The sequence below is a fragment of the Elephas maximus genome, chromosome 5, assembly GCF_024166365.1.
Source record: "Elephas maximus indicus isolate mEleMax1 chromosome 5, mEleMax1 primary haplotype, whole genome shotgun sequence".
Taxonomy (NCBI): domain Eukaryota; kingdom Metazoa; phylum Chordata; class Mammalia; order Proboscidea; family Elephantidae; genus Elephas; species Elephas maximus.
Window position 1 is genome coordinate 18926121 of NC_064823.1, and position 144179 is coordinate 19070299.

Sequence of the window (144179 nt, forward strand, 5' to 3'; positions counted from 1 at the left end):
AAGGTACCTAACAACAATAACAGAAAACTAGAATATGTAATCAAAACTTACAGAATTAAGAAGGAACTTATTTTTTTTAGAATTGCGGAAGTAACAACAAAAGCACTTAAACTCGAAATATTTCAATTGTTGGTTCTGGTTAGTAGGAATGACCTTAGTATAAGGTTGGGGATGGGGACATGGGAGTAGGAAGCTGTTGCTTTTCACATGTATTTTTTGTTAAAAATAAAACAAAATATGAAAAATGTTATGTTCGACATTAAAAGTAATTCATATGGCAAAATTACTCTATCATTGTTGAATTCTCCCCTGATTGTGTATGTCATCTTTTCACGGAAGACTTTAACTAGTTATTTTTTTAAGGCTTTCTTTTGCCTTTGACTTAAAAACTTTTCCAGAATTTTCTCTGAAAGACCTCCTTATGATCCATATTTACTATTTGTTATTTCAGATTTACAATCACAATTTATTTGGGAATATGGCTCAGACCACCCTATCTTTCTAAAGGTACTCACCTAAGCCATTATGAGATTTTTGTTTAATTTTTAATGACTCCTGGGGAAAAAAGCTGACCTCTCTACTCTGATAAATATTTAAGTGCTATTTTTGAATCCTTCATCGGTTCCTTGGAAATCTATGAGACAGTTCTGCTCTGTTCTACAGGGTAGCTATGATTTGGAATCGACTCAGTGGCAACGTGTTTTGTTTTTTGGTCTTAAAGATAGAAGATTTTTATTTTCTTAGATTATGTTTGGAGATACATTAACCTAATGCAATCTATTTATATTGAGACTTTATCCTTGAAAACATTTTCCAATTTATTTTTGTTCAATCTTTCTTTGTCTTTAGATTCATTTCCTCACAAAAAATCTAGAGATGTAGGTATCATTTGCCAACTATAAGAAACTGTGGCTTGATGAGATGAGGTGCCTTGCTGGTATTTTAGCTCAGATTTCCTGATTAGTTCAATGTTCTTTTTGTTATACCAGGGATTCATGATTTTTAGAAATGTTCCAAAACCTATAATTTTAAGAGATTTAGTAGAAATATCTTACATATGTTCTGCATTTTTTTCTTCTCCATGATGGAAAAAGCTCTAGGATTTTCTTAACATTGTAGCCCAGTCCTGGTGATACGGGAACCTCTTGCTATGAAAATTCTCTGGATTTCTGTTCGACCAGTGAGTGGCACATGTAAAACAGCTGCTTCATAATGGTGGAAGAGGCTCATAAATTTGTTAACAAACAATTAGAAAATCTTAAACAATATATGTATTTATTGTCAAGGACAATACACATGCAAAGCCAAGATTAAAAAAAAAAAAAAAGGATTTTTTTGCTCTGACAATAATGGAATCTTAAGTTCTGCATACAACATATTTCGCAGCTGAGATACAATGAGGTAATCTAATTCTGTTTTCTTTTCCTTTCTTCTCTCTCTATCATTTCATCCTCACTCACTTTTTCTTCTGGTTGAAAACCAGACTTGCATAAGCTTGTATTGATTTTTTTTTTTTTCAAAAGACAAAATAGGTGGGGGTGATCTTCCCTAGGACTTTTTGATCATCCTTGAAAATGACTAGATATAGAAGAAACTAACATTTTGTGAGGAAAGGCACTTTTGTATTAGGTATAATTAGTCCAAGTTCATCATGTCCTCATAGCTCTATTTCCTAAGCTATGCCCTTTTACCTTGATTGCAGCTTGCTTATTATTCATACCTGTTATTTTATCTGATTAGTTTGATTAGTCCTTTGAAATTTCAATATTTGTTTCCCTGACTTCATCATCATACAGTTTGATTTTTTTTTTATTCTAGTAGATTTGACAATGCTCAAATATAGTATTAGCAAATTATTGATTTCTCGGATTGCTTAATAAACCTGTGGAACAATGTTGAATTTAATATATACAGCCCCCAAAGTGAGTTATTTTTATAACATCCCCTTCTCTACATGACATTATTCTCATTAATAATCATGAAATGAAACAAATAATTATTGTAATAATGACTGAAAAAAGAAATGCAGACAGAAATACGTATATATTATCATGCCAGTAAAAAAAGTAGGAAAACAAAGCAGCAATGGATTAATACTTTTTAAAAATTATTTTTGTTGTTGAAAATATGAGCTGTAGAACATACACAATTCAACAATTTCTACATGCACAATTCAATGACATTGATTACATTCTTTACATTGTGCAACTATTCTCACCTTTCTTTTCCTAATTCTTCCTCCCCCATTAACATGAACTCACTGCACCCTAACCTTCCCATCTAAACTGCTGAGTCGCTGCTGTCAATTTGATCCCATATAGACAGCTCTTTACAAGAGCACAATGCTCAATGTTCTTTACTAATTAAGCTAAATTATTGTTTGGTTCCAAGAAGGCTCCAGGGGATAATTTAGGTTTAAGGTTTAAAGATTATCTCAGGGCAATAGTTTTGGGGGTTCATCCACCCTCAATGCCTCCAGAAAGCCTGGAGTCCATGAGAATTTGAACTTATATTCTACATTTCCCCCCTTTTGATCAGGATTCTTCTAAAGAATCTTTAATCAAAACAATCATTAATGGTAGCTGAACACCATGCTGTTCTTCTAGTTTCATGACAAAAAAGGCAGTTATTCATGGAGGCATTAGCCATACATTCCATATTTTTCTTCCTGTTCCTAACTCTCCTTCTTCTGCTGCTCCAGGCCAATTGTTGTACCTTGGATGGATGTTTGCAAGCTTTTAAGACCCCAGGCACTACATAACAAATTAGGAGGTAGAACAGAAGCACTGAGCACATTATTAAGCCAACTAACTGGGATGTTGCATGAAACCATGATGCTAAACTGCCAAACCAATGAACTAAATCCCGTAGATGTTTGGTTGTACATCAGCAACCTCAGCAGCTGCTCTTTTTGTTGTTGTAAATATATCTGTATATTTTTGCCAATTCAACTTTTTACAGGTGTACAGCTTATTGTCATCAATTACATTAATTGGCTGTGCAACTCACCCTTAATCAATGTGAATTTTCCATTACCATAAACAAACAGAGTGATCCATAAGCAGTAATTCCCCCTTTCTCCCTTCCAGCCCTGGTAACCACTATAACCTTTGGTCTTGATACATCTGTTGTTCTTGTCTTTTTATATAAGTGAGGTTATATAATACTTCTCCTTTTGTGATTGACTTATTTCACTCAACATAATGTCTTTACGTTCCATTCATGTTGGAGCATGTATTAGGGCTTCATTTCTCTTTCTGGCTTAGTATTCCACTGTATGTATGGACCATATTTTGTTTGAGCATTTAGATTATTACCACCTTTTGGGTATTGTGAATAATGCTGCAATGATCATTGGTGTAAATATGTCTTTTTGCATCACAGCTTTGAAATCTCTTGGGCATATTACTAGCACTAGAATTGCTGGGTCATATGGTAGTTCTATTTTTTAGTTTTTGGAGGAACTGCCACATTGTTTTCCACGAAAGCTCTACCATTTTGCATTCCCACCAACAGTGGACAAGGGTTCAAATTTCCCCACATTCTCAACAACTTTTGTTATTTTCCGTTTTTTCTTTGTCTCTTTAATCTCATTCATTCTAGTTGGAGTGAAATGGTATCTTGTTTTAGTTTTGAGTTGCATCTCTCTGATGGCAAATGTGTTCAGCATCTTTTTATGTATTTGGTGGCCATTTAAATATTCTCTTTGGTGAAATGTCTATTCAAGTCCTTTGCCCATTTTTTGATTGGGTTATTTGTCTTTTTGTTGTTCGCTATCAAAATTTTACATATATTTGAGTTGTTAGATTGTTATTGGATATATTGCTTCCAAAGATATTCTCCCAATTGGTAGTTTTTCTTTTTTTTTTTTTGGTAATGTCTTTTGATGAAAAAAAAGTAAAATTTAACCAGAGATGTGAAAGACTTTTACAATGAAAATTATAAAATACTGAATAAAGAGATTAAAGACAAATAAATAGAAAAATATTTCATGTTCATGGATTGGAAGAGTTAATATTTTTAAGATGTCAATTCTACTCAAAGTGATCTACAGATTCAGCACAATCCAGATCAAAATTCCAACAGCCTTCTTCTAGAAAAGTAAAAACCAACCCTCAACTGTATACAGAATTGTCAGCCGTCCTGAATAGCTAAAGCAATTTTGAAGGAGAACAAAGTAGGAAGACTCGCGTTTCCTCATTTCAAAACATATTGTATAGCTACAATAATCAAAACAGCCTGGTACTGGTATAATAATGGGCACATAGGCCAATAGAATTGAGAGTCCAGAAATAAACCCACACATCTATCTATGGTCAGCTGATTTTGACAGGGTGCTAAGTCCATTCAATGTGGGAAGAAGAGTCTCTGCAACAAACGAGGTTGGGAAAACTGGATTTCTGCTTGCAGAAAAATGGTAGAGGATCCATGCCTCACACCACACACAAAAACAAATTCATAATGGATTAAGGACCTAGATATGAAAATTAGAACCATAAAATTGTTAGAAGAAAATGCAGGAACAAGGCTATCATGCCTACCTTTTAATAATGGATTATCTTATATAACAACAAAATCATGAATAGCAAAATACAAAATAATAAATGGAGCTTCATTAATGTATTTTTTGGAAAATAGAAAAATAATGCATGAAGAAATGCCTTCAAAGATGAAGGCTGCAAAATTCAAAGAATGATTTCCACATAGAATGACAATATTGAAGTAACTCAATTCTGCCTCTTTACCATTACAATCTCTGCTATCCTTATTTATTTGGACTTACAGATGCAATAACATGTTGAACCGCAGGAGCTGGAGTTCATTTCAAATTATTACCAATTTACTCTCGAAATAATGTGGTAGATGGGGCAGCTGAGTCCCCTTGTGTTGGGGCTACTTGGGTTACACAGAGTTTTCCAAATTAACTTCCTTGTAGAATACTTTGTTTGTTAAAGGTAAAGGTAAATAATAAACATATGTTAATTTGGGGCTTACATGTATATTATTAAAACTCAACAGTAACAACAACAATTGTTTAGAACTGAGCAGAGATATACAAACTACAGCTTGCCGGGCAAATTCAATCCTGCATCTGTTTTTTAGCAGCTAGTAAGCTACGAATGGTTGAAAAAAATAAAAATAAGAATGATATTTTATAACATGAAAATCAAATTTTAGTGTTCATAAATAAAGTTTTATTGGAACACAAACTATTCACACATTTGTGTACATCTATTTCTACTTTTCTACTGTAACGGCAGAGTTGAGCAGTTGTGACAGAGACCTTATGTAATGAAAAGCTAAAAATACTATCTGGATGTATTCAAAAAAAGTTTGCCAATCCGTTACTTAGACAAACAAAAAAAAATTTTTTGGGGGGGGCGAGGAGTTCTATCATTGACCTTGTTTTGAATTGTGGACATATGATAATAATAATAAGCTGGCCAAATTTCATTGTTGTAATTTTTAATTTCTTTACAAACAATTCACTCCTTTATTGCTTGCACCTGGAGCAGACAGCCCCTTCAGCCCATTGCCACCCCGCCACGCCTTATTTCACGCTGCCACAGAAATGTCTACAATTCATTACCTCTTGTTCCCTCATTGTCAACATTTTCAATAAACAGATGCTTCCTCATTCATTGGCTGAAATGATCACATGATTCCCGGCTGAGCTATTTATAGCAAAAGAGAAAGCAAAAGCAGGAAAAGGTTCAAACACCATTTCTGAAAATGTACTGTACTTCCACAATGGGAATAAACTCGGTTATGTATGTGTGTGTTCCTCTTACCAGGCTGTATTAAAAGCAAACACAAATGATGGAATTTCATTTCCCAGTTGCTCTGTATCTTAGGTGTTGACTTTCTCAGTGGTAAATGCGGTTGACTTGACTGTGCTTTAAAAAATGTACCTCATATGTCTGAACTTCTGCTACTTCTTTGTGGAAATATACCAAGCTACAAAAGAAAACCAAAGCCTTTGGGGATGATATTTCTTCAAGTAACTTGATCTTGATGTAGTTTTGTCATCTTTTACATTTTCATCAAAAAATAGTTTAATGACCGGAAAACTGTTTTTACATCAGTTTCTGCATGTTCTGTCTTTGAAATGATTTCTCTTCTTTTCATCTAATCTTATTAAAAAATGTCTATTAATTATGTAATTAAATTTCCTTGACTTTTTTCTTTAATGTGTATTTCCTAATTTATAGGGTCTCATTAAAAGTTTTTGTACATTTTCTTTTTTTATTTTAATCCTGTCATATTTTAGCAGACCTGAAATCCAACATGTAAGTAAAATTACTTTTGTACTGCCATTTGCAGTGATTAATGGCTTTAGCCACATGTATCATCATGTTGTCTCTCTCTCGGAGGATCTGTACCCAAATAGAATATTCTTGTTTCTTTCCATGGTAATTATAGATATATTTTCCTTAATTTATGCTGAAGTGACTTCAAATTTTGCAGGATAGTGTACTCAACTCCCACAATCACCAATTGAATTGTTATACTACTGTCGTTGTTAGCTACTGTCGTGCCGGCTCCGACTCATGGTCACCCTATGTACAGCAGAACAAAATGATGCCAAGTCCCGAGCCATCTTCGCGATTGTTGGTGTGTGAGTCCATCGTCGTGGCTACTGTGTCGATCCATCTCATTGACAATGTCGCTAGTTTTCTCTGACCCACGACTTTACAATACATGATATTTTCTAGCAACTCGTCTTTCCTGATGATGTGTTCAAAGTAAGCAAGCTGAAGTCTTGTCATTCTTGCTTTTAAGGTGCATTCTGGTTGTATTTCTTCTAGGACCGATTTGTTCATTCTCCTGGCAGTCCACGGTATATTCAGTATTCTTTGACGACACCACAGTTCGAATGCATGAATTCTTTTTCTTTTCTCCTTTTTTATCGTCCAGCTTTAACATGCATATGAGGCAAGTGAAAAGACCATGGCTGGGTCAGGCTGACCTTAGTCATCAAAGTGACATCTTTGCTTTTTAAAACTTTAAAGAATCTTTTGCAGCAGATATGCCGAATGCAATATGTTGTTTGATTTCTCGATTATTGCTTCCGTGGTTGTTGATTGTTGACTTAAATAAAATGAAACCATTGACAGCTTCATTTTTCCCCATTTATTGTGATATTGTTTATTAGTCCAATTGTGAAGATTTTTGTTTTCATCACGTTCAGGTGTAATCATACTGAAGGCTGTAGTCTTTGACCTTCATGAGTAAGTGCTTAAAGTTATCATTTTTCGCAAGCAAGTTTGTGTCATTTGCATATTTCAGGTTGTTTATGAGTTTTCTTCCAAGCTTGATGCTTTGTTCTTCTTCACATAGTCCAGCTTCATGGATATTTGTTCAGCATATAGATTGAAAAGGGGAAAGGTACAATACTGACACATATATTTTAAATATTGATCCGAAATGTAGCCTAAAACCAAACCAAACCAGTTGCTATAAAGTTGATTCCGACTTATGAGGACTTCATGTGTGCAGAGTAGAACTGCACTCCGTGGAATTTCCAAGGCTGTGATGTTTTGGAAGCAGAGTGCCAGGCCTTGATTCCGAAGTTCATTTGGGTGGGTTCAAACTGCCAGCCTTTTGGTGAGTAGCTGAGTGCTTAACTGATTTTGCCACCTCTGGATTCATAAATATTGCCTAATAATCACTAAATTCTAAAAATACAAATAAGTAAAAGTATGGTAATTAATTCTGAGTTGCATTTTATACCAGTAGCTACTCAACTTTTCCAACTGCTTAAAAAATTACTTAATTTGAAGGAATCAGGTCACGTGACCAAATAATTGGATTATACTTGAAAAGTATAATAAAGGATTCCCCTTTGTTAAGATGGTAGAGACAAAACTTTATGCCCATTCTAAAGCCTTTGTGTCTGCACTAGGCTATGGGTAGGTACAGTTGGTTTCCAGCTTTATATAGGGAATCATTCCATTATTGCTGTTGTTAGTTGCAGTCAAGCTGATTCCAACTCATGGTGACCCGATGTGTGCAGAGTACTACTACTCCATCGGATTTTCGAGGGTGTGACTTTTCAGGACAAGATCACCAGGTCTGTCTTACAAGACACCTCTGGGTGCATTTGAACTGCCAACCTTTTGGTTAATAGTTGAGCACTTAACTATTTACACCACCCAGGGACTTCTGGTCTAGCCTACAGCCCCTTTCAATGCCATAGCCTGTATTTGACTCCATATTCATAGACTACATGCATCCTACTGTGAATATTAAATTACTTTCCTCTTTTTTATTAAATTACTTTCCTCTTTTTTATTCTTCTAAGTTATCATTTTCTATTATACAGATATTTAGCTGTTTAGCTTATGTACTTGCCTCTATACTTTAATATTTTAAAAAGTAATCATTTATTTGTATCATTTCTATGTTTTAGGAGTAGAATGGTCAATTTTCATATGCTCCATGCTTTATCTTCAACCAGAAGTATATATATATGTGTGTGTGTGTACGATTTTTATCCATAAAAATCCAGAATATTTATTAAGTTCCCTAATTTCAGACCTTCAGTATTGCAACTTGAGGCTTGAATTTTTTCTTCAGTTTTTTCAGCTTGAGAAATGCTGAGCATGATCTTCCCTTTTGGTTTTCTAACTCCAGGTCTTTGAACATGTCACTATGATATTTTATTTTGACTTCTTGAACCACCCTTTGAAATATTCTGGTCAGCTCTTTTTCTTCATCACTTTTTCCTTTTGCTTTAGCTACTGGACATTCTAGGGCAAGTTTCAGAGTCTCTTCTGACATCCATTTTGGTCTATTCTTTCTTTCCTATCTTTTTAATGACCTCTTGTTTTCTTCTTGTATGATGTCCTTGATGTCATTCCACAACATGTCTGATCTTCAATCATTAGTGTTCAATATTTTTTATCTATTCTTGAGATGGTCTCTAAATTCAGGTAGGATATACTCAAGGTCGTACTTTGGCTTTCATGGACTTGCTCTGATTTTCTTCAGCTTCAACTTGAACTTCCATAAGAGCAGTTTATGGTCTCTTCCACACATGGCCCCTGGCCTTGTTATGACTGACAATACTGAGTTTTTCGGTTGTCTCTTTCCACAGATATAGTTGACTTGATTCCTGTGTATTCCATCTGGTGAGGTTCATGTGTATAGTTGCTGTTTATGCATTGATAAAAGGTATTTTCAATGAAGAAGTGGTTATCTTGCAGAATTCTATCATGCTATCTCTGAGATAATTTCTCACCAAGGCCATATTTTCCAACTACTGATCCGTGTTCTTTGTTTCCAACTTTTACAATCCAAGCCCTAGTAATTATCGATGCATCCTAGTTGCATGTTTGATCAATTTCAGACTGCAGAAGTTGGTAAAAATATTAAACTTGGGGAAAATACTGAATGGCACAGGAAGCATCAAAAGAAGATGGAAGTAATACACAGAGTCGCTGTACCAAAAGAATTGGTCAACATTTAACCATTTCAGGAGGCAGCATATCATCAAGAACCAATGGTACTGAAAGAAGAGGTCCAAGCTACAGTGAAGGCATTGGTGAAAAACAAGGCTTCACAAATTGACAGTTTTCAACAAATGAATGCCGCATTGGAAGTACTCACTTGTTTATGCTGAGAAATTTGGAAGAAAGACACCTGGCCAAGTGACTGGAAGACACACATATTTATGCCTATTCCAAAGAAAGGTGATCCAACCAAATATGGAAATTATCTAACAATATCATTAGCATTACATGCAAGTAAAATTGTGCTGGAGATCATTCAAAAGTGGATACGGCATTATACCAACAGGGAACTGCCAGAAATTCAAGCCAGATTCAGAAGAGGACACTGAACATGGGACATCATGCTGATGTCAGATGAATCCAGGCTGAAAGGAGAGAATAGTAGAGAGATATTTACCTGTGTTTTATTGACTATGCAAAGGCATTCAACATGTGTGGATCATAACAAATTACGGATAATATCGTGAAGAATGGGAATTTCTGAACACTTAATTGTGCTTATGAGGAACCAGTACATAGATCAAAAGGCACTTGTTTGAGCAGAACAAGGAGATATTATGTGGTTTAAATTAAGGAAATGTGTGAGTCAGGGATCCATCCTTTCACCATACTTATTCAATCTGTATGCTAAGGAAATAATCCAAGAGACTGGACTATATGAGGAAGAGCAGAGCATCAGGATTGAAGGAAGACTCACCTGTGCTATGCGAATGACACAACCATGCTTGCTGAAAGTGAAGAGGATTTGAAGTACTTACCAATGAAGATCAAAGACTCTAGCCTTCAGTATGGATTACACCTCAACATAAAGAAAACAAAAACCCTCACAACTGGACCAATAAGCAACATCCTGATAAATGGAGAAAAGATTGAAGTTGTCAAGGATTTCATTTTACTTGAATCCACAATCAAAACCCATGGAGGTGGCAGTCAAGAAATCAAAGAATCCATTACATTGGGCAAATCTGCTGCAAAAGATCTCTTTTAAGTGTTAAAGTCAAGATGTCACCTTGAAGACTAAGGTGCACCTGACCCATTTCTCAGTTTTTTCAATCACCTCAAATGAATGCAAAAGCTGGACAATGATTAAGGAAGACCAAAGAAGAGTTGACACCTTTGAATTATGGTGTTGGGGAAGGATATTGAATATACCATGGAAGGAAAACAATCTATCTTGGATGAAGTACAGGCAGAATGCTCCTTAGAAACAAGGATGGCAAGACTATGTCTCACATACTTTGGACATGTTATCCAGAGGGATCAGTCTCTGGAAAAGGACATCATGCTCTGTAGGGTGTCAGCAGAAAACAGAAAGACCCTCAAGGAGATGGATAGACACTGTGGCTGCAATAATAGGCTCAAGCATAACAACAATTGTGAGGATGGTACAGGATGGAGCAGTGTTTTGTTCTGTTGTACATGAGGTCACTATGAGTCAGAACTGACTCAAAGGTACCTAACAGCTATAACAATTTCAGACCTAATGGGAAACAAAGGCATTTCTTGGAGGTAACATGGAGCTACAGCAGATAAATTTGAACTCTCTGCCTGAAGGACAGCCAAATTACTTAAATTCCAGGATTTGCATATATCTAGTAGTAAATAAGAACAATAAATATCACATAAATAAAGTTCATGAGGATGAAATACTTTAAAGCTGAACCATAAGTAATTTAAGGAAAAGCTGCTTAGAAATATTTACTCATGGACTATAAATCTCAATGCATGGCAGTGACCTGCATGTGGATCTGCATGGGACCTGGCTCAGTCTGGTGATGAAGAACACATTGTGTACAACTACTTAAGTAATAAAATTAAGGCAAGTTAAAAAAACAAGAGGAGGCAGGGCCAAGATGGCAGAATAGACGGACGCTTCCGGCGAGCACTCTTACAACAAAGACCCAAAAAAACAAGTGAAATGAGTATATTTATGACAAACTAGGAGCACTGAACATCAAAGAAAAAGTTAGAAAATGAACTGAGCCCCGGGGGATAAAGAGACGGTTCAGAAATAGAGAGGAGTTACCGGACCTGAATCACTGGGAGCCCTCAAGCACCATTCCCAGGAGCGGCTGCAGTGGGCTGGTAGTAGCATTCAGTTTCAGTTTCCTCAGGGAGAAGCAGCCAGCCACACAGCCTACTCACACCTCTGCAACCACAGAAGAACAACACTTTCGGCAAAAGCTAGTACTTGTTTTTATTTTACTGAGCTTCCCACCCCCACGCTGGCTTCAGTGGCTGTTGATTTCACTGGACCTGAGATAGGCCCTGTTGAGCAACTAGAGCCATCCTCCCAGCCTTGAGGAAGGAATAAATTCACAATTGGGGTAAAGATACTTTGCCAGCTCCTCTAACCCGAGGAGCTCAGGACAGAAGTGGCTCCTATGCAGGCATAAATGGTCCACGGACTTTGAGTACCTTTCCCCCTGCATGGACCCATGTGGGCCTATTTTAGGAGAATAGGCCCTTGTTTACAAACTACAACTGTTTCAGCTGTGCAGTGGAGAGGTGGGTGTTTAATGTTTGACACTGCTTTGCCTATTAAACAGGGTCCTCACCTGCCCACATCAGGGGCCTAAGGACTGGTAGCTCCACTCAGGTCACTCTGCTGCCCATGACAGGCATCCAAGGATAACTGGTACCTCCCAGTCCTTACAACCAAAAACAATGGGTGCCCATGGTCCATCTGCAGAACCCAGCGAGCTGTACACTCTAGGAAACAGGGACATGCTTTCCTCACAGACACGTGGGGGATGATTCTCATCTCCCTGCCTTGTTCAGATCGTGAGCCCCCTGCTACAACCAGATACCGGTACCTACACCAGCACCCCTGCCACTCTAAGACTATAGGACAGAGCCTGTACCACAGGCTTGATGATCAGCTATCTGAACACCTGAGCTGAATTCATACAAGAAAAGTGAATGGACTCCTAGACTGATATACCTGATAACAACTCTAGCCATCTGGCAACAGGAAGTCAGAGCTCCAAAGCTGAAAATAATCAAGATAACTCACTCAAGCAACCCATTTGAGCATATCAAAACAAAACAGTTATGATACAGTAAGCAAACATAAAATAAATACAATAGCTTATAGATGACTTGCAGACACCAGTCAATATCAAGTCACATAAAGAAATGGGCAATGATTGCCTCAGCAAGCTCTCAAAACAAAGAATCAAGGATCTTCTAGATGAAAGTGGCTTCCTGGAATTACATGAGCAGAATACAAAAGATTAATATACAGAACCCTTCAAGACATCAGGAAGGAAATCAGGCAATATGCAGAACAAGCTAAGGAACACACAGATAAAGCAGCTGAAGGAATTAAAAAGGTTATTCAGGAACATAATGAAAAATTTAGTAAGCTGGAAAAATACACAGAAAGCAATAACACATTCAGAAAACTAACAAAATTACAGAATTAAACAACTCAATAGAAAGTCAGAGGAGCAAAATTGAGCAAATGGAAGGCAGAATTTGTGAACTTATAAAGAACATGGCACCAATATATAAGAAAAATCAGATAAAAGAATTAAAAAAAATGAAGAAAACATAAGAATCACATGGGACTCTATCAAGAGAAATAACCAATGAGTGATTGGAGCACCAGAACAGAGAGGGAGAACAGAAAATACAGAGAGAATTTTTTGAAGATTTGTTGGCAGAAAACTTCCCCAATATCATGAAAAATGAGAAGATATCTACCCAAGATGCTCATCAAATGCCACATGAGGTAGATTTTAAAAGAAAGTCACCAAGACATATTATAATCACACTTGCCAAAACCAGAGATAAAGAGAGAATTTTAAGAGCAGCTAGGGATAAATGAAAAGTCACCTAGAAAGGAGAGTCAACAAGAATAAGCTCAGACTACTTGGCAGAAACCATGCAGGCAAGAAGCCAATGGGATGACATATAAAAAATTGAAGGCAAAAAATTGCCAGCCAAGAATCTTATATCCAGCAAAACTCTCTCTCAAATATGAAGGCGAAATTAGGACATTTCCAGATTAAAAGAAGTTTAGGGAACGTGTGAAAACCAAACCAAAACTGCAAGAAATACTAAAGGAAGTTCTTTGGTTAGGAACCCAATAATATCAGGTATCGACCCAAGACTAGAACACTGGACAGAGCAATCAGATGGCAACACAAACAGGGAAAGCACAAAAATAAATCAAGATAAAAAATGTTCAAAATGGGGAAACAGTGGTGGTATCATGTTAAAGAAGACTACATTAAAATGATAAGAAAGGACTAAGAAATGTAGTCATAGATTTCTCATATGGAGAGGAAGACAAGGCGATACAAAGAAATAAAAGTTAAGTTTAAATTTAGAAAAACGGGTAAATATTAAGGTAAGCACTAAGGAGACAAACTACCCTATACATCAAAATAAAATACGAGATAAAAATAGAGACTCAGAAGAAACAAAATCAGCAAAAAGGAATACGAGGAAAAGACAATATATAAACTACTCAGCACAAAAAATTAAGTGGTAAAAAGAAACTGTCAACAACAAACAAAAAAAAGACATCAAAATGATAGCACTAAATTCATACCTATCAATAATTACGCTGAAAGTGAATGGACTAAATGCACCAATAAAGAGACAGAGAATGGCAGAATGGATTAAAAAACAGGATCTGCCTATATGCTGCCTACAAGAGACACACCTTAGGCTTAGAGACACAAACTAAAAGGATGGAAAAAAATATATCAAGCAAACAACAATCAAAAAAGAGTGAGAGTAACAATATTAATTTCTGACAAAATAGACTTTAAAGTTAAATCCATCAGAAAGGATAAGGAAGGACACTAAATAATGATTAAAGGGACAATACACCAAGAAGATATAACCATATTAAATATTTATGCACCCAATGACAGGGCTACAAGATAAATAAAACAAACTCTATCAGCACTGAAAAGTGAGATAGACAGCTCCACAATAATAGTAGGAGACTTCAACACACCACTTTTGGTGAAGGACAGGACATCCAGAAAGAAGCTCAATAAAGACACGGAAGCTCTAAATGCCACAATCAACCAACTTGACCTTGTAGGCATATACAGAACATTCCATCCAACAGCAACCAAGTGTAATTTCTTTTCTAGTGCACATGGAACATTCTCTAGAATAGACCACATATTAGGTCATAAAGTAAGCCTTAGCAGAATCCAAAACATTGAAATATTACAAAACATCTTCTATGACCATAAGGCCATAAAAGTAGAAATCAATAACAGAGAAATCAGGGAAAACAAATCAAACACTTGGAAACTGAACAATATCCTGCTCAAAAAAGACTGGATTATAGAAGGCATTAAGGATGGAATAAAGAAATTCAAAGAATCCAATGAGAATGAAAACACTCCCCATCAGAACATTTGGGACACAGCGAAAGCAGTGCTCAGAGGCCAGTTTACATCAATAAATGCACACATCGAAAAAGAAGAAAGGGCCAAAATCAAATAATTATCCCTACAACTTGAACAAATAGAAAGAGAGCAACAAAAGAAACACTCAGGCACCAGAAGAAAACAAATAATAAAAATTAGAGCAGAACTAAATGTACTAGAAAAACAATTGAAAGAATTACCAAGACCAAAACCTGGTTCTTTCAAAAATATCAACAAAATTGACAAACCATTGGCCGAACTGAAAAAAGAAAAACAGGAGAGGATGCAAATAACCCAAATAAGACTTGAGATGGGCGATATTACAACAGACCCAACTGAAATTAAAAGAATCATATCAGATTACTATGAAAAACTGTACTCAAACAAATTTGAAAACCTAGAAGAAGTGGATGAATTCCTAGAAATGCACTACTTACCTAAACTAACAAAAACAGAGGTAGAAGAACTAAATAGACCCATAACAAAAGAAGTGATTGAAAAGGTAATAAAAAAACTCCCAACAACAACAACAAAAAGCCCTGCCCAGATGGCTTCGCTGCAGAGTTTTACCAAACTTTCAGAGAAGAGTTAACACCACTACTACTAAAGGTATTTCAAAGCATAGAAAAGGACAGAAGACTCCCAAACTCTTTCTATGATGCCAGCATATTCCTGATACCAAAACCAGGTAAAGACACCACAAAAAAACAAAATTACAGACTTATATCCCTTATGAACTTAGAAGTAAAAATCCTCAACAAAATTCTAGCCACTAGAATTCAACAACATATCAAAAAAATGATTCACCATGACCAAGTGGGATTCATACCAGGTATGCAGGGATGGTTCAACATTAGAAAAACAATTAATGTAATCCACCACATAAAGAAAACAAAAGACAAGAATCACATGGTTTTATCAATTGATGCAGAAAAGGCATTTGACAAAGTTCAAAACTCATTCATATAAAAACTCTCAGCAAAATAGGAATAGAAGGAAAATTTCTCAACATAATAAAGGGCATTTATACAAAGCCAACAGCCAACATCACTCTAAATGAAGACAGTCTGAAAGCATTCCCCTTGAGATCGGGAACCAGACAAGGATGCGCTTTATCACCACTCTTACTCAACATTGTGCCGGATATCCTAGCCAGAGGAATTAGGCTAAATAAAGAAATAAAGGGCAACCAGACTGGCAAGAAAGAAGTAAAATTATCTTTATTTGCAGACGACATGATCTTATACACAGAAAACTCTAAGGGATCCTCAAGAAAACTATTGAAACTAATAGAAGAGTTCAGCAGAGAATCAGATACAAGATAAACAAACAAAAATCGTTGGATTCCTCTACACCAACAAAAAGAGCAAAGAAGAGGAAATCACCAAACCGATACCATTTACAGTAGCCCCCAAGAAGATAAAATACTTAGGAATAAATCTTACCAGAGAGGTAGAAGACTTACACAAAGAAAACTACAAAACACTTCTGTACGAAACCAAGAGATCAACATAAGTGGGAAAACATACCTTGCTCATGGATAGGAAGACTTAACATTGTAAAAATGTGGATTCTACCAAAAGCGATCTATAGATTTAATGCAATTCTGGTCCAAACTCCAATGACATTCTTTAATGAGATGGGGAAACAAGTCACCAACTTCATATGGAAGGGAAAGAGGCCCTGAATAAGTAACGCGTAACTGAAAAAGAAGAATAAAGTGGGAGGCCTCACTCTACCTGATTTTAGAACCTGTTATACTGCCACAGTAGTCAAAACAGCCTGGTACTGGTACAACAACAGATACATAGACCAATGGAGCAGAATTCAGAATCCAGACATAAATCCATCCACATATGAGGAGGTGATACTTGACAAAGGCCTCAAAGGAGTTAAATGGGGAAAAGACAGTCATTTTAACAAATGGTGCTGGCACAACTGGATATCCATCTGCAAAAAAATGAAACAAGACCCATACCTCACTCCATGCACAAAAAAGAACTCAAAATGGATCAAAGACCTAAACATAAAATCTAAAACGATAAAGATCATGGAAGAAAAATTAGGGACAACGTTAGGAGCCCTAATACATGGCATAAACAGTATACAAAACATTACTAACAATGCAGAAGAAAAAGTAGATAGCTGGGAGCTCCTAAAAATCAAACACCTATGCTCATCCAAAGACTTCACCAAAAGAGTAAAAAGATCATCTCCAGAGTGCGAAAAAGTTTTTAGCTATGAAATTTCCGATCAGCGCCTGATCTCTAAAATCTACATGATACTGCAAAAACTCAACTACAAAAAGACAAATAACCCAATTAAAAAATAGGCAAAAGATATGAACAGACACTTCACTGGAGAAGACATTCAGGTAGCTAACAGATTCATGAGGAAATACTCAGAATCATTAGCCATTAGAGAAATACAAATAATAACTACAATGAGATTCCATCTTACTCCAACAAGGCTGGCATTAATCCAAAAAACACAAAATAATAAATGTTGGAGAGGTCGTGGTGAGACTGGAACACTTAAACACTGCTGGTGGAAATATGAAATTGTACAACCACTCTGGAAATTGATTTGGTGCTTCCTTAAAAAGCTAGAAATAGAACTACCATACATCCAGCAGTCCCACTCCTTGGAATATATCCTAGAGAAATAAGAGCCTTAATAAGAACATATATGCACACCCACGTTCATTGTAGCACTGTTTACAATAGCAAAAAGATGGAAGCACCAAGGTGTCCATCAATGGACGAATGGATAAATAAATTATGGTGTATTCACACAATGGAATACTACACATAGATAAAGAAGGGTGATGAATCTGTGAAACATTTCATAACATGGAGGAATCTGCAAGGCATTATGCCGAGTGAAATAAGTTAGTTGCCAAAGGACAAATATTGTTTAAGATCACTATCATAAGATCTTGAGAAATAGTTTAAACTGAGAAGAACACATTCTTTTGTGGTTACTAGAAGGGGGATGGAGGGAGGGAGGGAGAAGAGTATTCACTAATTAGATAGTAGATAAGAACTACTTTAGGTGAAGGGAAAGACAGCACACAATACAGGGGAGGTCAGCACAACTGGAGTAAACCAAAAGCAAAGAAGTTTCCTGAATAAATTGAATGCTTCAAAGGCCAGTGTAGCAGGGTTTGGGGACCATGGTTTCAGAGGACATCTAAGTCAATTGACATAATAAAATCTGTTAAGAAACATTCTGCATCACTCTTTGGAGAGTGGCATCTCGGGTCTTAAATGCTAGCAAGCAGCCATCTAAGATGCATCAGTTGGTCTCAACCCACCTGGATCAAAGGAAATTGAAAAATACCAAGGACACAAGGTAATTACAAGCCCAAGAGACAGAAAGTGACACATAAATCACAGCCTACATCAACCTGAGACTAGAAGAACTAGATGGTCCCCACCTGCAACCGATGACTGCCCTGACAGGGAACACAACAGAAGACTCCTGAGGGAGCAGGAGAGCAGGGGGATGCAGGCCCCAAACTCTCATAAAAAGACTTCTGAGACTAGAAGGACCCCGGTGGTCATGGTCCTCAGACCTTCTGTTAGTCCAAGACAGGAGCCATTCCCAAGCCAACTTTTCAGACGGGGATTGGCCTGGACAATGGGATAGAAAAAGATGCTGGTGAAGAATGAGCTTCTTGGATCAAGTAGACACTTGAGACTATGTTGGCATCTCCTATCTGGAGGGGAGATGAGAGGGCAGAGGGGGTCAGAAGCTGGCAGAATGGACATGAAAAGAGAGTGGAGGGAAGGAGTGGGCTGTCTCATTGGGGGAGAGCAATTGGGGGTATATAGCAAGGTGTATATAAATTTTTGTAGGAGAGACTGACTTGATTTGCAAACTTTCACTTAAAACACAATAAAAATTTAAAAGAAACATAAAGAAGACAGTGAAGAAATAGCCACTCTTCTTACAGAATGGTGACTTAGAGAGATTTGATGCCACAAGCTACATATAGCATCACATTCTTAACCTTTAGAAGATTAATTAAAGCATTTATTGTGCCCTTTTTTCACTTTGGAGCCCTGGCTGTACAGTGGTTAAGAGCTCGTCTACTAACCAAAAGGTCTGTGGTTCAAATCTACCAGCTGCTCCTTGGAAACCCTATGGGGTGGTTCTACTCTGTCCTATGAGGTCAGTATGAATTGGAATTGACCTGACGGCAAAGGATTTGATTTTGGTTTTCCTTCAATTTAATCTTCTTAGGTCCATATTCTTTTAGTCTTAGTTGACTGTTTGGGGATAGAGCAAAAATAGGTCAAAAGAAGGGATACACGTTCACTTACATTACTTTTATTATCTACAGGTCTTCATCAATGTACCAAATAAGTAACCTGGAGGAGAAATAGGCTTTCTTACAAGATGAATGCCCTAGACTGTCATTGTGGGTTATTTTTCAGTTCTCATATCAATTTTTTTCCATATTAATCAGTTTTTACTTCTCTACGTCTTCTCAAGCCTACTATTGGAATCTGTCTCAGGTTTACCAAACCTTTATCCAATTTCCAAATAAACAGCTCTGAAACCTTATTCGTGTACTTTTTGTGGAGTACTCTTAAGCAAATTAGAAAAAAAGAACACTTCTACTCTAGACGCTCCCAAAATATAACATTTGAAAATCTCCTTCTTATCCTCAAATATTTTCCCAAACTATTTCCCATAAGATTAAGATATTATACACTTAGTCATGTAAGCTCCTTCTACTTTGTCCTTCTTTCACATTTGTAGATAACGTTATTTTCTGTGGTTGTGCTTAAACATTATTAAAACAGTTGGATAAATAGTAAGAGTAAAAAATTCATTAATTTATCTGGGCATTTGAACTCTATAATGCTAAGCATATGCTTAAAAAACTCATTGGTGCTTTCTGCTTTTGGACACCACCTAGAAAGCATCGTTAAAGTCTTCTTCCCACTGTGGTCATGTCTAAGTCAGAGTCTCCTAAAGAGCCCAAACAGCTGTGGAAACTCCTCTTTAGAGGTTTGAGCTTTCAAACGATGAGAGTCTGAGGAGCCATTTTGAGCAATGGGGGACACTCACAGTCTGTGTGGTAATGAGATATCCAAACATCAAACACCCCAGAGACTTTGGGTTTGTCACTTATTCTACTGTGGAGCAGGTGGATGCAGCCATGAATGCAAGGCCACACACACAAGGTAGATGGAAGAGTTGTAGGACCAAAGAGGGCTGTCTCATGTGAGAAGACTCCCAAATACCAAGTTCCTACTTCGATCTTTGTTGGTAGCATTAAAAAAGACACCGAAGGATATCACCTAAGAGATTATTTTTGAACACTTTGGGAAAATTGAAGTAATTGAAACCATGACTGACCAAGGCAGTGGCAAGAAGAGGGGCTTTGCTTTTGTTACTTTTAATGACCATGACTCCGTAGACAAGATTGTCATTCAGAAATGCCATACTATGAATGGGCACAACTGTGAAGTAAGGAAAGCCCTGTCAAAGCGAGAAATGGCCAGTGCCTCATCCGGCCAAAGAGGTCAAAGAGATTCTGGAAACTTTGGTGGTGGCCATGGAGGTGGTTTTGGTGGGAATGACAACTCTGGTCATGGAGGAAACTTCAGAGGGTGAAGTAGCTTTGGTGGCAGCCATGGTGGTGGTGGATATGGAGGCAATGGAGATGGTTATAATGAATTTGGCAATGATGGAAGCAATTTTGGAGGTGGTGGAAGCTACTATGATTTTGGCAATTATAACAATTAATCTTCAAATTCTGGACCCATGAAGGCAGGAAACTTTGGAGGCAGAAGCTCTGGCCCTTATGGAGGGGGAGGTCAATAATTGCCAAACTGCGAAACCAAGGTGGCTCTGGAGATTGAAGCAGCAGCAGTAGCAATGGCAGTGGGAGCAGGTTTTAAAGACTGCGGGGAAACGAAGCTTAGCAGGAAGGGAGAGCCAGAGAAGTGACAGGGAAGCAACAGGTTACAACAGATTTGTGAACTCAGCCAAGCACAGTGGTGGCAGGGAAGAGCTGCTACCAAGAAGACATATTTTAGACAAGACTCGTGTAAGGGCAAAAAAACTCGAGGACTGTATTTGTGACTACTCGTATATAATAGGTTATTTTAGTTGCTGTTCTGTGGAAACTGTAAAGCGTTCCAACAAAGGGTTTTAATGTAGGCTTTTATTTTTTTTGCACTTATACTGTTGATTGTTAAATATAAGAGTCTGATCACGATGCTGAATAAATGTGTGTTTAAAAAAAGAAAAATGTCGCTGCAGAAATAGATTCTGACTCATAGCGACCCCATAAAACAGAGTAGAACTGCCCCGTAGGGTCTCTAATGCTGTAATCTTTATGGAAGCAGATTGCAAGGTCTTTCTCCCATTGATCGAACTGCTTAACTTTTGGTTAGTAATTGAGCTCTTTAACGACTGTGCCACCAGGGCTCCTTCAGCGGATGCTTCACTGACTTGTATTTTCCCATACAATCTATAGGTTTGATGTCATTTAGCTGCGGCCTTAGTATAAGTTATCAAAAACCAAATAAATGGCGTGGTGGCGCAGCCGGTGGGAGAAGTCCCCGGGAGGCAGTGACTGGTCTTGGAGCGGGGAGAGCAGCGTCCAAATCGGGGAGCCGTCCCGCCGGGATTTTGGGGGGAGCGGGCGGGGCGCGAGCGCGGGGAGCAGCTCCATCCCCCTGAATTGACCCCGGGGCGGTCCCACCCTGTTCGCGCCGGCGGCGTGGCAGCGCAGCCGGTGGAAGAAGTCCCCGGGAGGCAGTGGCTGGTCTTGGAGCGGGGAGAGAGGCGTCCCAGTCGGGACGCGCAGTCGTGGCGCAGGCGCGGGGAGCTGCTCCGCTCTCCTGAGCTGACCCCGGAGGGGGGAGAGCCCACCCGGTTCGCGCGGGCGGCACGCGACGCAGCTGGCGGGACGGGAGTCCCCGGGAGGCAGCGACTGATTTTGGAGTCGGGAGTGCACCATCCCAGTAGGGGAGCCTTAACCTTGGGGGTGGGGCTGACAGCAGAGGATCTGACCGTGACGCCAGGGGGCCAGACCCCCCGGGAGGCAATCTCCACACAGCCAGTACATACAGGCGACGCGCCCCGCGGAAATCTCAGATATAATAGTCATTCCAAGTAAGACAAGCAACTCGGGCTATATTCTGAGGTGCTACTCTCCTAGCTCTCTGATCCCTCCCCCACCCTCCCCAGGCGGCTCCATTAACATCCGAATAGCCTGTGCCAGAGGGAGAACTCTGATAGGGATCTGACTGCATTTTTTTTTTTAGTGGATTTTCTGGAAAACCTAGTTTCCCAGTGATGGCTCGGAGACAGCAGTCCATATCAAACCACATAAAGAAGCAGACCATGACAGCTTCTCCAAACCCCCAAACAAAAGAATCAAAATCTTTCCCAAATGAAGATACAATCCTGGAATTATCAGATACAGAATATAAAAAACTAATTTACAGAATGCTTAAAGACATCACAAATGAAATTAGGCAAACTGCAGAAAAAGCCAAGGAACACACTGATAAAACTGTTGAACAACTCAAAAAGATTATTCAAGGACATAGTGGAAAAATTAATAAGTTGCAAGAATCCACAGAGAGACAGCATGTAGAAATCCAAAAGATTAACAATAAAATTACAGAATTAGACAACACAATAGGAAGTCAGAGGAGCAGACTCGAGCAGTTAGAATGTAGACTGGGACATCTGGAGGACCAGGGAATCAACACCAACATAGCTGAAAAAAAATCAGACAAAAGAATTTAAAAAAATGAAGAAACCCTAAGAATCATGTGGGACTCTATCAAGAAGGATAACTTGCGAGTGATTGGAGTCCCAGAACAGGGAGGGGGGACAGAAAACACAGAGAAAATAGTTGAAGAACTCCTGACACAAAACTTCCCTGACATCATGAAAGACGACAGGATATCTATCCAGGATGCTCATCGAACCCCATTTAAGATTGATACAAAAAGAAAAACACCAAGACGTATTATCATCAAATTTGCCAAAACCAAAGATAAACAGAAAATTTTAAAAGCAGCCAGGGAGAAAAGAAAGGTTTCCTTCAAGGGAGAATCAATAAGAATAAGTTCAGGCTACTCAGCAGAAACCATGCAGGCAAGAAGGGAATGGGACGACGTATACAGAGCACTGAAGGAGAAAAACTGCCAACCAAGGATCATATATCCAGCAAAACTCTCTCTGAAATATGAAGGCGAAATTAAGATATTTACAGATAAACACAAGTTTAGAGAATTTGCAAAAACCAAACCAAGGCTACAAGAAATGCTAAAGGAGATTGTTTCGTCAGATGACCAATAATATCAGGTACCGGCACAACACAAGGTCACAAAACAGAACGTCCTGATATCAACTCAAATAGGGAAAGCACAAAAACAAACAAATTAAGATTAATTCTAAAAAATAAATAAAATAATACACATAACAGGGAGTCATGGAAGTCAATAGGTAAAAGATCACAATAATCAAAAAGAGGGACTAAATACAGGAGGCATTGAACTGCCAGATGGAGAGTGATACAAGGCAATATAGAACGATACAGGTTAGGTTTTTACTTAGAAAAATAGGGGTAAATAAAAAGGTAACCACAAAAAGGAATATCAACTCCATAACTCAAGAGAAAAGCCAAGAAAAACGTAACGACTCAACTAACATAAAGTTAAACATTATGAAAATGAGGATCTCACAATTTACTAAGAAAAACTTCTCAGCACAAAAAACTATGTGGAAAAATGAAATGGCCAGCAACACACATGAAAAGGCATCAAAATGACAGCACTAAAAACTTATTTATCTATAATTACGCTGAATGTAAATGGACTAAATGCACCAATAAAGAGACAGAGAGTCACGGACTAGATAAAGAAACACGATCCATCTATATGCTGCCTACAAGAGACACACCTTAGACTTAGAGACACAAACAAACTAAAACTCAAAGGATGGAAAAAAATATATCAAGCAAACAATAAGCAAAAAAGAAGAGGAGTAGCAATATTAATTTCTGACAAAATAGACTTTAGATTTAAATCCACCACAAAAGATAAAGAAGGACACTATATAATGATAAAAGGGACAATTGATCAGGAAGACATGACCATATTAAATATTTATGCACCCAATGACAGGGCTGCAAGATACATAAATCAAATTCTAACAGAATTGAAAAGTGAGATAGACACCTCCACATTTATAGTAGGAGACTTCAACACACCACTTTCGGAGAAGGACAGGACATCCAGTAAGAAGCTCAACAGAGACACGGAAGACCTACTTACAACAATCAACCAACTTGACCTCATTGACTTATACAGAAGACTCCACCCAACTGCTGCAAAATATACTTTTTTTTCTAGTGCACATGGAACATTCTCTAGAATAGACCACATATTAGGTCATAAAACAAACCTTTGCAGAGTCCAAAACATCGAAATATTACAAAGCATCTTCTCAGAACACAAGGCAATGAAACTTGAAATCAATAACAGAAAAACTAGGGAAAAGAAATCAAATACTTGGAAAATGAACAATACCCTCCTGAAAAAAGACTGGGTTATAGAAGACATCAAGGAGGGAATAAGGAAATTCATAGAATGCAACGAGAATGAAAATACTTCCTATCAAAACCTCTGGGACACAGCAAAAGCAGTGCTCAGAGGCCAATTTATATCAATAAATGCACACATACAAAAAGAAGAAAGAGCCAAAAGCAGAGAACTGTCCCGACAACTTGAACAAATAGAAAGTGAGCAACAAAAGAACCCATCAGGCACCAGAAGGAAACAAATAATAAAAATTAGAGCTGAACTAAATGAATTAGAGAACAGAAAAACAATTGAAAGAATTAACAAAGCCAAAAGTTGGTTCTTGGAAAAAATTAACAAAATTGATAAACCATTGGCTAGACTGACTAAAGAAATACAGGAAAGGAAACAAATAACCCGAATAAGAAACGAGAAGGACCACATCACAACAGAACCAAATGAAATTAAAAGAATCATTTCACATTACTACGAAAAACTGTATTCTAACAAATTTGAAAACCTAGACGAAATGGATGAATTCCTGGAAAAACACTACCTACCTAAACTAACACATTCAGAAGTAGAACAACTAAATAGACCCATAACAAAAAAAGAGATTGAAACGGTAATCAAAAAACTTCCAACAAAAAAAAGTCCTGGCCCGGACGGCTTCACTGCAGAGTTCTACCAAACCTTCAGAGAAGAGTTAACACCACTACTACTGAAGGTATTTCAAAGCATAGAAAAAGACGGAATACTACCCAACTCATTCTATGAAGCTACCATCTCCCTGATACCAAAACCAGGTAAAGACATTACAAAAAAAGAAAATTATAGACCTATATCCCTCATGAACATAGATGCAAAAATCCTCAACAAAATTCTAGCCAATAGAATCCAACAACACATCAAAAAATAATTCACCCTGATCAAGTGGGATTTATACCAGGTATGCAAGGCTGGTTTAATATCAGAAAAACCATTAATGTAATCCATCACATAAATAAAACAAAAGATAAAAACCACATGATCTTATCAATTGATGCAGAAAAGGCATTTGACAAAGTTCAACACCCATTTATGATAAAAACTCTTACCAAAATAGGAATTGAAGGAAAATTCCTCAACATAATAAAGGGCATCTATGCAAAGCCAACAGCCAATATCACTGTAAATGGAGAGAACCTGAAAGCATTTCCCTTGAGAATGGGAACCAGACAAGGATGCCCTTCATCACTGCTCTTATTCAACATCGTACTTGAAGTCCTAGCCAGGGCAATTAGGCTAGACAAAGAAATAAAGGGTATCCGGATTGGCAAGGAGGAAGTAAAGCTATCACTATTTGCAGATGACATGATTGTATACACAGAAAACCCTAAGGAATCCTCCAGAAAACTACTGAAACTAATAGAAGAGTTTGGCAGAGTCTCAGGTTATAAAATAAACCTACAAAAATCACTTGGATTCCTCTACATCAACAAAAAGAACACCTAAGAGGAAATAACCAAATCAATACCATTCACAGTAACCCCCAAGAAGATAAGATACTTAGGAATAAATCTTACCAAGGATGTAAAAGACCTATACAAAGAAAACTACAAAGCTCTACTACCAGAAATTCAAAAGGACATACTTAAGTGGAAAAACATTCCCTGCTCATGGATAGGAAGACTTAACATAGTAAAAATGTCTATTCTACCAAAAGCCATCTATACATATAACGCACTTCCGATCCAAATTCCAATGTCGTATTTTAAGGGGATAGAGAAACAAATCACCAATTTCATATGGAAGGGAAAGAGCCCCCGGAGAAGCAAAGCATTACTGAAAAAGAAGAAGAAAGTGGGAGGCCTCACTCTACCTGATTTCAGAACCTATTATACAGCCACAGTAGTCAAAACAGCCTGGTACTGGTACAACAACAGGCACATAAACCAATGGAACAGAATTGAGAATCCAGATATAAATCCATCCACGAATGAGCAGCTGATATTTGACAACGGACCAGTGTCAGTCAACTGGGGAAATGATAGTCTTTTTAACAAATGGTGCTGGCATAACTGGATATCCATTTGCAAAAAAATGAAACAGGACCCATACCTCACACCATGCACAAAAACTAACTCCAAGTGGATCAAAGACCTAAACATAAAGACTAAAACGATAAAGATCATGGAAGAAAAAATAGGGACAACCCTAGGAGCCCTAATACAGGGCATAAACAGAATACAAAACATTACCAAAAATCTATCTGGCGTTATCTTAAACAGTTAGAAATAGAACTACGGTACAACCCAGAAATCCCACTCCTCGGAATATACCCTAGAGAAACAAGAGCCTTCACACAAACAGATATATGCACACCCATGTTTATTGCAGCTCTGTTTACAATAGCAGAAAGCTGGAAGCAACCAAGGTGTCCACCTATGGATGAATGGGTAAATAAATTGTGGTATATTCACACAATGGAATACTACACATCGATAAAGAACAGTGACGTATCTCTGAAACATTTCATAACATGGAGGAATCTGGAAGGCATTATGCTGAGCGAAATCAGTCAGAGGCAAAAGGACAAATATTGTATAAGACCACTATTATAAGATCTTGAGAAATAGTAAAAACTGAGAAGAACACATACTTTTGTGGTTACGAAGGGGGGAGGGAGGGAGAGGGTTTTTTATTGATCAATCAGTAGATAAGAACTGCTTTGGGTGAAGGGAAAGACAACACTCAATACATGGAAGGTCAGCCCAATTGGACTGGACTAAAAGCAAAGAGGTTTCCGGGATAAAATGAATGCTTCAAAGGTCAGCGGAGCAGGGGCGCGGGTCTGGGGAACATGGTTTGAGGGGACTTCTAAGTCAATTGGCAAAACAATTCTATTATGAAAACATTCTGCATCCCACTTTGAAATGTGGCGTCTGGGGTCTTAAATGCTAACAAGCGGCCATCTAAGATGCATCAATTGGCCTCAACCCACCTGGAGCAAAGGAGAATGAAGAACACCAAGGTCACACGACAACCAAGAGCCCAAGAGACAGAAAGGGCCACATGAACCAGAGACCTACATCATCCTGAAACCAGAAGAACTAGTTGGTGTCCGGCCACAATCGATGACTGCCCTGTCAGGGAGCACAACAGAGAACTCCTGAGGGAGCAGGAGATCAGTGGGATGCAGACCCCAAATTCTTATAAAAAGACCATACTTAATGGTCTGACTGCGACTAGAGGAATCCCGGCGGCAATGCTCCCCAGACCTTCTGTTGACACAGGACAGGAACCATCCCCGAAGACAACTCATCAGACATGAAAGGGACTGGTCAGCGGGGGGGAGAGAGATGCTGATGAAGAGTGAGCTAATTAAATCAGGTGGACACTGGAGAGTGTGTCGGCAACTCTTGACTGGAGGGGGGATGGGAAGATAGAGAGAGAGGGAAGCTGGCAAAATTGTCAGGAAACGAGAGACTGAAAGGGCTGACTCAATAGGGGGAGAGCAAGTGGGAGAAGGGAGTAAGATGTATGTAAACTTACATGTGACAGACAGATTGGATTTGTAAAATGTTCACTTGAAGCTTAATAAAAGTTAATTAAAAAAAAACAGACAAATAAAAACCAAACTGTTGCCGTCGAGTCGATTTCGACTCATAGCAACTCATAGGACAGAATAGAACTGTCCCACAGGATTTTCAAGGAGTGGCTGATGGATTGGAACTGCTGACCTTTTTGTCAGCAGCTAGCTCTCAACCACTGCACCACCAGGGCTTCTAAGTTACCAAGGGGTCTGTAAGACCTAGGTAGTAGTAGTAGGAGAGTTAGAACCTGTTTAACTTAACAAGATAATTCATATCAACATCACCCCAAGGCTGACCCCTATGAGGTGGAGGTCGGATTTATCTCCACTCTCCAACCTTTTACCAATTCTGACACCACCCATCCCTGCCATGTCACTCTCCGCTTCTCTTTTGGATTTGTTAATGCATTGCTGTGGCTACGCAGACTGTACTTACAGTTAAGTGGTTTATTAAGACAGTACAATTTGGGATTAGGATCAACAGGCTACAACTCAGGAATCAGGATGAGGATGAGTGTTGGCAAAGTCTCCCTTCTTCAGTGCAGGAGAGCTCTCTCAGTTCCTCTCGGCAGTACAGGCCTCCTCTTGGCCCCCGAGGACAGGCTCCTTTTCGTCCCTTCAAGGTAGGGTCCTCTTGATCTTGCCATGGGTTGTCACCAGTCTGTAGTTGGGCCCCTTCTGGGCGTGTTTCCACTGGCTCTGCTCCTGGGCCCCTTATGGGACCCTGCTGTCTTCACTGTTAGACTCCTCAACCAGTGTTATGGCTCTTGTAGGAGGTCCCTTGCCTCCTCTCTCTCTGCTTGTTTCTTCCTTCTGCTTCTCTTCCTGCTTCTTTCTAACATCTGTGGGTTGACTATATACATATATACTAACTCCTCATAGATTTCAAGGCAGAGCCCCTCCCAGCAGGGGCCACATACTTACCAAGCCCCCCTTGTAAAACATAGACACTCATTTGCATAGTAGGCACGGATGGGCTACAACTCACTTCATTCACGTAGCCTATTGACCAATACCTGCAAGGCGCATACCAATCACAGGGCAGGCTGCAGCCCTGGACCAGACAAAAAGTATCAAAGCCAAGTTGTTTACAGCTTACCCAGGAAATGTCAATCAACCTGAACAAAAGTACCAAACCCCCTGGGGTAGAAAACTAGGGCAAAAGTAACTCCTCATGGTTTAGCAGAAAAAATCTGTCAAGCTCTCTTTCCAAAGAACCAAGGCAAAAAGTCACATAAAGGAACTCATTGCACCACAGGGACCTATTATCTTTATATAACTTTTGTTACAGCAAAGTGTAGGGTGCATAGTAAATACATTTAGAAAAGAATGTTGATTCTGGAAATTCATATTGTGATAAAAAAGCAAACTTAAATAACTACATATTTTAAAAATAATATATGATCACCTGTTACACAAGTAATTCAAACAATTCAGAAGTGTATAGAAAATAATAATAGTTTTGCTTTCTTCCTCTACTTCTACCTGCCTGTGGTAAGCAATGCTAATGATTTGGTACACACTCTGGAAATACTTATATAGTACTTTTTCTATTCCTGTTATGATTCTTAAAATTTGCTTTTATTGCCTGCTACTTGTCCTGTATAATTGTACTATTTCTTCATGGTCCTCTTTGGCAGCACGGTAAAGCCTCCATTTTTAAATCATTCCAATTGATAAGTTCTTTGTATATTTTGCCAGATGTGGCATCTATCATTAAAAAAAAAAAAAATCATTAGCTAGTCAAAAATGATAGTGCTGTTGATTTTTCTTCTTAAGTGCAGCTTTGGCTAAATGCTAGATAATGAACTATAGTGACTTTTACAATGAATACTCTAGTATAATTTATTGGAGGCGTTCAGTGATAGTAAAAAACTTACTGACATGGGTCAATTCCGACTCATAGAGACCTTATAGGACAGAGTAGAACTGCCCGTAGAGCTTCCGGGGAATGTCTGGCGGATTCAAACTGCCAGCCTCTTGGTTTAGCAGCTATAGTACTCAGCCACTACACCAGCAGGGTTTCCTCAATTATAGTACCTGCCACAAACAGGTAAATTATATTTTGATACCCTGAGTACTGTGTTAGCCTAAATTACCTTGCCACAATTCTAACTGAACCAGAAGTCTATTAACCACTGTACTTTCTTTTACAGGAATCTATGAATGTTGCCTTCAGGTTACACTTAAATATGTAGAACTCTTTGAATTAATACGAGTGTGGCATGGTGTCTTCGGAATGCGTTTATTGTTATCATTAGTATTATTATTAAGAATTCGAAGTCAAGCTCAAGTATTTGAGAAACTTACAGCTGAGAACCTGAATGAACAACAGGAGAGTCAGCATTTCAATGGTTACATGTTTAAGAAAGAATTATGGAATTGTCCCACAAGCAAAAGCTAAATCATGAAAATTTACATTTTCTTTCTGTAGGACAGTTCCTTCTAACATTATCCTCTGAACAACAGCTCGTTTTCTTGTGCCAGCATTCTATTCCCTGAGCTGCAGCTTGGCAGCAGCTAGGTCTCAAATTTCAACCACATGTATTTCAAAAAATCAAAAGATTCTTATTTGGCAATTTAGTCACATATCTTTAAAAGCAGTGTTTGCGAGTCAGATTTAAAAATAATTGAAACCAGGGGGTTCAAAAAACCAAACTTTTCTTCTAAGATGGTTCAGCTTCAACTGATTCCAAAAACAGTGAAAGCAACAGAAAAGAAACAAGAACAGAAACCTCATGCAGTCTCCTGACAGCGCTGGCAGAGGTGGACTTACCCTGGGCACCCCGCACACCGGCCCGCGTGGGGATCCTTGTAGTGCCCTGACCTTGCTTGCATAATAGCCTGACTGAAAGCAATCATAGGGTTCCGCAAGTCTGAGTATGTCAGCTCATGAGGTCAGTTTTCTCTCAGACTGAACTCGTACTCAAAGACGGGAACATATGTAGCTGTTTTGGGTTGGTTATACAATATTAAAAATCACATTAAAAGCTATATGCATATATATATTTCATGGTCACAATTGATTTTCCATTCCTCAGATTTGCCTTTTTGGGGGGAAGGATTCTTGCATCATGTTCTTGTCACAACCATGAAAAATCTGTCCAGGCTATGGTTTGGAGCTCTGTTTCAATTTTCAGTATCAGGTTGACCTAATCATGTGAAAACAGTCATATTTAATTGCCTTAAGACCTATTCTTTTATGTCTATTGGCATTAAAATGTTAAGTTGAAAATTTCCCAGGTACCTTTAAGAAAAAGGAGGCCTTATTGTAAAATGCAGGTAAAGAACACATAGCAGTTGGCCAGGGATTTGTTGTAAATTCAGCAGCACGTGCTTCCACCATTTTGTGAAATAGGGTGGCAATAATCAACTCCAGTCCTAAAGAGCAATGAGTACTCTCATCCTGAAGAGAAGCCAAGGAGTTTGACTCCACCTACAGTTGAAATAGGATAACAGCAAAGTATAAAAACAATAAATAGATTATTCAATTTTTATGTAAACTTGTTTTTAACTTTAATGCTACGTATGTAAACCTTTTGTACAATTAACGGGCTTACAAGTAATGGTTATTTCTATCATACAACTTTTTAGTTTAGACAACACGACTAATTTAAATATTTTGTTGGTCGCCCAGCTTCTGTTTTTTCTTCATCCCAGTCATTGTCCATATTGTGTAGATTACCCTTTACAGAGAATTTATAGGCAATTGTTTTGATTGTTCCCCTGATAGCTCAAAAATCCTCATTGAATCGCATTTCCTATTCAATCAAACCCAAGCTCTTTAGCCTGGAAGTTAGGCGCTTTACAATTTTACAGTTGTCCCCTGAATGCCTTTCCTGTCTTAAACCTCATCATCCCTTCTCTCCCTCCCTCTTTCTACCCTCATTTTGCACAAGGAAAATTTTTGCTTTTCCTAGCATAGCATATTATTTCAAAGAAAACAGACTTTGGAGTTCAAAAGACCAAAATTGAAGTTTCAGTTTCATCACTTATTAGCTCTGAAATCCTGGGAAAAATCAGTTACTATTTCTAAAATGTCTCTGAACCACCTATGTCTAGACTGTGACTTCCAAATGAAACAAAACAAACAAACAAACAAAAAACCATAGCCTGAAAGCATTCCCATTGAGATCAGGAACCAGGCAAGGATGCCCTTCATCACCACTTTTATTCCACATAGTGTTGGAGGTCCTAGCCAGAGCAATTAGGCTAGATAAAGAAATAAAGGGCATCCAGACTGGCAAGGAAGAAGTAAAAGTATCTCTATTTGCAGATGACATGATCTTATACACACAAAACTCTAAGGAATCCTCAAGAAAACTACTGAAACTAATAGAAGAGTTCAGCAGAGAATCAGGATACAAGATAAACATACAAAAATCAGTTGGATTCCTCTACACCAACAAAAAGAACAAAGAAGAGGAAATCACCAAATCAATGCCGTTTACAGTAGCCCCCAAGAAGATAAAATACTTAGGAATAAATCTTACCAGAGATGTAGAAGACTTACGCAAAGAAAACTACAAAACACTTCTGCACGAAACCAAGAGACCTACATAAGTGGAAGAACATACCTTGCTCGTGGATAGGAAGACTTAAGATTGTAAAAATGTGGATTCTACCAAAAGTGATCTGTAGATTTAATGCAGTTCTGATCCAAATTCCAATGACATTTCTTTAATGAGATGGAGAAACAAGAAATAGTTTAAACTGAGAAGAACATATTCTTTTGTGGTTAGGAGGAGGGGAGGGAGGGAGGGTGGGAGAGGGGTATTCACTAATTAGGTAGTACTTACCTACTTTAGGTGAAGGGAAAGACAGCACGCTATACAGGGGAGGTCAGCACAACTGGACTAAACCAAAAGCAAAGAAGTTTCCTGAATAAACTGAATGCTTCAAAGGCCAGTGTAGCAGGGGCAGGGGTTTGGGAACCATGGTTTCAGGGGACACCTAAGTCAATTGGCATAATAAAATCTATTAAGAAAACATTCTGCATCCCACTTTGAAGAGTTGCTTCTGAGGTCTTAAACACTTACAAGCAGTCATCTAAGATGCATCAATTGGTCTCAAACCACCTGGACCAAAGGAGAATGAAGAACACCAAGGACACAAGGTAATTACAAGCCCAAGAGACAGAAAGGGCCACATGAACCAGAGACTACCTCATCCTAAGACTGGAAGAACTAGATAGTTCCCGGCTACAACCGATGACTGCCCTGACAAGAAACAGAACAGAGAACCCCCGAGGGAGCAGGAGAGCAATGGGATGCAGACCCCAAATTCTTGTAAAAAGACCAGACTTAATGGTCTGACTGAGACTAGAAGGACCCCAGTGGTCATGGGCCCCCGACCTTCTGTTGGCCCAGGACAGAGACCATTCCCGAGGCCAACTCTTCAGACCTGGACTGGACTGCACAATGGGTTGGAGAGGGATGCTGGTGAGGAGTGAGCTTCTTGGATCAGGTGGACACTTGAGACTACGTTGGTTTTTCCTGCCTAGAGGGGAGATGAGAGGGCAGAGGGGTTAGAATGGCAAAATGGACACGAAAAGAGAGAGTGGAGGGGAGACAGTGGGCTGTGTCATTAAGGTGAGAGTAATTGGGAGTATGTAGCAAGGTATATGTAAGTTTTTGTGTGAGAGACTGATTTGATTTGTAAACTTTCACTTAAAGCACAATAAAAAGTATTAAAAAAAAAAAAAATCCATGGGAAACACTGTGAAAACTGAAACTGTAAAGTGAAGTACCATTAATTCCCAGAGTGTGTCAGAGCACTAACTCCGTTTTATTTCCGTGGTTTTATATGAAAAAGTGCTTCTGTAATGATATATTTTGGTTTGAATCCCAGCTCTACAATTCACTAGCTACCGCTCCTTGAAAACCGTATGGGGCAGTTCTACTCTATCCCATAGGGTCAGTAAGAGTTAGAATTGACTTGGCAGCTACAGGTTTGGTTTGGTTTTTTTGGGACTTTGAATAATTTACTTAATCTCTTTGTGACTCAATTTTCTCATTTGTAAGATGGAACTAATAACAGTACCTTTCTCAAAAGATTCTTATGAGGATTAAAAGAGTAACTACAAAGAGCCTAGAAGAGTGCCTCCCTCAAAGGAAATGGTATATCATGACTTGCTGAATAAATAAACCCTGCATTAAACAACGTTAAAGAGTTTCTTTACTTTAGGACTTATTAGCAAATATGCACTGTGTTTTCTAAGAGAGAATGTAATAGAGAGCTTTTCTTAAAATTAATTCCTCAAGAAAACTTTCTTTTGAAAAACACTTTGGAAAATAGTCAGCTTTACTAACAGTTGTTCAATTTCCTCTTAATAGTCCCTTTTTCTTACTCTTTAACTTAATAAGGAATGATATGTACATTGGCAAGGCCTATTTAATTTGCATAGCATTGGCGAAATATCTTTTTCTTGGTTTTTTTTTTTTTTTTTAAATTGAAGATCCCCATGTTTACAAAAATCAACAAAGTATTATTGCTGAGGAGTCCCTGGGTAGTGCAAATAGTTAACACACTCAGCTACTAACTGAAAGATTGGAGGTTTGCATCCCTACAGAGTTGCCTAGAAAGAAAGGCCTGGAGACCTATTTCTGAAAAAGCAGCCATTGAAAACCCTATGGAGCATGGCTCTACTCTGACACACATGGGATCACCATGAGTCAGAGACAATTCAATGGCACCTATTTTTTTTTTTGTTTGTTTATGAAAATAGAAATGATGCTCTAATTTCTAGGTAAGAGGGCTTTCCATTTATGGACTGTGTACTCTATTTTCGATTGGATTGATTTTCCAGTTTAAGTTTTATTATTTCTAAACTTACTTTTTGATTTCTTTGAAATCTTTCATTACTCCTTCTTTGTCTCAAGTATTTTATCTTCACCGTCACTCTGTATTTCAGTTTCTGCTTGAGAGAGAAAAAGAATATGCCTTTAACTTCGGTACAATGAAATGATACATACATTTTAATTTAAATAATTTAAAAATATGATTAAATATTCAGTGTATCATGGATTGAATTAGGTCCCCCCAAAATATATGTATCAATTTGGCTAGGCCATGATTCCCAATATCGTGTGATTGTCCACCATTTTGTCATCTGAAGTGATTTTGTGATTTTCCTATGTGTTGTAAATCTTACCTGTACCGTGTTAAAGAGGTGGGATAGGTGGCAGTGATGTTAATGAGACAGAGCTCAAGCTACAAGATTGGATTGTGTTTGAGCTAATCTCTTTTGAGATATAAAAGAGAGAAGTGAGCAGAGAGACAGGGGATCTCGTATCACCAAGAAACAAGAGTTAGAAGAATAGTGCATCCTCTGGACTCGGAGTCTTTGTGCTGAGAAGCTCTTAGTCCAAAAGGAGATTGATGACAAGGACCTTCCTCCAGAGCTGACAAAGAAAGCCTTCCCCTGGAACCGATACCTGAATTTGGACTTGTAGCCTACTATACTGTGAGAGAATAAACCCAGGTTGTTCAAGCCATTCACTTGTGGTATTTTTGTTACAGCAGCACCAGATGACTAAGACACTTTTAAAGTTTTACTTTTACTTTGAAAGATTTCACTGAAAGGTCAATGTAAGAAAGTTTGCAATGATAATGTCAGTGCTGTATACTTTTATATTTTAACTGTAACTGATACCCCTCTTTTAACTATATTTTCTAATAGCTGCTACCCTAAAAAAAAAAAAAAAAAAAAAGGAAAACAACAAAAAAAAAACAAATATATTGGATAATTTCAGCATTTATTTTTCTTTGTTTTCTTTTGAAACATTTATAAACATACTTTGCCTAAAATACTAAATAATCCAGCTACTGTAAACAAACATTAGGACCATTCATAATCTACTTTCGTAATTTTTCTGTGGTGTCTATATAGGTTATTGAAATATAATGAACTTATGGAAAGCCAAAATATTTTAGCCAATAAGTAGAGCCTGGAAAATTCTCTATGTCACAGATGGTTTTATTGTGGTCTTTATCTTTTGATTTATCAAGAGAAATTGTTATAAACCAATGGAACTGAAGAGAACATTGTCATTTTTCTTTAAGAATAAGCAGAGCGTTGAACTTGTATCTTCATTGAAAACTATGAATGTTAAAATGAATATACCCACTCTAAATCTGAAGTGGAAAAGACACATGCTTTATCAGTCTCAAAATCATCCCAAATCGAATATTCAACATAAGGTAGGCAAAAAAGATGGCATTTTTAGTTCATTTTCCTTTTTTTGGACATCCCATAAACCTTCAACAGATACTTCTATGCAATTATACCTAAAGAGAAAACATATTATTTACCCATGCCTTTGAACTATGTTTTTGTATTCATTTATGTCTTGCATTCAACAAGTACTTATAAATACACACACATAATTGTTTAAGAAAATACAATATTAAAAATACGTACAGCATACAAAAGAAATAGTTAGAAGAGCATTTTCTAATGTGAGGTAAACATACCACTGGTATAACATGAAATAATGTTAGGGAAAGGCACATGAACAAACTTTTTAATTTTAATTGTTACTTATTTATTTTTATATGTATTAGAAAAAATACAAGCATTACATCTAAGTTTTGATTTCATGAGAGTTAGGAGGATATCTGAAAAAGAGTGAGCCATTAAAAAGAAAAGTACAAAGTAAACGATAGTAAGGATTTTGTGAAAAACGGCGAAATGATGAAGGAGCTCAACGAAGGATGGGAATGCATTTTGGGGAAAAGTGTATTAGGAGTATCAGCATTACAATGGCATTTCACTTTACAATATGATTCGCTGCAGAATTTATTCAAGTAGCCTGTCTTCCTAAGTGTATTTAGTTATAATTTAATCCACAAAAGTTAGATTGACCTTTCTTGTCTCCATTCAGGTTTGGGTAAAACTGACAAAGTTAATGACCATGTCTATATAACTTAAGAAGTGAAGGACAACAAAAACACACACACTAACTTACATTGATTCAATGAGACAATTTGTGTGGCATTGCCTTCCAACCCCAAACTATTGTTCACAAAAAGGATTTAAGGCACATGCTATGACTTGTCCTGGTGGCTGCATCGACTAACCCTTTAGCCCTCTCGTGATTTATCTGTTCTTTCTAATTTCTTCTGAAATAAAACCATCTGCCTTAGATTCTTGATTTATCTGTTCTTTCTAATTTCTTCTGAAATAAAACCACTAAGGCAGATGGTTTTATTTCAGAAGAAATTAGAAAGAACAGATAAATCAAGAATCTCCTTGATACCTTTTCACATTCACTATATACCCAATATCCTAAAAACTGACAAGCGACACAACAGATATAATAATAGTAAGTTTGAAACATATTTTTAGCAAAACCAATACTGAGTGAGGTCTGCAAAAAGATGTTTGGGGACAGAATATATTAGCCTTAATCATACATGTTGTTGTCACAACCTGCCTTTACAGTTTTTGTTTCACAAATCTTTCCATGTTCTCTGTTTTCACTATTTGTTAAAATAATGCAAAGAATATTGATTAAGCCTCTTGTCATGGATTGAATCGTGTCCCCCAAAAATATGTGTATCAACTTGGCTAGGCCATAATTCCCAGTATTGTGTAATTGTCCACCATTTTGTCATCTGATGTAATTTTCATTTGTGTTGTAAATCCTACCTCTATGATGTTAATGAGGTGAGATAGGTGGCAGTTATGTTAATGAGGCAGGACTCAATCTGCAAGACTGGATTATGTCTTGAGCCAATCTATCTTGAGGTATAAAAGAGAGAAGTGAGCAGAGAGACAGGGGGACCTCATACCACCAAGAAAGCAGCACCAGGAGCAGAGCGCATCTTTTGGACCCAGGGTTCCTGTGCTGCGAAGCTCCTAGTCCAGAGGAAGATTGATAATGAGGACCTTCCTCTGGAGTGACAGAGAGAGAAAACCTTCCCCCGGAGATGATGCCCTGAATTTGGACTTCTAACCTAGTGGACTCTGAGAGTATAAACTTCTGTTTGTTAAAGCCATCCACTTGTGGTATTTCTGTTACAACAGCACTAGATGACTAAGACACCTCTCAAAGTATTTTTTTAAGTTTAAGTTTTAAGTTTATGACTTCCCATTGACATTTGTTTGGACTATTAAACCTATGATAAAAGGAAACATTGTATTGTATGGTAATTGAAACAACTCTGAACTTTCAGTCCAAAGACTTTTTAATCTCTATAGAGGAATTTGATCATACTACAAAAAGGGTGAATTATTTAGAAGGAGACTATGGCTAAACTTTTAGTGCTTGAAGAGGAAGTCAAAGAAAAGGTACTTAAGATAAGTTAAAAACATTTACTTTATGTCAATGTACCACTGGTATATAATATATATGACATTTTTTCCCTCAGGAGATGTCTTAAGCTTTGCATCTCCTTGACTTCCCAGATGACCCTGGAATTTGTTCCCCAGATTCTTTGGATTCTGCATGTTCTTTCAAAGCTTGTTATTTGGTAAATAAGTTTATAAATACAAATTGAAAATCTACAAGTTAATTATTAGTCTTTGTAATGATAAATATATGAAGGGCTGTACTCCTTAACCTCAGGACAGTTCCTACTTCATAAACGTTAAAGATGAAAGAGATTTTAAGCATAACCTTTGACTAGTTCACTGGGTGATCAATTTTTGAAACTTTAATAGATTTTTTTCCACCTGATAAAATGCTATAAGAACACACCTATGACTCACATGACTATCATATCCATCACATGGAGGTGAGGGGGGTAAAAAAGAGAGAGAAAAGGAAAAGTGGAAGAATGTTTCTCCAGAAAGAAACTGTCTTTGCATAAAAATGCACATATGTAGGACTACTATCTCAAAAAGATAAGAACCTCTATACATGATTAGGAAAGAAAAAAAAGCTGTTAATTTACAATAGAAAGAATAAGGCTATTTGGGGATATGGCAAGCCAAATAAATAGACTATGGTGAGGATGTCCTGGGAAAATTAGAATAGAGCCCTAGTTGAAGAGAGAGGTGAAAAACTTCTCAGTGGCTAAATTTTATTGTCTTACACTATGATACAAAACCCTTTTCATGACCTTTTGGTTTTGGCTTTGAATTGGTGGTACCGAGAGAGAAGAAGTAAGATCTTGTTCAGCAGTGTGACATGGTTTGAGCAAGGGACAGCATATCTAGGATGTGAAATGAAGAATATGATTTAAGAAATGAGTTTTGTGGTTTCCAGTTAAAGATTGTGACTTAATCAGACCCACCTTAATGTCCCCTTGCAAAGAAGACTCAAGAAACCAAGTAAAATGGATACAAACAATGACCCCATATTCCTTGTCATGAAAGGGAAGGTCGAAGAATTGAACTGACCACTGAGTGGAGTTAGAATGAAATTAGCAGGGATGTGGAGAATCTCAGAGAGAACATGCCCAGTCAGCTCACCTGGCACAGCATGGCTATTTTGAGATGGCAGCAAGCAACAACCCTGATCAAGAAGCACAAAGAGATAACTTCATGGGAAACACAGCTGTAGGCAGAGATACTGAGTGAATGAACCTACAAGAAAATGAGGTAGGCAAGTTGTGAGCTGGGTCCAGACTAGCCCAAGAAGGAGACACAAGGGTGTCTCATAGATTTGAAAATAGGAAAACACAGGGAACTGCCACTGGACCAAAGAGGGGCAGAGTGAAATGGTGGTGCTTCAGGATGGTAGACCGATAAAACAAGAAGTGGTCTTCTGTGGAGGGACAAGAGTGAGGGCTGTAAGGTGGGTGAGAACTTCAGAGTCTCTGGCAAATGCAGAGAAGGGAGGAACCCAGAAACTAGGGTCAAAACTTACTATCAGCAGTAGTGCAAGTCCAGCTGGGTGGGAGGCATCCATTGAACATTGAAAGAGCAGAACAATAATCAGAAGTTCCTCCCTTGAATAATTTCCTGCTAATCTCCTTTCCCCTCACATATGAGCAGCTCCAGTCCCCATGCCCCCACCACCAGCACCCTCACAATGAGGCACCCTCAGCAACTTACCCAACATTAGACAAATTTATAGTCCCTCGTGCCCTGACCCCATGCAGTGAGAAGCCCAGAAGTCACGCCCACAGCCTCTGTCACTGGTTCCAGCACCTGAAGCCCCACAACAGGGAAAGGTCCTGCTCACACACTTCCACATAATCCTACAAGAGAAGACATATGTGCCTAACAACAGAGGATTATCTTCTGAGTGCATACCATCATACCCACCAGTGAGAGACAATTACTCCCAACCAACTGGCAGCATCATAGTCATACACAAACTAATAATATAAAGCAACATAAATTGAAATAATACAAAGGAAGATAGACAGTACAAAACAAAGGGACAAAGCTAAGCTCCAGATACATCAAAACAATACAAAAAAGACAAGCAACCATAAATCAATAAATGTATAAACAAATAAAATAGAACCTCATTGTCTCGAAGACTGCAATCACAAATCATATGAGAAAATAGAACAAGAAGACTCAAGCAATTGAGTAAAATAAACAGAAAACCTTATTGAGAAAGAATTGATACTAGATATACCTGACAATTCAAAAGACTAATATTTAGGATTTTTGAAGAAATCAAGGAAAACACAGAAAAAAAAAAAAAAAAAAACCCAGAAGAATTCAAGAAAACAATACAAGAACAAAATGATGAACTCAATAGAGAAATAGAAAGCATACAAAAACAGCCAGAAATTCAGAAGATTAACAACAAAATAAAACAACTCAGCAGAAGGGACACAGTATTGAATTATTAGAAGAAAGATTCAGTGGAGGACAAATTCCTTGATACTAACTTATTTGAGGATCAATCAGAAAAAATGATTGAAGAAAAATGAAGAAAGTCTAAGGGTTATGTGAGGCACCATAAAGAGGAATAATATTTGCATATTAGGAAATTCAGAAGGGACCAAAAAAACAACCAAACCAAATCCAGTGCCATCTAGTTGATTCCAACTCACAGCGACCCTATAGGACAGAGTAGAACTGCCCCACAGAGTTTCCAAGGAGCACCTGGCAGATTCATACTGCTGACACTTTGGTTAGCAGCCGTAGCACTTAACCACTACACCACCAGGGTTTCCCCCTTCAGAAGGGAAGGAAAGTAAAAAGAGTACAGAGAGAATTTTTGAAGACATAATGGCAGGGAATTTTCCAAATACCATGAAAGATGAGATCTCCATCCAAGAAGTTCAAAGAACCCCATACAGGATAGATCCCAAAAGAAAATCACCAAGACATATCATAATTAAATTTTCCAAAACCAAGACAAAGAAATAATTTTGAAAGAAGCTCATGAAAAGAAAAATATCACTTACAAAGGGGTTTCAGTAAGACTAAGGGTGGATTTCTTGTCAGATGCTGTCTTAGTTATCTAGTACTGCTATAACAGAAATATCACAAGTGGATGGCTTTAACAAAGAGAAATTTATTTCTAGAAATCCAAATTTGGTGTGTCAGCTCCAGGGGAAGGCTTTCACTTTCTCTTGGCCTTTTCATCAGTCTTCCCCTGGACTACGAGCTTCAGTAAAGTGTCAAAGTCCGTTCAATAGCAGAAGAGATAGATATTCTCCTTATCAAAGGTGGTGGCGAAACTGGATATCCATTTGCAGAGGAATGAAACAGGATCCATACCTCACATCATACAAAAAACTAACTCAAAAATGGATCAAAGACCTAAATGTTGAAACTAAAACCCTAAAGTTCATGAAAGATAATGTATGGACAGAGCTAGGGGCCTAATTTATGGGATAAATATGCTATCAGAAATAAAAAAATGCACAAACAACAGAAGATAAACTAGATAACTGGTACCTCCTAAAAATTAAATACTTATGTTTACCTAAAGACTTAACCAAAAGAGTGAAAAAAGATACTACCATCTGGGAAACAATTTTTGGTAACAACATATGTGAAAAGGGTCTAATCTCTAAAATGTATAGAAACTTCAACACTTCACCAACAAAAAGACAAAGCAATCAAATAGGGCAAAGGACATGAACAGACAACTTACCAAAGAAGACATTCAGGAGGCTAATAAACACATGAAGAAATGCTCACAATCATTAGCCATTAGAGAGATACAAATCAAAACTACAATGAGATACCATCCCACCCCTGCAGAAATGGCACTGAACAACGACAAAAAAAAAAAAAAAAAAAAACCCAGAAAACAACAAATGCTGATGAGGTTGTGGGAAGATTGGAACTCTTATACACTGTTGGTGGGATTGTAAAATGGTACAACTATGGAAAGTGGTGCTTCATCAGAAAGCTAGAAATAGAAATACCCTATGACCCAAAAAGCTCTAATCCTAGCTATATATCCTAAACATGTAAGAGCACTGACACAAACACACTTATGCGCACCTATGTTCATTGCAGCATTATTCATAATAACAAAAAGATTGAAACAACCTAAGTGTCTATCAATGGATGAATGGACAAATTGTGGTACCTACATATAATGGAGTACTACTCAGTTATAAAGAATAATGATGAGTTCTTGAAATGTATTATAACATGGATGAATCTGGAGGACATTATACTGAGTAAAATAAGTCAATCACAAAAGAATAAGTATCGTATGATATCACTTTTATAAAAAGAAAAGAATAGGTATACATAGAGAAAACAATGTTCTTAGGTGGTTACCAGGGATGGGAAGAGGAGAAAGGGGAAATAAATTTCTAGATAGTAGACACTAGTTATTTCTGATGATGGGAAAGGCAGTACCAAATGCAGGTGAAGTCTGCATAACTTGACCAAAGTAAATGATGATACTAAAAAGTACACAAGAAAAAGTTACATTTTAGGTAAATACTATAACATACACAATTTTGCAACAACAGCAATATCAACCAAAAAATATGCATGTGGTTACATAGGTAAATAAGTAAGCATAAATGTGTATACCCCTACGTGTCTGTCAGTTTGTCATACTGTGGGTGCTTGCATGTTGCTGTGATGCTGGAAGCTATGCCACCGGTATTCAGATACGAGCAGGGTCACCCATAGAGGACAGGGTTCAGCTGAGCTTCCAGACTAAGACAGAGTAAGAGGAAGGACCCGGCAGTCTACTTCTGAAAAGCATTAGCCAGCGAAAACCTTATGAATAGCAGCAGAACATTGTCTGATATAGTGCTGGAGGATGAGCCCCCCAGGTTGGAAGGCACTCAAAAGATGACTGGGGAAGAGCTGCCTCCTCAAAGTAGAGTCGACCTTAATGACATAAATGGAGTAAAGCTTTCAGGACCTTCATTTGGTGATGTGGCAAGACTCAAAATGAGAAGAAATAGCTCCAAACATCCATTAATAATCAGAACCTGGAATGTACGAAGTATGAATCTAGGAAAATTGGAAATTGTCAAAAATGAAATGGAATGCATAAACACGGATAGCCGAGGCATTAGTGAGCTGCAGTGGATTGGTATTGGCCATTTCGAATCGGAGAATCATATCGTCTACTATGCTGGGAATGACAATTTGAAGAGGAATGATGTTGCATTCATCGTCGAAAAGAACGTTTCAAGATCTATTCTGAAGTACAACACTGTCAGTGATAGGATAATATCCGTACACCTACAAGGAAGACCAGTTAATACGACTATTATTCAAATTTACGCACCAACCACTAGGGCCAAAGTTGAAGAAATAGAAGATTTTTATCAGCTGGTGCAGTCTGAAATTGATCGAACATGCAATCAAGATGCATTGATAACTACTGGTGATTGGAATGCAAAAGTTGGAAACAAAGTAGAAGGATCAGTAGTTGGAAAATATGGCCTTGATGATAGAAACAATGCCGGAGATCAAATGACAGAATTTTGCAAGACCAACGACTTCTTCATTGCAAATACCTTCTTTCACCAACATAAACGGCGACTACACACATGGACCTCGCCAGATGGAACACACAGAAATCAAATTGACTACATCTGTGGAAAGAGATGATAGAAAAGCTCAATATCATCAGTCAGAACAAGGCCAGGGGCTGACTGTGGAACAGACCATCAATTGCTCATATGCAAGTTCAAGCTGAAACTGAAGAAAATCAGAGCAAGTCCACAAGAGTCAAAATATGACCTTAAGTATATCTCACCTGAATTTAGAGACCATCTGAAGAACAGATTTGACGCGTTGAACACTAGTGACCGAAGACCAGGCGAGTTGTAGAATGACATCAAGGACATCCTCCATGAAGAAAGCAAGAGGACATTGAAAAGACAGGAAAGAAAGAAAAGACCAAGATGGATGTCATAGGAGACTCTGAAACTTGCCCTTGAACGTCGAGCAGCTAAAGCAAAAGGAAGAATTGATGAAGTAAAAGAACTGAACAGAAGATTTCAAAGGGCATCTCGAGAAGACAAATTAAAGTATTTTAATGACATGTGCAAAGAGCTGGAGGTGGAAAACCAAAAGGGAAGAACACACTCAGTTTTTTTCAAGCTGAAAAAAACTGAAGAAATAATTTAAGCCCTGAGTTGCAACACTGAAGGATTCTATGGGGAAAATATTAAACGATGCAGGAAGCATCAAAAGAAAATGGAAGGAATACAGTCATTACATCAAAAAGAATTAGTTCATGTTCAACCATTTCAAGAGGTGGCATAAGTTTCAGGAACTGATGGTACTGAAGGAAGAAGTCCAAGCTGCTCTGAAGGCATTGGAGAAAAACAAAGCTCCAGGAATTGATGGAATATCAGTTGAGATGTTTCAACAAACAGATGCAGCACTGGAGGTGCTCACTTGTCTATGCCAAGAAATATTGAAGACAGCTTTCTGGCCAACTAAATAGAAAAGATCCATATTTATGCCTATTCCCAAGAAAGGTGATCCAACTGAATGTGGAAATTATAGAACAATATTATTAATATCACACGCAAGCAAAATTTTGCTGAAGATCATTCAAAAACATCTGCAGCAGTATATTGACAGGCAACTGCAAGAAATTCAGGCTGCTTTCAGAAGACATGAAACCAGGGATATCATTGCTGTTGTCAGATGGATCCTGGCTGAAAGCAGAGAATACCAGAAGGATGTTTACCTGTGTTTTATTGACTATGCAAAGGCATTCGACTGTGTGGATCATAACAAACTATGGATAACACTGCAAAGAATGGGAACTCCCAAACACTTAATTGTGCTCATGAGGAACCTTTACATAGATCAAGAGGTAGTTGTTCAGACAGAACAAGGAGATACCAACTGGTTTAAAGTCAGGGAAGTTGTGCTTCAGCTTTGTATTCTTTCACCATACCTATTCAATCTGTATGCTCCAAAGAAGAATTGACACCTGAAATCGTGGTATTGGCAAAGAATACTGAATATACCGTGGACTGCCAAAAGAACGAACAAATCTGTCTTAGAAGAAGTACAGCCAGAATACTCCTTAGAGGCAAGGATGGCAAGACTGCGTCTTATATACTTTGGACATGTTGTCAGGAGGAATCAGTCCCTGGAGAAGGACATCATGCTTGGGAGAGTACCAGGTCAGCAGAAAAGAGGAAGACCCTCAATGAGGTGGATTGACACAGTGGCTGCAACAATGAGCTCAAGCATAACAATGATTATAAGGATGGCTCTGGACTGGGCAGTGTTTTGTTCTGTTGTGCATAGGGTTGCTATGAGTCGGAACCGACTCAAAGGCACCTAACATAACATAACATAACATAACATAACATAACATAACATAACATAACATAACATAACATAACATAACATAACATAACATAACATAACATAACATAACATAACATAACATAACATAACATAACATAACATAACATAACATAACATAACATAACATAACATAACATAACATAACATAACATAACATAACATAACATAACATAACATAACATAACATAACATAACAACAACATAACATAACATAACATAACATAACATAACATAACAACATAACATAACATAACATAACATAACATAACATAACATAACATAACATAACATAACATAACATAACATAACATAAATGTGTATAGGAAGGTATACGTATGTAAATGTATGTGCATGCATAGGTGTATCTGTAGGCATAGATATATACATGTTTGTGCTACATATATATTCATATATATAATATAATACAAAGGGGCTCAGTTGTGGATACTGTCTTAGGCTGAGTTCTCTGGAGTAGGGAAACCAGTGAAGCATAGAGAGAGAGAGAGAGAAAGAGAGAGAAGAGGGGAGAGATTTACATCAATGAAATGGCTCAAGTGTCTGTAGAGGCTGGAAAGTTCTAAATCTGTGGGTCAGATTGGAGGCTTCTCCTGGCTCACATAGTTGCAGGGCTGGCTAACCAAAGATCGGCAGGTCAGATGCCAGGCCTCTGGCTCAAAGGCTGCTAGAAGGTTCTGGGAGTTCTAGCACAGTAATAAGGCAAGAAAAAGAAATAATGGTCATCCAAACAGAAAAAGAAGAAGTAAAACTATCCCTATTCACAGATGATATGATACTATACCCCCACGCATCTGTCAGTTTGTCATACAGTGGGAGCTTTCACGTTGCTGTGATGCTGGAAGCAATGCCACCAGTATTCAAATACTAGCAGGATCACCCATGGTGGACAGGTTTCAGCTGAACTTCCAGACTAAGACAGACTAGGAAGAAGGATCTGGCAGTCTACTTCTGAAAAGACAGCCAATGAAAACGTTATGAATAGCAGCAGAACATTGTCAGAAGATGAGCCCCCCAGGTTGGAAGGAACTCAAAATACTACTGGAGAAGAGATGCCTCCTCAAAGTAGAGTCAACCTTAACGACATGGATGGAGTCAAGCTTTCAAGACCTTCATTTGCTGAGGTGGCATGACTCAAAATGAGAAGAAAAATAGCTTCAAATATCCATTAATATTTGGAATTTGAAATGTACAAAGTATGAACCTAGGAAAATTGGAAATCATCAAAAATGAAATGGAATGCATAAATATCAAAATCCTAGGCATTAGTGAACTAAAATGGATGGGTATTGGCCATTTTGAATTGGACAATCATATGGTCTGCTATGTCAGGAATGACTTGAGGAGGAAAGGCATTGCATTCATCCTCAAAAAGACCATTTGAAGATCTATCCTGAAGTATAATGCTGTCAGTGATAGGATAATATCCATATGAGTGCAAGTTAATACGCTTATTATTCAAATTCATCCATCAACCACTAAAGACAACAATGAAGAAATTGAAGATTTTTACCATCTTCTGCAGCCTGAAATTGATCGAACATGCAATCAGGACGCATTGATAATTACTGGAGATTGGAATGCAAAAATTGGAAACAAAGAAGAATGACCTGTAGTTGGAAAATATGGCCTTGGTGATAGAAATGATGCCAGAGATGGCACGGTAGAATTTTGCAAGATCAATGACGTCATTGCAAACACCTTTTTTCACTAACATAAATGGCGACTATACATGTGGACATCTCCAGATGAAATACACAGGAATCACTTCAACTACATCTGTGGGAAGAGATGATGGAAAAGCTCAATATCAGCAGTTAGAACAAGGCCAGGGGTGAACTGTGGAACAGACCATCATTTGCTCTTATCAAGTTCGAGTTGAAACTGAAGAAAATTAGAACAAGTCAAGGAGAGCCAAAGTATGACCTTCAGTATATCCCACCTGAATTTAAAGACCATCTCAGGAATAGATTTGATACGTTGAACACTAAGGACCTAAGACCAGAATTGTTGTGGATTGACATCAAGGACATCACACATGAAGAAAGCAAGAGGTCATTAAAAAGAGAGAAAAGAAAGAAAAGACCAAAATGGATATCAGAAGAGACCCTGAAACTTGCTCTTGCATGTCAAGTAACTAAAGAAAAAGGAAGAAGGGATGAAGTAAAAGAGCTGAACACGTTTCAAAAGGTGGCTGAAATAGACAAAGTAAAATATTATAACGGCATGTGCAAACCAAAACGGAAGAACATGCTCAGCATTTCTCAACTGAAAGAACTAAAAAAAAAATCCAAACCTTGAGTTGCAATAGGGAAGGATTTTTCAGGAAAAATATTGAACAATAAAGGAAGCATCAAAAGGAGATGGAATACACAGAGTGACTACACCAAAAAGAATCGGTTGACGTTCAACCACTTCAAAAGGCAACATATGACCAGGAACTGATGGTACTGAAGGAAGAAGTCCAAGCTGCACTGAAGGCATTGGCCAAAACAAGGCTCTAGGAATTGATGGAATATCAATTGAGATGTTTCAACAAATGGATGCAGCCCTGAAAGTGCTCAATGGTCTACACCAGGAAATTTGGAACTAAGCTACCTGGCCAACAGACTGAAAGAGATCCATACAGGAATTATTTAAGGAAATTCTTTGGTCAGAATATCAATAATGTCAGATACCAACACAACACAAGGTCACAGAACAGAACTTCCTGATATCAACTCAAATAGGGAAATCACAAAAACAAAATAAGGTTAATTTAAAAAAGAAAAAAATGCTCAAAACAGGGAATCATTGAAGTCATTATGTAAAAGATTACAATAATCAAAACAGAGGGACTAAATACAGGAGGCATAAATCTTCCATATGGAGAGGAAAACAAGACGATATAGGACAAAACGAGTTAGGTTTTTACTTAGAAAAATAGGGGTAAATATTAAGGTAACCACAAAGAGGTCTAACAATTCCATACTTCAAAATAAAAACCAAGGAAAACATAACAATAAAAATAAATTCAACTGCTAGAAAATGAGGAACACACAATTAACAAAGAAAAATTTAGCACAAAATAGTAAGTGGAAAAATGAAATTGTCAACAACACACATAAAAAGGCATGAAAATGACAGCACTAAACTCATATTTATCTATAATTACGCTGAATGCAAATGGACTAAATGCACCAATAAAGAGACAGAGAGTCTCAGGCTGGATAAAAAAAACATGATCCATCTATATGCTGCCTATAAGAGACACACCTTAGACTTAAAGACACAAACAAACTAAAACTCAAAGGATGGAAAAAAATATATCAAGCAAACAACAATCAAAAAGAGCAGGAGTGGCAATGTTAATTTCTAACAAAATGGACTTTAAAGTTAAATCCACCACAAAGGATAAAGAAGGACACTACATAATGATTAAAGGGACAATTTACCAGGAAGATATAACCATATCAAATATTTATGCACCTAATGACAGGGCTGCAAGATACTTAAAACAAACTTTAACAGAATTGAAAAGTGAGATAGACACCTCCACAACCATAGTAGAAGACTGCAACACACCACTTTCGGAGGATAGGACTTACAGTAAGCAGCTCAATAGAGACACGGAAGATCTAATTGCTACAGTCAACCAACTTGACCTCATAGGCTTATACAGAACACTCCACCCAACAGCTGCAAAGTATACTTTTTTTTTCTAGTGCACATTGAACATTCTCTAGAATAGATCACATATTAGGTCATAAAACAAACCTTTGCAGAATCCAAAACATCGAAATATTACAAAGCATCTTCTCAGACCATAAGGCCATAAAAGTAGAAATCAATAACAGAAAAACCAGGGAAAAGAAATCAAATACTTGGAAACTGAACAATACCCTGCTGAAAAAAGACTGGGTTATAGAAGACAGTAAGGAGAGAATAAGGAAATTCATAGAGTGCAACGAGAATGAAAACACTTCCTATCAAAACCTCTGGGACACAGCAAAAGCAGTGCTCAGAGGTCAATTTATATCGATAAATGCACACATACATAAAGAAGAAAGAGAACTGTCCCTACAACTTGACCAAATAGAGAGCAAACAACAAAAGAATCTGTCAGGAACCAGAAGAAAACAAATAATAAAAATTAGAGCAGAATTAAATGAATTAGAGAACAGAAAAACAATTGAAAGAATTAACAAAGCCAAAAGCTGCTTCTTTGAAAAAATTGATAAATCATTGGCCAGACTGGCCAAAGAAATACAGGAAAGTAAACAAATAACCCGAATAAGAAATGAGATGGGCCATATCACAACAGACCCAACTGAAATTAAAAGAATCATATCAAATTACTACCAAAAATTGTACTCTAACAAATTTGAAAACCTAGAAGAAATGGATGAATTCCTAGAAACACACTCCCTACCTGAACTAACACAATCAGAAGTAGAACAACTAAATAGAACCATAAAAAAAAACAGAGATTGAAAAGGTAATCAAAAAACTCCCAACAAAAAAAACCCTTAGCTTGGACTGCTTCACTGCAGAGTTCTACCAAACTTTCAGAGAAGAGTTAACACCACTACCACTGAAGGTATTTCAAAGCATAGAAAAGGATGGAATATTACCTAACTCATTCTATGAAGCCGGCATATCCCTGATACAAAAACCAGGTAAAGACACCACAAAAAAAGAAAATTACAGACCTGTATCCCTCATGAACATAGATGCAAAAATCCTCAACAAAATTCTAGCCAATAGAATTCAACAACATATCAAAAAAATAATCCACCACAACCAAGTGTGATTTATACCATGTATGCAAGGTCGGTTCAATATTAGAAAAACAATTAACGTAATCCACATATAAATAAAACAAAAGACAAAAACCACATGATCTTATCAATTGATGCAGAAAAGGCATTTGACAAAGTCCAACACCCATTCATGATAAAAACTCTCAGGAAAATAGGAATTGAAGGAAAATTCCTCAACATAATAAAGGGCATCTATACAAAGCCAACAGCCAACATCATCCTAAATAGAGAGAGCCTGAAAGCATTTTCCTTGAGAACAGGAACCAGACAAGGATGTCTTTTATCACCGCTCTTATTCAACATTGTGCTAGAGGTCCTAGCCAGAGCGATTAGGCTAGACAAAGAAATAAAGGGCATCCGGATTGGCAAGGAGGAAGTCAAATTATCTCTATTTGCAGATGACATGATCTTATACACAGAAAACCCTAAGGAATCCTCCAGAAAACTACTGAAACTAATAGAAGAGTTCGGCAGAGTTTCAGGTTACAAGATAAACATACAAAAATCACTTGGATTCCTGTATAGCAACAAAAAGAATATCAAAGAGGAAATCACCAAATCAATACCATTCACAGTAGCCCCCAAGAAGATAAAATATTTAGTAATAAAACTTACCAAAGATGTAAACGACCTATACAAAGAAAACTACAAAGTACTATTGCAAGAAACTAAAAGGGATCTACATAAGTGGAAGAACCTACCTTGCCCATGATAGGAAGACTTAACATAGTAAAAATATCTATTCTACCAAAAGCCATCTATATGTACAATGCATTTCTACCCAAGTTCCAATGACATTTTTTAATGTGATGGAGAAACAAATCACCAACTTCATATGGGAGGGAAAGAAGCCCCGGATAAGTAAAGCATTACTGAAAAAGAAGAACAAAGAGGGAGCTCTCACTCTACTTGATTTTGGAACCTATTGTACATCCACAATAGTCAAAACAGCCTGGTACTGGTACAACAAGAGGCACATAGACCAATGGAACAGAATTGAGAACCCAGATATAAACCCATCCACATATGAGCAGCTGATATTTGACAAAGGCCCAGTGTCAGTTAATTGGGGAAAAGATAGTCTTTTTAACAAATCATGCTGACATAACTGAATATCCATTTGCAAAAAAATGAAGCAGGACCCATACCTCACACCATGCACAAAAACTAACTCCAAATGGATCAAAGACCTAAACATAAAGACTGAAATGATAAAGATCATGGAAGAAAAAATAGAGACAACGTTAGAAGCCCTAATACAAGGCATAAACAGAATACAAAACATTACTAAAAATGACGAAGAGAAACCAGATAACTGGGAGCTCCTAAAAGTCAAACACCTATGCTCATCTAAAGACTTCACCAAAAGAGTAAAAAGACCACCTACAGATTGGGAAAGAATTTTCAGCTATGACATCTCCGACCAGCGCCTGATCTCTAAAATCTATATGATTCTGTTAAAACTCAACCACAAAAAGACAAACAACCCAATTAAAAATTGGGCAAAGGATATGAACACACACTTCAGCAAAGAAGACATTCAGGCGGCTAACAGATACATGAGGAAATGCTCTGGATCATTAGCCATTAATCAAAAAACAAACCCAGTGCCGTAGAGTCAATTCTGACTCATAGCGATTAGAGAAATGCAAGTTAAAATGACAATGAGATTCCATCTCACTCCAACAAGGCTGGCATTAATCCAAAAAACACAAAATAATAAATGTTGGAGAGGCTGCAGAGAGATTGGAACTCTTATACACTGCTGGTAGGAATGTAAAATGGTACAGCCACTTTGGAAATCTATCTGGCATTTCCTTAAAAAGCTAGAAATAGAACTACCATAAAAAAACCCAGAAATCCCACTCCTCGGAATATATCCTAGAGAGATAAGAGCCTTTACACGAACAGATATATGCACACCCATGTTTATTGCAGCACTGTTTACATTAGCAAAAAGCTGGAAGCAACCAAGGTGTCCATCAATGGACGAATGGATAAATAAATTATGGTATATTCACAAAATGGAATATTATGCATCGATAAAGAACAGTGATGAATCTGCAAAACACTTCATAACATGGAGGAACCTGGAAGGTGTTATGCTGAGTGAAATTAGTCAGTTGCAAAACGACATATGTTTTATAAGACCACTATTACAAGACCTTGAAAAATAGTTTAAACTGAGAAGAACACATTCTTTTGTGGTTACGAGAGGGAGGAGGGAGGGTGCGAGAGGGTTATTTACTGATTACATTGTAGATAAGAACTACTTTAGGTGAAGGGAAGGGCAACACTCAGTACAGGGGAGGTCAGCACAAATGGACTGGACCAAAAGCAAAGAAATTTCCTGAATAAACTGAATACTTCGAAGGTCAGTGAAGCAAGGGCAGGGGTTTGGTGACTATGGCTTCAGGGGACATCTAATTCAATTGGCAGAATAGATTCTATTAAGAAAACATTCTGCATCCCACTTCGAAGTGTGGCGTCTGGGGCCTTAAATGCTAATAAGTGCCCATCTAAGATGTATCAATTGGTCTCAACCCACCTGCGTCAAAGGAGAATGAAGAACACCAAGGTCACAAGGTATTTATGAGCCCAAGAGACAGAAAGGGCCATATGAACTACAGACTTACATCATCCTGAGACCAGAAGAACTAGATGGTGCCCGGCCACAACCGATGACTGCCCTGAGAAGGAGCAAAACAGAGAACCCCTGAGGGAGCAGGTGAACAGTGGGGTGCAGATCCCAAATTCTCATAAAAAGACCAAACTTAATGGTCTGGCTAAGACTAGAAGAATCCCAGCAGTCATGGTCCCCAAACCTTCTTTTGGGCCAGGACAGGAACCATTCCTGAAGACAACTCAGCAGACATGGATTGGACTGGACAATGGGTTGGAGACAGATGCTGATGAAGAGTGAGCTATCTTGCATCAGGTGGACACTTGAGACTATGCTGTCATCTCCTGTCTGGAGGGGAGATGGGAGGGTAGAGGAGGCTAGAAACTAGCAAAACCGTCACAAAAGGAGAGACTGGAAGGAGTGAGCGGGCTGACTCATTAGGGGGAGAGTAAGAGGGAGTATGTAGTAAGGTGTATATAAGTTTATATGTGAGAGACTGACTTGATTTGTAAACTTGCACTTAAAGCACAATAAAAATTATTAAAAAAAAAAAATCTATTGGATTCCTATGCACCGACAAAGAAAACTTCAAAAAGGAAATCGGAAAAACAATACTATTTGTAATAAAAGTCCCTAAAAAAAATACTTAGGAATAGAACTAACCAAAGACATACCTGAACCCAGGACAACTAAATGGTACCCAGTTATCATCGCAGGCTGTCCTGACGGGGATCACAGTAGAGGAATTCAGACAGAGGGGGAGAAAAATATTGAGCAAAATTCAAACTTACAAAAAAGACCAGACTTGCTGGTTTGACAAAGACTGGAGGAACCCCTGAGACCATGGTCCCCAGACACCCTGCTAACTCAGAGCTGACGTCACCCCCAAAGTCCACCTTTCAGCCAAAGATTAGACATTCCTATAAAACAAAGAATAACAGGTGTGAATAGTGTGCTTCTTAGTTCAATCAAGTATATGAAACCAAATGGGTGACACCTGCCCCAAAGCCAAGACGAGAAGGCAGGAAGGGACAGGAAAACTGGACAAATGGATACAGGATACCTGAGGTGGAAGGGGAAAGGGGAGAGTGTTGGCACATTGCAGGAATGCAACCAATGTCACAAAAAATTTTGTATATAAATTATTTAATGAGAAACTAATTTGCACTGCCTATTTTCACCTAAAACACAATGCAATAATAATAAAAAAAAAAAAAACGAGTTGAACAAGCATCTGCTTGAGGCAATATGATAGGCTAGATGCTCTGGTGAATTCATCTGTTATAAAACAGCTAGATCCTGCAGAGATCAATTTCCCCCTACCTACAAAAACAAATAAATAAAATGAGCAGGTCCAGAGCAGAGGAGAGTGTACACTGGGCAGAAGAAGTCAGCGGTGCTTGGAGGCAAAGGATCACAGCTGTGGCATCCAGGTAAGTGCTTTGTACCAGTTGTGAGTGGGAGATCTGAGGCTGGGACTGATCAGATGTTGAACAGGCACTGTAGAGGGTGACTGAAATAATGCCAGCCTGTGGCTACGGGCAGAAGTAGGAAAAGTATTCCCACTATAGTCTTCCAGGATTCCCACAGATTTAAAGCTCAGTCAAAGAACTCAAAGATTGCCAAGCATACGAGGAGACAAGCCACTACGAATGAAAGTCAGGAGAAAAAATAAGCAACAGATTTAGACCTCCAATGGCTGCAGATATTGGACTTATTGAAATCAGAATTTAGAAAAGCTATCTATGAAACGAGCCCTAGTGGATGAAATAAATAAGTAAATGTTGGAGTCACAAAGGTGGGCAAGCAAAAACATGGAATTTAAAATGAAATTTTAGTTGCTGAAAACACCTAAATGGAGGCATTACACAGCATATTAGATACAGACCTAATGAACTAGAAATTAATATCTGAAGAAATTTTCCCAATTATTTTCTTGTGACTGTTTCCCTAGTTCTAACTATTGTGCTGTTTGTCTGTTTCTGCATTAATTGACTTTAGGCAATATTTTTGCCTCTACTCTGAAAGATTAGGTTTCAGTAAAAACTAGCAGACTAATTTAATACTCTAATGATTATGATTTTTTTATTGTTTACAATTATAACTTAAATAATATATAATATATTTCATCTCATTCCATTGCATCTAACCCAACCTCAGCCCTCTTCTCTGTAGGATCAGGACACTTTTTCCTTCAGTACTTTGTTAATTATACTTGCATTTTTGTATCACCAAAATTTTTAGCATTTCTTCTCTGCTTCATAAACATAATTAAGTTTTCTGTACTCAGTCTCTAGGTTGATTCGGTAAGTTGAACTCTAATAAGCTGCATTTTCATTATTATTGTGTAAATATTTTTTACTAATGAGAAAATAACATGATTATATTACTTTTCTTTTTCCATAGGTCCAGTTTCACAATTTTTGGATTTCTTGAAAGAGTATGTTCCTAGCATGAAGATTAACTCATATCTCTGGTTATGTATTCTTTCAGATAGCTTCTTCATAAGGAAGTATTTGGAATGCAACTTCTAAGAGCACAGAATGAATGGATATGCATCCTGTAGGCAAGGATTATATCTGAGGTCTATAACTTTGAGCTGTGTGACTTCGGTGTGTTATTTGACCTGTTTGTTGTTCAATATCCTCATTTGTAAAATATGAATAAGGTAAGGAATATAAAGTACTCAAAACAGCATCTGACATTCAATCAGCACTCAAAAAATGTTAGCTAAACTTAAAGTCATTTTGGCCATAACTGTTTGGGATGGATGTTAGTTATTACTGATAGTTATTATTTTATTTATTTTTACTGTTGACAAATCAGTATATCCTCATGTTTATCCAGACTTTCAACATAGTGTACATGGCACGAGTGCCCTTTTGTGTTGGACACATTCCTGCCAGACCTTTCTCCCCATCTGCTCTGCTCTCTGTTTTCTGGTTACCCTCTAGGTCTGTGGTACAGCTGTCATCCCAAGATTTCTCCATATTGCCTTGTCGTTTTGAAGTCACATTTTCCTGGATTCTTGTTTCTTATAAACTATCTTTTCAAATACTGTTCCAAGAAGAGTTGAAAGGGAAATAAACCTCTTTGGTCCTTAACGTATATGAACATTTCTTTATTCTGTCTTCCAATTGTTTCAGGTTGCTGGGTATAAAATTTTATACTCAACATAATTTCCCTTCAGAAAGTAAAATAATGTCTTGATTGTGTCTTAGTATCCAGTGTTGTGAATGAGGAGGCTGATGACATAACAGAATGTTATTTTTAGGTTACTAAACTAATGTCTTCTCCTGCTGGATAATCCCTGCTCCTTTTTTGTTCCATAACTCCGTAATCGATAATACCCATTGCTTCAATGCGAGGGGAAATTAGTTTGGAAAATAGTGATTGTGGCTTAGCTTGGAGTCTAAAATTATACTTTTTTTGGATCCATGGAAAGAAAATTATCTAGAAAATTACCTGACTTTGTAGAGAGAGAGATAAAACAGTGCCTTTCTAAATTCCAAAATGTTTCATTTACATTTCATTTACAGAGCAAAGTTTGGAGATCCGAACAGAGAGTTTAAGGATAAGTCATAGTGAAAATGAATATGTTTCAAGCTAATAGTATCATCAATTGGAATTTTAAACCCATTCAAATTTTAGAAGCCTGATGACATGGCAAGAATGAGATATAGAATGAGAGAAAGCCTTTACAGAATGTTTCTGCATAAAATTTTTGTACATTGAGTTTTTGGAAGATCTCCTTCAAAATCTCATGGTAACAATAGAATAGCCTCAGTGATAACGGTGCCTAGCTAGAAGGACCTGAAATAGCACACCAATTGTTCAGGGCCTGGATGTAGTTAGTTGGGTATAAAGAAGTTTTAGTGTGCTTTGGGAAGAGAGAGATGAGTGTTGAGAGAGTATTGGGACAGTGACAAGGAGGCTACCGAGTATTACAGTAGGAGCTGTACCATAGACTTCAATAGCAGTTCTGGCACAGGGTCCTCAGTGACTAACCAGGGAAAGCCCTACATCAGCAGACACCAACACAGGAAGGTTCATGACCCAGGGGAAGGAACATCTCAGTGGAGGTGAGAAGACTCAGAGTGCGTGACAAGGATCAGAGACCTTTCCTTCTCCTCTACATGACAATCATGTATCAGTTTAGCTGCTAGTAAGAGAATACCCAACTCGTAAAATAATAAAGACTTTTATAAGCTTATATGACTGGAAGTCCACAGGGAGGTTTTCACTTTCTTTCACCATGATGCTCTTTACTCTGTTCTCTGTTCTGTTCCATCCTCATACCAGAAAGCAGCAGCTACTCTGAGTCTCCTATCCATGTGGGTCAGTGGCCAGAGAAGAAGAGTGGCCATCTTTTCCTGTCTCTCTCCTAAGAGAAAGAAACCTTTTCACAGGAAATTTCTCCTTGAATTTCATGTGTCTAAATTTTTTTTTAATTTTTCACATGTTCATGTCTGGATCTATCCTTGAGCCAATGGAATGTCATAAGTTGATGGGTAATAGGATAGGGTTTCTCATGTTGTCTTGGACTAATAGAGATCACCAGGGCTGCTCCACAATTGGAAAGGGTAGAACGATTGTTAACGTGAGACTCCCAGTGTTTCCAGGTTCTAGATAATATCTTGAGAAAGGAACGTGTGAATGAAAAGGTCTCTTGGCAACTTAGAAACATCCCCGATAGGATATTTGTAGTTAAAATTACTGCATATTTCCATCAGTGACCATTTAAAAGAAGAAAAGCTTGAGCTACATTTAGATAACATGTTTAAGTCTTTCAATTCCCTCCCTCCCCATCCAACATGCATCAAAGGGAATCCTAGCATCTTTTGTGTTCTTCTACATTTACATTCTACTGGGTAAGTTTTGACGTGGTCATTCTAGTTTAATGACTGTTTCCTTGTATATGAAATATTTTCTTTCTCTGCAAGCTTTTAAGGTCTTTTCTTTTTCCTTGCCGTTCTAAACCCTCAAAAGGCTGTGTGGATTTTTTTCTTTTAACATACATATCACTCAGTAAGTGGACCCTTTCAATACCAAGATGTATGTTTTCATATGGACTTTGACAATTTATTTGCCTCTAATTTTTTTATTATGAATTTGTTGTTAGTCAAGTGTTGAAAGACCTAGATTGATCTATGTTTTACATATTTTTCTCTCATATTTCTAATATTATCATCTTTTATAATATATTTTGAGACATTCTCTTCATTTTATATCTGAGAATTTTGAATAAAGAGCCATTCTGAGTGATTTTTGTTTACCTGTGCATTTAACATTTACTAGAAATCAACTGCCTGATTACATACCCAATGATGAAGATCTAATGATAATCTTCAAATATCATCAGCCAAGCTTAATGAGTTGCATTGTAACATCAAAGATATATAAATTTTGCATGTCATGATTTCATTTTTTGGATGATAAATTTCCTTCATTCCACTAGGAAAATGGATCCAAAGCCTGACATTACTCAGGTAACTGAAGAAGATTTGAGAGGCAAGTCAACTGTACTAGAGGAACTGTCTTTGTTTCTTAGTGTTGCTATAATGGAAACATCACAAGTGGGTGACTTTAATGAATACAAATTTATTTTCTCACTGTTAGGAAGCTAGAACTCTGAATTCAGAGCATTAGCTCTAGGGAAAGGACTTCCCTCTCAATTCTAGGGGAAGGTCCTTGTCTCTTTCCAGCTTCTCTTTCTTGGTTCCTTGGCGATCTTCATGTGGCTTGGCATCAGTCTTTTCCCATCGGTGCTTACTTGCTTATGTGCCTAATCTGCTCATTTTATATCTCAGAAATGATTGACTTAATACACATCTTACATTAACATAACAAAGGAATCCGTATTCCTAAATGGAATCACACTCACAGGTATAAGGTAAGGATTTACAATAAAAAATTTTGGGGGGAAATAATTCAATCCATAACAGGAATTTTGGCATATACTTGACTTTTTTATATGCATGTGTAACGTTATTATGGAATGCACAAAATCAGTAGTAAATATCCAAAGTAGTTTAACATAAATCATTTATAATATTAAAACTATAAAACAGATACCAGAAACAAGGTGATGGAGTTTAATGCTCCATCATTGACAAGGGAAACAAACAAACAAAAAAAGACAAAACAAGCATAAAATGAAAGTACTAGACTTGTCAAAACTCTGGTGAAAATTTGAAGAATCATAGCATCAGGTGAAGGCTTTATAGAAATGGTAGGAAGACTCTGACTTTTTTAGATGCTGGATTGAGCACCATCTCCACTCCTGCTCAGCAGTCAGCTTGAAGAGGTGTCATATTCTCAGCTTGGAATCTTGGTCCCCTGGACCTGGAGTGAGCAGAGTATACTTTATTAACAGAGTGTGGTGTTTGACTGTTTGAATCACAGATGAGTGAATGACTAGAGGACTAAAACAAAGTACTTATTGCTGTTTTGTCCGATCTTGGAAGTTGCATGGTATGGAGGACTGGCAAGCATAGCCTGAGGCACTGTAAGGCACATTGCTGAGCCCCTGGCCACCTGGGGCAGAGGAGGGCATTTGAGTAGTCAAAGTCAAAACCTCAGAAAGAGAATTTCTTTGGGAAATTGGTTTATTAAAAGACACTGAAGTGTGTATAACTTTGAAAACCACACATATACCCAGGACAAGATGCATGCTCAGAAAGGCCTGTGGTAATCCTAAACTTTCTCCAACAGGTGGATCTTTTAGTTCAGTGTAAGCCTGATTAAATATTAACCCAGCATAGAATCATTCTGCAAAGACTGAAAGAGTTCCTCTCACCTTCAATGTCTTTTTCTTCCATTTGCTTCTGCAAAAATAAATTGAAAAAGTAACTAAGCTAATGGGCTAGCACAGCTTTCAGTAATAAAAAAAGAAGAGAAAGACCAGACATTGGATCTACTAAAAAAAAACTAGATACAGTTTTTTAATAGTTTTAAATATGCTCAAAGAGCTAAAGGAAATATTTACAAAGAAGTAAAGAAAATGATAAATACAATATATGATTAAAAGGAGAATATTAACAAAGTGATAAAAAAAAAAAAAAAAACTTTGGTTAGCAGCCGTAGCACTTAACCACTATGCCACCAGGGTTTCCAACAAAGTAATAGCAATTATAAAAAGATGTGCTTGTTAGGTGCCATCTAGTCAGTTCTCTTTCATAGCGACCCTGTGTACAATGGAACCAAACACTGCCTAGTCCTGCGTCATCCTCACAATCATTGTTGTGTTTAAGCCCATTATTGCAGCCAATATCTTCTTGAGGGTCTTCTTTTCTGACACTGACCCTTCTCTAGGGACTGATTCCTTCTGATGACATGTTTAAAGTACTTGAGATGAAGTCTCGCCATCCTTGCCTCCACGGAGCATTCTGGCTTCACTTCTTCTAAGACAGATTTGTTCGTTCTTCTGGCAGTCCATGGTATATTCAAAATTCTTTGCCAACATGGTAATTCAAAGGTGTCAATTCTTCTTCTGTCTTCCTTATTCATTGTCCAGCTTTCACATGCATATGAGGTGATTGAAAATATAATGACTTGAGTCAGGTGCACTTTAGCCCTCAAAGCGACATCTTTGCTTTTGAACACTTTAAAGAGGCCTTTTGCAGCAGATTTGCCCAATGCTATATATTGTTTGATTCCTTGCCTGCTGCTTCCATGGGCATTGAATGTGGATCCAAGTAAAAGGATATCCTCGACAACTTCAATTTTTTCTCCATTTATCATGTTGTTGCTCATTGGTCCAGTTATGAAGATTTTTGTTATGTTGAGGTGCAATCCATAAAGGCTCTAGTTTTTAATTTCTATCAGTAAGTGCTTCAAATCCTCTTCACTTTCAGCAAGCAACATTGTGTCATCTGCGTATCACAGGTTGTTAATGAGACTTCCTCCAATCTTGATTCAGTGTTCTTCATCATATAGTCCAGGTTCTCGGATTATTTGGTTAGCATATAGATTAAATAAGTATGGTGAAAGGATACAACCTTGTCACACACCTCTCCTGACTTTAAATTTGGCAGTATCCCCTTGTTCTTTTTGAATGGCTGCCTCTTGGTCTATGTACAGGTTCCACATGAGCACAATTAAGTGTTCTGGAATTCCCATTCTTTGCAACGTTATCCATAATTTGTTATGATCCACACAGTCTAATGCCTTTGCATTCATAGTCAATAAAACACAGGTAAACATCTTTCTGGCATTCTCTGCTTTCAGCCAAGATTCCTCTGACATCAGCAATGATATCCCTGATTCCACATTCTCTTCTGGATCTGTCTTGAGGTTCTGGCAATTCCCTGTCAATGTGTTGCTGCAACCACTTTTGGATGATCTTCAGAAAATTTTCCTTGTGTGTAATATTAATGATACAGAACACAATTTATGGAATTGAAAAGTACAATAACTAAGATTAAAAGTTCACTGGAGGAGTTAAACAGCAGATTTGAGCTGCCAGAGTAAAGAATCGGTGACCTTGAATTGATCATTCCATAATGATCGGTCAAAAGAACAGAAAGAAAAAAAAGAATAAAGATATATGAATAGAGTCTAAGAGAATGGTGGGACACAATTAAGTGGAATAATATGAGAGTCCCAGAAGGAGTCCCATATTATGGGAGTCCCAGAAAGAGAGAAGAAAAAGAAATAAGCAGAAAGAATATTTGAAGAAATAGTGGTTAAAAATTTCCCAAATTTCACAAAACACATACATTTGTGCATAAAATATTTTTAAGGAACTCTAAGTAATATAAATCCAAGGAAACTGATACCAAGATGCCTTAGAATTAAATGATCTAAAAGTAAAGAAAGAGAGAGCTTTGAAAACTCTAAAACAACAACCAAAAAAAAAAAAAATGCAAGTTTCATGTATAACAGAGACCTCATAAGATTGTTGATTTATCCTCAGAAACCATGAAGCCAGAAGACAATGGCATGATATATCCATGGTGCTAAAAGGAGAAAAGAAAAAAAAAAAATCAACTGTCTTCCAAAAATCCTGTACCTGGCAAAACTGTCTTTCAAAAATGAGGATGAAATTAAGACTAGTATTTTTCCATATAAGTTGACACACACAAAAAATTAAACATCACACTCCATCCCTTGTCAACCTGGCACCATTCACATCTCCTCAAACCATATTTAATCTCCAACAAAGACAAACAAAATCATACTTCTGCTTCTCTGTACATCTGAAAAAACAAACAAAAGCTTCCCTGACAAACAAAAGCTGAGGGAGTCCATTACCACAAGACCTGCCCTTAAAAAAAGCAATGCTAAAAAGAGTCTTTTAATTTAAAGGGAGAATATACTAGATTATAATCTGTAGCTGTATGAATAAGTAAAAACTTTTGGTAAAGGTAATATAAGGGCAAATATAAAGGCCAGTTTTGCTATATTTATTTGTTTTGTAAATCTAGTTGTTACGTTGTATAAGACACAAAAGAAAATATATAAATAATGATAAGTATATGATACTGGCCACACTATATGTAAAGATGTAATTTGTGACATTAATGGCATAATGACAGAGGGAATTAGTACAGTAACAGAGTTTTGCATGTTATTGAAGGAAAGTCATTATCAATGGGAACTAGGTAGTTATAAATTTAGCATGGTAAAAGTAAATCCCCCCCCCAAAAAAAAATCCCAAGGTAACCACAAATACAATTTCTAAAAAGTATGAACACAAAAGGGAATGAGAGCTCCTCCTCTCTGGGCTTGGAGCTAGTTTGTGGAGACATGGCTAAATCACCAAGAAAGTTGAAAAGGTAGGTAAGTTTGAGACCTGTTATGGTGCCTTTATCAGGAAAAAAGGGAAGAAAATAGAAATCAGCTAATTTGCCAAATACACTTGCTCCTTCTATGGAAAAACTGAAACGAAGAGAGAAGGTGTGGGGATCTTGCACTGTGGTTCCTGAATGAAAACAGTAGCCAGTGGTGCCTGGACCTACAGCACCACCCATATAGTGTACTCCACCATCAGAAGGTTGAGGAATTGGCTCATGTTATTGTGGGGTTACAAAGTCCAGATTCTGTAGGTCAGGTGACAGCAGACTGGAAAATTCCAGTAGCCTTGTGTCCCAAAATCAGCGGGTCAGGTGATGAGTGAGAAAAAAAATGGGCAAGATGTCTATTTATAGTCTGGAGACTGCATACTCTGGAGGGAAAGCTTCCTTTTTGTTCTTAAGGCCTTTAATTGATTGGATGAGACCCACCCACATTATGGAAGGAAATCTGCTTTACTTAAGGCCAACTGATTTAAATGTTAATCATATGTAAATATTTCATAACAACATCTAGACTAGTATTTGACCAAACAATTGAGTATAATAAAGCTCAGCAAAAAATTAACCATGACAGTCCAACCCTTGTCAACCTGGCACCCATACGCATCTCCTTAGACCATAATTAATTTTAATCTCTAATAAAGACAATAAAAAACAAAGTCACACTTCTGCTTAACATGATGTCTATTCTTCACACATCTGAAAACACACTAAACCTGTCCCAGAGAGAATTCAGAGTCCTTAAGTGATGTTCATTCCTATCCTTAATATCATGAAACTTAAATACTATATTGAAAAATTAATACTTCTTATGTTATATGATAAGTAAGGAGACAGTAAAAGGAAGAAAGCAAAGGTGTTATATACAGAAACACATACACACTCAAATCTATTAATAATAAAATAAGAAAAAAAATACTTATAACAATCACAGTCTTTGTTTCTGCAACTGGTCACATGGTCATGGCTGGTATTTATACTTACCTTCTTCCATGACCCATGTGTACTCTCTTTGCCTTCAACAGGCATCTCAGCTGGTTGTGGTTCTTTGGCTGGTGAAGTGACCCAAACATTCATTCTTGATGATTCTTGGCCATTAGTAGTCTTGCCTGAATTGGGTTGTTGTAGTTTTCCATTGACTTGAACCACAGGGCACGGTAGTACTAAAGAGACACCTTAAGGGATCTCCTGTTTTCCAGACATACTCTTCTTTGCCTCCATTGTATAATAACAGTCCAATTTGTTCTCGGCCATTAGGATCAATTACACTAGCCAGTACAGTATCTCCCTTCTTTGTCTGTTGATTCAGAGGCATGTACAGCCCAAAGTGGCTGGGTGGCAGTCTTCCAATTCGATGGAATCATTTTTGTGTTTCCTGGTAGGAGAATTTCTCCATTTACCATTGGGTTGAGGGGACAGGAAGCAAAAAATTTGCTAGTGGATCATTAGGGGTAATAGTGCATGGTGCCACTCTTACTTCTACCTCTTGATTTCTGAAACTCTGAATCCCCTAGGACAGTCAGATAATTGTCAAGGCAGGACAAAACTGGCATTATTGTGCTCTAAGAGCCCACAGATTTAACAAGACTGCAGTGGAGTTACCTTTGAGTGTCTGAACAAGTAAGGGATTTTACAAAGATTATTTGCATGAGAATCTCATGTGTAAGTTGCTCATAATACGGGTATTGTCAAGCAGAGATATGCTTGTTTTTATTTGAATCTTTTTAACATGATTTAATGTGAGTACAATCAAAACTTGTCTAATAAATATACATGGTCTAATTTTGAAATCCTTCAAAAAAAAAAAAAATTTCAGGTGAAAATACCTGGGTACATATTTTCAAGAAAAAGGTATAGTCACTTAATACCACCTATGACAGTTTTAAATATAAGAAGATAAAAAAGAATTTAATTTTCTCCCATGAATATATTTCTAATTTGATGAACAACCTGAAAAAATGGAAAGGACAGCCATTTAAATGACCTGTCCAGAGAAGCTTAAAGAAGGCCTCGTGACCTTTTATTGTTATTGTTTTTCTTAAAGTCATCTCTGTGTGTGTGTATCCAGGCATACATATATTTTGTAATCAAAATTAAAGCATCAGAGCATTGACCTAGACTCAGATATTCTGTAGCTCCCCTTGGGAAAATTTAAGCAGGGTGATAATTCATAGCCTCCGGGAGACAAAATCTGTTTATGTAAAAGTGTAAGAATAGATGAGTCACGAGCTAAAAAAAAAGAAAGAAATTTACAGCTGGAAAAAAAGAAAAAAAAAAGCCTTAAACTCTAGTAGGAAGATAGGGTTGACCTAAAAGAATTGGGTGTCCTCAAGCATACCTTGTATTTTTAATGGAAATTCTTTGTTGTTTGCTTTTTACTTGAAAGCAGTGACAAGAAGGAAAAAAATTCAAACGACCTACCAAATCACCCATATGTGACTCACCCCAGATGATGGTTTTTCACAATATTTATTTTATTTACTATCTTAAAATATTAAAAAAGTAATTCAAAATAATCATAACAAGTTAATGATTATTATAATAAATATGAAAAACATTAATATTGTTATTTTGGATGGTACATTAAGAAACCTTCTCTTACCTAGAAAATTGTTGTATGAATGAATGGATATGAACACAGGTTATGGGAGACAGCATAATAACAGGATTGATTCTCAGACCCTTTGGCTAATGTTTATATGCAGCTGGATAGCTTTTTCTGGTCTACATATAGTGGAACCAGTGGGTAGAATAGCCAAATGCCTGACTGAATGTACAGGTGTTTTCTCTAATGCACCACAAAACCAAGTTGACCAAAAAACATTTCATATAATTACTCTGCTGTTTTTAGTTGCCGTTGAGTCAACTAAGACTCATGGCGACCTTGTGTATAACAGAAAGAAGTGTTGCCCAGTCCTGTGTCATTCTCACAATCACCAGCATGTTCAAATCCATCATTGGGGCCATTGTGTCAATCTGTCTCACTGAGGGTCTCTCTCTCCTTTGTAGGTCCTCTGCTTCACCAAACACGATGTCTTGCTCCAGTGACTGGTCTTTCCTGGTGATGTGTCCAAGGTGAATCCGACAATGTTCTGTTGTGATCCATAGTGTTTTTATTAGCTAATTTCAGAAGTAGATCACCAGGCCTTCCTCCTAGTCAGTCTTTATCTGGAAGTTCTGCTGAAACCTGTCCACCATGAGTGACCCTACTGGTATTTGAAATATATGATATAAAATGGTATAGCTTTTAGCATCATAGCAACACACAAGCCAGCACAGCAAGACAAACTGACAGATGGGTGGTGGGTGGTAACTTAGTATGGAAATAAAGGCAGTTTCAAGTTCAAATTATATTTATGGTAGTTGTCCAGAATTTTTTTTCAACTGGAGTTGCATGAGGTATCACAGGAACCTAGTCAATTTTTTTATACCTGAAGGCTTAGTCAAACAACCCTATTACAAGGACTCAATAAGGAGATTATTTATTATTATTATTAAAGCAAGATATATTTATGTGACTTTTTTTGAGATCTTTGGAGGTAAAATTATACGACATGGTTGCTACTTTTAGGATTCTTACAGTTAAGTGAAATAGAAAAATAAATAACAGACTGTTCTCTTCAAGCTCTTTCACACATTTTATCTTGAGACATGGCTTTCTTTTAAACCACGAAAATTATTTCCTTGTTTCAGGTTTACAGTCTTTACTTGACTCTAAATAGAAGTCATAAAATCTTTGCAGTTATTAAATGGAGTATACATTGGTGGCTTTCGGGATATTTGCACACAAAAACTCTGGTTAACTTAAGCAATAAATAAACCAATAAATATACAAATGAAGGGATTAATGGCTCAGATGCTCACATAATTGAAGGGATTGCTGGAAATCAAAGCTTTTGGAGGAGAAGGGCCAAGCATCTTGAGGGACTCAGCAACAGGCCTTTTTGGAGCTTCTCTCTAGATTAGGGGTCTGCAAACTACAGTCTGCATGCCAAATCCCATGCACCACCTGTTTTGTGTGGCCTGCAAGCTAAGAAAGTTTTTTTTCCCCCATTTTTAAATGGTTGGAAAATCAAAAGAATATTATTTTTTGGTACATGAAAATTGTATGAAATTCAAATTTTAGTGTTCATAAATAAATTTTCTTGGAGCACAACCACGTTAATTCATTTATGTATTGTCTGTGGCTATGTTCCTGTTACAACAGCTGGGTTGAGTAGTTGCAGCATGGTGAGCTTTTCTTAGGCTGATGGGGGAAGAGTTGGAAAATATTTACTATCCAAACCTTTACAGAAAAACTTGGCTCACCCATGAACTAGAGCACTGATTCTAGATAATGAGTCTCTAATAATCCTCAGTGGTAATGTCTTTACTCAAGTTTCAATTCCCAGGAAAGAGAATCTGACAGGCTCAACTAAACTTGGAACAGGTTTCCATCCCTTGAACTCTGATGTCAGGTGGGGACATTGGGGTGTAATTAGAGGAGGCTTGTTTTGAGTATCCAACACAATGGACTCTGTTATAAATAGAAGGAAGGTCCGGTGAGGAAAGACTATGGGCAAAGAAAAGCAAAGGAAATTTCAACACTACAATAAAATTATCATGGTTGTCTTTTCTCTCATTTTTTATTGTCCCAATGTACTTCATATTTCAATAAATCAACAAATATTTATTAAATATCTATTTTGTATGTTACTTTCCCTGGCACAGGAGCCAGATGTATAAAACAGTTTCTATCTTTGAGGGTCTTGTTCCATGAAGAAGGCAAATTCAAAAGGAGAACTAAAATATGTGATAAGTACTGCAAGGAGAGGTATAAACAAAGTATTAGAGGAGTAAAGAGAAAGGAAGAAAAAACTGTTTTACCTTAAAAACTTCGGAAGTATTATAAAGAAGTGAATTTTGAGCTAGATCTTTAAGGATCATGTTCCAAATGTTTATTTGTGTAGAACAAACAATCCTGAGTTTAGTGGCTTCACACAACTCATGAGTGAGTCTATATTTTGGGCAGGGCTCTGTAAGAACAAATTGTCTTTGCTCTCCTGGGGCAGCTCAAATGTTGACTGGAGGGCTCACTTTCAGTACGACTTACTCACTATCTGTCAAGTTTGTACTTACTGTCAGCTGAGAATTCAGCCATGGCTGTGGACTGGGTCCTTGGTCTTCTCTCAATAAGCCTCTCCATAGGCTGCTTGAGCTTCTTTACAGCATGGTGTCTGCTTTCCAAGAGCTAAGGCATCAAGTAAATAAGCTGGAAGTACATGATATTTTTATGACCTAGCCTTGGATTTCACATAGCATCATCTACGCCATACTCTATTGGTGGAGGTAATCACCAAATCCCACTCAGGTTCAAGGGGAGGAGGCATCAATATTAACTTTTGAAGAGGGAGTTGCAAAGTTCTAGAAGGACATTTGGGATTTGAAATACTATTATAGCAATCTTTGGAAAACACAATCTGCCATAGATGAGAAGAAATTTGGAAAACTTAAAAGATAAGATATACCAGTAGAAAATGTAGAAACTTACAAAATCAAGGATTAGTAAAAGGGCTTATTATATTGCAGGAACATCTCCGACACACATGAGGTCACCATGTGTGAGAATCGGCTCGATGGCAACTGGTTCTGGTTATAATGTTCACAAATATGACTTAGATATTTTTCACCTGATTTTATAATTAAGCTAACTTTGTTTTTAGTGTGTAATCCTCATTTAACATTGCACTTTTTCATATTTGAGTTATAACAAATTATAAGTGCTTGGCAAAACGTTAAGAGCTTGCATATATATATATATATATATATATATATATATATACACATGTATGTATGTATATCAGATGCTATTAATCTTGTGTTTTCCTTGAGTTCACCTGATATTAATGGCTTCCATCACATCCCTCTTGCTGAACAGTTGCTCCCTTTGAAGTGCAGCTTCCTGAAGATGTTCTTCACAATCTTTCTTCCCTTCCAGATGCTGCATAGACTTTCTTACTTTCACTCCATTTTGTAGTCTTGCAAATGACCTACAGACTTGACTTTTTTTCTTTTTCACCTTTCTTCTCTCCCTTTCTTCAGGCCTCCTTTCTACCATCATGCTCCACTTCTTTATCTTTATTCTGTAATTCCTCCTTTTGATGGCTCTGATTACAAATGATAGCTGAGACTCACCAGATCCTTGGCAGAAGTGAGGTGAACACAGTTCGGGTTGTGTTTTTCCTAACTCCCACAGTCCTGTTGCTGCAGATGTTCTCCCGGCTCTCCCTGTCCCCCAGGTTCTGCCTGCCCGATGCCTCCATGACACACTTCACGTGCTCTGCCTCCTCCACCCCTGAGCAGCATGCGGGAGTTATTGCAACAGGCTCTGCAGTGCCTCAGTGTCATTTTTCTCAGATGTGGAAACCATCCTGTCTGAGAGAGCAGACATCAACAGGTGAAAAGACCACTCGATTATGTACTCATCCGACGTTCTGATAATATTCTTCAAAGCCCTTTGCTTTCATAGATGAGGAAATTGGAGAACAGAGAGATTAAGAGACTTTGAGAAATTCACAAAGCAGTAATGTGATAGAATTAAAATTTTGTAACTAAGTATCTTGACTTCTAGGTTAAAAAATGTGCGAAACAAATAGGGTTGTTAGGAAAATTCTGCTCCCCCATGCTCTGCTCTAGTGTATCTCAGGCAAAACACTAATTTCTTAATATGCCAACCTACTATTACTAAACTGAAATTAAAAATCTTCTTCTGGAAGGTCATTGAAATTTAAGTGGAAAGATTTCAGCTTTCTGTGAGTAGCAGATGCAAAAGTTCAAATGTTAAGGTCTTAGAACTTGTGCCTTTATACATTTTCCTGCTTGGATGTGGACTTTGAGGGACCTTGGAGTTTAGTTTTACATTCTTTGCAAGGGTTATTATTAAGAAGGGAAGTATCATCGCTCTACATTGTTTCTTTTCATCTAAGACAAGCGAATCTCTGCCATCAACTCTAAATACCATTTCAGTCATTATAAACTAATTGGTATTTTAAAATAACACTCATTTATAAGCATATCTTTAAGCAACTTTTACAACGTTCTTTTAGGCTGATTTTTTTTTTTTTATAACTGTGGTGAAAATATACACACTAAAACATTCACCTTAAGCTTATTTTTACTTCTAATAAAAACATATTGCTGCACCCTTCAACTTCTTGCCATAGAGTCGATTCCAACTCATAACGACCCTATAGGGCAGAGTAGAATTGCTCCGTAGGGTTTCCAAGGAGCCGCTGGTGAATTCAAACTGCTGACCTTTTGATTAGTGGCTGAACTCTTAACCATCACGCAACCAGGGCCCCTAATACACAGTTCCCCTAAACTACAAGGCTTCAGAACATATTCTTTTTGGCTTAAAAGTAAATACCTTAATTTAATTCCCAAGAATACTCTTTAGTCTAAGTGAACCTCTTTGGCTGTATCTACTCAAAGCAAGCCAGAGATTGAATAAAGGTTGAGTCACTCTAAAAATAGATATTATGGTCCCCAAAATAACAAAATGGCTTAATGTCAATTTATTTACTTAAACTATTTCTGAATGTTGTTGTTAGCTGCCACTGAGTAAATTCTGACTCATGGAACTCCATGTATTCAGAGAACTGCTCCACAGGGTTTTCAAGACTGTGACCTTTGGGAAGAGCCCTGGTAGCACAGTGGTTAAGAGCTCAGTAGCTAACCAAAAGGTTGGCAGTTTGAATCCACCAGCTGCAACTTGGAAACCCTATGGGGCCATTCTACTGTGTCCTACAGGGTTGCAGAGAGTTGGAATTAACTCGATGGCAGTGGGTTTAGCTTTTTGTTTGTTTGTCTTGGCCTTTGGGAAGTAGGTTGACAAGCACCACTGGGTGGGTTTGAACAGCCAACCTTCCACCTAGTAGTAGAGCACTTAGTGGTTTATGCCACTCAGGAATGCTATGATTCATAATATGTCAAAATAAACGCAAAATAAGTTTTCCTTCCCCCACCCCAAAAAACCTGGTGCTGTAGTGGTTAAGTGCCAAGCTGTTAACTGAAGGTTGGCAGTTCAAACCCACCAGTAGATCTGCAGAAGAAAGATGTGGCAGTCTGCTTCTGTAAAGATTACAGTTTTGTAAACCCTATAAGGCAGTTCTGCTCTGTCTTATAGGGTCACTGTGAGTTCCAATTTACTCAGTGGCAATGGGTTTGGTTATACCATATCATTTGTAAGACAGTTAACAGTGACATATAACCCCTCGTTAGTTGCCATCAAGTCAGTTCTGACCCAAGGAGACCCCGTGTATAACAGAATGAAATGTTTCCTGGTCCTACCTCATCTTCATGATTATTGGTATGTTTGAGTCCATTGTTGCAACTATTGTGTAGTGCCTTCCAATTTAGGGGCTTCTCTTCTAGCACATTATCAGGTAATATTCTGTTGTGATCCTAAGATTTTCATTGGCTAATTTTCAGAAATAGATCACCAGTCCCTTCTTCCTATCTGTTTTAGTCTGAAGTTCTTCTAAAATCTGTCTATCATGGGTGACCCTATTGTTGTTTGAGGTACCATTGGCATGGCTTCTAGAATCATAGCAACACATAAGCCACCACAGTATGACACAATGACAGACAGGAGGAGGACACATAAGCTACACTCTAAACAAACAGTATTTATTGATAACTTCATATGTTGCTAATATTATCCCAGTTCTGGGCACAATGGAGATCACAGTGGTCGCTGAGGATGAGAGTTCCAACCTATGAGGCATTTGAAACTTAGTTTGGAAAATAAAATGAAAATAATAGAGAATAGACATATAAAATATTATTATTTTAATTCAGCTTCTCATGATATCTTAAAAAGCTTTTCAAGTAAGCCGTTTTAATTTTAAAATTGTTAAAATCAAAACATTCATCTTGTGACATATTTATGACTAAAATAATTATATATTATTTGTGAGTATTCTACTTGATTTGTAAAGGAATACTTTTGTCCCCTCTAAAAAGGGTTGGTTTCCTTTCATAAAATTCTATTTAGCAACTGAGAAATGGTATTGGCATTTAGAAAAGTCCTATAAAATGTACCCATGTGACAGGAAAGTTTAACGAATCTACAAAGAATGACTTCACTGGAATGAGTAAGACCTATGTCATTTTTAATGGATTCATAGTGTAAAATTTACTCCTAAAGAACTGTAGAATATGTCATATTTACTTTACCAGAAGTACAAATCCCTCATGATTAAAGCACCGTAGTCTAGTACATTTTTTGGAGGGCAGAGAATGAATGCTCTTGTGTTTTTTTTCTTCATCCATTTGCATGTGAGAGATTCTCTATAATCTTTTAGTGTGAAATGCCTTTTCTATGAAATTTCACACAAAGCTTCATACCTTCTAGTGTGCATTGGTATTTATACTAGAATTTATCTAGTTATCTGTTACTTTTAGAAAATATCTCTGAGAAACATATTATGCAATTTAATAGCCTTTAGGATAGGTAGACATGCACGAAGGATAAAGTGCTAAGATATGAGGAGAAAGGAAAAATCAAGGGAGAGTGCTAAAGAGAAACAGTACGAATTTAGTGATTAGTGGTATAGTGAGAGGCAGAGTCAATGGAAGAATGCACAATTTTGTATGTGTCACTTCTTCTGAATTATGAGAGAGAATTTTCTGTGTGATGTTTTTCACCAACCCGCTCTGTGACTCTAAGATAGTTTCACTTTAATCATACCCAGTTAAACATGTTGCTATATTTTCTATCAGCTCTATATTGTAAAAAATGATGTTAATAAAAACACAACAGTTTGCCCTTCATTTTTACATATGTATGTGGATGTGATATTTTGGAGTGGAGAACAGCTATAAATAAAAGCTGGAAAAGTTTTTACCATATAATAGCTGTTGCTTTTTGGAGTTTTCAAACCAATAAGATATTAAGTTACTGGTTTTGCTAGCAATCTATCTTATGCCATATTAAAAATGAGAAGTACTTTTTGTACCTTGAGTTTACCATTCACCATTAACCCATCAAACCCAACTGATTGAAAAATTTACAAGCTATGAGAGTTTGAAAGTTGAACTTTCTGAGCTTTGAGACTGAGGTTTTCCCTAATAAGCCAAACCGAAGCCCAGTGCCACTGAGTTGATTCCAACTCATAGTGACTCTATGGGACAGAGTAGAACTGCCCCATAGGGTTTCCAAGGCTGTAAATCTTTATGGAAGCAGACTCTCATTTTTCTCTCCCAGGCTGGCCGTTTGAACCACTGACCTTTTGGTTAGCATCCAAGCACTTTAGTCAATGTTCCACCAGGGCTCCTGTATCTCTAATACAGTATATGAAATCATAGTTTAGAGATCTGAAATGAGTAGAATTCAATAATTTGATATTTGGCATTGTTTATGAAGTGCAGCTTGAATGAAATAAGCTAAGGTGGAGGAAAGTGAAGTCACATGCCTCCTTCACCCTCCTCAGGACTCACTGCTAATCATTGAAAATTTGAGTCTCTTGTGTTATGAATGTTTAAGGTTATATCAAAGTTTTAAATAATTTATGCTACGGCTGCTAACCAAAGAGCCGGCAGTTCAAATCCACCAGGCGTTCCTTGGGAACTCTATGGGGCAGTCCTACTCTGTCCCGTAGGGTCGCTATGAGTCGGAATCAACTCGACAGCCCTGGGTTCTGGGGTGGTATCAATTAAACTGATCTTCATGAACAATGAGACCTGCTGATTTTGTGACTTTATATTCTCCGTAGCTCAGCTAGCCCAGCTGGACTTCCAAACCCTCAATCCTATTTTTAAAACCTGTGAAACCAGTTGCTGTCAAGTCAGTTCCGACTCACCGTGGTCCTTTGCGTATCAGAGTAGAACTGTGCTTCATAGGATTTTTAGTGATGGATTTTTCAGAAATAGATTGCCAGGCCTTTCTTCTGAGGTGCCTCTGAGTGGACTCAAACCACCAACCTTTTGGTTAGCAGCTGAGTGGTTTCGCACCACTCAGGTATTCCCTGTTCCACTCTAGGCTTTAGAATTTAACTCAAATGACATTTCCTCCTAGAAGACTTCCCTGCTTCCTAAGATATAGCATCCTTTGCTTATCTTTATTATGACACTTACTGTGATTTATTGAATGTATTTGGTTATGAATCTTATTCTTTCCCGTGTCAGATTATAAGTTCTTAAAATTGTTGGGGTGACGAGGGAAGAAAGCGGAATTGACATCCTACTCATGTTGTTTCCCTCAGGACCTAACACAGAGTAGGCGTTCCATAAATATGTTTGACACAGTGGAGAAGGTTTTAAACAAGAAGTGATGTGAATGTTTCATGGTTACCAACTGGCTTCTTGCTCTCTTGTAAGTCTTGTCTTGTAATGGTGAACACTAGCATTTTATTTAATGCAAAAATATTCCTACTTTCATCTTTGATTTGTTGAGTTTATTCTATTTTTTATTGGTGAGATTGCAGGGTCCATCTTCACACAGTCATTTAGAGATCAGTGTGGAGAGCAATTAATTTAAAAATTACTTTTGTAGTCAAATGCTATTTTCTAACATTGGCAAACTATTTAACCAATGGGAGACTCCAGTGAGTGAGGAGATTTGCTAAAATGATATGGATTTTTCCAAAACTTCATAATTACTTCCCCTCTTCCCACCATTAAGTGTATATTCCTTAGGGTCATATAAGAATGTAGAAGGAAGTCCTTCATGTAAGTGTTCATTTGCTCTAAGGCCTCTGATAACTTTGTCATAGTTTTAGACTTTAAGTTTTTAAAGTGGAGCATTATTTGCATACCTTTTTTACACCCTCCAGCCTACTAAGTTCCTTAAAATGGTTTGAAAAGTTGATGAGAATGAGAAAATCGACAAACGTGTTTTTTTTTTTTTTTCCCTCCAGCGTGGGAGTGTGAGAATGGAGAATGGCATATTGGGCTTTTCCAGGGAGAATTAATTACGTGACAAGCAGGAGCAATGTTTTAGCTAATCTCCACTTTGAGGGGTAGTATTTAGAGTCGGTCCCCGTGACATCAGGAAATGTTGAGCATTATTACAATCTGAAACTGGGTGAAGTAAATGTTTTCTCTAATGTCCTCAAAAAGCCTCTTTATTTAGGGAGATCAAATGCTTGCTGATGAAAAATCCTGGGTGCTCCCAGTTGGGGTCAGAGACATTCTCTTGTTTTCCTACTGTATTTGTCAGCAAGATCCTAGGATTCCAAAGAAGGAAATGTAGCTGGTCCATGAAAATTTCACCATGCTAACCATTACCTGGTTCTAGGTAAATTGATTACTATAGTTCAGTAGCTCTGTGAACAAAGTGCTCTGTCTGTTTGGGTTCTCAATCCTCTCTCTCCATCTGCTATGCATCGTATATTGTTTTTCTTCTGCACCATTACCTATAGCAAAAGACTAGACAAGACTGTGTCATTGGCTGCAGACTTCATTGCAGCTCCTCTAGAATTGGAAACATATTACTGATTATTATGTTTAAAATTCCTAACCTGTATACAATCTGTTTAGGGCAGGAAGATTTTGATGTTAGCTCTTTGGTTTCGTGAACCGTGACCAAACATATTTCTCTCAGGCTACTTGAAAAGAAAACCAGATCTTGACCATGTAAAGCTACAGAAAATCGGGGGTGGGGATGGGGGAAGGATATAAAGTAAAACAGCTCGAGCCAGACTCTTTACCCTAGGAATTAATTCACAGAATTGCCAAAGAAAATATAATTTAAAAAATAAATTTTGTTGTCATCATACTTCATGTCAAAAAGGGTTTGAGTCAGACTGCAAAAGCTATCTTTATTTCTGCTTAAAAAATGCAAGGTAGAAATACAAAGTGATATGAATATTTTTTTTTTCTTTTAAAAACTATCATGCTAGAGCTTTTTTTATTCCAGTATGTTTTCACCTTCAAAGTGGATGCATTAGGTTGCTATATGCTTAGCTAAACACGCAGCCTTTGAGCCTTTGGATTCGTTTTTAGATTCTACTGGTTATTTTGCAGGACAATTCCAGTGAGGGCAATTATTAGCCTTTAGTGGATTGTTTAGATTTTTTAAAAATGATATAAAGTCCTTTGGATACAAGTTTCATCAAAGGGAAGAATACGTAACTGGACTATATATATATATACATATGTAGGAGTTAAGAGTTGCCCTCAAGTCGATTTCAACTCATATCGACCCTATAGGACAGAGTAGAACTGCCCCATAGGGTTTCCAAGGAGTGCCTGGTGGATTTGAGCTGCCGATCTTTTGGTTAGCAGCTGTAGCTCTTAACCACTATGCCACCAGGGTTTTCATATATATAAATGTATATATATTTATATATAAATATCACATAGAAATAATGCATCTGATTTTTGTGTATGTATTACTGATAAAAACTGGTTCTAAGATAATGACAGAAAAAAAAAGAGTTTCAACAATTCATTTGCAGGTACATTTTATTGTATCTCATTTTTTACTTTAAAACACTAAAGACTCTTTCAAATTTTTTGAAAGCTAACCCACTAACCATTCCATTGCCTCTCTTACCTTCCACTTTGCGTGCACACAGTCTTTCAGGGAGTTTATAGCACCTGAATGTGGAGAATGTTTCCAGTCCTTCTTCTAAGCCCTTGCCTCTGTTTGTACGGAAGACAATGCCACTTGCTTCAGTGTGAAATAACCATCTTTACTTTAAAACTGGCATAGTAGAAGGGGGATTATTTCTCCTTCCAATGTTTCTAACCTTTAAACTACCATATTGTTCCAATTGCCTTCCTATTAACAATATCATCATTTTCCACTTTGAAAACTTGCGTTCTTCAAATTTCTTCTTTACTCTTCACATTAGCAAATTCTGCTTGCATCCTAACGCATATAACTATTCCCTTAAACTACAGTAATTCAGTGTTCTAAAAACCCAAGTTCTAATTTACATAAATTTATAGGCTACTTTAAGTCCCTGGGTGGCGTAAACGGTTTATCCTGGACTACTCACTAAAGGTTATCAGTTCAAGCCAACCCAGTGGCCTATGGAAGAAAGGCCCAATGATCTGCTTTTGTAAAGATTATAGTAAATAAAACCCTGTGGAGCTCAGTTCTACTCCATAACCCATGGGTTGCCATGAGTTGGTATCAACTCTATGGCAACAGATTTTTTTGGTTCTATGCTACTTTGATAACTTTCTTAGTAAGTACATGTTCAGCAAGATTTAAAGTTACTTGTGGACAGGAACTGGATCTCAATTTTTTTTTTTTCAAATTAACTCTGCCATGATTAATACCATGATCAGTGGGCATCTACACAAATGAGTATGACTCAAAATATTTAAAAAAAAATTCTTTTTGGGGGCTGTTTTACTTATTTATGTTAAGAAAGTCAATCACAACAGGACACAGGCTAGCCCAGATGTTTATGAGATGTATCAATGAACAATCCTCTAGCTTTGTCTACAAAATTCTTAGATGCAACCTCACATCAAGGGTTCCTATCTTGACTCTGTTGATCTTATCAGCAGTCTTCTATGCTCACTCACGCCTGTGCTTTGAAGGGGTAGTTGGAAGGAAAGATGCTAGGAAGAGTCAGTCCTAAACTGACTCTAATGTATTCTAGAAATAGACCAAGGAATGTTTCATTATTCTTGTGTTAAATACGCAGTGAAGTTGAGAGTATCATCACAGATTATTTGAAACGGATTTTAGATGAAGATGTCAGACAAGGTTTTTGAATAGTTGGTAGGTAGGTGTGTCATTTCACTGACTTATGGTTCACTGACTTATGGTTCCCTATCCTATTCAATTTAACATGTTGAGATTATGGAAGAGAGCAGTAACTTTCTGATGCAATAAAATACAAATAAAACTGAAATTAAACTTTCTTCCCTGGATCTACAGCCTATTTTTATATTGGGTAACTCTCATTTTCGAATGATAATCACTGATTGTACCATACAAAATCAGTCCAGGATTGATTGCTTTCATGAAACGGTGAATTCTCTAAGGATAGCATCTTTTCACAATGCTTTCCTCCTTGCCATGCTTGGGATTCATAGTATTCATGTCAGTGAAGAAGGCTTATAGATTCAATCTAAGCCTGCGATGTTAACATTTATAATGTTTTTCTAGCTTCAGGTTTGTTGCTCTGCTGCAGATCCTGGGATACCATCTATGCAATTGATTTATAAAATCAATACAATAAATTTTATCTTAAATATCATTCATTTCAACTTCAAAGTCATATCATTCAAATAACAATTCAAATAATTATTTTTAGTCCTTAATCCTTCCCCCTTTCCACCATATTATTTTCAAAATTGTTATAGGGCAGAAAAGCTAATCTGAAAGAAACTAGTCTCCAATAAGGTGTAAAACATAAAAACAGAAATTTGGCTTTCAACTTGAACCATTTCTATAAAAACCCAACCCCACTGCTGTCGAGTCGATTCCGACTCATCTATAATATGATTAAAAAAACAAAAACAAAAACCCCATACCCCTTGCTGTCCAGTTGATTCCAACTCATAGCGATCCTATAGGACGGAATCGAACTACCCCACAGAGTTCCCAAGGAGTCCCTGGTGGTTTTGAACTGCCCCCAGCGTTCCTATAATATGATAACATTTGTGAATAAAATGACATCAGCTGATGATAACTGAGTCAGCTGTACTCTGGCAACATTGTTTGGGCTCTGATGCCTAATTTTATCTCTTTAACATGTATCTATATAGCCATGGTGACATAGTGGTTAAGAGTTTGGCTGCTAACCAAAAGCTTGGTAGTTGGAATCCACCAGCGTCTCCTTGGAAACCCTGTGGGGCTGTTCTGCTTTGTCCTACAAGGTCTCTAGAAGTCGGAATCAACTTGATGGCAATGGGTTTTAATGGGTTGGAAAGATAGATGATAGATAGATGATAGATAGATAAATGATAGATAGATATAGATAGATGATAGATGATAGATGATAGATAGATAGATAGATAGATAGATAGATAGATAGATAGATAGATAGATAGATAGATAGATAGATAGATAGATAGATGATAGATCAATCGATCGATCTTGATATCTATGTCTATCTGAAAGCTAGCCTTCCTGAGGTAAAAGTTAGAAAACTCCCTAAACGAAGTTTGCAACTACCTAATGCCTACAGTATTGTGTCCTGAACTGTATCAAGAAATACTCTCCCACTGCAGTTGAGCCAATTCCAACTCATAGTGACCCCAAAGGGTTTCCAAGGCTGTAAAGCAGGCTGCCATATCCTTCTCCTGCCAGCTGCTGGTGGTTTCAAACCACTGACCTTTGGTTAGCAGTCGCCAGGGCCACCTCAAGAAACACTAGTTCAGTAATTTATTAATAAGTATTAAATGAGGAAAAGGTTATATGGCCAATGTTATATTCTTTCTATTTTGCACATATCTATAGATTTTATGACATGTCTTGTTAGAAAAAAAAAAAGTAACTTTTTTTTTTTGGTTGGGCATGGTTAAAAAAGAACACTGCAACATTAAAAATACCTATCTGTTTTAAGGGAAACCCTGGTGGCGTAGTGGTTAAGTGCTATGGTTGCTAATCAAAAGGCCGGCAGTTTGAATCTGCCAGGCACTCCTTGGAAACTCTATGGGGGCAGTTCTACTCTGTCCTATAGGGTCGCTATGAGTCAGAATCGACTTGACGACAGTGGGTTTGGTTTTTGGGTTTTATCTGTTTTAAGATACTGCCTAATTTCAGATGAACTAAACATGGTAAGTTTAGGAAACTCTGCATTATATATATTCACCTTCTGAACATTCACAGGGGACACTTGTGGATGAAAAGCTCTGTGAGGTCCTGCAGTAAAGACATACGTCTGACTTGGTTTATGCTAAAAAATTTATGCTAGCATGTCCTAAAATGGGAGCACTTTTATCATGTGACACTATTCGCATTTTACGGGGCATTTTAAAGACTTTTCTGGTTTTAGCACTGAAAGTCCTCTGTTCCAGGGAACTCCTCAGTCCTAGGCAGCCCATCTACAGACTTGTTTGGAAATTGCAGTGCTAGAACATAAAGTGTTCAGAAGGAGATATTTCACACTCACTTCTTTTACTTCTGTTTTAATCCAATTTTTTACACTTCCACCACAGAGTGCCGAGTCTTCAGTCACAACATAATACTCAAGCCCTGAACAAGTCATTCTTTTTCCTCTGTTGGTACCTTTTTATATTCCATTTCTTCTGTACAGGATAAAACATTATCCACTTCTTTTGGTGAATTCCTATCCTTTTTTTAATACTGTGTTTGTTTGTGGATCCATAGTTGTCACTATCCAAACTGAGAACTTTTTTCTTCTAATTCTTACTATGCAGATAGTATCATAGGTTCTACTTCTTGCTCTTTTATTTATTCCCTCCTCTCTATTCGATGCTGGTTGATTTTTCCCTTGAAAGGTTTAAAGAAAAGGAATTCTTCTAAATAAGAACAGCATTATTACTTTTAATCAAAAAAAAAAAGGTATGTAATAGGAATATTCTGAAGGTCTAAAGTAGGCAAGAGCTGCTGAGTGATTCAAATGATTAAGTGCTTGGCTGCTAACAGAAAGTTAGGCAGTTCAAGTCCATCTAGAGGCATGTTAGAAGAAAGGCCTGGGAATCAACTTCCAAAAGATCACGGCCTTGAAAACCCTATGGAGTGCAGTTCTATTCTGATACACATGGGGCTGCCATGAGTTGGAATCAAGTAGGCAACAATTGGTTTGCTTTTCTTTGTTTAATCTGGGCAAAATCCTTGCTGCTTCTCAGTGATTATGAGTAAAGCACCTGCCGTGAGTTAGTATGTTAGTATATAGTTTAGTTGTTGACCCCAGTTTGCTTGTTGTTGTTATTTATATATTGTTGTTGTTAGGTCCCATTGAGTCAGTTCCAACTCAGAGCAACCCTATGTACAACAGAAGGAAACACTATTGATCCTTAAGTTAATTTTTGTATATAGTGTGGACTATGGGTCCATTTTCATTCTTTTGCATGTGGAGACCCAGTTGTTGGATCCAGTTGGAGATTGAGCACCATTATTAAAGATCCTATTTTTTCCCCCATTTTATGATCTAGTCACTTAAAAATCAGTTGGCCATAGATGTATGGATTTATTTCTGGACTCTCGATTCTATACTTTCAACCTATATGTCTGCCCTTGTACCATTATCACACAATATGATTATTGTATCTTTGTAGCAAGTTTTGAAATCAAGAAGTGAGTTCTACAGTATTTTTCTTTTTCAAGATTGTTTTGGTTATATGGTGCTCTTTGTAATTGCATGTGAATTTGAGGATTGGCTTTTCCATTTCTTCAAAAAAGAGCAGGAATTTTGATAAGGATTACACTGAATCCGTAGATTGCTTTGGGTACTGTTACTATCTTTACAAAATTAAGTCTTCTAGTCCATGAACAGGGAATGTCTTTCCATTTATGTAGGTCATTTTAAATTTCTTTCAGCAATGTTTTGTAGTTTTTGGTGTACGCATCTTTCCTCCTTGGTTAAGTTTATTCCCAGGTATTTTATTTTTTCCTATGCTATTGTACATGGATTATTTTAATTTCTTTCTTAGATTGTTCACTGCTGGTGTATAGGAACACAGCCAATTTTTATGTGCTGATCTTATACCCTGTACCTTTACTGAATTCTTTTATTAGCTCTAGTAGTTTCTTTATGGTTATTTAGGGTTTTATGTACGTATAGGGTCATGTCGTCTGTGAATATAGTTTAACTTCTTCCTTTCTAATTCGACGACTTTTATTTCTTTTTCTTATCTAATTGCTCTGGATAGAGCTTCCAATACAATGTTGAATAGCAGCAGTAAAAGTGGACATCTTCGTCTTGTTCCTCATCTTAGGAGAAAAGCTTTCAGTGTTTCAATGTTGAGTGTGATGTGAGTTTTTCATAGCTGCATTTTTTAATGTTGAGGGAGTTCTCTTCTATTCCTAGTTTGTTAAATTTTTTTATCACGAAAAGTTTTTTTCAAATTATATTTCTGAATCAATTGGGAAGATCTTTTTTTTTTCCCTTTGGTCTCTTAATATGGTGTATTACATTGCTTGGTTGTTTTATATTGAGCCATGTTTGTGTGTTCCTGGTATAAATCCTGCTTACTCATGGTGTATAATTCTTTTAATATGTTGTTGGGTCCAATCTGCTAGTACTTTTTTTTTCGTATAATTTTTACTTTTACCTTCATAAAGGATACTGGTTTATAGTTTTCTTTTCTTGTGGTGTCTTTTATGGCTTTGATATTAAGTAATACTGGTTTCATGAAATGAATTAAGAAGTTCTCTTCTATTTTCCTTTTTTTATTTGAAGAATTTGAAAAGAATCGATGATAATTCTTCTTTATAAGTTTGGTAAAATTTACCATTGAAGCTATTTGGTCCTGGACTTTTCTTCATTGGAATATTTTTTATTACTAATTCAATCTCTTTATTTGCTACACATGTTAAGATTTTTCTGTTTCTTCTTCAGCCAATATTGGTAATTTGTGTGTTCACAGGGGTTTTCTAATTTCGTCCAGGCTGTCTTGTTTATGGAACTCCAGTGGCACAAGGGTTAAGAGCCTGGCTGTTAACCAAATCCTTAGCAGTTTGAATCCACCAGCTGTTCCTTGGAAACCAGATGGGGCAGCTCTACTCTGTCCTGTAGGGTTGCTCTCAGTCAAAATAGCTCAATGGCACATACAACAATATCTTACTTGTTGGTATGCAACTGTACATAGTAATCTCATAAGCCTTTTTGTTTCTGTAAGGTCAATAGTAATGGCCCCCCTTTCATTTCTGATTTTAGTTATTTGCATGATATCTCTTTTTTTGCCAGTGTCCCTAAAGGCTTGTTAAGTTTGTTGATCTTCAAAGAACAAATTTTTTGGATTCATCAGCTCTATTTTTTTATATTTTTGACTTCATTTATCTCTGCTGTAATCTTGGTTATTCCTTCCTTTTGCTAGTTTTGGGTTTAGTTTACTCTTCTTTTTCCAGTTCCTAGTGGTGTTAAGTAATTGATTTGAGATCCTTCTTTTTTAATGCAAACATTTGTAGCTACATATTTCCCTTTAAATATTGTCTTTGCCTCATCCTTTAGGTTTGGATATGTTGCATTTTTTATTTTCATTCATCTTTGTTTTCTGATTTCCTTTTCAATTTATTTTTTGACCTATTGATTGTTTAATAGCATGTTGTTTAATTTCTACAAGTTTGTGATATTTTTCTGTTTTCCTCCTGCTGTTGGTTTCTAGATTGGTTCTCTTATACTCAGAGAAGATACTTTGTATGATTTCATTCTTTTTAAGTGCTGTTGTTGTTAGTCACCATTGAGTCAATTCTGACACACGGTGACCCCAAGTGTGAAGAGTAGAACTGCACTACCTAGGTTTTTCAAAGCTATGGCCTTTCAGAAGCAAATTGCTGGGCCTTACTACTTAGGCATCTGTGGGTGGATTTGAGCTGCCAGTCTTTCAGTTAGTAGTCTAGCACTTAATCATTTCACTACACAGGGACTTCTTCTTCTTCTTTTTTTTTTTTTTTTTAAGTGTATTGAGGCTTATTTTTTTATCTAGCACATGGTCTCTTCAGGAGAATAATCCAGGTGCACTGGAAAATAATGTACATTTTGCTATCTTTAGGTGGAGAGTTCTATATATCTGTTAGGTGTAGTTGATTTATAGTGTTGTCCAAGTCCTCTATTTCCTTTTTGATCTTCTATCTAGATGTTTTATCCGTTACTGAAAGTTAGATATTAAAGTCTCCAACTATTATTGTAGAGTTGTCTATTTCTTCCTTCTATTCTGTCAATGTTTGCTTTGTATATTTAGGCCCCTGTTGTTAGGTTCCATATGCTTATAATTGTTATACCTCGTTGGTATTTGACCTTCTTATCAGCATATAATATCCTTCTTTATCTCTTTTAACAGTTTCTTTTCTTTTTACTTAAAGGATATTTTGTCTGACATCAGTATGGTTCCTTGTAGGGAATATATAGTTGGATTATGTTTTTTATTCATTTTGCCAATCTCAGCCTTTGGATTGGGAAATTAATCCATTTACATTTAATATGGTTACCAATAAAGAAGGACTTATTTCTGCTACATTTCAATTTATTTTCTGTATATTTTATGTCTCTTATTGTTCCTTATTTCCTCTATTACTGACTTTATGTTCAATTGATTGTCTGTAGTGTAAGCTTTGGATTCCCTTCTTATTTCCCTTTATGTGTATTTTTTATATATGTTCTTAGTGGTTAGCATGGGATTTACAATAAACATCCTAAATTTGTTTTTTAGTTTGAATTGATACCAACTTAACTTCAATAGTATGCAAAAGCTCTGCTCCTATACAGCTCCATTCCTCTTCCCTCTTTATGTTGTTATTGTCAAAAATCACATCTATATGCATCATTTGATGATTACAATGATTTATAATTATTGTTTTATGCATTTGTTTTTTTAATCATGTAAAAAATAAAAAGGAATTATCAACAAAAAATAGAATAATATTGTAGTTAGCTTTATCAATGTTCTTTATTTCTTTGTATGCCTTTGAGTTACTGTTTTCTGTCTTTCATTACAGTCTGAAGGTATGTATTTACCATATTCTTGTAGGACAGGTCTATTAGTGATAATCTCCCTCAGCTTTTGTTGGAAATGTCTTAATTTCTTTTTCATTTGTGAAGCATAGTTTTGCTGAATATAGAATTGTTGATTTACTGTTTTTTTTTTTTTTTTTCTTTCAGCAATTTGAAAATCTTACCCTAATCTTTATGGCTTCTGTGATTTCTGATGAAAAATCTACTGTTAATCTTATTAAGAGTCCTTGGAAGTGATGAGTTCCTGTTTTCTTGATTCTTTTTTTGTCACTCTCTTTTGTGAGTTTGATTATAATGTGTCTCAGTGAAATTCTCTTTGCATTTAAAATTCTTTGAGATGTTGAGCTTTCTAAATGTGTAGATTAATGCCTTTTTATCAAATTTGGGAAGTTTTCGACTACTGTTTCTTCAAATATTCTTTCTGCCCCTTTCCCTCTCTCCTCTTTTTGTGGGAGTCCCATAATGGCTATATTGGTCCACTTAATGGTGTCCTACAGGTTACTGAGGCTGTCTTAATTTTTATTCATTTTTTCTTACTTCTGGTCAGATTGGATAATTTCAATTGATCTATCTTCAAGTTCACTGATTTTTTCACGTCCCTCCTAAAATATGCTATTGAAACCTTTTAGTGATTTCTTTCATTTCAGTTATTGTAATTTTCAATTCTAGTATTTCTGTTGGGTTCCTTTTTATAATTTATATCTCTTTATTGATATTCTGTATTTATTCATGCACTATTGCCCTGATTTCTTTTAGCTCTTTGTCCATTGTTTCCTTTATTTTCTTGAGCATATTTAAGACTATTGATTTAAAATCTTTGTCTAATAAGTCTAATATTTCTCCTTACTCTGGGACTTTTTCTGTTAATTTATTGTGTTAGTGGCCCGTATTTTTTGTTTCTATGCATGTTTCATAATTTGTTAAATATGGAATATTTTTAATACTATAATGTGATAATTCTGGAAATAAATTCTTCTTCCTTCTCATGGTTTGTTTGTGTTGCTTTTTGTTAGATGTAGTTGATTTTTTGCTAAGTACCTTTTAAAACTTTTTTTGTGACGTCCTCATCCTTTCCATTTGTGATATCTGAAGTCTCTGTTCCTATAGTTTGTGTTTAGCTAGTGCTTTGAAAGTGATTTTGTTGAATACCAGGAGCTGAGAAAGAGAGAGAGAAAGAAGGAAAAAATAATCTCTCCCAGTCTTTGCATATTGACTCCGTGCTGGAGCACTCCCTCAATGCTAGCCAGGCAATTTGCAACTTTGCATTAGCCTTCACTTCCTGATCTCACTTAACCTAGAGATGAGCCAGAGGTGAAATCTTAAGGTCCTCTCAGGTATTTTTGAGCATATACCCTGATGTGGGCTTGCTTGTGCCTTTCTAAAATCCTCAGTATGCACAGATACTTTTGAATGTCCTAATTTCTCATATACGTATATTTAACTATAATGTTTTATAATATGGATCCAGGCTAAAAAGCAGAGAATACCAGAAAGATGTTTATCTGTGTTTTATTGACTATGCAAAGGCATTCAACTGTGTGGACCATAACAAATTTTGGATAACATTGAGAATAATGGAAATTCCATAACACTTAATTGTGCTCATGAGGAACCTGTACATAGATCAAGAGGAAGTCATTCGAACAGAACAAGGGGACACTGCATGGTTTACAGTCAGAAAAGGTGCACGTCAATGTTGTGCCCCTTCACCATACTTATTCATTCTGTATGCTGAGCAAATAACCTGAGAAACTGGACTATATGAGGAACGGGGCATCAGGCTTGGAGGAAGACTCATTAATAACTCATGATATGCAGATGATGATGACACAACCTTGCTTGCTGAAAGTGAAAAGGACTTAAAACACTTACTGATGAAGATCAAAGACTATAGACAAAAATCCTCACAACTGGACCAATAAGCAACATCGTGATAAATGGAGAAAAGACTGATGTTGTCAAGGATTTCATTTTATTTGGATCCATGGAAGCAGCAGTTGAGAAATCAAATGATGCATTATATTTGGCAAATTTGCTGCGAAAAACCTCTTCAAAGTGTTAAGAAGCAATGATATCATCTTGGAGGCTAAGGTACTCCTGATCCAAGCCATGATGTTTTCAGTCACCTTATATGCATGTTAAAGGTGGACCATGAATAAGGAAGACCAAAGAAGAATTGATGCCTTTAAATTATGGCCTTGGAGAAGATTATTGAATATATCACAAACTGCCAGAAGAATGAAGAAATCTGTCTTGGAAGAAGTACAGCCAGAATGCTCCTTAGAAGCAAAGATGGTGGGACTTCACCTCATATACTTTGAATATGTTATCAAGAGGGACCAGTTCCTGAGAAGGACATCATCCTTTGTAAAGTAGAAGGTCAGCAAAAAGGAGGAAAACCCTCAATGACATGGATTGACACAGTGGCTGCAACAACGGGCTCAAGCATAACATGATTGTGAGGATGGCACAGGACCAGGCAGTGTTTCGTTCTATTGTGCATAGGTTTGTTATGAGTTGGAACTGACTTGGCAACATCTTACAACATAATATTGTCCCCAAGAATCTGCAGAGGAAATTCCCAGGAATTTTTCTTCCAATGTTTTCAAGGAATGCCTGACACTTTTCTACCCTGAGTGAATTCTGAGGAAGGCAAAACATAAACTATCACCTTGCACAAGTCTTTTAGGTAATCCCCACACAGGTTAGAGCAGATAGACAAAATTATTTAAGAATAAGGTCTACTCTACTCTATTCAGGACAGAATCCTGGACTTCTGGCCAACATGGCACCATAGACAGAAGCACCACACTGTCCCTCCACAGCAAAGACCCAAAAAACTAAGTAAAACAGAGACAAACTTCATTCCTGGAACCCCAAGTGTCAAATGAAGAGACAAAGAACTCAGCCAAACACCAAATGGAATAAGAAACTGACAGAGGATAGAATGCAAGAAGAAATATGTGCTGAGGTCCCCATCATCTAACCCAGCATCGATTCACCATCTTGGACTCCTGTTGGGGATCGGCAGACAGGGAGAAGGGGGAAGCAGTTTCATGGAGCTCCCAGCAGGATGCGGAACACCTGGTAACCAGCAATACAGGATTCCACCCCTCATTCTCTACCCATTGCTCTACCTCCAAGCTTTGTGGCTGGCTGAGGTGACTTGGCTGGCCGGGAAGTGCAGCATCCATGCCGCTTTGATTTGCCCTACCCACGTTGGAGATCAGTGGGCAGGGAGTAGGGGAAAGCAGCTTCATGAAGTTCCCAGCAGGAGACAGATCACCTGGTAACGAACAATATATGCTTTCTTAACCCCCACCCTTCTCCCAAACTCCTTCAGCCTCCTCAGCTTCCTGCCAGCAGCAGTCTCTTGGCTGGGAAGCAAATGTTTTGGCCCCAGGCCACTTGGATTCACCCAGCCCACACTGGCCAGCTCCCTGAGCTGGTGTTGCTTCTTTCTGTCTCCTTAGGTTTCTTCCGTGCCTCCCACCACCTCCCCCTCCTTTCTCTTGAACACCTGGCTCCATGTGCCATCTTTGCTTCTTCTTGAAAGGCTGTGAAGCCCTGCTCGACTGAGGAACCAGTCCTCTTGCCCATGACACCATACTGGTGGACTCCCTGGAGCTTAATTATTTATTTATTTTTGCTTGTTTTGCTGTGCTCTGTTTTGTTTTGTTTGTTTGGTTTTATTTTCTTTTTTGTGGCTTGGGATCCCCTTCTAGCCAGGATGCACTGCATGATTTAGGAGCCACTCATCCAATCTGCGCAGCTGAGTAGGAGGGATCCCTCGGGGCATTTCTATTTTTCTTTCTTTTTTTTCTCTCTTTTTCCCTTTCTGTCTTCATTTCTCAGTTCTCATCTCTTTACACTTACCTTCTTTTCCTGTCCCTCCTGAATGCCTGGTGCTGTGTGACATCTACATCCCCTCTAGCCAAGCTATACAGCGCAGCCTTGGAGCAACTTTCCCGTCTTCGCAGCGGCATCAGTTGGATCCTTGCGGGCTTCTCTTTTTCAAATTTTTATCTAGTATTTTTCTTTTTGCTCTTCTCCATTTCTTGGTTTCTCATCTCTCCACTCCCACAACAAACTCCATTAGCACTCTTTTTTTTTCTTTGTTCGTTTTTGGCCCTTGTTTCTCTCTCCTCTCTCTCCTGTTTCCTGTAACCCATATTAGCTCCACACATCACAACCTCCCCCCTCTTTCCTACCTATCAGCACTGTGCACTGAACATCACACCTCGAAGCAGCACAGTCACTGCTGACTGGAACCTGCCCAGCACTGATTCCTGGCCCACCCTACTGACCCTAGAACAGCCCCTCCCCCTCAGGTGGACCTGCCCTGCTGCACCATAGCTGAGTGACTGGCCCTGCCCATTGGACAAGGAGGTGGAAAGTATCATGACTAGAGACAAACAACAAAGAATGCACAGCACAGGTGCTCAGCCACAACCAAATAAGACAAAAAAGCAGGATGAAACAAATAAATCAAAGGACGGAAAGAAATATATTAAGCAACTAACTAGTAAAGAAGAGCAGGAGTGGCAATACTAATCTCAGATAAAATTGACTTTAAAACAAAATCCACCATAAAAGACAAAGAAGGGCACTACATAATGATTAAAGGGGCAATTCGTGATGAAGACATAACCATAATAAACATCTAATGGGCAGTTCTACTCTGTCCTATGGGGTCGCTATGAGTTGGAATTGACTCGTTGGCACTGGGTTTTTATGCACCCAATAACAGAGTTCCAAAGTACATACAACAAAAGCTAACAGCACTGAAAAGAGAAATTGACAGTTCCACAATAATAGTAGGAGACTTCAACACCACTCTTGGTGAAGGACAGAACATCCAGAAAGAGACTCAACAAAGACACAGAAGAGCTAAAGAGCACTATCAGCCAACTTGACCTCATAGACATATATAGAACACTCCATCCAACAGCTGCAAAGTACACATTCTTTTCCAACACACATGGAACATGCTCCAGAATAGACCACATCTTAGGCCACAGAGCAACCCTCAACAAAATCCAAAACATTGAGATAATACAAAGTATCTTCTCTGACCACAATGCCATCAAAGTAGAAATTAACAACAGGAAGAGTAAGGAAAAAAAAAATCAATTACATGGAAACTGAATAACACCCTGCTTAAAAACCACTGGGTAATAGAAGAAATCAGAGACGGAATAAAAAAATTCCTTGAATCAAACAAGAATGAAAACATATCACACCAAAACCTTTGGGACACAGCAAAGACAGTGCTCAGGGGTCAATATATAACAATAAATGCACACATCAAAAAAAAAAAAAAAAAAAGAAAAGGACAAAACCAAAATATTAGCTAGACAACTTGAACAAATAGAGAGTGAATGATGAAAAGCCCACTGACACATCTTATAGGCTAAGAAAATAGATTATATTGATTGGAGAAGCACACACAACGGTTGTGAAAATAATAAGACCTTGTACATTTGTAATGGCTGAATGTCTGCTGAATAAACTGTAAGTAAATCTTGGCATGGCCACTGTCTAACAATAAAGTAAGTCACTGAGTTAATGATTTAGCTGCAAATATGAGGCTCCATGGAAACAAACACCAGTGGTATTAAAATATTCAAACTTTTGAATAATTTTTTTTTTTTTAACTTTAGTAATTTTTATTGAGCAACTTTGCACTGATGGGGTAAAAGCAATGGTGAGTAGAGCTGCTGATGGAAGGGTATGGGTCAAGACAGTGGCACCAAGTTGTACTAGTTTTCACTGTACTCTTCGTCACCACACACTCACAGTAAAAATAAATGTCAGTTTCACTTAAGAATGTCCTTGATAAAGAAGCAAAAAATATTAATCTTATTAAGTTTTGACCTTTGAGTCCACAATTTGTAATATTCTGTGTGACAAAATGGAAAGTACACCTGGAATACTTTTGCTGTATACCAAAGTGCAATAAGTATTTTGGGGGAAAAAAAAAAGAGCATTTGTGAGATTGTGTGAGTCGTGAGCTGAACTAGGCACATTTTTCATGGAACAAAATTGTTACTTGAAAGGACCACTAATAGACAAGCTATGGTTTTTCAGACTAGGTTATTTGGCAGACATTTTCTTGAAAATGAGCAAAAACAGCCTGCCACTTCAAGAAATAACTGTCAGTATTTGTTGCCAATGATAAGACTTACATTTTAAAGCAAAAAACAGAATTTTCGAAAAATTAATTCTGCCATTGTGAGCTTGACAGCTTCCCAATACTTAACAGGCTTTTCTGATAGGTTGGTGATGGAATTAACTAAGGTGATTTCTTCACATATTTGGAACATCTGCACATTTCAGTGAACTAACATTTTTTTTTTTTAATTAACTTTTATTAAGCTTCAAGTGAACGTTTACAAATCCAGTCTGTCACATATAAGTTTACATACATCTTACTCCCTACTCCCACTTGCTCTCCCCCTATTGAGTCAGCCCTCTCAGTCTCTCGTTTCGTGACAATTTTGCCAGCTTCCCTCTCTCTCTATCTTCCCATCCCCCCTCCAGTCAAGAGTTGCCAACACACTCTCCAGTGTCCACCTGATTTAATTAGCTCACTCTTCATCAGCATCTCTCTCCCCTCCGCTGACCAGTCCCTTTCATGTCTGATGAGTTGTCTTCGGGGATGGTTCCTGTCCTGTGGCATCAGAAGGTCTGGGGACCATGGCCGCCGGGATTCCTCTAGTCTCAGTGAACTAACATTTTTTAAATGACGAACGCATGCAGTTACTAAAACATGCACAGATAAAGTATTCATTAAAAGGGCATCTTACCCTAGTAGATTTTCACGGAGTGGGAAAAGTTCATTGATATTGTTTCAGAGTCCATTCATTTTAAAGCAAAGAATGCTTGTCAAGTTTTGGTGTAATAACAGAAAAAATATCTACAACCACTTGAAAAATTATATTGCTCCTTTTTCTAACTCTATTAGGAGGATGAACTTTCTTCATACACTTCAACTGAAAAAGTATATTGCAACTTATTAACTGTAACAGCAGAAATGAGAATCCAGCTGTCTTCTATTTACCCAGACATTAAAGGAATTTGCAAAGTGTAAATGCTACTTGTCTTACTTCTCTTGGTCTTTTTTACATTAAAAAAAATCCTGATAATTGTTAACATGCTATTGGTTTATTATTTTTTATTTTAAAGGAATAAATAAATAGATTTTTTTTGGTTTAATTTCTTATATGTTGTATCTTCATAGATAGAACCTGTTGTCGGTGTTGTTGTGTGCCATCGAGTAGATTCCGACTTACTGTGACCCTATTTAAAAAAAAAAAATTCATTGACCCTCTAGGACAGAGTAGAACTGCCCCATAGGGTTTCAAGGAGCAGCTGATGGATTTGAACTGCTGACCTTTTGATTAGCAGCCACAGCTCTTAACCACTATATCACCAAAGCGCCCATATAAGACTGAGTAAAACTAACTGAAAGACCAGTGGTTTGCCGCTCCATGGAAAAAAAGACCAGGTGATCTGTTCCCACAAAGATTACAGATAGAACCTACATAAATAAAAAAATCTTTGGGGCTTTAAATCATTTTTAATAAATTCTTTACTTTGGAATAAGTTTAGATTTACAGAAGCATTGCAAAAACAGTCCAGAGAGTTTCTGTATATCCTTCATCCAATTTTGGCTAATGTTAACATGTTAAAAGTGTAGTATATTTATCAAAATTGAAATTAATATTGGTACATATCTGGTGATATGAAATTGACTATTGTGTATTTTCTTATTTTCAATGCACCTCTATGTTCAGATCTCATTTGACTCTTAATACAGCTCAATTATTATTGTTCCTTACTGTCCCCACTCACAGATGGGAAAGCAGTCTCAAAACAGTTGAATCACCTAGTGTTCCCTAGAGCCTTGGTCTTCTTACTCCTACACCTGTGATCTTCATTATAATGCATGCATTCTTATATTACATTCTTATGTAGTCTTGTATTCTAATATATTCTTTGTGCTCTAATGTACTCCTTTCAGGGGTCTAAAGATGCATCCTTTAATGTTTTTGTGAGAAGCATACTAAGAGAACAGTATCCTTGTAAATGAAAGCTGTTGAAGAATTTTTAAGATGAAAAACTAAGTGTGATTTAAAGGGAAGATGTTCAAATTACACTATAATGATCAAACACAACACTTTAGGTATCACTGTAACCATGGCATTTCTGCAGTGTATAAAAAGAGAATTGTCCTCTCAAAGAAATTAAAACAATCTCTTAACTGATTTGTCACTAGCTAAAAAAAAAAAAGAAAAAAATGTCAAGTGGATTGTGACTCATAGCAACCCTATATGACGATTAAAGTAGTTGGAATAACTCTGTCCTTATTCAACTTGTTGCGTGTTAGAGACACTATCATAGTGTGTTAAATTAGACAAATTTTCTGATAAGAAACGTTGCAAAACATGCCAATTTCTTTTTAAATACTATTGAATCCTTCCTAAATTTCCAAGTACTAATAGTGCATTGCTGAAGATACTAGAATAGAAATAGCTTATTGAAAACCTTACCAACAGTGTTTCTCAGTAGGGTAAGGTGGAGACATGAGCTTTCATGTTCTGAATGTGTACTGTGCTTTTTCCACATGCAGTTCAAAGCATCCATCAGTCTGTACTTCACATTCATCAGTATCATCTAGGGGGCTCCTTAAAAAAAAAGTAAATTCCTGTTCCCTACCTCCAATCTATGGAATCATAATCTTGATGTGTATGACTCTACAATCTGAATCTTAAATATTTCAAAGAGGTGATTCTCATTCATCCTGAAATGTTAAAGTCACTACACTAGAAGAAACCATTAGATAGCCCTTTGTTTTGAGAAGTCACATTGGCTTCACAGAAGGTTTCACTTACTGTGTACTCTCACGAAGAATAATCTAGGCCTCTGATGCCAACAGAACTTGAGTAGGGCAATAAAACTTGGTCTAGGATCAAATGGGAAACCCTCGTGGTGTAGTGGTTAAGTGTTATAGCTGTTAACCAAAAGGTTGGCAGTTTGAATCCCCCAGGTGCTCCTTGGAAATTCTGTGGGGCACTTCCACCCCGTCCTATAGGGTTGCTATGAGTCGGAATTGACTCGACAGCAACGAGTTTGGTTTTGGTTTCAGGATCAAATGTAAGGATAATGCTAAGAGTGTATTCAAGTGAATTTTTGAGGATACACATCCTTGAAGGCTGTTAGAAATGAGAGAGGCTTAGAGAAAATTGACCAAGGGTAAGTGATTTGGTCAATTACTGAGGACAACTGTACTATTGAAGGTTTGGAGTCTTGCGTCCACTAAAGTCCCTCCAATAATCTTAAATGTAAAGCCTTCTGAATATTTTATTTGGTGAGCAACTCCATATAGAGAAAAAAACGGCTCTTTGTGGAATTTGAGGCATATTTTTGGGGAACTATAGAACGGCCAAAGAGAATGAATTTAGCAAAGTACAGAAGAATTTCAGGAATGGTTACACAAAAGGTATTTTCTACTATTGTTCAATTCCCAAACTCATTGGCATTCAGTGTTTGGTATGTTTGCCTGAAATATAAGATGAAAACTGTATTTTTACATTATGGAAATGAAACACAGCTTAGATTATGTTCAGCTCTTATAACTTTCCATTGCAAATTACTAAAAGATTTTTAAATTCAATTGCTAACGTGCCTCTCTCCTTTTGGTGGTGAATGTTCTAATGGATCTCTTAGGGACCTGGGATGGAGGGCATGTGTAGAAATATGCTTTGTAGTAACTTTTCTCTGGGTTTAATTTTCACTGCATGCAATGAGTGCGCTCTTATTATGTTTTTTCATGGGAGAGCTGAAACTAAGTTGCAGCAGTGTGTTTAGAGGGAGACACATTTAAGCTATCTGAGTGAAGATAAATAATGATTTTGTGGACAATCTTAAACGTGTGCTATTTCAAAATGGCATCCAAAAACCCATTGCCTAGTAGTAGATTCCAACTCATATCTATCCTATAGAACAGAGCAGAACTGACACATAGGATTTCCAAGCCCTTAAGTCTTTAAGGAAGCTGACTGCCACATCTTCCTCCTGCAGAGTGGCCAGAGGGTTCCACCTGCTGAACTGTCCATTAGCAGCGGAACTCTTTACTGTGTCACCAGGGCTCCTTCAAAATGACATGGGTGTTCTTATATTTTGTCCTTCTTTATTGTTTCTAGTGGAAGTTTAAAGTGTCTTCCGAGGATAACATTTTTTTTTTAAGTTCCCGTTTTAAAAGGTACTGCATTATTAACTGCATTCATTCTAGCTGGTGATAAATTTCCTGGTTCCTTTTCCTTAGAATTTCTTCATATAACAATGCAAGAAATCTATTTAATTCGAAAGTAATATCCAGCTTCCCTTGATTATCTGCAATGTAATATGTTATAAAAATGATTTGTGGGCTAGAAATATGGATAAAGATAAAACCAGCTATCTTTGAGGGGCTTGCAGTTCAACTGGTTGGATAACGTCTGTGCTGAAAATAAACGTGAGACAGATGAAAATTGTCCAAGGAAGAGTGGAGGAGTGACACTGTGGCCGTTCAAAGGATAGGTCAGAATGGCTGTCAAAGAAGTGGTGATGTAGCTTTCTTTGATCTTTCCAAGGCTTACGGTTTTAAAAAAATGTTTCTGTGAAAATACTCAAAAACTAGGAGGAGGAAGGGAGAAATGGCATTGGATAATACATAGGTCATGGTAGAAAAAAATTTCGTTCTAAAAACCGTACTCCCTTCACCAAGGTCGTGCAGAACGTTTACCCTATTTAACCTTTAAAAAGCAGAACTTAGAATTTACATGGCACAGGCAGTAAATCAGTCTTGATTTAGAGTTTTTAATCCAGAACTTTCAGAGCACATCTTCATTACTTTTGTATGAATACTTGCAAAACTAGGGAATCAAAATACGATGAGGGTGGTAAGGAATCCCGACCATTTTAGCCACCATAGCTAAAGTTATTTTTATTCTCCTCGTATCTAGTTATAATTAATTCATATCTGTATACAATTCACTTGGGTACTTCAGTTTCAGCTGCATATCAGAGGCATTATTTGAATGAAAACTATAGTTATTTGAAAGAATTTACTTGAGCACAAGAAAAATTAACCAAAATACTGTTGCAAGATTTTCCATCACTTACTAAAGAAAACTTATTAAAAAAAAAATTGTGTATGATGCATAAATCTTTTATCAGTGCAGATGAGTCCTAATCCTCACTCTGTAGAGAATGTGACCAGCGGGAATGTATCCAAGGATTCTTTCATAGATCAGTGACAAGAATTCTTATGGAGCAGGAGAAGGGAGTGAAATAACGGTACTCTGCAGCCAAGACTCATCTCAGTGCCAAAGAAAACGTGATCCCAGGACTCTTTGGTTAGGAGGGTCAGAATCAATTGCAGAAAGTTTTAAAATTTCTATAAAAATCATTTTTGACACAATTTGATTATGCTAGTTTGTGTTAGAAGTCCTTCCCACAGTGTAGTAGTAAATCTTGCTAAGTAGGTGTAGTTTTTCTCATTACCACAAAGCCAATATTTTTCCTCATCGAACTACACCTCCAAATACAGCTGTAGAAACCATAGTGAGTTGAGAAAAATTTGCATTTAATGACTAGAAATTTCATCATAAATATTATAAAACTCTATGTTAATAAATCTCAGAATAATATAGGGAGAAAAAAAAGATGAATGGTATATGTACGTTAAAAATGAAACACCTGATTTTGGTATGTGGTTTGGCGTCCTAATAATTATTTCTGGCACATGTGTCAAAAAAAATTGTTAAAACTTGAAAAATATGTTTCTTTTTAATATCATTGATGTAAGGTGAATAGGGCTATTTACTAACAGCCTTTAAAGTACCTGAAAAATATTTGTTATATTTTTGAGGAAGAGCAACTAAGCTGTATGCTCTCTTATTGAAGTGAGTTTTGAATATATTTTGTCAGCTGTATAAATGTCTTTTGTAACTGTTCTCTCTTTTTCCTTACAGTGATCTGTGAACCGTTGTAAAGATTTTAAGGGTAATAGAGTCTTGGACTCATTATAGAATTCTTACTTATAAGATCATTCAATTCCATTTGGATTTCTGTTTCAATTCAGGTGCCAACTCTGTTGTTATCTTTATTACCTGGGATCAAGCTTGCATTTATCTGTTTATTTCAAGCAGCTGTTGGAAGATAATGATTCCTAACTAGAGTTTAACCAAGAGCCTTTGGCAAATCTCCCATAGCAGTCATTTAAAGGGATGGTTATATCACAGTAGTAGAAATATGGACTTTACAAAACAGGAAATAATACCTTTTTCTTAAATTCCCTCCACTTTACTAACCTTATGAAGATCAGGAAGTGAAAAAGATGGATTAGGAATGGCAGACAAGTCATTTGCATGTTCTTGGAGGTGAAAATGTAGAATTATTGTTGTCGCAACAACTTTCAGAGTGAATTTCTCCTTTGTTTTCTCCCAAATCGAAGCACTCTTAGGAGATTATATGTTTTTGTGGGTGGTGTTGGAAGTTAAACACTTTTCTAAATATCATTAAGTATTCTTCAAAGGAGTGTATTTGTACAGTTTGAATAAAGAATGATTAAGTTTAATCATTTGAGGTCAAAGATATTTATGTTTCTACACGTTGTATGGCATTTAACTTCAGTACACGTATATGTACAGCATTATAGGTGTTTTTAACTTAGCCAGGGAACAACATCAACACTTTAAAAGTCTTGAGAATGGATGACTGTATTTTTTTATAATTAAAGGTTATAGTTAAAAAAAAAGTGGATGGTCAGTTGATCAGTAGCCAGCCAGGTTCTGACTTCATTGACACGTTTCATGGAAAGGGTATTTTAATGAAGGATGGAATTGTAGATAATTCATTCCATGCTCTGAGGTTAACCACAGGCCTCTTAGAAATCACAAAACTTATTACTGCTGCAGATGTGCTGGAACTGGGAACAGGCATTGAAATTCTGAAAGCACTCTAGTTTTCTCTGACTTGATTTTATTGTGAAGCATACTCTGGTTTAGTGGTCAGATTATATATATATATAAATATATTTCTGCGTTTTTGAGAACATTTCTTTTTATTGGTGTTCCGGCAATACAAGTGAGCTAATTTCAAAGTGGTAATGCTGAAAGTGTAAACATGCCCTACGTTTGTGTGGCTTGCTTGCATAATGTTTTCTCAGGGAAATCATCTCCAGAGTTACTATTTCTGTTTGCACTGTAACATCCTGACTCTCACCTCCTAGTTCAGCTAACATGGAGCCCTTGTTACAACGTTCGTGAGGCAGGAAAACCATTTGGAAATATTAAATGTTCTCCCTCTCCCTCTCTCCTATTTTCTGTAACCCCTGGGTATACTCTGCCCTTTCAAATTGGATGACAATAGTAGTGGTGTGAATAGCAGCTTGGCAATTCTGGACAAGAACCTGAGAAAAGGAATGTGTTCCTTTATGACAATGAATCACATAGAATACAGTAAAAAAAAAAAAAAAAAGCAAAACTCTTCTGGCCTCTGGGTATCAAATTTCAGCTACTGAAAGGAGCTATAGAGAACAGAATGAATTTAGGCATAACAGGAAAAACTGCATGTTTAGGCAGAGGAGCACTTTCCATTATTGAATTTACTTAGATTCCCTAGCACTGGGGTGGAGATAGGGAATGAGAGGGGAACAAGATGCAGAACATTTACTTTATTCCCGACAACCCTTCCCTCTCCATTTCAACAGCCCCAGTCTGGGCCTTTGACAACCTCAGCAAAGGCAAGAGATGACATTGTTGTGCCTTAAGACAGCAGACCTGAAGGATTCTCTGGTTAGAAAAGAAGGGTGATTAAATATCAGCCTCAGGGACTCATGACAAAAAAATGGAAGGCATGGTGGGACACCGCAGGCCAACGTGGTTAGATGATGATTGGCACCTTAATGCTAAATCATCTCTCAAGAACTTAGATGCAAATCTGCAGAATTGAGAGGTGGTTCCCTAACTGGGTAAGGTTTAATTTCTGACAGCATGATAGAATGTGGGCTTATTGAAATTGGGCTGAATTATGTAATTTTTTAAATTAGTTTTTTCTTTTATATATGTGCTTGTGAACTGACATTATAGTGTGATAATGGAGTAAATTCTGAAATTAGAAGACCTGAATAAAACATTAATCTGCAAGATAAAATGTATCACAGAAATTGAGTGGTTACGTGAAAGGGAGACTAGTATATTTATAGATAAATTGGTGATAGAAGGTTTAGAAAATGATACTTTCACTTCAGAGACTAAATCTATACTTTTGTGAATTATCACTATATATGAGAACTTATAGGAGATGAATTCAAGTTAAAAAAATGGCATTCTACTTCCTTCAGAAATGAAAATGCACCAGGGCTATAGGTTGTGCAGAAGCATTCTTAAGTTCATTCACTTCACCTATATCTTTTTGTACTTTCCCATTTCAAGGTCATGTATTCAACCATTATGACTGCTAACTTCTAATATGTCCTTACTGCTCCCCAGCAATCATACAAATTACCCTAGGCCATTCCTTTTGCGGATGACATTTTTATAATTTATCCCCTTTGACCAAATGTTTGGTACCTCCTGACTTATTCACCATTTCACGTTGGTAAAAGAGGACATCAGAGGAGAGCTTCTATAAACTCCCATTACATCTACTTAGTCTTCCATCAAATGTTGTTCTCGTTAGTCACCACTAAGTCAATTCTGATTCATAGTGACCCACTTTGTGCAGAATTAATTTTCAAGGCTGTGATGGTTTGGAATCAGATCTCCAGGCCTGTCTCCCAAGGTGCTGCTGCATGGGTTTGAACCACTAAACTTTCTGGTAATAGTCGAGCACTAAACCATTTGCATCACCATCAACCATGACCATATGTATACTCTTGCCTGTTACTGTGGATGCATTGTCCATATCCAGGTCAACATTTATACTTTTTCACTAAACCCTTTCCTGCTCAAAGATCACATTCTAGCAATTCTACCCTCTACTTTCCATTATTAGACTATTTCCACCAGCCAGAGGGAGCCCTGGTGGCACAGTGCTAATGGAAAGGTCAGTAGTTCAAACCCACCAGCCACTCCTCAGAAAAAAGAGGAGAAAGATGTGATAGTCCACTGTCATAAAGATTTACAGTCTTGGAAAACCATTGGGACAGTTCTACTTTGTCCTTTAGGGTTGCTATGAGTTGGAATTTACTCAATGGCAATGGATTTGGTTCTTGCCCACACAAAATCTGTAATTACTTGGAATTTAAAAAACCCATCTTTTGACAACCCTCCCCATTTTTCTGCTTTCCCTTAGAGCAAATTTGACAAAATGGAAGTCTATATTCACAGTAATTACTCTCATTCTCTTGTGCACTTATTCTAATCAGGCATTCTGCTCGTCTCCCACTCCAGAGAAACTGCCCTTGTCAACATCATCAATGCTGATCATTTTCAGAATCCCATGGTCAATTTTCAGTCCTCTTCTTTGATATATCTTCAGTACAGGACCCAGGTCAACACTTCCTTTTTTTTTGAAAGGCTATTTTCACTTGGCCTCCACTTTTCCTTCTATCCCACTGGCCACTTCTCAATCAAATTTTCTGAAAATAAAAAGAAAAGGAATTCTGAGTTCTCCATATAATAAGTCTTTTATCTTTTGATTAAATGAAAAAATGTTATTACTGGACTTTGATTACAAACATTTACAATAAAATGGAGTTAGCATGGGCTAACTCAACTTTAATGGAAAGTGCGGATATTAAATTTTACTTTCCATTTGATGAAAGTGTAGTGTTATTTTACATCCTGCTTATTTTCTGATGGAATTTTGAACATATTGGGTTTAAAAATTTTGCAAATATTACTTTTGAGAGAGATTCTGAAATTACTACAGATATTTTAAATGAACCTTGAAAGATAGAATATACTAAGTATATAACACAGATGCTACTAGAAATATAATGAACCATTTAAACCCAAAACCAAACCCATTGCTGTCAATTCTGACTCACAGTGGCCCTATAGGACAGAGTAGAACTGCTCCATAGGGTTTCCAAAGAGCACCTGGTGGATTTGAACTGCTGACCTTTTGGTTAGAAGCCATAGCTCTTAACCAGGGGCAGGGAGAGAGGGAAGTTTCGCTTCGATTAACCTTAAGGAACAAAGAAGAGGGAGGCTGATGTTGATCTAGAATTTTCACTAGAAAGTGAGTACAATCTAAGTATTCAAATGTGTCATGGTAAGTCAGGAAACAAACAACAAAGAAGCAATTTTAAAATACCCATGATTTAAAGTGGTAGTTTTCAAGAGGCATAGCTTTTGTTAAAGAAAAAAGCCAAGATGGAGTTAAGAAAACTGGGTGCTGAAGGGGAAAAGAAGTAAAAATGTAGAATTTAGGGCCCTGCAACACAAAGGAGAATCAAGTAACTGGAAGATGGAACACCTTCCTCCACCATCAATTTACAGATTATATAAATATCGATTAAAACAACTGGACTGATGGTATAGAACGTCACTGAAATACAAATATTTAAATTACCCCAACATCACAAGAAAATGATGAATAACTACATACAGAGCTATTATCAAAAAGTTATTAAAAGAAAAAACCCTAAAACTATGAAGCAGAAGAAATTTTTGAGAAAACACTCCAAGCTGAATTAAATATGTTTAAACAAGCATTTGGGGATATTAAAAAACACTTTGAGTCTTAAATTCCAAAACTGAGACCAGGAATCAACCCAAATGTGCAAGAAGTTAGTAGACTTTAAAATTTAGTGAGGGACCTTGAGGAAACTCAGAAAGCAACCAAGAAAATTTAAATATAAGAAATAAAAAAAGTAAAAGAAAAAAAATCAGAGAAAAGTGTGGAAATGGAAGACAAGCAGCAGAAGGATATTATTTGTAAAGTGATGCCCTAATATATGTATGTATATATTTGATTTATATATATAAACCAAACATGTTGCCATAGAGTCGATTCCAACCCTTTTGGTCAGCGTTTGAGCTCTGTATCTCTATCTATGTAACAGAAAAAAAAAAAAAAAAAAAAACGGAAGTAGTACTGAAAGAAAATAAGATCTGAATTTCAATGTTATAAATCCTCCCCTCCCCCAGACCAGAAGAACTAGATGGTGCCTGACTACCACAACCTATTTTTCTGACTGGGATTGCAATAGAGGGTCACTGACAGAGCTGGATACAAATGTAGAACAAAAGATTAAATTCACAAATAGTGGCTTACAGAACTGAGAAACTAGAGGAACCTCTGAGACTATGGTCCCTGGACACCTTTCTAACTTAGAACTGAAGCCACTCCCGAAGTTTACCTTTCAACCAAAGATTAGGCCAGGCCTATAAAACAAATAATAACACATGTGAGGGTAGTGTTTCTTAGCCCAATCAAGCATAAAAGATCAAATGGGCAACACCTACCCAAAACAAAGAGGATAAGGCAGGAAGGGACAGGAAAACTGAAGGATGGAACTGGGGGACCCTAGGTAGAAAGGGAAAGGGGGAGAGTGCTGACACTATGTAGGGATCGCAATCAATGTCACAGAACAGTCTGTGTATAAATTTCTGGACGAGAATTTAATTTGCTCTGTAAACTTTTACCTTAAGGACAACTAAAAAAAAAAAGAAAAAGTCCCACAAAGTACCTGAGAAAATTAACTTGTAATAATCAGCTTTATGACATAGCCTCATAAAAGCAGTAGATTTCAAAGACAAAGTGAAGTGCTAACAAGAGAAAAAATATTAGACAGGCATCAGCATTTTTTTTAAAAAAAGCATTATACAAATCGAGACAACAATCAAGTAGCAGTTTAAAAAACACTCAAGAAAAAAAAAAAAAGTGAGCCAAGGATTTTATATCTGACCAAGCTATCCTTCAAGTTTCAAGAGTATAGTGTTTAGCATAAAAAGGAAATTCTGCATCCATAAGCCTCTCATTAAAAACCTACTAGAGGAGGAGTTCTATACCCCAAGATTGGCTTTTGCTTTAGGAAAAGGCCTGACGGTGAGAAACACACACACACACACACACAAAGACTTATACGCACGAATCAACTTTTTTAAAGAGTTGGAAGTGAACATGAAATAATGTTCAAATATTATTTGTGACAAAGTAGAAAACTGAAGCTTAAAAATGGGGAAGAAGGGAGAGGGAAAATGAAAGTAGAATGAGTTTGTTCATTACTTGCTGTATAGACAGTAGGTGGGAATTAAGCTGACAAACAAGATAGCCAAAGATAAAATGAGAAAACAGTATGCTAAAGGCATTTTAAAAAATGTAGGTGCGAAGAGACCTTACGTATAACAGAACAAAACATCACCTGATCCTGAGCCAGTTTCAGGATCGCTGTTATGTTTAAGTTCGTAGCTGCCGGCTGTTTTGTCAATCCACCACACAGAGAGTTTCTCTCTTTTCTGTTGACCCTCTACTTTACCGAACATGATATTCTTTTCTAGCAAATGACTTTCCTGATGATTTGTCCGAAGTAAGTGTACCAAAATCTTGCCATCCTTGCTTCTAAGGATCATCCTGGTTATATTTCTTCTAAGACTGATTTGTTCGTTTTTTTTTTGGCAGTCCACAGAATATTCAATATTCAATATTCTTTGCCAACACCACAATCTGCATGCCTTAGTTCCTACCATTGGCCAAATCTGGGATAATTAGAGATACACAATAATGATAGTAATGGATAGTAACTAACAGAATAAAATAAAAATCTATGAGTTAATGGAGATATGGATAAATAAGTATAAATAAATGCGTTAGAAAGGACGTTCTTTCTTAGAGCAGAATTATAGTTAATAAATGTAGAAGGAAGGATAGAAATACAAATCACAGTTTGAAAAGCTCAATAGCAATACTCGTTGCATCAATAAATGCTAAAATCAGTGGGCAAAATAGGAGATAAAGGATATTTGCATACTCTCAAAATATCTACCTACAAGATATGTATTAATTACAAAGGGAAAAATACTAACTTTACAGTGGAGTAATCTGGTAAGTGCCATCTCAATCAAGTAATCAAAGTTAACATCCTGAATGACAAACATATTGATATCACTGACTGTAATGGATTGAATTGTGTCCCCCCAAAATGTCTGTCAACTTGGCTAGGTCATGATTCCCTTGTATGATTGTATGATTGACAACCATTTTATCATCTGATGTGATTTCCCTACGTGTTGTAAATCCTATCGCTGTGATGTAATAAGATAGATTAGTGGCAGTTATATTGATGAGATCTACAAGATTAGATGATGTATTAAACCAATCTCTTTTAAGACATAAAAGAGAGAAGTGGGCAGAGAGACATGGGGACCTCATATCACCAAGAAAGCAGTACAGGGAGCAAAGTGCAATGTTTGGACCTGAGCTTCTTGCGCTGAGATGCTCCCAGACCAAGGGAAGACTGATGCATCACAAGGACCTTTCTTCAGAGCCTACAAAGACAGAAAGCCTTCCCTTGGAGCTGGTGTCCTGAATTTGGACTTCTAGTCTACTGGACTGTGAGAGAATAAACTTCTCTTTGTTAAAGTCATCCATCGTAGTAATTCTGTCTGAGCAACACTAGATGACTAAGACACTGACCATCTCCTAATCTGATGCACTGAGAATAGCACAGTATCACTTGTGTAGAATTCTTACCAAAAGTGCAAAGCCTGAAATGAATGATGAGGAAATAGCAGACAAAGTGAAATTAAGGGCTATTCTACAAAGTAACTAGCTGTCCTCTTCAAAAGCGTCAATGTCCAGAAATCCGAACAAATAATAATAAAAAAAAAAACTCTACTAAATTAGAGAAAAGTAAGGAGGCATAACATCTAAATGTAATGTGAGATCCTTAGCTGGATCCAGGGTTATAAGAAGATATTAGTGAGACAAGTGTTCAAATTTAAATAAGTTCCATAGATTATTTAACAGAATTTATTAACAGGTGAAATTTAACATTTAAGATTGTTCATTTCGTCATTCTGATAATTTATTCTGGTTCTGTAACCTTTTACTTTTTAGCAAAGCTTAAAAAAGAAACTCACCTCTGATTCCAACTCCTAATGAAGGTTAAATGGAAACTTTGTACTATTTTTGCAACCTTTTATCAGTCTGACATTATTTCAAAAAAAAGTTAAAATTAAAACATTCTTATGATACATTGTAGCATGTGCAACAATAAAAGATTGTGTATATTCAAAATTAGCAATACATTGCTGCCACCGAGTTGATTCTGACTCATAGCGACCCTACGGGACAGAGTAGAACTGCCCCATAGAATTTCCAAGGAGTGCCTAGTGGATTTGAACTGCCAACCTTCTGGTTAATAGCTGTCACACTTAACCACTATGCCACCAGGGTTTCCATACATACATACATATGTGAGAATAATTTGGTCGAGAAGTTGGCAGAGAAAGATGTGTGAAATAAGTGGAAAGTTAATTGGTTTTGTTAAAAAAGAAATTCTCTGGCTGAGCAAAGGTCTTTAATATGCTAATTTGAATATTTCAGTAGGGAAATATGAATATAATGCTTCCCAAATTTCTTTGACTTTTTTTATGGAATCTCTTATGGACAGAAGTTCCAAGGAATACATTCAAACATTAATGCAAGCAATGGGGGCCTTTGTAGTATGGAATGGATATGAAAATCTGTGCCTTTGTAAAAGGTAAGTCCAGTCATCTGCTCCAAAACACAAGTATGCATAATAGATATTTCAGTTTGTATTCAAACCTTCATCCCATTGCTGGGCCTCAGGGATGCGCATGTTTCGTAAACTGGCTCGACAGGCCCCAAAAAGCTCATTTGCACTGAGTTGTAGAGCCCCCTAGAAAAGTTTTCATGCTTTGGTCATACCTGGAAAACCGTCAAATGGCAGAAGGTAGTTGAGTAATATACTTTAAGGAAAACAAAACAACAAGAAGAATGGTGACTATGGTGAGGACAATGACAGTCACAAAAAAGCTAATCATAATGGAATAATTTGCCAGGTGCGATGGGCTTGAGCTGGACAGAGAGTCTTAGGTTTTGAATGAGAAAAGTGGCAATGAATAGACTCTCTCCTTAGCTGGTGTCAATGCTTAGATCACAGTAGGAGAAGCAGTTAAGATAAAACCTGAGAGATGCATTTCACTAAGCTGAGTAAAATGGGGTTACACTAACCCTGTTCTTCCGCCAATCATTTTGGCAGAGGTGTGTAGCTTTGCCCCCAAGTCCTTTAGCACTCACGGGTGATGCCAGCAGTGGCCAGGGCATTTCACTTGCTCTTCCTGGTGGAGCATTGGCAAAGATGGCAGCAAAGCAGCAGTGGTGCCAGCTGTAGAGAACCTGATCACTAGCACATGTGGCCTATATCCTGGAGTGATACCACAAGTACATAAGTGTTATTGAAACTGAAACAATTAGAATTTTACTCACTTTCTGAAACTCTTCTAAAGTTTTGAATGGTGCCAGAAAGACCAGGAAAGAAGGACCTAAAAATCATGTTCTTCTCATTCCTCTTTATAGATTCATGGAGACTAGATATGGGAGTTGTTCTCTGGGTGGAATCCTTGATTTAGCTTGACTGCTGATAGACGATAGATAAATAGATAGCTAGAGACAGAGACAGACAGACAGAGAGACAGATAGATAGGAAGATAAATTCCATTGCCTTCGAGTCAATTCGGACTCATAGAGGCTCTATAGGTAGATAACTGCCATCAAGCAGACTCTGACCCATGGGAACCTTATGTACATTAGAGCACAAGGTTGTCTGGTTATGTATTATCCTTATGATTTCTGGCATGTTGGAGCCCATCTTTGTGGCTACTGTGCCAATCTATCTCATGAAGAGTCTCCCTTGCTCTTTTTCTTCCTCTACTTCACCAAACATGATGCCCTCTTCCAGCAAATGATCCCTTCTGATGCTGTGTCCGAAGCAAGCAAGTCAGACAATGTTATGTTGTGAACCATAAGGACACTTTCACTGGCTAATTTTTGGAAGTATATCACCAAGCCTTCTTCCCAGTCTGTCTTAGTCTGGAAGATCTGCTGAAAAGTGTCTACCCTGGGTAACCCTGCTGGTATTTGAAATACTGGTGACATAGCTTTCAGCATTACAGCAACGTACGAGCTACCACGGTACAACAAACTGACAAGACAGGTGGTAAGTATGCTTCGTAGAGTTTCAATAAATGTTTTTTAAAAATGGTAAAATTGGTAAAGTAAAATCTGAGCAAATTAGTGAAGTCACCCAAATACAGAGTGATAGCAAACGTGTATACAGCACAAGGTTTATAGCTAAAGAAAAAGAAAAGAACAATTTGGTTTTGGATGTGCTCTACAATATGTTACCACGACCTTGTAATTTTACTCATTCCAATTTCACTTACGTGACCCTCAAACTTGTGTCTGTGTGTGGGTGCGTGGGTGGTATGTGTGTTGGGAAAATAGAGTAGAAAGGAGAGAGATGATTGCCTTTAAGTATTTCTCTTTTTAATTTCTTTAGTTATATTTTTTTAGTGTCTTATTATTTGACTTTTCCGTGCTTTTACTGGTAGATTTCTTCATATATATTCTTTATTAGAAATTGTGTCCAAAACTCCACTGCCACAATTAGAGAGATGCATGAGCCTTAAAATTATTTTTTTAGTCAGTTTGGATGGTTGCCTTTCATAACATCCTTCATTTTTCTAAACATGTTCCAGGCTATTCTAGATTGATTTTTTTTCCTCTTGCTATTGGTTCTGTATATATCTATTTACAATGCATGTATATTTACAAGCACATGTCCTTTCTCGATTTACCTTTTCCTAGATAAATATGTATATATATATATATTTTTTTTCCTGGATGAGTGTGTGTAGGTATACCTGTGTGTGCATGTGTGTGTATATATATATATATGTAATTATATATACATATATTTTCTTTTTTAGGCTGCTCAGATACAGTGCTATATACAATCTCAGGCCTAGGGCTTTAATGAATTTTCCTGATATTCGTGTTTCATGCAACTCCAATCGAAACAAAATACCCTATTAATTTTGCCACTGAATAGGAAATGATCCCAGCTAAGGAATACTCAACCTCTTCTCTGGTTTGTTAATATGATTTTATTAACATCTTTTCAGATAATTAAGCTCCCTTGATGGGAATTCTCCTTCCAAATGTATGTTTTCTTTGCTCACAAGAAGCATAGACAGCTGCCTTTGGAGGGCGGCTTTGGGTCTTGTCACGTGTATGGTATTCTCGCTGCTAAAGGAGATCCCTTTGAACTCAAGAGTCCACTGCTCTCTGGGTGAAAATCTACCCAGGATCTCAGGAAGGTGGATGGGAAAAAAGCCCCTGAGATGGTTGATACAACCTCTGACTTTTAGGATTAATGAGGGCTTTGAGAGAGTTGTGGGAGGAGGAACTGAACTCTATGAGTAATTAACCCATTGCCATGGAGTCGATTCTGACTCATAGAGACCCTATAGGACAGAGTAGAACTGCCCCATAGGGTTTCTAAGGCTGTCATCTTTATAAAGGGGCCCTGGTGGGGCAAAGGTTAAGTTATTGGCTGCTAACTAAATGGTCAGCAGTTGGAATGCACCAGCACTACATGGGAGAAAAGACCTGGTGAGCTGCTCCCATAAATATTATAGCATAAGAAAACTTATGGGGCAGTTCTACTCTGTAGCAAGGGGTTGCTATGAGCCAGACTTGACTCAATGGCACACAACAACAACAACAATCTTTAGGGAGGAAGACTGCCATATTGTTCTCCTGCAGAGCAGCTGCTAGGTCCAAACCACTGACCTTTTGGTTAGCAGCTGAGCACTCACCTACTGCCCACCATAAAGAGTGCATTTCACTGATCAAAATCTTAAAAATGCAGTGCCGTTCCTTTACAATTTGTCATTCTCAGTACAGTATACCATACGATTGTCTGATTCAAAATGGTCAGTACCAGTCCATTTCATCTCACTAATGCCTAGGATGTCAAAGTTTATGCATTCCATTTCGTTTTTGACAATTTCCAGTTTTCCTAGATTCATACTTTGTACATTCCATTTTCCGTTTATTAATGTATATTTGCAACTGTTTCTTCTCGTTTTGAGTTGTGCCACATCAGAAAATGAAGGTCCTGAAAGTCTGATGCTATCCATGTCATTGAGGTGGACTCTACTTTGAGGAGGCAGCTCTTCTCCAATCATCTTTTGAGTGTCTTCCGACCTGAGGGACTCAACTTCCAGCACTATATCAGGCAATGTTCTGTTGCTATTCATAGGTTTTCACTGGCTAATTCTTTTCAGAAGTAGATTTCCAGGTCCTTCTTCCTAGTCTGTCTTAGTCTGGAAGCTCAGCTGAAACCCATCTGCCATGGGTGACCCTGATGGTATTTGAATACTGGTGGCATAGCTGCCAGCATCACAGCAACACACTAGCTCCCACAGTAAGACAAAATGACAGACTTGTGGCATCTACTATGCCGGGAATGACAAACTGAAAAGGAAAGGAATTGCATTCGTAGTTAAAAAGAACATTTCAAGATCTATCCTGAAGTACAATGCTGTCGGTGATAGGCTAATGTTCATAAGCCTACAAGAATGACCAGTTAATACAGCTACTATTCAAATTTACACACCAACCAGTAAGGCCAAAGATGAAGAAACTGCAGATTTTTACCAACTTCTGCAGTCTGAAATTGGTCAAATTTGTAATCAGGAGGCATTGATAATTACTGGTGATTGGAATGCAAAAGCTGGAAATGAAGAAGGATCAGTAGTTGGAAAATATGACCTTGGTGATAGAAATGATATTGGAGATTGCACTACAGAATTTTGCAAGACCAAAGACTTTTTCATTGCAAATACCTTTTTTTCCAACAACATAAGTGGCGACTATACACATGGACCTTGCCAGATGGAATACATAGGAATCAAATCAACTACATCTGTGAAAAGAAAAAATGTAAAATCTCAATATCATCAGCCAGAACAAGAAGAGGGGCCGGCTGGGGAATGGACCACCAATTGCTCATATACAAGTTCACGATGAAGCTGAGCAAAAATTAGAACAAGTATACAAGAGTCAAAGTATGGCCTTGAGTATATCTCACCTGAATTTAGAGACCATCTTGAGAATGGATTTGACACGTTGAACACTAATGACAGAAGACCAGACAAGTTGTTAAATGACATCAAGGACATAATACATGAAGAAAGCAAGAGGTTGTTAGGAAGTCACGAAAGAAAGAAACGGCCAGAATGGACATCAGAAAAGACTCTGAAACTTGCTCTTGAACATTGAGTAGCTAACACGAACAGCAGAAAGGATGAAGTAAAAGAGCTGAACAGAAAAGTTCAAAGGGTGGCTCAAGAGGAAAAAGTAAAGTATAATAATAACACGTGCAAAGACCTGGAGATAGAAAATCAAAGGGAAGAGCATGCTCTGCATTTTTTAAGTTGAAAGAACTGAAGGAAAAATTCAAGCCACAAGTTGCAATATTGAAGGATTCTACAGGGAAAATATTAAACCATGCAGGAAGCATCAAAAGAAGATGGAAAAAATACACAGATTCACTATACCAAAAAGAATTTTGTCAACATTCAACCACTTCAGGAGGGAGCATATGATCAGGAATCGATGGTACTGAAGAAAGAAGTCCAAGCTGCACTGAAGGCATTGGTGAAAAACAAGACTCAAGAAATTGATGGAATACCAATTGAGATGTTTCAACAAAGGGATGCAGAGGTGGAAGTGCTCACTTGGCTATGCCAAGAAATTTGGAAGACAGGTACCTGGCCAATCAACCTGAAGAGGTCCATATTTAGGCCTAATCCCAAGAAAGGTGATCCAAACAAATGCAGAAATTTTATCACAGGCAAGTAAAATTTTGCTGAATTTCATTCAAAACCAGCTGCAACAGTACATTGACAGGGAACTGTCAGAAATTCAAGACAGATTCAGAAGAGGACATGGAACAAAGCATATCACTGCTGATGTCAGATGGATCCTGGCTGAAGGCAAAGAATATCAGAAAGCTGTTTACCTGTGTTTTATTGACTATGCAGAGGCATTCATCTGTGTGGATCACAGCAAATTATGGATAACATTGTGAAGAATGGGAATTCCAGAACACTTAATTGTGCTCGTAAGGAGCCTGTGCATATTTCAACAGGCAGTTGTTCTAACAGAACAAGGGGATACTGATTGGTTTAAAGTCAGGAAAGGTGTGCATCAGGGTTGTATCTTTTCACCATACTTATTCAATCTGTATGATGAGCAAATAACCCAAGAAGCTGGACTATATGAAAAATAACGGTATCAGGATTGAAGGAGAACTCATTAACAACCTGCCTTATGCAGATGACACAACCTTGCTTGCTTAAAGTGAAGAGGATTGGAGCACTTACTGATGAAGATAAAAGACCACAGCCTTCAGTATGGATTACAACTCAACGTAAAGAAAACAAAAATCCTTAAAACTGGACCAGTAAGCAACATCATGATAAATGGAGAAAAGAGTGAAGTTGTCAAGGATTTCATTTTACTTGGCTCTACAATCAACACCCATGGAAGCATCAGCCAAGAAATCAGAAGATGCATTGCATTAGGCAAATCTGCTGCAAAAGACCTCTTTAAAGTGTTAAAAACAAAGATGTCACCTGGAAGGCCTATCAAAGCCTTGGTTTTTCAATTGCCTCATATGCATGTGAAAGGTGGGCAATGAATAAGGAAGACTGAAGAAAAGTTGATCCCTTTGAATTGTGGTGTTGGCGAAGAATATTGAATATAACATGGACTGCCAAAAGAAGGAAAAAATCTGTCTTGCAAGAATTACACCAGAATGTTCCTTAGAAGCAAGGATGGTGAGACTACATCTCACATACTTTGGACATGGTATCAGTTCCTGGAGAAGGACATCATGCTTCGTAAAGTAGAGCATCAGTGAGAAAGAGGAAGATCCTCAAGGAGTGGCTGCAACAATGGGCTCAAGCATAACAACGATTTTTAGGATGGTGAAGGACCAGGCAGAGTTTCATTCTGTTGTACACAGAGTTGCTATGAGTCAGAACCTATCTGACGACACCTAATGTCAACAACAACAAATTTTAAAAATCAATCAGGATGTGGGGAGAATCCAAAATGGAATGCAGGCTTATGCATACTGTACCATGTAAGAGTACCATATTATACTCACTAATAGTGGGATAATATAACACAGAGTAAAAATCAGATCTTATTTCTCTCAGATGCAGCAAATAATAGGAAACCCTGATGGCGTAGTGGTTAAGTACTACAGCTGCTGAACAAAGAGTCAGCAGTTCAAATCCACCAGGCGCTCCTTGGAAACTCTATGGGGCAGTTCTCTGTCCTGTAGGATCGCTATGAGTTGGAATCGACATGACGGCAAGAGGTTTTTTTGGGTAAAAAATAATTGTTGTGATGTTCAGTATGGAAGAGAAAGAGAAATTAAGATGCCTTCTTTGAATATCAGCATAGCATATAATATTCAAAAAATGGTGTATTTAATAGAGAAAACATAATTGTAATTTATTGCTTTGTGTTTAGTAGGTTCAATAAATGCAAACTGAGAGATATTTATATATGTTGGGGTAATTACCTTTATTATATTTCAACCAAAGAAGAAATAATCATCATTTAAATAACTGATGCTGCTCTTAATAAAAATTCAATTACTTGTGTCCAAATCTCAAACCACGCAGATTCCAGTATAGCATTTTATGTCCATTGGAAATTTCTCAAAATTATTAAGTCAATTTCTTGACTTAGAGGAGAATAAACTAAATGACATCTCAAGGTCCTTACATCCTGATTATTTGATTGTACTCATTGACTAAATTTATCCAATTTCCCCTTTAGTATTTACGTTTGTTTTTCTCCCGTCAAAGAAAATAAAATATCAGACACAGGGTAGTATTTTTTGGCAAGAAGAGGACAGTGTTCTATTCATAAAAACCACAAGGAATCTATGTGAAAATACTACTACATTGTATTCAGTAAAAATGAAAGCCTTTAAAAAAAAAGAAAGCCTTTAGTATGCATTATATTAACTTTTTAAAAAAATAAAAGTCACTTTATATCTAGCTGTTTGCAGCAGAATGCTATCATCAAAAGCATATCACACTTTAAAAACTTGAGTATTAAAAAAAAAATTTACCTTCTACAATACCTGTTCAACTCTTAAGAAGATTTAAGGATCAAAGCTATATATTTTTTCAATTCATCTAGCAGGGCATGCAAATCTCTATGACATTATGTTCAAATCGCATTTCAAACTATGACAGTAAGTGCGTTGGATTTCATGATGCCAGGGTAGTCAAAATAATTGAATGTATAATTTCTTTTCATTAAGTCAAAGAAACTCTTCTTTTACATAAGTGTGGGAGTTAGAGAAGCATCCAAAAAACTATATTTCACTTTATATTGTTTTTCTCATTTTCATTTTTTGCTTCATTTCCATTCCTCTTTCTCAGGTCTTTTTCTGCAAAAATAAGTTGCTTGTCGAACATTCTGGTATAGTTTAGCATTTATATTTTAAGTAGCTTTTTCCATATGCTTGTTTTTGCTTCCATGAAGTCTCTTTGTCTCAGCTTTCTTCACTCCCCACTCCAAAATTAAGGGAAAAAAAAATTCCTTTAGCTCTCCTTGTTGTGTTTGGCTATCCTGTGTAAGAATCAGTCATATTCAGCTCTCTCTCTTAAGTTTATAATATCAATTAGCTTCCTATAAAATTTCCCTCCTACTCCTTTGCCCAGTTAAAATTAGTTTCAACTTCTTCAACTACCACGAAGTAGGATGTGCAGGAAGACAATGATTAAAGGATTAAAAAGAAACCTCTAGAAATCCTATTTCTTCTTTGAAGAAAATTTGATCAGTTTTTGCCATGTTTTCTGCTTGGCTTCATAGTTTATGGCTGGCCATCAATATTTGATGATTTAAAATGGTTTTTGGGCTCCCTTTTAAAAACAAAATTAGTTATGTATGTCACATAAACTCCTGCTTTTGTGGTAGCACACACTAAAATTAAGGTTATTGCTCTTTTTTCCATTACTGTATTCTGTCTTTATACAGAACTTTCCCAGGAATGTTCCTTTATGAATTTGAAGTTTGAATCCTTGATCTCAGATGTTGCTCAATGAATTTTTATCTGAGAATTTTCTAATCTTCAAGACAGATTCAAATAAATGTTGGAACATAATAGAAACAAGGGCACTGCTGTTAGGTGCCATTGAGTCAGTTCCAATTCACAGAAACTTGCCATATTCTGTGCCTTCCTCAAAATTGTTGCTACATTCGAGCCCATTGTTGCAATCACTATGTCAATCCATCTCTCAAGGACCATCCTCTTTGTAGCTGGCCCTTTATTTACCAAGCATGATGTCATTCTCCAGGGATTGCTTCTTCCTTATAATGTGACCAAAGCCAGACAAAGTCTTGCCATCCTCATTTCCAAGAAGTATTCCTGCTGTATTTCTTCCAAGAAAGATTTGTTCATCCTTCTGACAGTCCACGGTATACTCAACATTCTTCTCCAACATCATAATTCAAAAGCATCTATTCTTTGTCTGTCTTCCTTATTCATTGTTCAGCTTTCATGTGCGTATGAAGCAACTGAAAATACTATGGCTTGGGTCAGGTGCACTTTAATCCTCAAAGTGGCATCTTTGCTTTCTAACACTTCAAAGAGGTCTTTTGCAGCAAGTTTGCCCAGTGCAATACATAGTTTGATACTTTGACTGCTGCTTCCATGGGCATTGATCATGGATCCAATGTGAAATGAAATCCTTGGCAACTTCAATCTTTTCTCCATTTATCATGCTGCTGCGTATTGGTCCAGTTGTGAAGATTTTTGTTTTCTTTATGTTGAGGTGTAATCCATACTGAAGTCTGCAGTCTTTGAACTTCATCATTACCTGGTTCGAATCCTCTTCATTTTCGGCAAGCACGATCTGTCATCTGTATATTACAGATTTTGAATGAGTCTTCCTCCAATCCTGATGCTACATCCTTCTTCTTACAGTCCGGTTTCTCAGATTATTTGCTCAGCACAGATTAAATAAAAATGGTGAAATAATTCAGCCCTAATGCATACCTTTCTTGCTTTTAAACCTTGCAGTATCTCCATGCTCTGTTTGAACGACTACCTCTTGGTCCATGTACGGGTTCTGCGTGAGCACAATTAAGTGTCCTGGAATTCCCATTCTTTGTAATGTTATCCATAATTTATTATGATTCACACAGTGGAAAGTCTTTGCATAGTCAATAAAATGCAGGTAAACATTTTTCTGTTATTCTCTGCTTTCAGCCAAGATTCATCTGACATCAGCAATGATATCCCTCGTTCCACATTCTTTTCTGAATCTGGCTTAAATTTCTGGCAATTATGTTTTAATGGATTGCGGCAACCATTTTCAAATTTTCTTCATCAAATTTTCACTAGCATATATTACTGATATTGTTTGCTAATTTCCATATTCCATTGGATCACTTTTCTTTGGAATGGAGACAAATATGGATCTAATCCAATTGGCTGGCCAGGTAGCTGTCTTCCAAATTTCTGGGCGTAGCCTGGTAAGCGCTTCCAGCGTTGCATCCATTTGTTGAAGCATCTCATTTGGTATTCTGTCCATTCCTGGAGCCTTGTTTTCTGCCAATGCTTTCAGTGAAGGTTGGACTTCTTCCTTTGATACTATTGGTTCTTTATCCTGAAATTGCTGAACAAAAAGTGGTTCTTTTTGGTACAGTGACTGTTTATTCCTTTCATTATATTCTGATGCTTCATGCATCATTCAATTTTTTTGTCCATAGAATTGTTCAGGATTATAACTTGAGGCTTGAATTTTTCCTTCAGTTCTTTCAGCTTGAGAAATGCCTTGAGTTTTCTTCCCTTTTTGGTTTTCTAACTCCAGGTCTTTGCACACTTCATTATTTTCCTTTGTCTTCTCGAGTTGCCATTTGAAATCATCTGGTCAAACCTTTCATTTTGTTTCTTCCATTTTCTTTAGCTACTCTATGTTCGAGAATAAGTTTCAGAGTCTGTTCTGATATTTATTTTGGTCTTTCTTTCCTCTCTTTTTACTGATCTTTTGCTTTCTTCATATATGTTGTCCTTGATGTCATCCCCATAACTCTTCTAGTCTCTGGTCACTAATGTTCAATGCAGGTTATCTATTCTTGAGATTATCTCTAAATTCAGGTGGAATATATTCAATGTCATACATTGGCTCTTCTGGATTTGTTTTCATTTTCTTCAGCTTCAACTTGAACTTGCGTGTGAGCAATTGATTGTTCTGCAGTTGGCTCCTGCTTGTTCTGACTGATGATATTGAACTTCTCCATGGTTTCTTTTCACAGATGTAGTTGATTTGATTTCTGTGTATTCCTAATGGCGAGGTCCACATGTATAGTCATCATTTATGTTGTTGAAAAAAGGTACCTCAGATGAACAAAAAAAAAAAAAAAAAAATTTTTTAAGTCATTAGTCTTGCAGAATTCTGTCATACAATCTCCTACCTCGTTTCTTTCACCAAGGCCATATTTTCCAAGCGCTGATCCTTCTTCTTTGTTTTTAATATGCCCATTCCAATCACCAACAATTGTCACTGAATCTTGATTGCATGTTTGTTCAATTTCAGACTGCAGAAGTTGGTAAAAATCTTCATTTTCTTCATCTTTGATGTTAGTGGTTGGTGCCAAAATGTGAATAATAATTGTATTAATTACTCTTCCTTGTAGGCTTGTGGATATCATCCTATGAATGACAATGTTGTACTTCAGGTTAGATCTTGAAATGTTCTTTTTGACAATCAATGGGATACCAACCCTCTTCAGTTTCTCATTCCTGGCATAGTAGACCATATGATTGACCTATTCAAAATGGTCAGTATCAGTCCATTACTGCTTACTAATGCCTGGTATATTGATTTTGCTGGGTGACCATGCTAGTATTTTAAATACCAGTAGCATAACTTCTAGCATTACAGCAACATGCAAGCCACCATAATAGGACAAACTGACAAATGGTGGAACAAGGGTGTTAATGTTCCTTTAATAAAAATAAAATATGCAACATCTGTATAATCATGGCCCAATGGGATATAACTGAAAAGTAAAGATAGTCCAATTTTCCAAAGTCTTTTACCAGTGTCCTATTAGAAGCAGAGGTTAGGAAAACAATGAGATAAGAGTGGTGGATAATATTTTGAAAGAATTTAGCTTGCTTATTCTGTCTGTTCTGTTCAGGATAAAAATTTAAACTCAATGTAATTATATTATATAAGTATAGATTTTATTTGACTATAAAAGTATTAATTACATTGTATGTGAAGGACACATATTTTAATTATATAGTCAATGTATTGAAGTATTTCAGAGTTAGAAGTCCCTTAGTGATTATCCAGTCTACTCTTGGACCTGGACATGAATCTCAATCCATAATATCCAGAATCCATTTAAATACTTCCAGGTGCAGGGAGGGTATTGATTACCTCCGGAGACAGCTTCCTTTCTTAAACTATCTTTTTGTACAACTGTTGGGGAAGTTTAAGGTGAACTTTAATGAATTTTTTAAAACTTTTTCATGAGTTTTTATAATAGTGGACTCATAGAGTATTTGTCCTATTGTGATTGACTTATTTCACTCAGCATAATGCCTGCAAGAATCATTCACATTGTGAGATGTTTCATACATTCATCATTGTTCTTTACTGTAGTATTCCATTGTGTGTATATAACATAGTTTGCTTATCCACTCCTCTGTTAATGGGCACTTAGGTTGTTTCCATCTTTTTGCTATTGTGAATAATGCTGCAATGAACATTAGTGGTATATGTCTATTCCTGTGATGGCTGTTATGTCTCTAGGATATATTCCTAGGGGTGGTGTCATGGATTGAATTGTGTCCCCCCAAAATACATTTCAATTTGGTTAGGCCATGATTCCCAGTATTGTGTGGTCATCCTCCATTTTGTGATTTTCCTGTGTGCTATAAATCATAATCTCTGCCTGTGGTTAAAGAGGAGTAGGGTGGGACATAAAACCCTTGCTCACATCACATCCCTGATCCAATGTAAAGTGAGTTTCCCTGGGGTGTATCCTGCACCACCTTTTATCTTACAACAGATAAAAGGAAAGGGAAGGAAGCAGAGAGTTGGGGACCTCATACCACCAAGAAAGCAGTGCCGGGAGCAGAGCGTGTCCTTAGGACCTGAGGTTTCTGTGCGAAGAAGCTCTTAGTCTGGGGGAAGATTAATGAGAAGGCCAACCGAGAGAGAAAGCCTTCCCCTGGGACTGACACCATGAATTTGGACTTTTAGCCTAGCTTACTGTGAGGAAATAAATTTCTCTTTGTGAAAGCCATCCACTTGTGGTATTTCTGTTATAGCAGCAGTAGATAACTAAGACAAGTAGGATTGCTGGATCGTATGGTATTTCTATTTGTAGCTTTCTAAGGAAGTGCCATATCATTTTCCAAAATGGTTGTGCCATTTTGGATTCCCACCAACATGCATAAGAGTTCCAATCTTCCCATAGCCTCTCCAACATTCGTTATTTTCTGTTTTTTGATTCATGCCAGTAATTTTGGGCTGAGATGTTTCTCATTGTAGCTTTAATTTGCATTCCTCTAATGGCTAGCATTTCCTCTTGTGTCTGCTAGCCACCTGAATGTCTTCTTTGGTGAAGTGTCTATTTATATTGTTTGTCCAATTTTTAATTGGATTATTTATATTTTTATTGCAGAGGTTTTGGATTTTCCTATGGATTTTAGAGATTAGACCTTAGTTAAATATGCCATAGCCAATTTTTTTTCCCAGTCTATAGGTTCTCTTTTCACTCTTTGGTGGAGTCTTTCGATGAGCAGAAATGTTTCATTTTTAGAAGATCCCATTTATCTAGCTTATCTTCTGGTATTTGTGTACTGTTAGTTATAGCTTATATCCTATTATGCATATATTAGGGCCCCTAGTGCTGACTCTATTTTTTCTTCCATGACCTTTATAGTTTTTGGTTTTATATTTGGGTGTATCATGTGAGGTATGGGTCCTGTTTCATTCTTTTTACAGGTGAACATCCATTTTTGCCAGGACCACTTGTTAAAAAGTCTGTCTTCGCCATTTAATGGACCTTGGGATTTTGTTGAAGATCAGATGACTGTAGGTAGATGGATTTACATCTGGGTTCTCAATTCTGTTCGATTGGTCAATGTGTACCAGTACCAGGCTGTTTTGACTACCTTAGCTGTATAGTAGGTAGTGTGAGGCCTCTAATTTGATTTTATTCAATAATACTTTGTTTATCGAGGGCCTCTTTCCTTTCCATATAAAGTTAATGATTAGTTTTTCCATTTCGTTAAAGAATACTGTTGGTATTTGGATCAGGATTGTATTGTATTTGTGGATTGCTTTTTTGGGTAGAGTTGACATTTTCGCTATGCTGACTCTACCTATTCATGAGCATGGTATATTTTTCCATTTATGTAGGTCTCTTTTGGTTTCTTGCTGTAGAGTTTTGTAGCTTTCTTTGTGTAGGTCTTTTACATCCCTGGTTAGATTCATTTCTAAGTATTTTATTATTTTTTTAAAGGTGCTGTTATAAATGGTATTGCTTTCTTGATTTACTTTTCATAGTTCTCTTTTTTTGGTGTACAAGAATCCAACTGATTTTTGTATGTTTATCTTGTATCCTACTATTCTTCTGGATCTTTATATTAATTCCAGTAGTTTTCTTATGGAATCTTTTGGGTTCTCCTTGCATAGTAGCATATCATCTGCAAATAGAGATAGTTTCCCTTCTTCCTTACCAGTTTGGATGCCCTTTATTTCCATTTCTTGCTTTATTGCTCTAGCTAGGACATCTAGCACAATATTAAATAAGAATGGTAATAAAGGGAATCCTTGCCTTGTTCTGTTCTCAGGGGGCATATTTTCAGCCTCTCTTCATAGAGAATGATGTTCTCTGTTGGTTTTGTATACCTCCTTCCAAACCAAACCCTCTGCCTTTGAGTCTATGCTGACTCATAGCCACCCAATAGGACAGAGTAGGACTGCCCCATAGAGTCTCCAAGGAGCTCCTGGTGGATTTGCATTGCTGACCTCTTGGTTAGCAGCCATAGCACTTGACCACTATGCCACCAGGGTTTCCTGTTGGTTTTGTATAGATGCCCTTTATTATGTTGAGGAATATCCCTTCTATTAGTATTTTATTGAGTTTTATCAGGAGTGGGTACTGGGCTTTATTGGATGCCTTTTCTGCAATGATTGAGATGATCATGTGATTCTTTAGTTTTATTTATGTGGTGGATTATCTTGATTGATTTTCTAATGTTGAATCATTTGCATACCTGGTTCGAATCCCATTTAGTCTTCTTGTATTATTATTTTTTAGTATGATACTGAATTCTATTGGCTAGAATTTTGTTGAGAATTTTTACATCCATATTAATGCAAGATATTGGTCTGTAATATTCTTTTTTGTGATGCCTTTGCATGGCTTTGGTATCACGATTATGCTGACTTCATAGAATGAGCTTGGAAGTATCCCTTCCTTTTCTATGCTCAGAAATAGTTTGAGTAGTACTTACGTGAGCTCTTTTCTGAATGTTCGGTAGAATTCTCCAGTGAAGCTGCCTGGCCTAGGCCTTTCTTTTTTTTTTAACCTTTTAAATCTCTTCTCTTGTTATGGTTCTGCTCAGATTTCCTACCTTTGTTGTAGTTTAGATAGGCAGTGTGTTTCTAGAAATTTGTCCATTTCCTCTGGGTTTTCGAATTTGTTGCAGTACAATTTTTCATGGTACTCTGTTATGATCCTTTTTATTTCTGTTGGGTCTGTTGTAATATCTCCCATTTCATTTCCTATGTGTTTTTTTGCTTCATCTGTTTTTCTTTTGTCAGTTTGGCCATGGTATGTCAATTTTGTTAATCTTTTCAAAGAAACAACTTTTGGTTTTGTTGATTCTTTCTATTGTTTTTCTATTCTCTATTTCATTTATTTCTGCTCTGATCTCTATTATTTCCTTTCTTCTGGTGGCTGTAGGCTTTTTTTTGCTGTTCTCTTTCTATTTGTTCAAGTTGTGTAGCTAACATTTTGATTTTTGTCCCTTTCTTCTTTTTTGGTGTGTGCATCTCTTGCTATTAATTGGTCTTTGAGCACTGTCTTTGCTGTGTCCCAAAGGTTTTGATATAATGTGTTTTCATTCTCCTTTAATTCTAGAAAATTTTTTATTCCCTTTTGATTTCTTCTGTCACCCAGTGGTTTTTGAGCAAGGTGTTATTCAGTTTCCATGCATTTGATTTTTTTTTCCTTGCTCTTCATGTTTTTAATTTCTACTTTTACCATGTTGTGATCAGAGAAGATGCTTTGAGTCATCTTAATGTTTTGGATTTTGTTGAGGGTTACTTTGTGGCCTAAGATGTGGTCCATTCTGGAGAATGTTCCATGTGTATTGGGAAAGAAAGTACACTTTGCTGCTGATGGGTGGAGTGTTCTATATATGTCTATGAGGTCAAGTTGGTTAATTTTGGCCTTTAGATCTGTATCTTTGCTGGGTTTCTTTCTAGATATTCTGTACTTTACTGAGAATGGTGTGTTGAAGTCTTCTACTTCCTATTGTGGAACTGTCAATTTCTCTTTTCGGTGCTGTTAGAATTTCTTTTATATATTTTGGAGCACTGTCTTTGGGTGAGTAGATATTTACTATGGTTATGTCATCACAATGGATTGTCCCTTTAATCATTATGCAATGTTCTTCCTTTTCTCTTATGGTGTATTTCATCTTAAAGTATATTTTATCTGAGATTAGTATTGGCACTTCTGCTCTTTTTGGTTGCTCTTTGCTTGATATATTATTTCCATCTTTTGATTTTTAATATGTTTATGTCCTTATTTCTAAGCTGTGTCTCTGGTAGACAATATATTGATGGGTCATATATATATATCCATTCTGTCACTCCCTGTCTTTTTCAGGTTCACTTAAGCCATTTACATCAGTTGGATTATCCATAGGTGTGAGTTTATTGCTGTCATATTGTAGCTTTTTTTTTTTTTGTGGTGCTGACGTTTTCTTTGTTGCTCTTGCTCTCCCGTGCTAAGTTTCTTTTTTATGCTGCTTTTCTTTTTCATTTCTTTGTTTTTGTGGTATTTGTGTTACTGAGACTTTATTTCTCTTCTTAATTTCGATGAGTAGGTTTGTTAATATTTTTGTGGTTACCTTACCATTTACCCCTATTTTCCTAAGCTTGAATGACTCTTATTGCTTTGACTTCATCTCCTTCTGAAAGTTGCATGCCTACACTGTTTATTCCTTCTTTTATTGTTCTGATATTGTTGTCATTTACAGATTGAAGTCTCTCATTTCCTATTGTAAATCTTTTAACTTTTTTTTTTTTTTTTTTTATTAAGAGTGCTTTACCTAGGTTGATATCTGGCTGATGCTGTCTTGTGTCCTAGATTCAGGTTGTTGTCTAATGTTGTTGGTTCTCTGACTGAAGGACTCCCTTTAATAATTCTTGAAAGTCGGTTTGGTTTTTATATTCCCTTCATTTCTGTTTGTCTGGAAATTTTCTAATTTTGCCATCATATCTGAGCAAGAGTTTTGCAGGCTATATTATTCTTGGTTGGCAATTTTTTTTCTTTCAGAGTTTTATATGTGTCATCCTATTGCCTTTTGCCTGCATGGTTTCTTCCAAATAATTGGAGTTTATTTTTTTTGTTTCCCCTTTGTGACATTTCTTTTTTCCCGAGTTGCTCTCAAGATGCTTTCTTTGTCTTTGATTTTGGCAATTATGATTCTGATATGACTTGGTTACTTCTTTTGAGGTCTATCCTATGGGGGGTTCATTGAGCTCCTTGGATAGTCAGGTTTTCATCTTTCATGATATTAGGGAATTTTTTTTGTCAGCAAATCTTCAGTGAACCTCTCTGTGTTTTTCACTTTTTCCCCCTGCTCTGGAAATCTGATCACACTTAAATTTCTGCTCTTGATTGTATCTCACATAGTTCTTCATTTTCCTTCATTCTTTTCTCCGATTTTTCCTCAAAGTAGCACCCAAGAATTTGTCTTCAATTCCACTAATCCTGTCTTCCATTGTTTCAAATTTGCACCTAAAAGCTTCTATTACATCGTCCGTTTCTGAAATCATGTTGTTTACCTTTTGAATTTCTAATTACTGCTTTTGTATGATTTCTAATTCTTTACTTATTTTGACATTTTGGTCTTACATTGTTTTCCTGAATTACTCCATTGTTTTTTCTGTGTTTTCCCCGAATTTGTCTGTATTTTCCCTGATTTGCCTAATTTTTCTTTAGTTTTGTCTGTGTTTTCCTTCATCTCTTTCCTAATCTTTTGGAGAGCCCTGAACTTAAAAATTTGAATTCCATATCAGGTAATTCCAGTGTTTTTTCATCTACCTGATGGTCATATGGGGTTTTATTTTTGTCACTTACTGGAGACATCCTGTCATGTTGTTTTATATGTTTTGACATTCAGGAATTATTTCCTTTGTTTATTGATTGCAGGTTTGTTTTTTTCATCCTGATTTTTTGTTTACTGTGGCTATGTCTGGATAGTCAGGCCATGCAACTGTGGGCACCATAGTTCTCACCACCTTCTCCAGGTGGTCAGAGCCAGAGGCTCAGCTATGGTGTAGCAGGGGAAATCCAGTGAGGGGGAAGGGTAGGAATGGGTCATTTGTGGCATGAACTAGGGCTGGCAGGTTGGGGCTGGTGGGCAGCATGGGGAAGGGTTCGGGGCCCTGGGGGTCCTTGCCAGTACAGGTTAGGGATGCAGCACTCAGTGTAGGGGCAGGGGGTGCCATGGGTTGGGGCCTGAGGGTCTAAAGGTCCTCACAAGTGCTGCTTGGGGGCACGGCTCTTGGTGGTGTTGCAGAGAGGCAGGAGGGAAATGAGAGGGTGTGATGTGTACAGCAAATGCTCTGTCTCTTGTTGGGAATTCTCTGCAGTTGCCTTCTGTCTTGGTCATCTAGTGTTGTTGTAACAGAAATACCACAAATGGATGGCTTTAACAGAGGGAAATTTATTTCCTCATAGTACAGCAGGCAAAAAGTCCAAATCCAGCCACCAGCTCCAGGGGAAGGCATTCTCTCTCTGTCAGCTCTGGAGGAAGGTCCTTGTCCTCAATCTTCCCATGGTCAAACAGCTTCTTAGGGGCAGGGAGCCCATGTCCAAAGGATGCGCTCTGCTCCTGGTGCTGCTTTCTTGGTGGTATGAGGTCCCCGACTCTCTGCTTGCTTCCCTTTCCTTTTATCTCTTGGTAGATAAAAGGTGGTGCAGGCCACTCCCCAGGGAAACTCCCTTTACCGTGGATCAGGGAGACGACCTGAGTAAGGGTGGTGTTACAATTCCACCCTAATCCTCTCAACATAAAATTACAATCACAAAATGTTGGACAACCACACAATACTGGGAATCATGGTCCAACCAAGTTGATACATACTTGTTCGGGGGGGCATAATTCAATCCATGACACCTTCCCATATTCCCTGTCCAGGTCATTAGTGGTTGAATTCCATGATGGTGAATCCATGCCATGTTACCTGGCAGGGAACCCCCATTCAATAGCTCTCCTTGTTCTCTGTCAGTTTCTTCTTCCATTCAGTGCTTGATCTAGTTCTTTGTCCCTTTGTTTGATGCTTAGGGTTCCAGAACTGACATTTGTATCTGTTTTACCTAGCGTTTTGGTATTTGCTGCAGAGGAACTGCATGGTGCCTCTATATTGTGCCATGTCGACTCCACCTGAAGACTTAACTGAAATGAATATTCTCTCCCTGTAACCCAATCTTAATATTGTCCTCTGAATCACACAGAATAACTTTAATCATATTTGCAGGTGACACTCATTAAATTCCAAGACATACATCATATGCATTTTTGCCGGTAGCTTCTTTTTTTATGAATAATTTTTTTTTATTGTGCTTTAAGTGAAAATTTACAATTTAAGTCAGTCTGTCGTACAAAAACTTATATACACACTGCTATGTGACCCTAGCTGCTCTCCCCATAATGTGACAGCACACTCCTCCTCTTCACCCCGTATTCCCCATATCCAGTCAACCAGCTCCTGTCCCCCTCTGCCTTCTCTTGCCTCCAGACAGGGGCGGCCCACATAGTCTCATGTGTTTACTTGAGCTAAGAAACACACTCCTCACCAGTATCATTTTATGTCTTATAGTCCAGTCTAATCTTTGTCTGAAGAGTTGGCTTCATGAATGGTTCTAGCTTTGGACTAACAGGGGGTCTGGAGGCCATGACCCCTGGGGTCCCTCCAGTCTCAGTCAGACTATTAAGTCTGGTCTTTTTACTAGAATTTGAAGTCTGCATCCCACTGTTCTCCTGCTCCATCAGGGATTCTCTGTTGTGTTCCCTGTCAGGGCAGTCATAAGTGGTAGCCAGGCATCATCCAGTTCTTCCGGTCTCAGACTGATGGAGTCTCTGGTTTATGTGACCCTTTCTATCTCTTGGGCTCATATTTTCCTTTTTCTTCATTCTCTTTTTCTCCAGGTGGGTTGAGAACAATTGATGTGTCTTAGATGGCTGCTTGCTAGCTTTTAAGACCCCAGACTCCACTAATCAAATAGTGATGCAGAATATTTTCTTAATACATTTTGTTATGCCAATTGACCTAGATGTCCCCTGAATCCATGGTCCCCAGATCCCTGCCCCTGCTACTCTGACCCTCGAAGTATTTGGACGTATTCAGGAAACTTCTTAGCTTTTGGTTTAGTCCAGTTGTGCTGACTTCCCCTGTATTATGTGTTGTCTTTCCCTTCACCTAAAATGATTTTTGTTTACTATCTAATTTTTTTAGCGAATACCCTTCTCCCTCCTTCCCCATCTTAACCATCAAAGAATGTTTTCTTCTGTGTTTAAACTTTTCTTTAGTTTTTCTAATGGTGTTCTCATACAATATTTGTCCTTTAGCCACTAACTAATTTCACTTAGCATAATGCCTTCCAGATTCCTCCATGTTATGAGATGGTTCATGAATTCATCATTGTTCTTAATCATTGCATAGTATTACATTGTGTGATTACACCATAATTTGTTTATCTATTCATCCATTGATGGGTACCTTGGTTGTTTCTGTCTTTTTGCTATTGAAAATAGTGCTGCAATGAACATGGGTGTGCATATATCTATTCTTGTGAGGGCTCTAATTTTTCTAGGATGTATTCAAAGGAGTGGGATTGCTGGATCATATGGTAGGTCTATATCTAGCTTTTTAAGGAAGAGTGAAATCGATTTCCAGAGTTGTACCATTTTACATTCCCACCAGTAGTGTATAATTGTTCCAGTCTCTCCACGACTTCCCCAATATTTATTATTTTGTGTTTTTTGGATTAATGCCAGCCTTGTTGGGGTGGGAAACCCTGGTAGTGTAGTAGCTAAGTGCTATAGCTGCTAACCAAAGAGTCGGCAGTTCAAATCCGCCAGGTGCTCCTTGGAAACTCTATGGGGCAATTCTACCCTGTCCTATAGGGCTGCTATGAGTTGGAATTGACTTGACGGCACTGGGTTTTGTGTGGTTTTGGTTTTGTTGGGGTGAGATGGGTATCTCATTACGGTTTTGATTTACATTTCTCTGATGGTTAATGATCAGGAGCATTTCCTCATGTATCTGTTAGCTGCTTGAATATCTTCTTTGGTGAAGTGTCTGCTCATATCTTTTGCCCATTTTTTAATTGGGTTATTTGTCTTTGTGTTGTTGAGGTTTTGCAGTATGTTGTAGATTGTAGAGAGTAGACATTGATTGGAATTGTCATAGCCAATTTTTTTTTCATAGTCTGTGGGTTGCCTTTTTACTCTTTTGATGAAGTCTTTGGATGAGCATAAGAGTTTGATTTTCAGGAGTTTCTGGTTTTCTAGTTCCTCTTCTGGTGTTAGTGCATTGTTAGTAATGTTGCATATATTGTTTATGCCATGTATTAGGTCTCCTAGCATTTTTCATTTTTTTTCTTCCTTGATCTTTATTGTTTTAGATTTTGGTCTTTGAGCCATTTCAAGTTAGTTTTTGTGCATGGTACGAGGTATGGGTCTTGTTTCATTTTTTTTTTGCAGATGGATATCCAGTTATGTCAACACCATTTGTTAAAGAGACTGTTGCTGGTAGTGTCATTGAGTCTCTTAAATTCTTCATGCACAACTGACTTTACCTTCTCTTTATCCTCATTTTCCAGGTTTATCATCCTGCATACTTCAGCTGCTCGTCAAAGCTCATATTTTCCATATCCTTTACCATCTACATAGTTATATAGATGTGTTATATGGCAGCATATAAAACCAAAATAATGCTCAAGATATAGTCTTACTAGCAGAAAACTGAGTTTCTTCTATCTTTAATTTATATTCATTTAACCTAAAAAAATTAGATTCTTTGAGATCCTCCTTATATTATTAGACTCATGAATATGCATTGATTGAAAAAGAGTTCTCACAAATTTTCTTTTTTAATCACATGCTCTTCATCCTGTATTATTCCTGTGGATTTTTAAACCTGACTACAAAATTAGATTCATTAATATATTACATTTTACCGTGTTAGCTTCTGCTCATTATTCTTGCATTTTAAAATCATTTTTACCTTGTCAATTACTCAGAATCCTGTTCTCATTAAATTTAATACTTACCGCTGTCTCCTTGCCATTCATTACTAAAACAAACCAAACTAAGGCAAACCAAACCAAACAAACAAAAAATAATATTACAGAGTATAGAACTGGAAGCTGATCTCAGGTTACAGAATCACAATGTTCAGTGTTGGTTGTTATTTCCCTGTCAAATGTCCTACTTGGGATATGATCTTTACACTAATTATTTATCAGCTTAATTTAGCATATTTCCCATAATGCCTCTAAGAACATTATAAGATTTTTAAATAACTTAATCACTTTAGCCAAGTAGACAGATTACCAAGCTACCTTATATGACATTTGTATATAATTTAGTGTGAATTATCTGTGGAAAACTTTTGCCAATTTGTTACATTGCTCATCTTTCTTTATTGATATGTTGCTGTTGTTAGCTGCTGTTGAGTAGACTCTGACTCATGGCTAGCTTATGCATAACAATGTGAGACCTTGTCCCCTCCTGTGCCATCTTCAAGATTATACACATGGATTTTATCGGCTGATTTTCAAAAGTAGAACACCAGGACTTTCTTAGTCTCGAAGCTCCACTGAAACCTGTCCACCATGGGTGACCCTGCTGGTATTTGAAATACTGGTGGCATAGCTTCCAACATCGCAACCACACACAAACCACCACAGTACGACAAACTGACAGAGAGGTTGTGGTATTGACTCCCTAGCTGTTTACAAATCTGGACAACATATGTCTGCTATAAACATAGCAAATATTCTCCCACCCTATTGCTTGAATCTGAAATTTGATATTTTTCATCAAATTTTCAAAATTTCAAGCCATTATTTTTTTAATACTTTTTTTTTTTTTTTTTTTGCTTTCAAACTTCTCCCTCCATTTTGGACTCCAAACATGAAAAAGTTAAGCTGCTTTATATTATCATAAAAGTAACTAAGGTGTTGCTCGCTTAAAAAATAAATAAATAAAACCTTTTTCTTTTAAAAGTAGTAACCCGTGGCTGCCTAGTTGATTTCAACTCATGGCAACCTCACGTGTGTCAGAGTAGACCTGTGTTCCAGAGGGCTTTAATGGCTGATTTTTCAGAAGTAGATTGCTAAGCCTTTCTTCTGAGGTGCCTCTGGCTAGATACCAACCTCCAGCCTTTCTGCTATCAGCCAAGCACATTAACTGTTTGTACCAACCAGGGACCGTCATCTCTTCTTTAGATTGGGTATTTTCTATTGATTTATCTTCAGGTTCACCAACCATTTATTATAACCTCTCTGATCTCCTGTAAAATTCAGCTTGTAAAATTTTCACTTTAAATATTGTACTTTTCTGTACTAGAATTTCCATTTGGTTCTTTTTATAGTTCCTATTAATGTATTGTTTCTCCCTCTGTTCATTTGTTTTGGCCATTTTTTTCTTAAAGTACTTGAACGTATTCAAGGTCTTTATCTACTGATTTCAACATTTGACTCATCTTAAATTTGGTTTCTTCTGAATTGTTTTTCTCTCAGATATGGATCATATTTTTCTGTTTATTTATCTTTTTTAATTTTATACAATAGACCATTCTCTGTGGTATATTGTAGGGCAACTGTAAATGTGAGCTGCCTTTAAATGGTGTTGCATTTATTACAATTACTAATAACAGGAAATAGTTATACTATCTAATTTTATGTATGTGCATATTTTTATCTGTGCCATGCCTGTCTTATATTTCTCTTTGCTCTTACTTTTTTTTTTTTTAGGTTTCTTCAATATTTTCCAAGTTAATTTTTTAAACTGTTTTAACTCAAAACATTTGGAAGTTATACACATTTTTCTATTCTTTATTCATTACCTTAAAATAAATTAACAGTTGACTGGGTGGCCTTGAAGAAACAAGTCATCGTTGGTTTTACAGGTACAGGTAAATTAATTTAACCCATAACCACATGAGTGTGAAAAAGTTCCTAAGCCTCAGATGAGGTCCCAAACCCATCTAAACTTGCAGACCCCCTGCAGCCTTGTGACATCCTGTCCAGGTGTGGACCTGTAAAGTGAAACTTGTCTCCGAAAATGGAGGGTGCTGAGAGACTGAAGAGGCAGGTGGAGTTTATTAGGAAGACTTACATATGAGGTCAAATCCTGAACAGCCGCAGGACCAGAGATCTTCACACCCCTCGGTGGAAGGGAAAAGATTTTATAGTGGCAGTGGAAAATACTGGTTACTTGCCAGTGACTTACATAAGGATGACTTAGCAAACTGTAGTGAACCAACAGACTACGTGAGGGTGCTCAAGCTCGGCCTCACGAAACCTGTTTCCCCTTCAGTCCATCCCTTGAGGCTGCTTTTTCAATCTGGCACACTCCCCCTCATGCTGCAGTACCAGAGACCCCATCCGCTTTCCGCTGAGAATAGATACAAAAATGGAGTTGGCTAGGTGCGGTATGGCACCCATGCATATACAAGAGACAGAGAAAGTTACTATTTGTCCAGAACACTGGAAAGGCTTCTTTTATAAGGAGAAGGAACTGGGAGAGAGAAGGCAACCCAATCCCCAGCCTCCTTATCATAGATCGTTCTGGGCCCAAGGCCTTTACTTAGGCAGTTTGGATGGGAGACATAAAGGTTGACTCTTTCCCCACCAGTTTCAGAGCAATGGACTCAGCAAAGCTGTACCCAAGCCCTTAACCCACAGTAACTGTGAAGTGCACCATTTTAAGCTGCTAAATTTGTGTCAATTTATGTATCAATAGATAAGTCACATATTTTTTGTGTGTGTATAATACACCAATCAGTGCTTTTTAAACAAGTGATAATAGTTACATGTATTATAATATATTTAGATTCTATCTACAACCATAATTTGTTGTTTTTATTTGATCTTCTATTTTTATGTTCTTTTTTTCTCTTTTACAACATATGAACGCTGGTGGCCCAGTGGTTAAGAGGTCAGATACTAATCTAAAGGTCAGCAGTTATAAACCACCCGCTATGAGTCGGAATCGACTCGACAGCAGTGGGTTTGGTTTTGTTTTGGTTTTACTCCTTGGAAACCCTATGGGGCATTTCTATTTTGTCCTATAGGGTTGCTATCTGTTGGAATCAACTTTATGGCAGTGGGTATTGGAGTTACAATTTTTTCTTAATTATGCTTTCCACTCTTGACTATTCCAAAAATTATAACTCTATTTCTATCTCAATAGAAGTTTTCTTAAATTTTTAACATGTTTTTTGACACAATAGTCTTAAGTTAATCAATTCTATCAATATCCAAATAATGTTAACTTTATATAATTTTTAAAGCCAATATTTGCCATCTCATATAACATTTTTTTAAAATTGTGTTTTAGGTGAGGGTTTCCAACTCAAGTTAATTTCTCACTGAAAAATTTTTACATATTGTTTTGTGACATTATTTGTAATACCCACATTGTGACAACACACTCCCCCTTCCCGCCCCAAGTTCACTGTGTCCATTTGACCAGTTCCTGTCTCTTCCTGCCTTCTCATCCTGCTTTCGGACAGGAGTTGTCCATTTGGGTCTCGTATATCTGATAGAACTGAGAAGCACATTTCTCACATGTATTATTTTTTGTTTTATAGTCCTGTCTAATCTTTGTCTGAAGAGTGGGTTTCTGGAATGGTTTCAGTTCTGGGTTAACTGTGCTTCCGGGGCCATAGTTTCGGAGGTTCCTCCAGTAACTTGCTGTTTATATCTAGATTTTTTTTTTTTTTTAACTCTTAGTAACTATTGTCTTTACTATTATTTTATGGAGTCAATTTCTTACTTGTATCTTATTTTTACCATTTTCTTCATTCACCATTTATTCTTAAATCTCACTCCTTCTTTAAGGGTTCAATTTCTTCCTAAATTTTACACTCTTTTGTAGTATTAGAAGTCTAGTTTATTGGATATTGTGTTTGTCAGGTGTCATTGAGCCCATTCCGACTCACAGCAACCCCATGCACTACAGAACAAAACACTGCCTGGTCTGCACCATCCTCACAATCATTGCTATGTTTGCGCCCATTGTTGTAACCACTGTGTCAACCCATCTCCTTGAGGGTTATCCTCTTTTGCACTGACCTTCTACTTTACCAAGCATCATGTCCTTCTCCAGGGATTGGACCTTCCTAATAACATGTCCAAAGTAAGCAAGATGAAGTCTCACTATTTTCACTTCTATGGGGCATTCTGGCTGTACTTCTTCCAAGATAGATTTGCTCATGCTTCTGGCAGTCCGTGGTATATTCAGTATTCTTTGCCAACACCATAATTCAAATACATCAATTCTTCTTCTGTCTACCTTATTTATTGCACAGCTTTTGGATGCATATGAGGCAATTGAGAATACGATGGCTTGGGTCAGGCTTACCTCAGTCCTCAGGATGACATCTTTGGTTTTTAACACTTTAAAGAGGTCTCTTGCAGCAGATCTGCCCAGTGCAATATGATGCTTGATTTCTTGACTGCTGTTTCCATGGACATTGTGTAGTTCTGTTCGAACAACTGTCCCTTGACCTATGTACGGGTTCCATATGAAAACAATTAAGTCTTCTGGAATTCCCATTCTTCATAATGTTATCCATCATTTTTTATGATCCAAAAAGTGGAATGTTTTGCATAGTCAAGAAAACACAGGTAAACAGATGTTTACCTGTGTGTTCATTTGGTAATAATACTTTAGTCACTGGTTCCATTAAATATATATATATATATGTACGCATATGTGTATATGCATATATGTATGTATACAAAACATTTCCTATTTCAACTTTTTTTAATGTACAATTCAGGGACTTTAATTACATTCTTTATGTTGTGAAACCATTGCCTCTATCTGTTTCCAAATTTTTCAATCACCCTCAACAGAAGCTTAGTGTCTGTTGTTTGATCCTTTTCTAGAATAGAGTTTTATTTATATGGGTTTTCCTTACGTCTTTCAGTAAACTTTTACATGTATAAGACAAAGTTTTGTCAGATTTATTCCTAGGTAATTTATACTCTTTTCTACCATCACAAATGATAGTTATAGCTGATCCTATAGACCCATCCAGTTGCCTCAGGACTCACCATTTCTGCATGCTTCTCTGATTTCCACCGGCTGGTATATAAGCCTCAGTTTTAAGGCTTTCTCTGGCCACTGGCACCTGCTCTGTTCAAGAGTATGGGTCAGGCGTGGTTCTGGGAAGTTAATATACTTCTCCAGAGCAATCTCAGACAACCACTGATGGTAACTGAAGGATAAAAACCATTGCTTCCTATGCCCCTAAGGAAGAGAGTTAACACTGATATGTGTCCTACTGTGTTTCCTATAGTTCACTAGTGGAATTAAACTGCATTTGTCCATTGAGGTGACTCGTTCAGTGTATTCATTTTGTATTGCTACTGTAATAAATTTTACTACAAATTTAGAGATGAAAAAATTGTCTTACAGCTGTGTAAGTCAGGAGTCTGACAGGGGCCTCAAGGTGTCAGCAAGGCTGCACTCCTTTTTGGAGGTTCTAGGATGATCACTTTATACTGATAAACTGTGAATATTGTATATTACTTTTTTTATGACTTGGTGGTTATCTGAGAATTTGGATGATAATAAGGGAAAAGAAGATTTGTAAAAGATTAAAGTACTGTAAATACTCATTTACCATGCCAACAAGTTCATTAAAATATTTACTTGAATATGGTGTATTGTGCAATTTTTAGGAGAAGCCTCAGTAAAATAATTATAGTATTAGCAAGACAGTTCAAATAATCTGTGGCTCCAGGCACTGAAATGTTGCAGAGCCAATTAGCAGTTGAAGGATGTAAGTGCTAGTGTTTATATTAACATAAAACTTTTAGTACATTATTAGTTAATGTGATAATAAAATAATAACATATTTACTGAGTACGTAAGGGCAGTACTTAGAGTGCTTCCTCACCCACCCCCCACATGTTTGTCATTTTGTTATACTGTGGTGGCTTGCATTTCTCCATGATGCTGTAAGCTATAACACAATTATTTCAAATACCACCAGGGTCATCCATGGCGTACAGGTTTCAATAGAGCTTCCAGATTAAGACAAATGAGGAAGAAGAAATTGGCAGTCTACTTTTGAAAAAATTAGCCAGTGGAAACCTTATGAATAGCAGCAGAACATTGTCCAACGTAGTGCCAGAAGATGAGGCCCTAAGGTTTGAAGGCACTAAAATTATGACTGGGATGGAGTTTATGACATGACATGGATGGAGTTTAGCTTTTGGAACCTTCCTTTGCTGATGTGACATGACTAAAAATGAGGAGAAACAGTTGTAAACATCTAATAATAATAGGAACATGGAAATGTACAAAGTATCCAAACCAAACTCACTGCCATTGAGTCAATTCCGACTCATAGTGACCCTATAGGACAGAGTAGAACTGCCCCATAGAGTTTCCAAGGAGCACCTGGTGGATTCCAAGTGCCGACCTCTTGGTTAGCAGCTGTAGCACTTAACCACTACGCCACCAGGGTTTCCTGTACAAAGTATGAATCCAGAAAAATTGGAAATCATCAAAAATGAAATGGAACACATAAACATCGATATCCTAGGCTTTAGTGAGCTGAAATGGACGAGTATTGACCATTTCAAATCAAACAACCATATGGTCTACTATGCCAGGTAGGACAAATTGAAGAAGGAGGGTGTCTCATTCATTGTCAAAAAGGACATTTCAAGATCGATCCTGAAGTAAAACATAGTCAGTAACAGGATAATATCTATATGCCTACAAAGAAGACTAGTTAATACTATTATTCAAATTTTCACACCAATCACTAAGGCCAAAGGTGAAGAAATTGAAATTTTTTACCATCTTCTGCAGTCTGAAATTGATCAAACGTGCAATCAAGATGCATTGATAGTTACTGGTGATTGAAATGCAAAAGTTGGAAACAAAGAAGGATTGATAGTTGGAAGATATGGCCTTGGTGATAGAAAGGATGCTGGAAAATAAATGATAGAATTTTGCAAGACCAACAACATCTTCATTGCAAATACCTTTTCAACAACATAAAATGTGACTATACATGTGGATCACACCAGATGGAATACACAAGAATCAAATTGACTACATCTATAGAAAGAGACAATGGAAAAGATCTACATCATCAGTCAGAACAAGACCAGTGGCTGATTGCAGAACAGACCATCAAATGCTCATATGCAAATTCAAGTTGAAGCTGAAGAAAATCAGAATAACTCCATGAAAGCCAAAGTACAACCATGAGCATATCCCACCTGAATTTAGAAACCATCTGAAGAATAGATTTGACTCATTGAACACTAATGACGGAAGACCAGACGAGTAGTGGAATGACATCAAGGACATCAAACATGAAGAAAACAAGAGGTCATTAAAAAGACAGAAAAGTCCAAAATGGATGTCAGAAGAGAGCCTGAAACTTGCCTTGCATGTAGAGTAGCTAAAACAAAAGGAAGAAACGATGAAGAAGAGCTGAACAGAAGATTTCAAAAGGTGGCTCAGGAAGACAAAGTAAATTATTATAATGAAATGTTCAAAGACCTGGAGATAGAAAACCAAAAGGAAACAGGCTCTGCATTTCTCAAGCTGAAAGACTGAAGAAAAAAATTAAGTCTCAAGTTACAATATTGAAGAATCTACAGGGAAAATACTGAATGACGCAGGAACCATCAAAAGAAAATGGAAGAATATACAGAGGCACTGTACCAAAAAGAATTGGTCCAAGTTCAAACATTTCAGAAGGTAGCATATGAAGATCCAATGGTTATGAAGAAGTCCAAGTTGCATTGAAGGTATTGCCAAAAACAAGGCTCCAGGAGTTGAGCAAATACCAATCGAAATGTTTCAATAAACAGATGCAACTCTCCAAATGCTCACTCTTCTATATCAAGAAATTTGGAAGACAGCTACCTGGTCAAAGTACTGGAAGAGATTCATATTTGTGCCCATTCCAAAGAAAGAGGATTCAACCGAAAGTGGAAATTATCAAATAATGTCATTAATATCACACACAAGTAAAATTTTGCTGACAACCTTTCAAATGCAGTTGCAGCAATACATTGACAGGGAACTGCCAGAAGTTCAAGCCAGATTCAGAAGAGGACGTAGAACAAGGGATATCATTGCTGATGTCAGATAGATCCTGGCTGAAAGCACAGAATACCAGAAAGACGTTTACCTGTGTTTTATTGTCTATGCAAATACATTCATCAGTGTAGATCATTAAAAATTTTGAATAACATTGGGAAGAATGGGAATTCTAGAACAATTAAATGCACTCATGGGTAATATTTACATAGACCAAAAGGCAGTCAGTCATTCAAAAAAAAACAAAGAACTGCTGCTTGGTTTAGAGTAAGGAAAGGTGTGCATCAGGGTTGTGTCCTTTCACCATACTTATTCAATCTGCATGCTGAGCAAATAATCTGAAAAGCTGGACTATAGGAAGAACACAGCATCAGGAATTGAGAAAGACTCACTAATAACTTACATTATGCAGATAACACAACTTTGCTTGCTGAAAGTGAAGAGTACTTGAAGCACTTCCTGATGAAGATCAAAATCTATAGCCTTCAGTAAGGATTATACCTCAACACTTCACAACTGGGCCAATAAGCAACATTATACTAAATAGAGAAAAGATTGAAGTTGCCAAGGATTTCATTTTACTTAGATCCACAATGAACACCCATGGAAGCAGCAGTCAAGAAATCGAACGACTCATTGCACTGGGCAAATATGCTGCAAAAGACCTCCTTTAAGTATTAAAAAGTAAAGATGTCACTTTAAGGACTAAGGTGAGACTGACCCAAGCCATGGTGTTTTCAATTGCCTCATATGCATGTGAAAGCTGAGCAATGAATAAGGAAGGCCTAAGAAGAATTTTTTGATGCATTTTAATTACTATGTTTGTGAAGAATATTGAATATGCCAAGGACTGCCAGACTGGACAAATCTGTCTTGAAAGAAGTTTGGCCAGAATGCTGTTTTCAAGCAAGGATGGTTAGGCTTTATCTCAATTACTTTGGACATGTTATCATCAGGGACCAGTCTCTGGAGAAGGACATCATGCTTATAGAGGGTCAGTGAGGAAAAGGAAGACCCTCAAAGAGATGGATGACACAGTGACTGCAGCAATGGGCTCAAACATAACGATTGTGAGGATGTTGTACAGGACCAGGCAGTGTTTCGTTGTGTTGTAAATAGAGTTACTGTGAGTTGGAACTGCCTTGATGGCAGCTAACAAGAACACAAGAGTGCTTCCATTGATGAATCTTATTTGATCCTCATTAAAGTCCTAAAGCAGGTATACCACGCCTTTGCTGTGGAGTAGGTAATGACTCTAGTGACCACTTAGGACAGAGTAGAACTGCGCATGGGATTTCCAGGGAGTGGATGGTGGATTCGAACTGTCAACATTTTGGTTAGCTGTCGAGTTCTTAACCACTGTGCCAAGAGGTATGGCAGATATTATTATATTCATTTTGCATATAGGCTTCCCAGCCTACTTAAGTAACATTCTAATAGTTAGAGGTTTAATTTAATTCTAGGTATTCTAAAACTAAATTCAGTGCTTTTGTAACCATACTTCCATATTAAAGATACCAGAAATAAACATTTAAAAAAAAAGCAACACTTCAAGTTGTTTTTCACTCTCTTAGTTTTAACAAGACTAACTCTTTTGATTAAGTTTAAAAGTTTTTGGAAATCTGTTTTATTTTAAAAAAGATCTCAAGCATCACTGTTTTTATACAGATTTTTGTTGAATTCTTTTTTCCTGTCTGTGCAAGTTATGTAATTGTGAATGCTGCTTTTGAAGGATTCAAATGTGTTAAATGTTGAGTCTCTGGGCACCATATTTATCAAAAAACAAACAATAAAATGATATGCTCCTTTAATTATTTAATTCAACAAAGACAAATTATGTAAGATGATCGTAAATAAACCTTGTCACATTGCAGATTTTCAATGTTAAAATCTTACAATAACCAACTATTGGATGAAGCTGTAGGATTTCTATTTTTGGTATATTTCTACCTAGTATAGTCAAAAGACACATTGCATTGCACAAATCTGCTGCAAAGCACCTCTTCAAAGTGTTGAAGAGCAAAGATGTCACCCTGAAGACTAAGGAGCGCCTGACCCAAGCCATGGTATTTTCAATCACATCATATGCATGTGAAAGCTGGACAATGAATAAGGAAGACTGAAGAAGAGTTGACGCCTTTGAGTTGAGGTGTTGGCGAATAATATTGGATATACCATGGACTGCCAAAAGAACGAACAAATATGTCTTGAGAGAAGTGCTGCCAGAATGCTCCTTAGAGGCACGGTTGGCGAGACTGCGTCTTACATACTTTGAACATGCTGTCAGGAGGGATCAGTTCCTGGAGAAGGACATCATGCTTGGCAGAGCACAGGGTCAGCAGAAAAGAGGAAGGCCCTCAACAAGGTGGATTGACACAGTGGCTGCAACAATGAGCTCCAGCATAACAACGATTGTAAGGATGGCGTAGGACCGGGCAGTGTTTCATTCTGTTGTGCATAGGGTCGCTATGAGTAGGAACCGACTCGATGGCACCTAATGACAACATAGTACAATTTTAGCATCTGACATTTTATTAAGAAAGCGTGTGTGACTTAAGTCTTGTGCTACAACTTTTTTACTCCCTAGATAAGGGATATACGTATATCTTTTATTTTCTAACTTGTAAAATAAGAATACAGTCAAAGGAAAAGATTGTAGATGATGGTATAATTTTATGTCAATAACTATTTTGGTTTTAATTTTGATTTTGTCTACTTTGCTGTTATTTTATCAGCTTTTGTCACATTGGGCCTCTGAGATCACATTATTATACATTGGATATAATTTACAAATTACATCCAAAGAATAAATGTTTATCGGTAAAAGTAAATTATGGTGTAATATTTATTTAGCGTATTGTTTAAATATACTTTCTGTAATGATATCCATATGTTTCTAACTCCCAGGATCTTTGAAAAAAATTGCGTCTGGATCTGGCTAAAAGTATGTTTCTGTCTTCATTTATGTGAAATTGTTCATTACAAGTTATTGAACTAGTCTTTTACTTTGGAAATCCTATTAGTCAAAAGTTAAATTTTCTCATTCTATCCTCCATGTCATTTAACCCTTCTGTGGCATAATGGTTAAGAGCTTAGCTGTTAACCAAAATGTTAGCAGTTTGAATCCACCAACCACTACTTGGAAACCCTATGGGGCATTTCTACTCTGTCCTATAGGGTCGCTATGAGTTAGGATTGACTTGACAGCAATGGGTTGTGTTTGGTTTGGTTTGGTTTGCATAGCATTCTAGCATTTATATATTTATTGAAGATGAATACTGAAAATATTCAATTGGTTTTATAGGTTCAATATCATTTTGTATGTTGTTGTTGTTATATGCCATCAAGTCGATTCCAACTCATAGTGACCCTATATGACAGAGTAGAACTGGCCCATAGGGTTTCCAAGGCTGTAATCTTTACAGAATTGGACTGGCACATCTTTCTCCCATGGAGCAGTTGGTAGATTAGTACTTCTGACTTTTCGGTTACCAGCTGAGCATTTAACCACTGTTTCACCAGGGCTCTTTTCATTTAGTTTAGTGTTTTCAAATTAATGACTCATTACAAACATGGTGGATTTATTAATTGTTTTCAATGTAATGTTTTGAGAATGTTTATTTAGGGCATCATCAATAACTTTTATGAGTTAGCTAAAGGTTACATGGAAACTATGCACCATCTTAGATTTAGGGTGGTTTGCTTACTTGTTTGTTTGTTTATTTGTTTTGGACCAGAATTTGCCTTCCTGTATTCTGATTTATGTTTTTTTAGCTTATAAGACCTCACTGGCTTTCATTAAAGTTGTTTATTTAGTCTTTAAGACTACTTTGACTATTAAGGATTTGTTCAAATATGTAAGATGTATAAGGAAAAAGTGATGACCTAGAAAGAATATAAAACACCATACTCATTTTAGGAGAATGTTGAATTTGAACCTGATTCAGTGTCACCAACTTATCGGCTATAAAAACCTGAAGTAATTGGAAAATGAACCCAGTCTTTTATTAGTAGAAACTGGTATGCATAAGAACCCAGTTTTATATTAGGTTTTTATTTTTAATTCAATAATTACATTTGTAGCACAAATCACATTATATGTTAAATATAAAGCAACTTCAGTTGATCGTACTTATTAACAACATAAACTTGTAAGCACTTATAAAAGAACCACTTATACTTAAAGCCTTTACAACAGTGACTGGGAATTACAAAACCCAATAAAAAAATAAATCAAATAAACAAAGAACTCCAACCTCCCCCACCTCCAAATAATATGGTTCAAAGTTTTCTCCAAAAATAATTCTGAGTCTAACCTAAGATGGATGCAATGCCACCTTGAAAGATATATCATTATAATAATAGGTGAAGGCATAGTCAAGAAAAACATCTTTCTCAGTAGCTCATTTTTTCTCAAGGCATAATTTACAAGAGTTTTCCTCAAGTCAGTTTTCTCTTAAAGACAAAATCATTTGAAAATACTCATCATTTTCTCACAACAAAAGTGTCTACTTTTTTTTTTTGGAAAACCCTTTGGTTTATCAGCACTGATAATCAGACATCTGATTCTTTGTGTCACAGCTGATGGAGCCCTGCTGATTCATTCTTTTACCAATGACACAGCACTGTTATATAGCAATGCCTCAGGGAATGGGAAAGGACTTGGAACTCCATAGATGTAGGACAATTTTTTCCAACTGAGCGTCTGTCCTTGAGGCTGTCATGTATGTGCTGTTGACTTTGCCCCGTAGCATATCCTCGGGCATGCAAGGATGCATGGACCATGCCTTCAGAGTTAATAAATTGCTATAATTGCATCCAGACATACTATCTAACATGGGTGAAACTGCATAGTTAAAATTTCCAAAGGAAATACAAATAGTTTTCATCAAAAGGTAATACACAACAGCAAACTCTTATGATAAACAAAATCAAAGAAGCCAAAATTAGAATCAAGAAATTCAGTGGGCACTTTAAGGTAATATTAAAATTTCACATCTACTTCTACTCAACGATCTCCATCCCCTCTTCTTTATCCTGTCAACATCCTTCTCAGAGCAATTTTTTTCATGTTATTGTTCTCTTTCTCTATAGTCTCTCCTTTTCTGTTGTCAGAGTATATTCCCATTAAAGGGATGAAAAGACCTAAAGTTGGAGAGAGATGAGGATGGTAGAAAGTGTTTTTATTTGTGTATGCATTAAATGATTCCTGAAGCACTTTAACTTGCTTCAATAAACAGAAGCATTCTTGCATAATACAATAATTGTAACACAATAATTTAAGATATTGGATATCAATAGTAAGTATGTGTAAAGAGCACTATTACTTTAACATTAGTAATTTATTTTTTCCTGCCTATTTTTCTAGATTTTTCATTTAGTGGCTCCAAAGTGATGAAGATTATATTTTTTATTCTTTATTTACATTTATTTTGAAAGTGTTGAGGCTCTACATTATACAGTGACAAGTCTTATTCCGGAAACAAACAACACAAATAGAATTAGGATAAATGGTCTTTAGATCTAAAGAAGTCCAAGCCAGTCAATGTCTAGTCATTATGTTATATGCTACAAAACATGGTTGAAAACCCAGCAAACATCTAAAGAATACAAAATATACAGATATTTGAAAATATTAGAAAGATTAACTGATTTTTTTTTTTAATTCCGATTTCGTCCATGTGGCCAAAGTCAAAAACTGCAAAAAAAAATGTTTTTTCATTAAATAGTTATTAAGTTTTGTTTGAGTTTATATCAGAGAATTTGGTAGAAAATGAAACTTTTCTTCCCCCTGAAATACACAGAAGCCAGCTCTACAGCTTTTTAATAAAGATATTTTGTTCTTTTCCTTTAACATAAACTTAGTAGATATGTCCCGTTGACATGAATTTTTTCTTCAGTTAAACAAGCCATATTTCAGTGTGATTGGAGTTAATAAAAATAATACTTTATTAGCCAGTTTCCACAAGAAGAATAGGGTATAAGCACTAAACTGCCAATTGCCATGAAAATTATATTTTTAAGAGTTCATATTTCATTGAAATCCATCTACAATACCTAAACTATTTTATAATTTAAAATATAATTTGAATATTGTTTGTAAAAGAGGCATTTTATTCTCATCTAAAATTTCTTCTTTGTGATAATGAAAGGCTATTTGGGTCAATACTTCAAAAAGCAGCTGATAGTTCATGGGGTATGGTTTGCAATTCAATTTATTATGTATTGAATTACATACAAGCATACAAGAAAATTAAAAAAAAATTGGAAATGTCATAACAGTTCAAAACATTATCCGAATAACTGCCAAAATGAATGTGCAGGTGTGTCATAATGGAGGTTGGAGTAGGAAGATCAGGTGGTGCGCAGTAGCCAGGATAGAATTCCTGCTGCAGATAGGTAAATGAATGAACATGCTGGAATTGAAAGAGAAATGAGTGTATATCAAAGAGGACACGGAGAAGGTACACAGGCTGAAGTAAAGAGTAGGCTGGCCTTAAAAAATTAGGTTGAATGGAACTAGGTTGTGAAAATTTTTATTTTTCTCTTTTTCATTATGAAAAATTACATATATTTACAAAAAGTATCACAAAAAGATTAATTATCAGCATAGAGTCAATCTTGCTAACTCACTCATAACTTCTGAATTATTTTGAAGCAAATTTGAGCCATTATATGATTTCATAGATAAATAAGTCTGCATGTAGCTTTAAGAGATAATTATGCTTCATTCCATTTTTAACATATCATAATAGTACTATCACACTTATTCCTTAAGAATATCAAATGTCACACCTACTTCTTAAGAATATAAAATATTAAGTGAAGAACTTTAATGCATAAATGGGAATAATTTATGATGTAGATATTCAAGAATCATAGGCACTTTTATAATGCTGGGGACAGAGGAAGACTTTGAGGGGATTTCCTATTAATTAGAAAAATGACATTACAAAAACAACAATCGGAGATACATTGGCTTTTCCAGGAAGTGGTTACAATAAATCTGTGATTAAGTTCTAGTCAAGGTATAGGCAGAATATGCTAATCACCATTTGAGTAGAAAATACAATTGTGGATTTTCACCGATATAAAATATTAGTTGAGAATCTACTGTATGTCAAACACTATTTTCTGTGATGGAAAAAGGGTATGTATGTTATGAAAAAAGACAGAAATTATACTTGTTCTTTTAGATCTTACCTTCTAGAGGTGGAAGGCAGGTAATATACAACTAAACAAACTATCATCACATTTGCGATATTGAAAAGTGTTACAAGTAAATTAAATATGAATTTTTAGTAGTTTAGCGGGAGGTGCAAATGGGTATTTTAGAACAGGTAATCAGGTTGTGATACTTTGAGATAGTGATATTTTATCTGAGACCTGAGTAGCTACAGGGTTGCTATGAGTCGGAATTAACTTGATGGCAACAGGCTTTTTTTTTTTTTTTTTTTTTTGAGTAGTTACAGAGGGTCAGCCTTGGAAGATCTCAAGAGCTAGCCCTTCAAGTCTTCTAGAGTTGTCTAGAGGGAATAACAAATAGAAAATCTGAGACATATATGATTTTGGCTTAGCCAGTCAGGCTACAATGTGATAGGTGAGGGGAGAGTGGCAAGGTCAGATGATGTAGGGCCTTGCAGATATTTGGATTTTATTTATTGTGCAATAGGACAGCGTTGGAGGCTTTTGATCATGTAATTTGCATTTATATTTCACAACTATTACACCGGCTGATGTAGGAAGACTTGGTTGTGTTTAATGAGGTTGGGAGTGAAGTCTGGGACACTAATAGCAAAACTTTACTCTTCTTCAGGGCTATTTCAACTTAAAAGAGAGGAAATAAGCCTTCCTAAAACCCATCTGTTCATTTTAGCAATCTATGAGATTAGTAATATTATCCATTAATGAATCAGAAATGATAAAAATGGCTGGAATAGAGAAGTCTCTGACAAGGGTAATAAAAAAAAAAGAGAGAGAGAGAGAAAATAGAGCTTTTGATAGAGTCATGTGGTTGAGAAGACAAAAATTAAAGTTTAGTGCTCCATGAAGGGGAACCTCGTGACCTCTCAAAAATTGGGTAGGGATCCCAATGAGCTACTACCTAGGAGTAAGAATAAACTAGAAATAGATCAGGGTAATGAAAAACGATGCCCACTTCCAAATCACCTTAGCTTCTGATTGAATTAATAACCACTAATTGATAATGCCTCTGCCATCCTACAAAATCAATGTGTAAATTTTCTTGGAAGAAAGATGACATTATCCTACATTTCAAGTTATCTTTAGATTTTTTTCCTATGTATTGTCTATCAAAAAATAAAATAATCTCTCATAAATTATAACATTGGGAGCTGGACATAACTTATATAGATATTAAAAATATAATGGAAATTCTAGAACTGAAAAATGCAATAACAAAAATTAAGTTCCTGGTGGATAGGTTGCGGAGCTGGTGGTTCAGTGGTTAAGAGCCACAGTTGCTAACCAAAGGCTGGCAGTTCAAATCCATCAGCCACTCCTTGGAAACCCTATAGGGCAATTCTTCTCTATCCTATAGGGTCATTGTAAGTCAGAACTGACTTGAGGGCAATGGGTTTGGTTTTGATTTAGTGGACAGGTTAAAGAGCAGATTCAATATATATGAAATGAGAATGTAGATTGGAAAACCCCAGAGAATATCCAGAAAAAGCAAGTAAAACACAGGAAATAAGGCAAGATGTATAAAGGGAAAGTGAGAAAGTCTAACATATATGTAATTGAGGTCCCAGAAATAGAGTGCGGCAGAAGCAAGATTTGAAGAAAAATCTCTGTGAATTTTTACAAACTGATAAAAGTCATAAAACCACAAATTCAAGAGTGACACATTTAGAATGGGATAATTATAAAGCAAATGACACCTTAAGAT

At 37.0% G+C, this 144179-nt stretch overlaps 1 pseudogene; it reads left to right on the forward strand.

Moving 5' to 3' along the window:
- The first annotated feature begins 19881 nt into the window (after positions 1–19881).
- Positions 19882–20835, forward strand: LOC126077508 (heterogeneous nuclear ribonucleoprotein A1-like; annotated as a pseudogene).
- The last annotated feature ends 123344 nt before the right edge of the window (positions 20836–144179 follow it).